General features: G+C 44.7%; 5 protein-coding genes across 14 annotated transcripts in view; 2 read left to right on the top strand and 3 right to left on the bottom strand.

Annotated features, from left to right (window-relative positions):
* The window catches only part of ROGDI (rogdi atypical leucine zipper), a 14,080-nt gene extending 2,350 nt beyond the window's left edge, over nt 1–11,730 (bottom strand). For both annotated transcript variants that reach the window (XR_007767341.1, XM_050906007.1), the window contains exons 1-9: nt 11,681–11,730; nt 9,194–9,265; nt 7,741–7,823; nt 6,290–6,344; nt 5,683–5,763; nt 3,166–3,261; nt 1,760–1,858; nt 1,158–1,271; nt 348–397 (exon numbers count right to left, since the gene is read on the bottom strand). Coding sequence is in view for 1 of the 2 variants with exons in the window: in XM_050906007.1 (XP_050761964.1) it covers nt 348–397; nt 1,158–1,271; nt 1,760–1,858; nt 3,166–3,261; nt 5,683–5,763; nt 6,290–6,344; nt 7,741–7,823; nt 9,194–9,265; nt 11,681–11,722 (692 nt within the window). In the remaining variant the exon portion in view is untranslated. The remainder of the gene's footprint in view (nt 1–347; nt 398–1,157; nt 1,272–1,759; nt 1,859–3,165; nt 3,262–5,682; nt 5,764–6,289; nt 6,345–7,740; nt 7,824–9,193; nt 9,266–11,680) is intronic.
* Nucleotides 11,731–13,516: 1,786 nt separating this feature from the next.
* Nucleotides 13,517–40,575, bottom strand: GLYR1 (glyoxylate reductase 1 homolog). 6 transcript variants are annotated; one of them, XM_050905762.1, is made up of 16 exons: nt 40,538–40,575; nt 38,332–38,368; nt 37,062–37,141; nt 29,330–29,468; nt 28,480–28,722; nt 25,382–25,468; nt 24,398–24,454; nt 23,260–23,310; nt 23,075–23,148; nt 21,109–21,208; nt 19,816–19,926; nt 19,409–19,510; nt 18,156–18,318; nt 17,550–17,729; nt 16,925–17,049; nt 13,517–16,571 (listed from the first exon to the last, which is right to left on the bottom strand). In XM_050905762.1, the coding sequence occupies exons 1-16, from the start codon at nt 40,573–40,575 to the stop codon at nt 16,497–16,499; spliced, it is 1,662 nt and encodes a 553-aa protein (XP_050761719.1). In that variant the 3' UTR covers nt 13,517–16,496. The 6 variants fall into 6 exon arrangements, with proteins under 6 accessions (XP_050761719.1, XP_050761721.1, XP_050761720.1 ...); XM_050905764.1 differs by having other exon boundaries at nt 19,816–19,908; XM_050905763.1 differs by lacking the exon at nt 40,538–40,575 and adding an exon at nt 38,728–38,760.
* Nucleotides 40,576–42,619: 2,044 nt separating this feature from the next.
* On the top strand, nt 42,620–44,719 carry MRPS34 (mitochondrial ribosomal protein S34). Its single transcript, XM_050905983.1, has 3 exons — nt 42,620–42,962; nt 43,076–43,118; nt 44,003–44,719. The coding sequence occupies exons 1-3, from the start codon at nt 42,645–42,647 to the stop codon at nt 44,278–44,280; spliced, it is 639 nt and encodes a 212-aa protein (XP_050761940.1). The 5' UTR covers nt 42,620–42,644; the 3' UTR covers nt 44,281–44,719.
* A 2,694-nt stretch (nt 44,720–47,413) lies between these two features.
* MAPK8IP3 (mitogen-activated protein kinase 8 interacting protein 3) lies at nt 47,414–101,677 on the bottom strand. 4 transcript variants are annotated; one of them, XM_050905688.1, is made up of 29 exons: nt 101,613–101,677; nt 100,761–100,852; nt 96,854–96,877; nt 93,202–93,253; nt 87,521–87,767; nt 84,692–84,794; nt 81,994–82,112; nt 73,814–73,871; nt 72,653–72,805; nt 70,984–71,065; nt 69,039–69,190; nt 68,359–68,415; nt 67,707–67,877; nt 65,928–66,054; nt 64,985–65,080; nt 63,291–63,452; nt 62,237–62,402; nt 61,587–61,772; nt 60,782–60,968; nt 59,857–59,979; nt 59,504–59,584; nt 58,896–58,963; nt 56,162–56,310; nt 55,137–55,308; nt 54,898–55,011; nt 53,447–53,485; nt 51,361–51,540; nt 50,958–51,101; nt 47,414–50,388 (listed from the first exon to the last, which is right to left on the bottom strand). In XM_050905688.1, exons 1-29 carry the CDS (start codon nt 101,652–101,654, stop codon nt 50,267–50,269), a joined length of 3,468 nt encoding a protein of 1,155 aa, XP_050761645.1. In that variant the 5' UTR covers nt 101,655–101,677; the 3' UTR covers nt 47,414–50,266. The 4 variants fall into 4 exon arrangements, with proteins under 4 accessions (XP_050761645.1, XP_050761646.1, XP_050761647.1 ...); XM_050905689.1 differs by having other exon boundaries at nt 71,011–71,065; XM_050905690.1 differs by having other exon boundaries at nt 69,039–69,169; nt 71,011–71,065.
* A 40,741-nt stretch (nt 101,678–142,418) lies between these two features.
* LOC127022354 (major facilitator superfamily domain-containing protein 1-like) overlaps nt 142,419–143,780 on the top strand; it is a 13,113-nt gene continuing 11,751 nt past the window's right edge. The window contains exons 1-2 of the mRNA XM_050905895.1: nt 142,419–142,440; nt 142,696–142,796. Coding sequence (XP_050761852.1) covers nt 142,419–142,440; nt 142,696–142,796 — 123 coding nt within the window. The remainder of the gene's footprint in view (nt 142,441–142,695; nt 142,797–143,780) is intronic.

Genomic DNA, 143,780 nt, shown 5'->3' with positions numbered 1-143,780 from the left:
AGGGTTAAAGTAGAAACTTTACCACCTTCCAGAGAGGCACAAAGGCAGGAAATGCAGATGGCAATGCCAATAACTTAATGTTCGTTTTGGTTGACAACTCTCATCTCTAGACAAACTCATGCACTGTATGGGTGGGCTGTATCCTGAAAAGTCACATCTTTGGGCCTTTATCACCAAGACATTAAAGAAACACTATTATGGGCATTCACAGGCACTGCCACAGAAGTGACTCAGTCCAGTTTCTCCACTTAACAGATGCTACAATCAAAACTGTGTACAGCCATTTAGATCTCCTCCTCAGCATACTCCTACACCTGTTACACAGCCCTTGTAGTGACTGTACTTACAACATGGCTCCAGGGTTGTGTAAAATGGACCCTCCAGCAGGCTTGAAGTTCTAGAGGAGAAGGAAAAGGTCATTAGGATTTTGACACAGTAAACAAACTACTTCGAAGGAGGACGTTTAAGGTTTGCACTTTCAGTAGCCTGACATCAAGAAATGCCTATACTGTATCTGCCTGAATACTCCATTCGTATGGAATCCATGTCATTTGATCTGTTCCTGCTCCTTCATGAAAAAAACTCTACACAGTGGCTGAGTCCAACTTAGCTCCAAATTTTAGCAGCGCAAAAATAAGCTGAGAAGATCCAGAAGAAAAACAAAAGATAGATTTTAGAAAAAATATCCTCATGGAAGGACTGCATTTCATAAAGCTTAAGAGTTTAATTCTGTTTTTACAGGACATCAAGCTGACCCAAATGCAACAGGTGAAGCAGAAAAGCATCCATCAGAACTCCTTTCAGAAAACCCAAGATGCTACTTCGCTAAACTGGATTAATACAATTATGCCCTTCCAAAATTACACAAAATTATCAAACTATATTGTAAGATAAAGCATTACTTGGCAAAAAATAGTTACTGGCTTTCTCCAGGGCACTGGTATTTTCTTCTGGGCTAAGTGGCCATGCCCTAAACTAGATTTAGAGCCAGTGTTCTGTCTGCAGCAGATCTAAATACAGACACTATACACCAGTTCCAGTCATTTCTGCATTATCTCATGCATATAACATTGCACAATGTAGCAGTGTGACCTTCTCCTCACAGTGGGACGTAGGGAGAGGTAAATAAACACCGCTCAAGAGATAGTAGGCATCACCTTGGTTGTGCTGGGCTGCAGCACATGGAGCTGGTAGACAGTCAGGCACAGCTTATTCAGGTTAATATAGAAATTCACAAGGATGTCTGGAGGCAGAGCAGGGGTGAACATTTTCTGGTGAGAAAATACATAGTTTCTTTGTCAGTGAAAGGACCATTATTGCTAACGCTGGGAAATCACTACCTTTTTCTAAGCCATACTACAGTTACCCCACAGTGAGAGGGACATCAGAAAAGAAACAAAGACTGAGCAGCTTGCAGGCAATGGTTGTTCCTCTTGCCACACTTGATCAAATGGTGTGTGCACAATGGTGACAAAAGAGGATGGAGCAGTGTTCACAAGGGCAAATCATCCCTGGACAAGATTCCTGGGCAGAGAACAGAACTTACTCTCTGAGAACCAGAGTCCTCCTGCCCAAGTCATCTGCTTTCCCACAGGACGATACAGAGCAGCCAAAAATGCTCAGGGTTTGCACCTACTTCAGCTCTCTCTTTCTGCCTCAGGAGACACTTCAGAAATCCACTTCCACTAGGATGCAGCACAATATCCTAACTGCTGCATGCTGCCAGACTGCATGGAGACCTAGACCACCACATACTTACTGTGAGACCACTGGAGGCAATCTCTGGTAGAGTGAGAGTGGCTGGAGTGGTAAGCCGATTTCGGGCTCTTGAGAGCTGTAACATCACGGCATCCATAAGCTACAAGATAACGTACAGTACACTGCTGAGTGGCGATCCCTGGACAGCTCTGGATAGCGTGCTGCAGAATCCTACAGCCTTTTGCAAGTGTTACAACAATCACCACCACCACCACCATCCCCTCGCTCTTCCAGAAATTCAGGGACTTATTGGGAAAGGGTGGCTCCCACATAAATGCAGTTTAACTGTTACCACCATCATAGACACTTGTGAGACAGGCCAGGAGTGTTTAATACCAGGGACTGAAGAGAGAACAGCTATTCATTAGAAGAATAAGAAGAGAACATGAGATCAATTACTGATGCCACAGAAGCATCGACAAACTCATCATCAGCTCTTCTGAAGAGCAGGCATTAAGGAAAAACAACAAGCTGTGTTCTAGTTCTCCCCATTCCCACATCACGGGTACAACAACTGCTGAATGGCCCCCCACATTCATAACCATCTATGAGCTAGGGCACTAGAGGAAAGAAGCAGCTCACTGTGGGTCCAATCCTGCCAGAAACCACAGTTCAAAGGCTCTATTCAGGCAGACTTCTTTTTCCAGAAAAAAAGTGGGAAGCAACATATGTCTGTTATAGAGCTCATGACTGCTAAGATGAAGGCATTTTATATTATGACTAAGTTCTCCTCCCTACTTCCACCCGAAAGTAAAAGGGAAATAGTTTTATTACCTAGCTTCTTCCTATTAGCAGCCCTTGCCCACGTGGAGACTAAAAAGGTTTAGCTTTCTCATGTTTGGTATTGTGATGGATTCTAATGAGTAAGTCAAAACTCTAGTAGCTTCAGAGAGCATTTCCAGGCAGAGGGCTGGGCTTTATTGTCACACAGCAGCTGGTCTGTATCAGACCACATCAGCTACTACTAGCAAGTGAGAAGTCACTTTTAAATTGTCAGTAAATCACGAGTACTAACTGTAATCTTTTGTTTGCTGATGACTGCCTCATTTCTTCTCTCGCCAAAAGCACTGACTGACAGGGAAGAGCATGAGCTGTGTAACCACATCATCCAAAAAAGATCAAGGGAGATGCTCCCAGAATATCACTGCTGTGCAACAGGGCACCGACTGCTCAGATTACCATTCACTATGATGTACAACCCTGTTACTGATGCTAAACTGGTATAGATTCATATAAAATATGAGGTCACATGGATACTCCTTGACACAGGTACATATGGGTACAACTGGGGAATCCATTTCCTGTAAGAAACTCAAGACAGTAATGTGCATTAACTGTGTTTAAAACAACAAATGGAGGGAAGAAAAATGCACGTTCCTACCCAAGTAGAGAGGGCTTTCTCCTCACCTTGAGAACCTCCGAGCCTGTTTTGAACTGGTAGTGTACATCTCTGTTCATAAGCAGGTAAATGGCTTGGTTAACATGGTTTCTAGCATCTTGGATCTGCAAAGGTACAAATGCAGCCCTATTAAAGAAACACTCTCTGTAATACACACTAGGAGGCAGAAGTTTCCCTGATTATCTCGGTGGCCCTAAGAAAATGGTGACTTCTCAAATATTAAGGCCATTTCTCTCTGAATACCAGACGCTCGCTAACACAAATCTACCACTGCTGCCCAGATGCATTACTGGGTTCTTCACTCAAGGACTGGAGATGGAGAACAGTCTGATAGCTACAACCTGGGCTGTCAATAAAAATATTGCTGCTGCCCTGAAGGAACAGTGACATCAGGCACTCTCATCCCGGGAGGACTCTGATCATGGCTGTTCAGGTAGGAATTCTCACTGTTGATGGTATACGGCAGTCAGGTTTAGCAACATGAATAATGATTTCTTCCTTAGGAACCATGATTTCTTCCTTAGGAACTATTAGAGCTAAAACCAATGACGTAAATTACATCAATAGCAGCAATGAGCAGCAAACATTGATTTCTAATAGTGTGTCTCTGGCAGTATTCCAGAGTACTTCTAAACTATAATTGTTGGGGTTGAGAGTTGTCTCCAGCACCAAGAAGCTGCTATTGTGCCACTTGTGTGGACTTGACCAGACTCAGGACACAGCTAGCTCAAGTCCCTCTCAAGCAAGACTGCTTGCAGCCAGGAGACAATTATCAAAGCAAGGTTGATAGGTGTATTCCAGTGCTTTCATGGGAGCAAGGACAAACCAGAGGAAGAAGAAAATGGCCCTGGGAGAAAGTGACTTGTGTTCGGTTCCAGGCAGCAGCAGGAAAATTGGAAAAAAGCAAAGGGGTAAATCAGAAGGTGCAATAAATGGAAAAGGTAAGCAGGGAAGCCTATATGAGAGGTGGCTGCTGGGAGATGGATAACACAGCTTGGGATATTTGTAGTTTGATACATCTACACTGCTCCCCAGCAACCCCAAATCCCAGCCTGGGATTGACTGTAGAGGCCTCCCTGGCATAGATCTGGGCACAGGTTCCTCCTCATCCGGAGCTCAGGCATCACAAATAACCCTGCTCTTAGAAAGCACAAGGCACCGGAGGCTACAGAGAGAAAAGAGACGATAAAGTCCACTGTCGGACTGCAGAGAGACTCCGCAGGTACTTGGGCTATGGCATTTCCAAACATCACCACCTCCAGCCTTTATATCTCCCAGATGCTTTCGAGCAAGCTAAGTTACCCTGGCAGTGTTACCCAACCCAGCAATGCCAATCCTGCTATTACAAGGACTTGCTTCATTCCTATTCCCCCTTGATTTTGCTCTGCTTTTTACTCAAGTTCCTCAAAACTTGTGTGCCTGCACTTGTGTTCCTCAAAAATGTGCCTATACTACCATTTCTTACCGATGACTTGACTTTGCATAGAGAAACAAAACTCCAACTGGCACCACTCACTAAGGGAAGAAATTCACAATACTTCAAGATGCTCATTTTTAATTCAGACAGGACAAAGATCTCCACATAACCACTGTAAATGCTTCTGCACAGAGTCCTTTAGGTACTCACATTCCACATCTGAACAACATTAGAACACAAAACTCCTGCAAGTAAATAAAGGAAGGTGGTTTCCATAAAAGCTGGTAGAAGCCTATCAACCAGACTGCAGTACAAAACAGCCACAAAATTCCTTGCCTTGTTGCGAGACATAAATAAACTCAGTCGAGTTTGGCATTAACATCTCGAGTACACAATTTTCTAGATTTCTACAAAGTTATCAGATAGAGCTTTCACTCCGCTGCCAAAGCAGTCGTTGGAAACCGCACTCAATACCAAATGCACTGATCACCTAGAAAAATCTGAGCCATGGCATAGTGAAGCACATGGAATACATCTTTCTCCAACCTACTCAGCTATGACAAAGTAACTGTGGGAAATTATGTCTTCAAGATCAGGCAATAGATCAGGTATCTCCCAGCAAAACGGTCAGAAAGAGATTCCATGTTCTGGATAGCCACATCCCTTTAACTCCTTAACTGAGGGAACTCAGCTATGCTACAAGAGCACAATGCAGTGAGATTTGTTCTCAGCATAAAGAAATGCTTCCGTAAGAGAATGAGAGCAAGCTACTCAAAGCCTCTGAAGTTGCTCTTTGCCCTACTAGCCTGGGTTTTTACAAGCAGACACAAGGCCAGTACTGCACAGGCACCCTAGGCACTCCTTTTAAAGGATTATGACTGCTATGCAGCCAGCCTTCAGCTCGCCGGTGTTTCAGGAACACGCAGAACCCACCTCTCTCTCCTAGCACCATAACTGAATTTAATTGCATCTGTTTCCTCCCTTAGCTTTTACCACTGGAGCTAATGTAGGATGGAAATAACCTTCTCTCTCGGAAAGCGAGGGGCTACAGCTACTGCTTGGAGGGCACAGACGCTACAGAGGGGTAGGCATCTAAAGTTAACAGTACCTGCTGCAATTTCCACTGCTTGTCTTCCCGAAATGCAAAGTGCAGGAGCTGATTATTTCTGGGCGTTTTCAGATTAACGTCCTTGAAGAAAGAAACAAACGTGTGAGAGCAAGCAAGCCCCATATGCAAAACATGGAGACTGCCAGTCCCACTCCATTCTGTCTCCCAGACCATCTTGGTAAGCCGCTTTCAGCAGTCCTGACACAGCCAGAACTTCAGTCCTCCTACAGCAAGATGTTAATACAAATTGAAAGGCATTGAGTGAATCGGGATCCAGGCAGGACACACAACCTCATCTCAGAAGGCCCCCAAGGAAATTTGATATTACACAACAAAGGCGTCAAAGGCAAGGAATCTCCATGAAAGTCGACCACCACTCACCACGGGGGGCGGGGGGCAAGGTTTAGATGCTGGATCTCGACAAATTTCAACAGTTGCTGAAGCATTAAGGATTTAAGGGCTATTAGGGAAGACTAACAAAGAACACTTATTGATCACTGGTAAAGCATAATAAGGATGACCTCTCCCTTGAGGTCATCAAAGTGTAATAAGGATGACTCCCACCCCTTGATGGCAGTACAAAGCAAGAAGCACGGCAAGTACTCACAGCTTGACACAGGGCATCTCCCTGCAGCGTCAACACACCTTTCACCTGGTCTGTACTGGAATGAGAAGAAAGATCTGGGCAACACAAGTCACAGGACGCAAGAGACGTCTACAAAAACTGCCAACCCGACACCGCCCCTCCCTGTCCCATGTAGCTGGCTGAGTTCCCCTCCTTCCAGGGGTCAGCTGGGGGATGCAGATGAACTCTACACACACTTTGAAGTCCCCAGCTCCTGGCCTGCGCCCAGCTGCTGTCATATTCTTTATGAGCCACCTCACCCTAACTGCCCTGCCTAAAACATTATGTTCATTTCTGATCCCATGCGTATTTCATGTATTACCCATCAATAATTTGGTTGCTGTTACAAACAGCTCTAGCAGGCACAAACGCAAAATATTAGGTGAATTACTGACATTGGAGTGCTAGGTGGTTCATATGGGAGTTGAAAGCTACAAACTGCCCCCCCCGCCCCAACAAGAAAAAAATCCTAAATAAACAAAAAAACCCACACCCCAGACCCTTTAAAAGGTCCTGCAAGATGGCTCACATCAACACTGGGGGAAGACTGAAGCACCTGGGCCTTCAAGAACTCAGTTTAGCCATACCTTACATTTTAATACACTAGACAGAGACTCTTTAGATCAATGCTTTTTAAGATCCACCTTGGAACAACAACGAATGAAAACTAGAATCAACTTTAATACTTTAAGATCTGAAGAGCGCAACCTTCAAACCCAATACAGAATCATTGCACCACTTATAGAATGCTCACCATGCTGTTTCTAAGGTCTAAGGTCTACCACTTTGCAACAAGCTTGCGACCTCTGCCAGAGCGCAGCTATTCAGACCAAGGCCTATGCCGAAGATTAAAAAATGGACAGCTATTTCAGAAGAACTGAACTTCTACAGCACCTTCTGTGCACCTTGCTCTGTGGGAAGTAGATTTTTTATTGCTATTTTAGGGAGATTAGGTCAAAGGTTAAGATTTGTCCACAGTCGGAGTCAGAAACGGAGCCAAGAGCAGAATTCAGGTCTTGTAACTGCAACTCCCTGCACCCAGAATCAGAAAAATGCCCCTTGGCGAAACTGCCGACAGCAGCACACCGATGTAACACACCAGTGTTGGCGTGATAATAATCAGACTGTATTATGGGTGTCAGCAGGAAACGGCACAAGCCTGGCGAAGGCAGCCCCTGGAACACGGCTACAGGTTCCTGCCACGAGAGTTTGTTCGTTTGTTTTCCTTAAGGCGAAATCTGGTATTAAAGAAAACCCCTTTACTCTGGGCGTGCTGTAGAGACCTTTGCCGCAGACGCTCGAGGAGCAGCGCCCTTTGCTACCGAGGGAAGCCCCCGGCACAAAGAGAGGCACCGCCGGGAGCGGGGGCGGCAGCCCCCACCGGAGCGGCCTGGCAGAGCAGCAGCGACCCACTGACCGCCACCACCACTTACCCCGATGTGCTCAGCACAAAGTTCTCCTGCTTGACGGCTCCTCCCGCGCCACTGGCGGGCAGGGCGAACCGGTGAGAGGCCTCCTGCCCAAGAGAAGACATAGTGAGTGCTGGAGCATCCACCTGGGCCCAGCCCACCACAAGCCGGGAACAAAGACAAGGCAAGAGCAGAAATGCAGACGCCAGCCATTGCCTGAACATGGAACCGTCACCTTTGCAAACCTCCCGCAACCCACCTAGCAGAGCACACAGCTTTTCCCTCATCCTCCTGCAGGACAGGCGCAGCCCAGGAGAAGGCTCAGTGCGTGCAGCTCATGGCAAAAGGTGTCAGAAATCCCACACTCCAGCTCCGTGCCCCGGAGCCGGGCAAGGCAGCCAGGGCCCAGAGGGGTCACCAAGCTGTCCTCAGGAGGAGCGGCACTCCGCACAGCCTGGCCCTGCATGTCCTCGGGCGCCGTGGCGCTGCCCCTGTCTCAGCGGGCTCGCTGCCTTGGGATGCACAGCGCAAGCGCCACCGGTCCCTTACCCACGTGGGAAGTCTGGAGTGAAAACCAGCCCTCCTGACTGGTTATACCAGCTGGTGACTGTGCTTTAATCACACTTCACCCATAAAACTATAACAAATTCTTCAAAACAGATACTATATATATATATATATATATATATATATAAAAAACAGATACCGCAGGTTATTGTCACCTGCTACTGAGTCACGTCCTGGATCAGCACTACGGCACTCCTACCTCCGCCGGCACCCGCCCCTCACCTCCACATTTTTGCCCCTGCTCTTGCATCACCCACTAACCCCCACCGAAACCTCAGAGCGTTAAGGGGCTGGGCCTGTTGAAAACTGACCTAGCAGGAGCGCGGTGAACTCTCGTACACACCATCCCCTTTGGCCTGGAAAGAGCCAAACCCGGCAGCCCACGCTCACGCTGGCGAAAGGGGCTGCAGGCCTGGTTCAGCTGAACGCTTCACGCCTCTGAAAGGGGCAGGTACCAGCAGAGAAGTGGGTATATCGAGGGAACAATGGTTTTGAATGAGGAGAGTGCACGCTCCTAATTACTGCACAAGTAGTAGCTTGTCAGCTAAAGGCTATCATGCTCATTTCCACCATCATGTGACAGAGCTACAGGCAGATCCAGATTCTCTACTCCAGAAAATATTCACATCTCAGGCAGACAGGTCTGGCTGCCTCCATGTGCCTTTTCAAAGCAGCTCTCTCAGCAAAGAGGGTCAAGAACAGAGCAATCTAGGGGAAATCAGCTTTACTGTGAGTCCTCGAGACCAGAGGGCAAGCAAACACTTGGGACAGCACTGGACATGCGTGATGGACCTTTCTGTGCACCCTCTACCAAGAATTTTTTCCTCCAGGGAAAATCTACCACCATTCCTCACATGGGAGAGCAACAAACCCACAACACAAAAAAACAGATGAAGCAAATTAACCTTACCTTCAAAATATCCTGCAGCTGTTTCAAAACAGCGTGGACCTCTTCTTGTAAAAGCCATTTAAATTCTTCTTCCTATGTTGCGGAAAGATAGCAGTGGAGTCATTAGAAGTCAAACACTGGAAATAAATCTTTCAGACACATATGAAAATTATTTAAGTTCTAAGTATACTGCTATGTCCATGCTGTTTAAATCACATGCTAGCAGGAGAAGAAAAAGATTTCTTCCTGATTTGTTGAAAGGCCTTACTCTCCACTTCTCTGCCCCAGCCAAATGAATTGTCCTCATTCTTGTTTTGACTTTGTTTAACAAAGCAGCATTCATACAAATCACTGTACCAATAATCACAGAATTAGGAAAGAACAGGCAGCACGGGATGTGAATTTCAGAGCAAAGTACAGATCCTGCTGCTTCAAAATCTGGGGCATCTTTTTAAGCTGCTGGGTGGGCTGACCTTGGCTGGCCGCCTGCCAGACACCCACCCACCCACCCTCTCCCACTCCCCCTCCTCAACAGGACAGGCAGAGGAAATAAGATGAAAAGCTCGTGGGTCGAGATACAGACAGGGAGATCCCTTACCAATTACCATCACGGGCAAACCAGACTCAACTTATGGACAAATCTGTTGCCAATTAGATGGTAAGAAACAAAGATAAAAACTAAAATGCTCCTCCTCCCCCCCAGTGGCATTTTACCAAGCAACAGCAGACTAAAAATAAAGAAAGCTAAACTGAGAAGTGGGTGGGGGGAGAGAAAGGCTGAGGACTCCCAATCATTTGGGCAAATTCAGTAACAAACAAGTTCAGATCTGACGACACACCACCTCAGGCCTCAATCAGCTGTCTGCTACAGAGAAGCCTGTATAAAGCAGATCCTCGAACCACAGTTAGGCATTCCTGTTAAACCACCAGACCCCATGCAGAAGATCATCAGAGAAGCAGAGACAGAAGCAAGCAAGGGACAAAGAGCAGGCTGACACTTGCTACCTTGTATGAGAGGAGAAATTTTCCATGTGGGAAGTACTGGAAGGGAATGAATTGAGCAGGCTGCCCACAGTAAAATTGGAAAAGTGTGGTCAACTCAGAAATTTAAGCCTGTGGTTTCTCCACTAGACAGTTCCTGTTCACCATGAGGAACACAAAATAACTACTCACTGGTGTGCCATCCCCTTACGCAAGAGTTATCTGAACAAAGAGTAGCACAAGAACAGTTTTGTTTCAACAAATGTTCACCCAAAGCAGGTACACACAGCAAACCTCGGTAGGATTCTCTGTTATCCTTCAACCCAGTGTGGGTGCAGGACCACTGACTTCCACCATTTCATCCTGTTTTGGGTTTCTGGGCATCATATTGCCCAGATCAATGGAATATTGAATTCCTTGCTCTTTCATTCTCTGTAACACTCGCTCTACTCCAGGTTCCCAAAGGAACAGAAATCATGTAGGTAAGGCAGATGCCTTTAGTGCCTCCACCACCCCACTGTCGTCACGCAGATGTTTCTATTTCAAATCACCATTGGTGTCTTTCGTCCCCCTAGTGACAGCAGAAGAGCTTCCACCCCCCGGTATTATTTTCAGACTAAGTCAAGTTCATTCACCATGTCTGTGCACTACACATCTGTATTTTTGAGGAATGCTAGTCATATCATTCCAAATCACATTAACTCGAGAAAAATCTGGTTTTCACATGAGGCTTTCCGCCTAGCCTGAATGCATCTCTAAAATTCCCTCTGTAGACAGGAAGTTTTCACTACTTCTCGCAGCTCCTATCCCCGGAGATGTCTGCCATGTCAGCTAGTTTATGTCTTTCCTACCTTTATCAAGTCAACAAGGCTGCTTTGACATGCCTGCCTACCATTTGCTAGGTCCGGTCTTCCATCAAGCAGTGCGCTGGACTATGAAAAATCAAGGTCACGTAACACATTTTGTTGTTTACCGTAAGCGGGGCTGCCTCCGGCACTGACCTGCCCCTGCACTCACCCGCGGCCAACGCACGGAGCGGCGTCAATCGCAGCCCACCCTCGTACTGCTCGGGGGGAGAACACCGAAGCGGAGACCATTACAGTCGCTACAGAGGGAGCCTGGAGGAGACCACGGCCTGCTGGGTGGCCGCGGGCCTGAGGGCAGCACGGCAACGGAGCCCGCGGCCGGCCCGACAGCCTGTCCCGGCCGCACGGCCGGGCACCCAGGCACCGCCCTGAGGGCCTGCCGCGGCCGCCGGAGCCGCTGCCCCACGGCCCCACGCAGCGGTGACCGGGCGGCCCTCCCAGAGCGCCTCAGCCCAGGCGCGGGGAGCCGGCGGCAGGGAACGGCCTCGCCGCTCGCCCGGGGCCAGCCGGGGGTTGCGGCTCCCCGCCCGGGCCCGGCCAGCCGGAACGGGCCTGCTGGGGTCCCGGCAGGGCCGCCACCGCCCGGGCCGCCACCGCCCGGGGCCAGGCCGCTGCCGCTCGCCGGTTGCCACGGCAACGCCGCGCCCTCCGCCCGACTCACCAGCACCGCCCGCTCCGCCGCGCTCGCCATCGCCGCCGCCATCCCGCCACCCGCCGCCGGCCCCGCCCCCTCGCGGCGCCCTCGGCCGCCCCAATTGGCTACCGGCACCGCCCTCAGCCCGCCCACACCGCCCCGCGCCGGTACGGCCTCCGCCCGGCAACGCGGCCGAGGCAGCGTCTGATTGGGCAGCACCGCCCTGCCGTCGCAATCGAGGCGTGACGAGGGCGGTGCAAGAAAGGCGTGACGTCAGGGAACTGGCGGCGGGGGGCGCGGGAAGAGGGGGAGCATGGGGCTCAGAGGCGGGAGCAGGGAGCGGGGCCTCGGGCAGCGGTGTTACCACGTAAGGTCAAGCCCTGCCCGGCCCTCAGCAGCACGGCGCCCCGGCGGGTACTTGCACGCAGGTGCTCAAGTTACAACTGCAGTATGATTTGGTTTTTTTGATCTGCACTACTCACAGCCGTAGCTGACTGCATACTGGTTAAGATAAAACTGAGCTACACGTAAGAATCCTCAAAAATGGGTAACGCCTTGGAAGTCTCATCAGTTTCTTCTCAGAATTTTGAAACTGAAATAAATTTATACTGGCATTGAAGTCTTTGCATTGAAGTTGGTGGATGCGTTGTCACATTGGATGTACTGCGGGCGAGACGCGGCCAAGCAAGCAGCATCACCTTCACCACATCAGCAAGGTGGGTTGTAGAAGGGAATGCATTATTCATTCAGAGCAGGAAAAGCTTCCGATAGTGCCAGTTTCTGGTGGGAGCACAACTCTGACTCGGTGGCCTTGCTCCGTCACTTTCTGCATTGCTTTTAATCACAGTGCTAAAACTTGAGTTGTTCCTTACTTTAGCACCTATAATTCATTTTAACTAAAGCACACCATCAATCAGTACTAGCCCATTGTGCCTCAGTACATGAACATCTACTGCTGTTCAACAGCAAACCCTGCCTGGATAATCAAAAAGCAATATTCTGGAGCTTGCAACCACTTCAGTTAAGGGGTCTTGTCTTGGAAAACCCCACTCGCTGCTGAGTTAGTGCTCATAAGAGCTAGTGCTCAAAAAACTCCAAACGCTAGAAGGAAGGATACTCCAGAGAGAGCAACTGGGCCACCAGGCTCCCACCGCTTGGGGAACGCAAGAAGTCATCAACACCAGAAAGTTCCTGGACCTCCATCTCTCAGCATTCTTTGCTTTAAAACTAAGCCTTCATCCTCTTCTCAGTCCAGATGCACACAGCCCTCTGCGTGCGGAAGCTGGAATTTATCCAAATTCATCCTTTGTAGTGCCTCACTGACAAGATCAGGTTTCTGCGATGATCAAAATGCTCTCAGGCACGCTGCTGGTTTTCAGCAACTCCGATTTTTGAATGTTTTGAGGAACGCACCTATTTCTTTAATGCCACAACACAGGTTTGATAGGCTTTAGAAACTGCCACAAGAACATTGTGTTACCAAGAAAGGTTTTATTCTTTTTGCCAGTAGCTTTGTTAATTGCACAAAAAAATCTTTTTTTTTTTGCCATTTAAACATTTTCACACATCCTATTCTGAATGACAAACGTTAATTAAAAACAAGGCAAAAAAATAAAAATTCACAACCTTAATTAACTATAGGATCTATCATTGAGGAAAAAAGAAACTGCTTTTCTTACAAGCTTTTCACAAGTGTCACATTTTCTCTTTAAAAAGGAGGGAGTCAAAAAAAGCAAATTGCTAAAACAGAAATCCTCATAAAAAGGAACTTTACAGAATTGTCAACAATATTAAGACAACATTGACTAGCCAGTTTTATTAGAGCATCTCTCAATCCACAGCTTCCCCCCCTTCCCTCCCCCAAATCTCAGGCCTAGGAACAGATTAAGATCCATGTTCAGAGGCTACAGACATAAATACAAGAATCCGAGTGAGACTGAGACGAGTCAATCCCAAACGGCATCCGAAACAGCCCGGTTTTCACCATTTCCATCCCTCCTCCTCCCTTCACATCTGCTTCAGAGCTCTCGGTCTCCTCCTGCTCCTCCCTGGCATATCTGTGATTGTACAGCTGGCTGGGCAGCACTGCGCCCTCCAGCCACTCCACATCCACCTCCCTCGCCAGAAAGCTGCAGTCGGACTTTCCCAGGATAAATTACAGTGTTTAACTAGTCTGCACCTGCCACTCCCACATAAATAACCATCTCCATTTTGAGAACTACAGTATTTCTGGAAAACAAAACCTGCAGCAGTGAGTTGCCTAGGGAGTGGTTCTCCCTCTCACAAATACGGTTCTTGGAATTCACTACGAAACACACATCACAGGACTTGAGAGCTCCTTTTGTATTCTCACTCTATCCAGAGGCACCACAAAGTAAAAAAAGAGGGAGATCTCCGTTACCTTTGCTCAGACCCATTCACCTTCACTCTGGCCCAAGAGACCTCCGCAGGGACAGGTCGGGGATGCTGCTGCACTGGCTCAGCACAGTTCCGCTCTCAACTGGACCTGAGACAGCACCTCCTTCTTCCTCCCGAAAGATTTCTTACACTATAAAACCTGTGGTCTCATCTCCTGCCCCCAAAACCACAACGTCCCCCGGATGCCCTCAATACACAATTCATGTAAGTGATATCTTAACTGCGGCATGTTTAACCAAGGACTTCTGATGCTAACAGCTGAGTTCTTCTGGATGGGGGAAGCGCAAGTGTGTCAAAAGCAGGCTAATGGCTGGTTATCCTGGGTAGTTATATGTGCCTTTAATATGAATATCTACATGCAGGATGACAGTTGCACTGCCAAAGAAACATGTATGTTTAACTAGTATTGTTCGCATATACCACTGACAAACGGGGAGAGTGATGTCTAACAGATCTATTACTAGGAGATGTTCACCACAGGACATAATGCATTAACACAATATTAGCCCACAAATAATAGTGATCACAGGAGGTGAAATATTCAACAAAGTAACATTTACAGCATTAGGCGTTAGATGTCATGATTCATAATGAGTATCTGATACTTTCTCTGTTTCTTAATAAGATGCCCCTGAACCATATGCACGTGCTGCACAAAGCAGGATTGGTAAGAAATCCTAACCCACAGGAAAATTCCCCTACACAGCCATTAAGTTCCTAGAAAAATAAGACGGTGGGAGGGGCAGACCTCACGGATTTAAAGGAACATGGTCTAATTTGAATTTGCTTTCCTTCCTTTCAGAATCCCAACCCAAGGGAGGAGATTGTGCCACTGAGAAGTGATTTTGGCCAATAAAGTTTCTTACTGGCATTTTACTAACTCTCAAATCTAAAATGCAAGAACCCTCCTAAAAGGCTAATACTGAGAACAATTTAAAAACAAAAACCAAAAACCATGCTCTGTGCATTTTTAGAGACACAGGCACCCTTTGGACTCTGGGTTGCTCTGCTATCAATACTGAGAGCATCTCTGCTCTCTAGCCTTGGCATCTGCAGTTCAAGTCCCATGTTTCTAGACTAAAGCTCAGCAGTGGTCTTAGCCTCCCATTTTATTTACTAGTCTTTCTAGAAGTTGGTATCTGGCCACAAGCAGAGTCACAGGTACAGGGAAAAGTCTCATGCTGTGCTAGTGTTGTACCCAGAGTAGTAACACTAAGAACATGTATGGAAAATCTGACATGTATGAAGATCACTAATCAGTACACAAAAATATCCCTGTGAGGTAGGTAATCATCACCCACCTTTAAGATGGGCAAACAGGCTAAGAGATATAATGACCATGCAAAGGCCAGAGAGCGAGCGTGGAAAGGAGCTCAGGATACTCAATCTCTTGGCTCTATGATCATTCTTCTCACCTCTTTCAGACTCATCACTCTGCTTGTGACACTGCTACAATCCAAGACACCTTTGTAATTACTGACTACAAGGGAAAAAAAAAAAAAAAAAGGCAAGAGGTAAAGCAACATAAGCTAAGGCCAGGGGCAACCCTAAGGTTTGTTCCTTCCCCAAATAAAATACCTCTGGCCCAGTTTTAGGCTATATGTTTCTCTTGCAGTTTTCTATGCAAATATGTTGATCTCCAATGCTGTTTGTGGGATGGGCAGCTGTGATTAGCCTTTTAGGAGGCTCATTTACACCAGCATTCTCTCATTTTCAGTAAGGTTTGTGTTCCCTAAGCTATAGTTGTCTGTACAGGGGAAGACATGGATGCAATCTGTTCTTCTTAACAGTACAAGGAATTCCTCCATCGAGGTGCTGGGGAGGTGGAAGTTTAAAAAGAAACAGAATCAAGACAGTGTTGCATGCAACCCCATTACCTTCTGGAACTGCCATTCTCCTCCATGGGAGGTGCTTTGTTCTTTTAACAGTGGCCGATTAACAGGAATGCTCCTCACCTTACTTGGGACCAAGGACTTTAGTGATATTCACAGGTAGATGGGATGTATGTCACCTGTCCCCTTGATGCAGAGAGTCCAACACACGCATTATTTCACAGCAAAGGAGAAAAGGGATCGTTAGAAACAGCATCTTGGACAAGCATACAAAGAGGAAAATAAAAGCAGCCAAGCAGCAGATTTCTGGCAGAGTTGCCTCAGAGCTTCTGAACAAGCCGCCACTGTTCTGTTCCATGACTGTCAGTGCATGGCATGGATTTTTCTAATTAGACTGCAACAATCCGAGCCCCCTCCTCCCCCCCTTCTGCCACCAGGGGAAGGCTCACCGCAGCAGCTGCCTCCGTGGCAGATCTCAAAGTCTGTGTATAAAAGGAAATGGAGAGACAGAGATGGACTGGTCCAGAGTTAAAACCCAGTATCATAATAATATTAATCAATAATCATAGTATTAACAGTAAGTACGGTGCAGCCTAGTGGATGTAGGCCCTGTACACTGCAGACATGTCGTTGTCTGATTGGTCCAATGCTTTTGCTCGTTTATAGACCTAGAGAGGAGAAATTAGAAAAGGATCAGTGCCTGCTCTTGTGCGAAGCCTTTCCCCAGCAGAAGAATTACTTTGCTGACCACTGCCAACCAGAGAACTGCATACTGTCAAGTAATTAGAGCAGTGCAGATCAGAAGACACCAGGTCTTGTTGAGGCCATCTGTGTTTACTGGTGTGACATTCTAAGGGCTTCTACAATCAAAACAATCCAATTCCATCCTAGTCAAAATACATTTCAATCACTGTTCCCTTGCCTTAGAGATGACGGAATTCTTAGATTTTTGTCTCTTGTTGACAAATGGCCCTGTTTAAGAAATGCTGAGTAACACATCTGAACACTGAACAACTCTTACCTCATTGGCAGCAGCTGCCATTGGAGTTGGGTGGTTGACAGAATCGCCCAGTGCAATAGCTAATCTAAGATCCTTCTGTATGTATTTCAGGTAGAAATCAGGTTTAAAGTTTCCTTGCAAGATATCTGTCGAGAGGAATGCGTGCAAAAAATAAGCATGACAAAAGTAAATCAAGCCCACCCTGCAAGGGCATGCAACTCAACACCAAACTTCCCTTTCCCATGCTGATCACCAGAAACACTGCTTGTAGCTCTTCTGTTTCTCTGCTTTCTAGCTTCACCTGGCCACAGCAGATAATGTCACTATTGCCCACTGACAAAGTGAGCTCAGATTTCTAAGCAGCTCACCCTCCATTTCACTTATTACCCTGCCCCAGTGAAATCCTCACTGTGAACTCAAGTCCTAAGCAGGCTGTAGACAATGCAAAGCTTGGGGTGGATTCTCAGAAGCCCTGGCTATGAAGGGGAAGGAATGGAACTCAGCTCTTCATTTCCAGAATACTTAAAATACCCAGAATCCCAGGCTGATGAAGATGGGATGGTTATTTTCTCCCTTCTGCCATTATCTGAAATGCTGCTAGGTTGTGGCAAATGTCCTATAATAAAACAAGGTAAGAGAACTTTACTTTGGCACTTCTGGTCCAGGAAGATGCTGGCAAGTTGTCCCTGATTGAGGATATCCAGAAGGGTCTGTTGGGACTGCCCAGTCACTTGAGCCAAAGTCAGTCCTTCTGCTATCGTTGCCATGAAGCTGCCTTGGACCATGTTCACAATCAGCATCATCTTGGCAGCATTGCCTACTTCACCTGGGAGCGAGACATACCATTGGGCATTCCTCCAGAAGAGATACAGCAGCCTTGCTCCCCCATCCCACACAGTATTAACACTACTAGACTCTTCATATCAACCATTTGGGAGCTCTTCCCTTCCCCTGAAGGACTTCAGAAAACTTACCCATTTTCCAAGCATTCAAAGGAACAGAGAAATCATAACAAAGTATGATTTAAAACACAAAGCATCACGGATCCTCCAAAAGGAGCCAGTATTCAGAAAAAGAAAACTTAGGCTAGAGGCTCTGAAATTGGCCAAGTTCCAGAAGAGCAGGGCAGTTTTCCATACTGCCCAAGGAGACAAGAAACAGATGACACATATGCCTCTCAGACTCCCTGCTGGAATTCCCAGTCCTTGCACTGACTAAGAAACTGCTATCAGGCCCTTCGTGTTTCAGTTACCTAGAAAAAAAGAGGTCTTCCCCATCGCTTGGAAACAGCTACTGCAGTCCTCATATAAACCCCTGTCGCCAGCTGCCAGGATCACAAGCATCCCATCATTAGATAGCTGCTGATTTCCCGAGACCGGTGCTTCCAAAAAGCGACCACCCCGGGACACTATCACCTGGAAAAAGAGCATCTCTCATTAGCTGTGCATGAACAGCACACACTGATGCTGAGTAGGCAGCACAGCAAGAACATTGTTTAGGGCATTCCTATCCCTGAGGACAGAATTTTAAAGCAGAACAAATAGCTCAGACGTATAAACAGAAGAGGAAAGCACTAACACATGATGAGCTGCATCCTGCAAAGGGTACTCGAGACCAAAAGTTGCCCTCACACTCCAGCAACACTCTCCTGCACCCATCACTACTATGCATGTTTTAAGCAGCTGAACTTAGGTGCTTTTGCCATGGCACCCTGTAATGGCCAAAGGAACCAGTGCTGAAGTTGTACATGTGGGGGAGGAATCTCAGAAGATTGACTGTTATGATATTTTCCCCCCTTTTCCCCAAAGGGTAAAGGCCTTTGACAGATCTCTTCAGCCGGAGGTTTACTAATACGTATGACTTCATTCTCCAAATTCATGTTACACACTACTGCATCACCAATGTGTCTGCTTAAAACTTCACCAAAACTAGCTCTCCTTCCTCGTGCAACAACACACACTGCCTTTAGGGCAGAGCATAATAATCAAGATGCCAAAGAGGAACTCAAAGATACCACATCAGAAATAATCAGAACACTTCTACAGAAATCCTCTCTCTAATAATATTTCTACAGAATGAAACATGAAGGTAATCTTTTTCCCCAAGCAGAACATTTGAAATAAGCAGATTATGCATTTTATCAATTTAAGGACAGTTATTAATCCAGACAGTGCTTTCTCCTCCAGTTTGTTACAGAATACCAATCTGGCTCTAAATACTTCTTAAGGGATCAAAATTTGGCTGGCTGCTTGCATTGGTGCCAGCTAACAGCCCTGCCAAATCTACAGACTTTGCTGTTATCACCAGGGAACAACTCATCCAGCTTTGTTTGCTGGTCAAGATTTGACAGTTTATTTTGTTGTACTTGCCTGGGACTTGAGTGTCTCCTAAAAGAAGCCCAAAAATCTTCAGACGCATCTTTATTATCAACAGCTTACCACCTGAAGCAACAAGAACTGCAGTACTGCTGCTGAATCACAGATGTTAGAAGTTCAATGTGATTACCTGGGCCAACTCTGTGACTGTATCTGCATCCACAGTGGACATATCCACATAACACTTCCCTGGGCGAATCCCCTGCAACACTCCACTCGGACCAAGTACCAGCTGTGGGGAACAGAAGAGCGGTAAAGCAATAGGGTGTCTGCAAAGAAACTCCAATCCTGCAGGACAGCAGTTCAAGCAAGCCTGGCACTGCAGTGGTAGACTCCTAGAAGGATATCAAAACCTACCCCCCAGGGATTATTTTTTTAAAAGTATGATCTTTGTTAGGACATTTATTTTTACATAGCTGCACTGCCCAGCATCTACAATGACCCAGGCTACCATGGTTTAGTAGGAATCAGGCCTGGCATTCAGTGACTGTATCTTGTAGTCTAGCTGGTGGAGGAAAAATAAGAGCTAATCCTTACATCCTTTGCTGCTTTTGGATCTGATACACAGGCAAAGGTGATGTCACAGGTGGAGACAACTTCAGCGGGGGTTCTTCCCAGCCGTGCCCCCTCCTGGATGAACAAATCACACTGCAAAAGTCACAAATCCAAACATAAGAAAACTTAAGTACAGAGCAAATGGGTTCTCTAGCATTTTGCTGAAACAAACTCTGCTGCTGGGCCCAACTCAAAAGGAGTCAGGCATATTAATTACATAGCAACTGGGTTGTCTTCTGTTGGTTTGTCCCCCCACAAACAGAAGGGGCTCTTTTGCAGCTTTTCCAAAACCCCAAGTGAAGAACTTCAAAAGAAAGACACAGGAAAAGAGAACACTTAGGTGAAATGATAAGAGATTGAATGTTGTGGGTTTTGGAGGAGAGATGAGGGGAAAAAAACTAGTAAACAGACAGAGCAAAAGGTGTTACTGGACAGTAAACAGGAATGTGCACAGCTGAGACTGACATGTGTTTTAGTGGGCTGCTGCTTCAAAATCTTAGCTCCTTTTTACCCTATCCCCTCATACCATCCATGTTTTGCAGTTAAAAAAAAAAATCTTCTAATCCCTTTTAACAAAGTAACCACAGTGCCCTTCTTGCCTTTGATATTCCACAATATCATCCCAGTACCGCATCTCCCCCAGTTACCTACTTTTCCTCCTCCACTACAAAGAATAAAGCTGGCTAAAATATAAGTGTAATATAAGCTCCATTTTCACTTTGAATACACCTATAAAACCCTCCTCATCCTGGTCTTATGACACAGCAGGTTTTCAACAGAACCTTTGTTACTACAACACGAACAGCACAATGGATGTGCAGATGAAGCTGCGGTCAAGCAGTGCATCTTACCACACCACTCCCAGGATCAACTCCCCAGCACTTGGTCTTTTTGTCCAGATCCATGACACAATGACTTGGCTATTTACATCAGCAGTACTTCCAGAGGCACTTTACATTGCATCCCTCAACACATACACAAGGTCGTAATTTTTCTGGCAACTCTCTCATCTCATACAAAATGGCAATGGGGTGGGGACTGTTCACATAAGAGTGACCATACTAGGACAGACTACAGTTTCATCAAGTCAAAAGTGGCCACCAACAAACACCTAGGAAATAATAATAGAACAAGGTGGCAAGCATATATTTGTGTTTCTTTGCCATCCCCTCCCAGGCACCACCGATTGGTGACTCCAGGCCTCCCTGAGCTAGAGGTGGTAGCTACATGTTTAGAAAAGGTTAAGTATCATCTGTACCTTAAGCACATGCCTACCTTCTCAGCAGTCCGGTTCCAGACAGTGACAGTGTGACCCATCTTCAGTAAGTTGGAGACAATGCCACTTCCCATCAGGCCAAGTCCAAGAAATCCTATCCTGAGGGGAAGACATGAACATTAACGGAACAGAAAGCAATTGGTGTCAGCCTCTCCTGGTCTTGGAAATGATGAAGAGCAAACCCTGGACCATCATGAGCTCAAACATCCCCAAACATCAACAAAACCAAACACGTTCCATGGCGGCCACAGCTAGAATGGGCAGATACTGAGCTTGAAGAGCAAGTTGGTATTTATTTTGCTTACCAAGCATCCCTAACAATTTCCTGAAGAAAGTCTTTAGTCTGCTTCAGAAGACTACCTAAATATTAAAGGTTTGGGTGGTCTGGATTTTTTTGCTTGTTTGTTTGGGGAGTTTTGTTTGTTTGGGGTTTTTTGTTTGTTTGTTTTGTTTTATTAAAATTGCTGCTCTTGTGCTTTCTGTTGCCAGCCATTACCTTATTGAAAATAAAGGGAACATTTAGAGATCAGCAAGTGCTTCTCTAATTCATCTTCTAATTTTTAAACTAAGTCACGTGTACAATGACTTGCTTATATTATTGAATGATACATTACAACCTTTATTTTAATAAAGCCCAGCAAGGACTACTGGGCTAAGCATCACGCACAGACCAAAGACCTAGTCCCTGCTCTACAGCTGCGATTTTGGACAGACACAGAAAGGAAGGAAGTAATAGGCCAGTACAGGTCACCATGAGCGACAATACAATAGTCCCAGATACCAGCTGCCTTCCCCCATGCCTCCCACGCCCCCAAAAGCTGGCAAGAGTTTTGTTCTCCCCCTTCAAGAAAAAGACAACGCGCTAACAACTCCCATCCCTACAGTTACCTGCAACAGGAATTCCTTTGCAGTCATTGCTGCAAGGATCCTTTCATACATCATGCAGCCAGCTTTGTACCAAAACCACAACTCTAGCAGGAGATTCTGAAGCGTTCAGTTACACATCTGATGTAACTTCACGACGAAATCTGCCTGGCAATTCCCCAGTTAATTCTTCAGTATTAGCCACACTACAGATGCGCTGCGGCTTTTGCAAGCCACCTGCACTCTCCCAGCTAGCCATGCTGCCTTTTGTTAGAGCAAACTAATTTAGACAGGTCAGAGCAAGTCACTACAGGCTCCTTAAACAGCCCAAACAAGGTCCACCTATTTTCAAGTCTCTAAAACAGAGGAGATATTCTTTCTCTCCCAACCCACCTCTGAGCCACACTTTCCTAAGAGACTGTTTTACCTGAACAGCTTCATTGTTATTTTGGTTCCCCTGGAGTACAGTTGAGAATTGACATCCCATGAGAACGACCCCAACGGCAAACAGCAAGCTGTGGCCTGAACTCAATTTGAACAGAGCGGAAGTTACAGAGTGAAACAGGAAGCTCAAGTTAGGCTTCTCTCACTCTAGAAAGGAGAAGGGGGACGTTAGAAGAAACCAGAAAGCTCACGTGCTACACAGCAAAGCTCTTGTGCTGGGAGAACACGCCTCCCTCTTCCTCGTCTTCTACATGCTCAGGAGAGCGATTAAATAACCCCAGTCAACTGCCAGGCACTACTGGAGAAAGATACCCTTTTATCTTTCTGCCTCATACAGCATTCAGAAATACTGCTGCTTAATGTTCTGCAGTATGCCCTACAGGAAAAGGGCAACTGCAGAAAAGCCCTGAATTGCAAACGTATCCAGGCCAAACCTTATTCTGAATTTTTCTACTGTACAGCCTCTGTTTGTTTTTAGCTGCCTCCCTCCCTCCCTGCCCCCCAAATCAGAGTTTCACACAAGGACAGAGGAGATCCATAGTTAGAGGGAAACGTTAGGTTTATTTATTCTCAGTGACAAGCTGGATAATGGCTGCATGTATGAGCTGGGAAGGAGAAAAAGGAAGGGAAATGGCTGAAGCGCGTTGGAGATCTTACTTTTTGTCTGTAGGCGTGATACTGCCATTGACTGCTGTGCTGTCTGCTGCCTGGATGGAGGTGGATCCTGTTTCCTGGGGGGGCGGGGTGGGGGAAGAGGGGAAAAAAAAAAGTGCACAGCTCTGGAGGAACTGCAAGTCTTTGTGACAATAAGGAAAATCCATCAAAACCAAGATTTGCCTTACCTCTTCACAAACCTTCAGCTTCTTTGTGATGGCTTGATAGCAGACAGCGGGCTGTATGGAGAAGACAAAGCATTCAGGGGAAGGACAGTGCTGATTTGCTCTGCTGAGCAAACATAGCATATCCTTGTTACATAGAAACAGGCAGCTCACCCACCCACCACTATCTGCAAAGCACGAAAACTCTCAGGCTTCCCTCAACGGCAGAAAATAAAACCAAAACCCTATTGCAACATACTAAGCTCTTCCTTGCTCACCCTGCCCCAGCAATTCAGCCTGTCTTCTGATACAGGTACTGCAAACTCCTCTCTGTAGTTCATACGACAGGCTCCTCTAGAGGCAAGGACCGAGGGCATCCCTACTCTCCCATTTGGCCCAAAGAAAACAGAGATCTCTAAAGCCTGCTATAGAGCACCTTACCTCATATCTATGCTCAGTATGTCAATGCAGCTGTGCAAGCAAAACCTTCTTGTTAATACGAGAAGGCACGTGGCCTTCAAAAAACATTAAGGTGAAGGCTGCTCCTTCCCATGCTGCTTATTGTGAGCTTGTCTAGATTAAAACCGTCAGCTGCTCTTAATCCTTCTGGCTCTGCTCGGTTCCTCAGCTAGATATAAATCCTTTTTCATTTAATTTGATCTTTCCTTTTCCTCCTGATGTTCACTCCTGAAGATAAAATCCTGCAAGGCTTCTGACTCTCAGGAGATAAATTTGCTATATTCTACATGGAGCTTTTCTGGTCCTGGAAATTCTCCTGCCATACTCAGTTAATGGACAAATTCATCCAGATGAAGGAACTGGCAGGACAACCAAAGACAATCAAACAACAGGGTTTTTAAACAGGAAAACAGCTTTTCCTACCCCTCAATGTTCAATCTACAGAATTTTCTACAACAGATCTGTCAAATCCTGGTGCTAGATAATCTTTAATTACTTAAACTATTCACTGTACTCAATGCTAAACCTTAAGGTTAGGAAGTAACTGAACTACAAGATTGCACGTGAGAATCTAATTGCCGCTAGCCCCAAAAGAACAGAATTTCAGAGCTCTTTACGCGTACTTCTTGTACTGAGTCCCAGCAAAGGGCAGGGTGCCAAGCTAGACAGACCAGCAGAATGATCCTGTCTGCCAAATCCTCACCTTTTCTGTCTGGCTCAGCAGGAAGTGATGAAAGTGTGGATCACTGTCCTTCACAGGCTACAAAGAGAGAAAGTACAGGCTCAGAAACATTCCCAGAGAGTCACTGAGCAACCACAGCACAATTCCCTTGTTCTCCCAAGCTGCATGAGAACAATAGCTTGAGGTGGAAAATATAAAATGTATCAGCTGTATCAAGCAGCCTGTTTCAATTAAGCAGTTTACATTGTGTTTCATTCTCAAAACCAACACCATTCAAGTCAAATTCCTCATTTTTGGACACCTGTAGGAAAACCAAAGATTATGAGCAAGATTAACACGGGAGGAAGAGATCTCATATCCCGCTTCTTCCTCTTCCCAAGGGAATGAAAACACTTATTTTCGAGCTTCCACGGAACTCCTTAAAACAGCATTCTGGGAATTGGCTGGAGATTACACCTAGCACTGTCATATGCTAGGCAAATCCATATTAACAGCAACAAAGACTGTAGGCCCAGGTATCTCACCTCCCCGATGAGCATCATATGCACTAGCCTAGAGTCACGCAGTTCTTATTCTCCTTTACTGATCACTTACTTATTTCTGCACAAAAATGAAAGGTTTCCAAAAGCTGCTTATGAGGGAAATAAAATAAAACCACCCCATACCATAGTATCCAGACAGGGAGAGACTATCCACATCATCTCCTCCAGTTCTGGGAAGCCAGTCCCAGAAATGCTTTGGAAACAAGAAGTGCAAAAATGAGTGCAGCAAGTGTATATCTGCAAATGGTTCCACAAAGACTGAAATCTCACTTCCCAGCATACTTCTTAATTGCCCAGGATATTGTCTAGCTTTGTTACACTACAGAATGACAGAACGAGAGCGTCTTATTTTGTTCCTACAGGAGGAAGAGAAGATCTCACTATTTTACAGCCCAGACAAAAGGTTCTAGATTTGCTGCCGCAAACTCAGTTCCTAGATCGCGTATGTTGTAAAGTTTCTCACCTCACTGACGCTTGGTGGCCATTTAAATCCAGCCACTGTTCCAGTCATCACTCTCTTCACTGTACTTGACTCTGGAATTGTGAGGTCCTGAGGAGACAGAAGGCGGATCAGAAAGAGCTTACAACCTGGCTCAGTGGCTGGCCACAGCACGTTGATCACATGAGCACACATACAGAGTTTTGAAAAGCACTACAAATGCCTTCCATTTCACATGCCTTTCCATGAAGTGTTCATATTCAAACACACAGTGTATTATCAACACAGGTGAGGTGAAGAAAACATGAAGTGCCAATGAAGGAATTCAACCACAATTATGGCTTCTGGAGAATCCATTCTTCATATGTAAGAGGAATCATTGCACTTGTGTAATGATGCAATGAGCAGAGAAGCGAACGAACACACTTGATCCAGCATTTTCCTCTGGTGGATGCAAAAGCTAAACAAATGGGTGAAGAACATCACCACAGTCAGAGGTCTGAACTCTTCTAATGCTCCCGTCATAAAAAAAAGTAGCCCACCTGTTAACAGGAGATCCTTCAAAGCATGAGGCTGATAGTCACATCTGCTCAAGTTTGCAGAATCCATGAGACAGAAACTGATATGTGGACTGCCCCATTCACTCAACAGGCCCTGATTTGTAATGTCATGATAATACTTAACGCATCGGGTTTTTTTACTGTTGAGTAGATTAAAATTTATCTTTCTTATTTCCCCAAGATATATAGGTTAAAATAGGTATTTATGCTATAGGTCATAGACATATGCTATAGACATACAGGTCTTTATGCTATATGAAGAGAATGTGCAGGACCTCTGCATGCTATGAGTTATCTTCCTGAAATGAGGGTTCAGAAATGGAATCACATTATCTCCCCTCCAAAATTACTTCCTGAAAATGCACAATATACCTTAGTGTCCACGCAGAACCACAAGAGAAGAGCACTGTTTGCAAAAAACGTAAGAGCAAGACTCCTGGAGGTAATCCAGATTGATGCAACTGTTTCATCTGCTAGCAGGGACAATTTAGACATCAGTCTCCAACCTTAAAGTGTCTAGGGAGAGCCTTGCATGCTAAAATTCTCTCCTTAGAGACCACGCTGCTGTTTCAACTGGTAAAGTGTGGATGAAACCTGCTCTGATACCTATAAAGTCATGTTGGTCCTTTGAAAATATTCATAGAAGCTTAAAAATAAGAGTATTTGAATGATCATGTATGCCTACAGAGCATTTCTAGATAGAGCACAGCAACTGGATTCTTGAATTTTGTGCATCCTTATTAGTTGGAAAGCTGGAATTTGGACTGTGACAGGGCAAAAAAAGCCAAATCCCAACACTGCAGTAATTCAGGACGGCGACATAGATGTTTTCTACCCTAGAGCTAAGAATTTGTGGAAATTATGAGAACCAGGCAAGAAGATGACAAGATTTTAAAATTATTTCACAGGCTGAAAAACAGTATTAAGGCAGTACTATTATATTTTCATGGCAATTTCTTTAATTGTCAGTACATTACTTTCCAGAAGCTATAAGGCTACTTTCCTACATTAGCCTGCTTATTTTCATGGTCTGTGGCCAGACGTTTATCACACAGCTGGCCACCTTTTTGTGATAAGCTGTTTAAACCTACTCCGCTTGCAATTTGCCAGTAAAATAATTTCTACTACCACAATTAACTCACTCAAAGCGCTCTGATGCCCTGAGGTAGTACAGTAAATACAGTAAAACCTGAGCATGCAATGTGTCAGCTCAATCAGAATTCTCCCAGCTATTAGTTTTGATCAATTTTGGAATTAACCTAGCTCAAAGACACAAAAGCATTTTGCAAGTGGAAAAAAAGGCCCCATGGCTTATTGTAACCGAAATATGTGAAGATACAACATGCTCATAGCAAGGCATTTGAAAGGTGAAAGTATGTTGCCGGTGAAGTGTTTTCCTGCATCAGTCAAGTCACAAGTTCTGTAATTATTAGTAAGAATTCACAAATACGCATCCATTCCTCCCCTCCTCCAACTCCCCCCAAAAGGAGAAACTGATGGGCTTTGTTGTAAAGCCTGATTTAACAGAAGCTGGCTCTATTTCCTTCGTAGCTAATATCTGAGATGATCAGCTTCATTTTACTACATCAAGAGTTTGCTGTTCAACCAGTGATGGCCAATCCATTCACAATTCTGGAGATCAAAGACTACCATCTTGACTTGCATCCTGAAGTGCACTGAAAGCAAAGATTGTGAAGCACAGCATAACGTGATCCCTTTGAAGCACAGGCGAGCAAGCAGGCTGCCGCATGGTGTATCAGTTGAAGTCTCCCAACGGTCTTCAGGTGTAGTCTCCGACGGAGCATGTGCATTGTAATAATCCACTGAAATAATTATCCATTTGGAAAAGGAAGATCTGGACCACAACAGTGAGTTCCACAATAAATAAAAAGGCTGGAACTCTAGATGAGGGTAGACAAAGTATTGGTGGCTATCGTTGCTGCCACAACATCCAGAAATAACAGGGAAGTAACGGGGATAAAATAATAATGCTCCAAGGTTGGACCTTTATAATGGAGGATGGAAATATATCCTATAGCATAGAAGCTGAAATGAATACAGTTAATTCTTCTGGTGGATTCCCCAGGCTACAAGAGTTTCTTCTTTAAGCCCTAGCCCTTAAGAATATCCCACCCTCTGTAAGTACTGAGGGTGAAGCTGAGTGACTACTAATCACTTAATCATACAAAGTAGATGAGATGGGAGAAGTCAGGAATCAGATGAAGACCCACATCTCTCACTAATCCTTCCCACACAAACCGAACTTGAGGTATGGCAAGATGAAAGGTGGAGTCTCACGATACAGCTCTCAAAGCCCTCTCAAAGATATGAATAGAGCCACTCAAAATAACTAACTGGTAAAAATTACAGGAAGAATCAACAATATGCTTGCCACAGGTATCAGGCAGCCAAATGGTACAGAAGTAGTAACATGGAACAGCTTAAAAAAAAACCCTGATACTGAACTGACTCTTCCTGCTGGCCTGTTAGTCAAGGTGCCAGTCAACCCTGGAGTCCATCTGCAAAGTCCACAGGGCACTGGCGGACATGCACAACACAAACCTTCTCATCCTTGGGTGGACGCCCCCGCTTTCGGGGGCTCTGATCCTGGGCTCTTTTCAAAGGTGATTTTGATCCTCTCTCTGACGATACAGAAGAGACCCTCTTTTTTCCTTCCCCTGTGCCCTTCTTCAACTTCCCTTCAGACAAACTGGCTTTGCGTTTCTCTTCACCAGCGGATTGCTTGCCTCTTTCTTCACTGGAATTACGCCGATTCTTCTCTTCATTGGAGTTATGGGAAGACGCCTGAGAGATTACAGAATAGAAGATGGTAAGGAAAGAAGAGAAGAGCTGGAATGATTTTCATGCAACACCAAGGATGTGAAGGATTACTGTGCTGATTACTATCAAGCAAAACAACAGCACAGTAACTTGAAAACTAGATATGTGTTAGCCCTTTGAAGTCGGTGAGTGAAGTTCCTGGTTAGTTCTCCTGAAAAAACACATCAGTTTAAGTAAGCGAGTAACAGAACAGGCCACTTGAAGACTTGCTGGGAGTGTGTGCACATATATGCACTTCCAATATACTAAAGACAAGATTAGTAGATATAAAATTCTAGCCCAAGACTTAAGACTGATTTATCAAATCATCATAAGCAGATCAATTAGCCTCTTCAGTTTCTCCATCAGTTTAACAACACTTTTTTTCCCACCAAACAAGACTGAATGGGGAGGAAGAGAGGATGGGGGGTGGGGGGGGGAAACCCAACCAAAAAAACCCACCAAAGGAATGAAAACAAACCCCCCCCTCAACTTGCCAGAGGCAACAAACTCCTTTCACATAAAAATGCATCTGACCATCATTCGTGCCAAGACTTGTTTTGATGCACACAGTAAAAAAGAACCCACTCACCTGGTCCTTGCCTTTGGTTTTTCTAAGAAATTCCTCTACAGCATCCACAGCTTGCTGGAAGCGCTTACCCTTGTTAATCTTTATCATTTCCTCTTTGTGAGGGTGATAAGGCTTCAGCTGCTCCACTTTGATCCAAGCACTAGAAACAAACAAACAAACAAAAGTTAGTTATATCCTCCAAACAGCAACTTTCTCAACCTTCCCACTTTTAGAAACACACAGATACACTTTTTTTCCTCCAGAGCAATGGACGATAGCAGCCCAAACTCACTTGCTTTCTACAACCTGAAGGGCTACGATTTCTGCATTCACTGAGAACTTTTCTTCTGGCACTTTTACTTGATTTCTCTCTCAAGTTTTATATCCTCTCATGCTAGCAGTGCTCCGCTGCAAGCATTATTCATATTCTCTATCAGCAAGACAGCTTTTGGATGTGATCATAGGTACTTGTTTAGAACAAAGGCAGTCTATTGACTGCTCTTGTATCACCAGGAGGAACACCCACAACCATATGCCTCCACATAAGGTAGCCAATAATATGAATCTGCTCAAGAGGTTGTTGAAAGCGGCGGCCACATAACAATTCTAAGACATCGATCCCTTGTTCAAACATACTGTGCACACACTAGTGTCTGCAAAAACTGAAGAAAAACCCAGAATTACGTATCTCACAATAGAGCTGACCACAACTAAAGTGAGCGCAAATGCCACAGCTCATTGTTGAACATATTTCTGATGTACCTTGATATTCCGCATGAAAACACCACTTTCACTTTTGAGGAGAAAGAACCATTTTCTTCACCGTCGATATTTTAAGATAAACTGGTACAGTAGCAGAGTATTAACCTGACTGCAGTCCTATGAGGAAACTCAAATGACTTCCCCGTTTCCACTGCTGCGAAATAGGACTTCTTGACATTTACCACATGGTTAAGCGGTCAAGCACAGGGTGACAACTCCACTTTCCTTCAGGCTGACAAGCCCTTCTACCACTCCTTCACTGCAGCTTAGGGGAATGCCTTTGCTTTCAACATTCCTTGTGGCTCTCACAGAGATTAGACTACCTTCCTCTCTCCCCAAATTCAAGCCCAGGCTTATCAGCTACACTGTAGCTATTTCCATCCTACTGAAAACAGACCTGCGTAAGTTTTAAAAAGCTTTCCTGAGCTAGGATGGCCAACAGTGCTTCTTAGCATACAGCAGCCCAGCACACAGTAAAAACCAGTCAAACTGATTTTCTCTGGTCCCAAAACATCTCTATTTTACGAACATTGACTAGCCATGATTATAGGTTTTAAATATTTTCCAGTGCAGTCTAGCTCCTGCAAGCAAGTGAAGTGGTTTAAATAGCTGCCTTTTCAGACACCGTAAGCATCATGTCATACAACTAAACTGAACATAAAGGCGAAAAGAATAATAATCATAATAACAATAATGCTGCTTTGCTGGATCTTGCTTGTCCTCTCTTCACGAAGTAGTAAAGCCCAGTAAACTCTAAAACTTCATGGAGATATTTCTCTTCACTGGCATTAGCCATTGTTTGTAGTCAGGAATCAACTTGCTTAAAGTAGACTGAAACTTCTTGGGTCACATTTGGAGAGATGAGGCCTCCTGCTAGAACTGACTGCAAAAAATGCTAGCATCCTTTCCACGCTGCCAGTATAGCCCACACCACGATTCCACCATAGCCTGAAAGCAGAACCCAGTACTCTTTTGCAGGCAAAGCTGAATCCTTTTGCTTAGTTTACATCATCTTCATAATAACTGACTTAACGTAATATAACAAGTCAAATCATTACTTTCAGACTAGAGCCTGCCATCCAGCAGCTATTCAGAGAATCCCTCCTAGCTGCCCACACATTATAGTGAAACATATCTTAAAATTCTCTTGAACTGTAAAGCTCTTTCATGTGGCACTCAGTGACAAAGCATCCCTAGGTACTAGACAACATCAGCTCATGAGAAGCCTTTCCATTATGTATATAAAGGAAACAAAATTTTGGAGTACATTATAATAAAGCATGTTAAACATTGTTGCCAGATTTGACTTTCTAAATAAAAATAACTTTTTTTTCTATCACGGCATTCTCTTAGGTTTCTGCACATCCTGTCCCTCCTCACTGCACATGTTCACCAGCTTCCTTTCTCATTACTTTTCCTCTGGTATGGAGAAAGTCTGAAGTACAAAGCTTTCTGGCTCCTGGCTTCGAAGGTGCATCTTGGCACTTGTGATCCCCCAGGACAAAGAGCTAGAGATCTCAGAGACAAACTAATAAGTGAAAAACAGTCTTAAATGCTGCCTCAGGGTTAAAAATAAATTTAAAAAAATAAAATAATAATAAAAAAATTTTTTAAAACTTGGTCTTTTCCTTTCCAGTTTATTCTTTGTGTGTCACCTACCTGGACAACCTTCTATAAGATAACAACGTGTTTTGACACCAGATGTCCATAAAGCGTTTGCGTGCAATGTTTCAAACACTCGAAAACAAAAGAACTTTCCACCAAACAAAATCATTCATGTTTATACACAAGATCTCTCTCTGTTAAGCAATAACCTCAAAGCCAATGAAGGCCAATATTCAGATAAGAAGTCTCTAGGATACAACATATAAAAGGAACTACTATGTCTCTCCTGACTCAGAAATGAATTAATGCCCTAGAAAAGTATTAGTGACATTAAATATGACATCTTCAGTAATGTAAGATGAAATTGTATTCATACTGCTGCACAGAGTCATCTGCTATCTGTAAAGAATGGGCTAAATGGAAAGTGAAAAGATGTAAAAGAGCTACATGTTAGTAAAGGGTTTCTCTGCTCATTTCTCCATACCCTTCCTCATCCCCTCCAAAATACCATTCTTATAAAACCACTACTCATGTAAAATCCATGTTATATTCATGAACAATAAGCAAAACTTAGAATGCTTGTAAAGCAGAGGCAAGTACGAATGTGACCTGGAGCTGCATGGAAAACAGTGGCACAGAAGAGATGCAACCAGATTCAAATCCGTGATACGAGCTTAGCACAGGCAAGGAGACCTTAAAACCCCCAATGTTCTAGCCACTCTCTTCCAGTCTAAATATATCAATTCCTAATGATAAATTGGAGAAAGTGGAGGAATATCCACAAATACTCACTTTTTGCAAGCCTTACAGTTAGGGATGGAAAACAGTTGCACTGTAACTCCAAATTTCTATTACTTACTACAGTCTGGGAAAAAGTTTTACACTGTAGCAATTTAGATGCCCATACTAAATGCTAACACAAGCAATTTGGAAAGTCAAAAGAAGATTGCTTGGTTATTTACAAGCCCAGTGTGCGTGAGCATACAACAGAGAAATCAAGATGGGTTTCCTGCTGTTAAAAGCGAATGCTCCAATTTTCATCAGTAAAACAACTCAAATGGCTGAACTCTGGAATTTGATATGTAAACTTCTTAATGGAAAAAAAAAAGACAAAAATGACCACACTAAATAGGAATAAGTGTCCATGCAGCTAAAAGGAGGGGATACTTAGCAAAAGAAAACAAGCAGCAGGGCAATACGGAAAGAAATTCGAAGTATTAGATTTTTCAAATTTGTGCAATAAAAAAATTTTGCAGAGTACTTACACATCCAAAGATATCAGTAAGAGGTGGAAAAGTTTTGACTACAGTAATTCTCAGCTATGGCACTCTGCCTGCAGAGATGTCTAACAACATTCCAGCTGGCTCTGCTATACAGCAGTCTGGCTACAGCAACATAGAGCTCTGCATGGGATAATGTGCCTAACTGAGAAACACCGGCAACGTTAAGCTAACCCTCTCTGTCAGCTTAGCCTATACCTCTGGCTCCTCAGACTGCCAAAGAGTACCACGTTCAACACCTGGCAAACTTTAAGCAAGTGTTTTCTGATGTCAGGACCTGAAAGAACATTTTAGAAAGACTACATCCAGAAATTTCTCTCTCCTGGAAAACCAGGAGAACAGTGGCAGAAGAAGAGGGTAGGTGTTTGCATCCCAACAGGATATGGAGAATGGGAAGGCAATGAGTGCTGTGCTAAAAATCACTGTGCCTGATGGAAATAGGCTACAGATTATTATACTTATCTTGGATTACACGCTTCCTCCAATTTTTCCTTAATGTATCAAGTCAGGAAGTGCCCCTTGACCCCACCACATTTAGTGAGACTATTTAGTTTTGGTACTGATGCTTCAAAAAGGTGCTATGAGTAAGAATGGACTGCTCCAGCTTCCTATTAAGACTTTGATATACATGACTTGCAAGACCATTTGGCTATTACAGAATATCTAAGGGGGGAAGAGGGCGGGATGGGAGGTGAATATGTGTGTTTGTACACACACCTCTGATGACTGCAGGACTCTCCCTAATATTACTATGAAACATAGTAGAATGATATCTCCAAAGAAATGATTTTTTAGTTTTGACAATGTCATAATGAATTCCCAAGCAGGCCACGAAATGTAAGAATATTTTGAACTGGATGAAGCACACCAAGAAAGACTGGCAGGCTATGGGCCTGCCAGTCTATTAGTTCTAACTACTAAAAGCAATAAATGTACATATATAGCAATGTATAAATTCTTACATTGCAGTACTCGACTACTGGAATGATCTACAAAGATTTCCTAGGACAAGACTGTAGCTTGGGAAATGAAAGGGGATCTTAAAAACTATCTGAAAAGCACAGTTAGAAACACAGATAAGAGGTCAAAGTTCCACTTCTATTTAGAAAGACTAAATTAAAATTGTTGTTTATACTCCCATAATTGGATGCTGTTACATGCTTGCCAGGTCTATGGGCAGGGAACATCAACTCTTCTCGATTTTAGATGAAGAATCTTTATAATGTGACTTAATCTGAGAAGAGACACTCAGAAAAAGAACTCCTAGGCAGACTAGAAAAATCTCCTCACCAATTTGGAGAACAAGTTAATAAGAGACGTTACATGAGTATGTGCCCCACAATTAAGGCAATCACTTAGACTAGGACATGGATATTATATTACTACTATGAACATCAAGGTGGCTTTCACTGTGGTAAAGCATAGGAGTACTTCACAGTTTAAACAAATAAGCAAATTCTTCTTTCATGGGTAGAGAATCCTTATCTTCCAGAAAACCTATTACTTTGAAAGCGACAGAAGCAACTAACTCCACCAACACAAGAAACATAAGGAGTACAGAGCTCAGTAGAAACTTTTGATAAAGCCAGGCCTTAGAGCACAGTCTGAACGCACTCATGCTCTCACTTTTATGTCTTTGGCCAAAACTACTTACAGCCTTCCAGTTAATGTATTTCTTTAGTCACTGCAGCATCGCACTGGGCCAGTAAATATTGGTATTCAATTCACAGGTAAAGAAAAATGCATTTTCTTCTGTGCTGTATCGTAAGCTATTCAGGATTTCACAAATAACCAAAACCTATCTATACACTACACCAAAACCACTTCCAAATTCATCAGTATGTTTTTATTCAACCCTCCACTCAGATGCATGCACACCAGTTCTTACTTCTAAGCAGCTTTCTCCTTAATCTTTGCTATGGCAAACTAGAGCCACGTAAGTCAGGAGGAAACAATTTTTCCCTAGCCCAAAATGTGGCATTTCTGGCCACAGCAGTCACCTGGGAATCCTCAGAAGAAAATAAGACTATCAAGTCTGAGATTACCTACCTATCGACCAACTGGCTGGCAACCACCCTCAGAAGTTTGAGAGAGGGATTCTACCCAGCAACTAGCATCACCTTCACCTATACACACTGGACGATAGGCAAATAGCTTATATCCAGATCCTCACCTGTTGAACCTTGACAGAGTAAGGCAATAATAGAAGAGCTGTAAAAATGGATCAGTGGCATAGTAATGTCACCTTACAAACTTGGAAGTTGCAGAAAGAGCGAAGTGCTAGAAAACAGAAGCAATGTGCACTAGAATATCAGTATGAGTAGGTGTACTCATCACGCCACAGACTACAGTCAGTGATGGAGCTTTGCATCCTCCTATTCATCATGCTGTTCATTATGTAGAGTAGTGACATTTTGTCTGTTACGTATTTCCACTTACTGTTTATACACACCTAGAAAAAAGTATCTGCAAAACACATTAGTTTACTTGCATGAAATAAGTAAAGGGATTTTCTCTTCATGCTCACATTTTAAGTGAAATCATTTAAATTTTTCCTGATTTGGTTCGTTGATTATGCTCAAAGGTAAGGATTTTCTCAAGCAGCACCCCGGTTAGAACAGCATATTTAAAATTCCAAGTCAGGACAGAAGAGGCACACAAGCTTCTCTCTTCTGTCTATCAATATTATTTTAAAAGAAGAACAAAGGGGACGGTATTTATTTTTATTTAATTTTCAGGTAGGGTATGCCAGTCAAAGCGAGCAAATTTCTAAATCATAATTATCTAACAGGAAACGATTACATTTCACAAGCTGGAGATGGGGGGGAGGGGGAGACATGACAGCAACCACACTACCTTACTGTGCCAGACAACTGGATTTTCGCTAGCCAGAGCTCTAGAATACTGTAATAAATCCCAATTATTTGGCAGCTCTGAACTCTTCATTTGCAATCATGCTGCTAATCTCAGCTACAGTACCCTAGACATACGACCACTTTTTCCAAACTTGTCTTAATACAAAACATCTCTGTATTTGATTCAATAACATAAAATACAAGAATCAAGAACAAACAATCAGGATAGAAATAGTCAATCTCTTCAACTTTCAGAACTTGATTAGCTCAAATAACCATGTTTAACACCACCACCACCACCACACACTCTCTGCCCTCAAATCAACCTTCACCTGCCTTACATTACTGGAGATCCAACAAATGTTCCTATTAGCATGCAAGCATTCACTTCTACTCCATCAAGTTTAGACCTCAGTTCTTAATGGAAAATGATTTTTAAATATTGAGCAAAAATAATTTAGCAGTCAAAAATAATTTCCTTAAGTAACATCCATTAAATGGCCTCAGTTCTTGCTACCTTTTTTCCAAAATCTAAAGGGTTTTCCAGTCTTCCGCAGATATTTGTAATTTTCTCCCTTATTGCATGACTTAATGCAAAATAGCAGAAAATAAAGGGAAAAACTGAAAAATTAGCAAAATAATTTTCAGTTTCATGAAATACCCAAGTTCTTAGGTTTTGGGGTTGTTTTTTTCCAGTTTGTAAGTATCTAAGACAACTATGATTTTGTACACATGTTTGGAATCAATAAATTCTGCCTTGCAAAAAGGTAGTCTACAACAGTTTTGGCTTTCCTATACTGTAAAATCTTCCCAAAGCACAGCAAGAATGTTTTCAGTCACCAGGTATGACAGTACGTTCTTTTACAAATGGCAAGTATATAGCTGTTTTACTCTTCTGGCAGAAAAACAAATGCATGCTCTTAGCTGTACCTTTCTCATACGTGGTTACACACTAAAATCTAACCCAGTCACGTCACACCTACTTCCCTAAAAATGGCAAGCTACCAAGAACTTTCCTTCACAGCGGCAACTAAAATCCTAACATGATTGAGTATGTAAGCCTTTACGGTCTTCATACACCCACATGAGTGGCTACAGCATGCAATAATAGTTGAATTTTTTTTTTTTTGCATGTAGATCAAAGACAATCCTTTGCAAAGCTACGCTGCACTGTGTTAGTAAATATTTCTTCCACGAAATATCCATATATGGCACAGTATTTTCACCAGATGAAAACAAGCAGGTACATACTGATCTTCTGTTCCAAAAAACTTCACAAAGAAGCACTTTTTTCCACGAGGTTTCTTCAGATCTTTAGGTGGATTAACAATCTGAAGGTGATTAGAAGTGAAAGTTAAAAAGCACATAATTAAAATTTATACTCTGTGATTTTACTGTCATGTGTTACAGCTATGTAGATCTATTTTTTTTTAATCTGACTAGGAAGAGAACTTGAACTTGTTATAAGTCTTTCAAGTAAATATGTAACTCGTGTATTTCCTTAGATATGGATATGCTGCAGCAGAATGAAAAAGTACCCAAACTCCACTGATACATCACTACATTCTTAGTGAGGTGGTCTTCTCCCTATCCCCGATAGATAGGCTAGCAATCTTTTTTAAAATTTAGAAAGCCAAATGGCATTAATAAAAGTTTGTTCCACTTAGGTAACTTAAAATTTACATTTAAAGCTTTGTCTTTACTCCCAGAACAGATTGCTTATAACATTTCAAGTATTAGTAAAGAGAAAAGCTGTCTTTCAGTTACACAGGTGACATGTGAAAGACTGTAGGTGAGCCTGGACTTAACTTGACCCAATAACCAAACATTTATGGCTGTCAGCCACATTTACAACACTTTTCCCTGCTGCATGCTGTTATCTCAGCATGCTTAGTCCTCATACCTACACCAAAAATAAAAACAAAGTTCTTTCAGAGAAGTAGGAATAATAAAAATGGCACATATAATTCAAGTTGGTTTTTTTTAATCTTTTTGGCCTTTCATCAGAAAAAAACCAACCAAACCAGAAGAGAAAGTTTAATTACTCCCTACCCCCAGAATTATTACTCAAAAAGCATAGTTCTAAAACAGTATCTTGAGAAGCCAGACTCTTTATTTCTACTATTTAACACAGTGCATTTAACCAATTTACTATGGGAGGAAAGAAACCTGTCCTGCAGAAAGGGATAGGGATTAAATAACTAAATCTGGGAAACACATTCAGTTCCAGAGCTGGATGAACTGCTCTCTGTTGCTTTTCATTCCACCTGAACTAACAGTTGTTAGTGACAGGCTGAACTTCTAGATCAAATAAAGCCCTAAACTGGTTCATAGTTTAGATTTGTGGGGTAAGTATCTAAAAAAACCAAAAACCAAACAAAGAAAAAAACCAACACTAATCTTAAACCGAAATCCTTTCAGGCAAAGCTTTCTCTGTGCAGAAGGAAAAAGCAAAAACAAAAAAAACCCCAAAACTAAGAAAGCAACAATAAAAAAAAAAAAAAACACCACCAAACCTCACCTTTCCTGGCCATGGAGGATACCGGCCCAGCTTCCCCCTAGAGAAAAAAGAAAGTATTAGGCCGTAGAACCAGAGAAAAAACAACTATCCCACATCTACCTTTTCGCATTACATCATATTTCTCATATTAAGGAAGTTACAACTTACAGTCAAAACCTACCGTGAAAGGTAAGACGCGCAGTTGACACACAAGCATTATATTATTAGATACCCGCACCTAAACTAAACCTCTAAAGAGTATGCATGAACTCGCTGGACTATCAGAATTTAAGTAAACAGAACAGCAGCAGCATAGCTACTGCCTGGAAGATACAGTGCTATAGTGCTTATTACTCTTGTAAGATTGGATATTCCCTCACAAGGAACTGAAAAAAGTATTGACGCAGGCAATCAAACCAAAGTTCAGGTTGGTAACTTATATCCATCCGGCCAGAACAGTCTAGTGAGCAGAGCAGCCACCGATTTCCAGCTCAGAGAGCTGAGATTCTTAGAAGTTCTCACAGGAAAGCATTAATGGCAGGATCCCCTGAACAGGTGTTCCATTATCACTTTCTTCAGGTGCTCGCCACCACAGTAAGATGTGCTAAAGATATAAAAGAGCCATAAGAAAGGCAGAAAAGTTTATTTCCTACACTTGCAAATGTTTCCATTACGAAAACTACACAGAGGAGGAAGAGACATTACTCTTAGCCCTCAGCATGGTGGCTTTATCATTATCTTACTCTTGTTACTTACTCAGGCTGCAATACTCTCACAAAACCTTATCAGTCATTGTCTTGCAAGAGACTGGCAAAGAACCTGTGGAGCCCACCAGATCCTGAATCAACAATTCTCAGCAAGTGGCACTGCAGCCCCTCCTGACATGGCAATGCTACGCAGACGATTCAGCAGCGATGGTCAGGCAGGAATACTGCCAAGAGCTGTAACCGTGACCATGTCTCATATTCGATGCTTCCATTCTTGTACTGAACAAGACATTCATCAAAGCCTTTCATATGTTACTGTCTTACTGTTACAGTTCTTCTGCGATGACTCTAGGGATAGTACCTGTCTGGGTTGTCACGTACAAAACTAAAGCAGGATAATCTGCATTCCGACACTGAGAGCACTGCACTCCCCAAATCCTTGTTTGAAAAAAAAAATTTGCTAAAAGGAACCAATCTTTACTTACTTTGCTATATAAATTAGACAACTTCAGAGCACTGTCAATTTTTCGGATGAGAAACTGCAGTTGTCACAGCCTGGAGCACACGCTTCTTTTTATCTGGGATATAAATATAAATGCATGCACTTGCGTGTTGGGGATTAGCTATTTCTTGCAAGCCCTAGCAGGACACCCTAGCCTATCAAGTACAGTAGAGCCTATGCACTTAAAAATCAGCGCTTACAGGGCTCGATGGAATCCCCTCAGTTCTCCTGATCAGGAAATACAAAATCACAGCTCTGACTATTTGAGGGTAAAACTGGAGTGACAAGGGGAAATGGCTTCTGTGAGCTTCAACAGGGACATCCTAACCTGCAAAAAACCACTCTTTTCCCGGATTGTCGTGTTGCTTCTTTAAAGCACTGCCAAGAAATGGTATCGTTGCTCCCCCTAAACACCTACTGACTTATTTATGTCCCTTCTCACCTCCCTTGGGAGGAGACCGTATTTCCAAGCGAGCCCCGCAACGATCGCCCCTCTGTCCCGCTCCCCTCACCCCCCTCCATCTTACACAGGTTCTTTTATGCGCCGCCTCCCGTTAGCCTCCGCTGCCGGCCCGGCTAAGAGCCGAGCCTGCCTCCCCTCGGCCCGCTCCAGCCCAGTCCCGTGGCCCCAGACTGCCTCCCGCCACCGCCCCCCGCCCCTCCTCACACTGCTCCCGAGGGACGGCGGCGGCGAGACCCGCCGCCCGGGCCGCGGCCCCGCCGCCGCCTGCCCTGCCGAGCCCCTCCCCACCCGGAGCCGCACCACGGAGTCCCCTGCGGCTACGGGGGGGACAGCGCTCGGCCGGGCCCGGCCCGTCTCGGCTCCCGCCGCGCCGCGCTCCCCCGGGCCGGGCACAGCCCCGCCGCCGCCCCGCCTGCGCCTCCGCTGCCACAGGCGGAGCCTCAGCCTCGTTCCGCAAGAGGTGTCTGCCCCACCGTCCACCACCGCCCGCCCGGCGCCCGCGGCCGCCGCCGCCCCACTCTGCCCCGCCACCGCCCGGCCTGCCCCGCCACTCACCACACCAGGTCTCCGAGCCTCAGACTCACGGCCGCCATCTTACCGACAGAGCCACCAGCCGCACCGCGCAAGGCCTGCCGGGACAGGACGGCACCCGCCACGGGGGGGGGGGCAGCGGCAGCGGGGATTGGACAGCCTCCGTCACGTGGGCGGGCGGGCTATCACCGGCCGCTCCCCCGAGGCGTGACTGCGGCTGCGGTGCCGATTGGACGCGCGATATCGTGATGACGTCAGGCTCGCGCGGGGCGGTGGCGGGGGCCGGGCCGGGGCGGTGGCGGAGCTGGGGAGTGCTCCGACCTCAGCCCCAGCCGCAGCCCCAGCCGGCCTCTCACCGGTTCGCCCTGCCCGCCAGTGGCGCGGGAGGAGCCGTCAAGCAGGAGAACTTTGTGCTGAGCACATCGGGGTAAGTGGTGGTGGCGGTCAGTGGGTCGCTGCTGCTCTGCCAGGCCGCTCCGGTGGGGGCTGCCGCCCCCGCTCCCGGCGGTGCCTCTCTTTGTGCCGGGGGCTTCCCTCGGTAGCAAAGGGCGCTGCTCCTCGAGCGTCTGCGGCAAAGGTCTCTACAGCACGCCCAGAGTAAAGGAGTTTTCTTTAATATCAGGTTTCACCTTAAGGAAAACAAACGAACAAACTCTCGTGGCAGGAACCTGTAGCCGTGTTCCAGGGGCTGCCTTCGCCAGGCTTGTGCCGTTTCCTGCTGACACCCATAATACAGTCTGATTCCCGACCTGCTGTGTTCGGTGTTGCCCTTCCTTTCAGTGCGTCTGACTAAGCCAGTTTCACAATTTTTCAGGCATTCTTGTGTCCTCCTCTGCTCTGTGCCCCCACAGAAACCTGAGTGTAGGTGCCTTAAAGGGCACGAGCTTGATACCTGTGCTGCACAGCCCTAGATACAAGCTACCCACTCTGTACCCTGTAATAAGGGGTTTAATTGCTCTGCTTTTTCTCCCAAATTTGGGTGGATTGAGGTCGAGTATCTTACTCTAAATCGGTGTTTGTCAGCTCAATCAGGTATGTCTTCCTTGTTACAACTCCCCTGTCCTTTTTCAAGAGAGATGCACCATATTAGGAGAAAATGTGCTATTAAGAGCATTAACAGCCTTTAAAATGGGTGTTTTACTTGTTTTGTTGTGTAACACACACCCCCTGCCTCCCACTTTTCCTCCACACATTGATCTTGGCTGCTGACAAAAACCAGTCTCTGTATGCCTGAATGCCTTCAGTAAAGGACTCTACAGCGATACTGGAATGGGTGTGTTTCCTTCCATATAAGATACGGGTTTAAAAAGAAAAACCCCTTTCTCCTGACAGGTTTAATTTACCAGTTTGTAGCCAAAATCCAGGGGCTAGTATCACCACACCTACGCAGTTTTCTGCTCCTTAAATCTACGCCGCAGGCAGCGGTTCCTGCCCGCGGGGCCGTGTTGCGTTGGCGCTCTGCGGCCGGAGCGGTTCGTGGAAGGGGGAGCGTGTCTCGTCCTGGGGAACGCAGTTGTGAGACCCGGCTTCTGCTCTTGGCTCCGCTTCTGACTCCAACCTCGGGCAGACCTTCAGCGTTGCCTTAGTCTTCCTAAAGCCTACCTGAGCGATTTACTCTCTGACTTCGAAAGTTCCCTTCCCCAGGGCCTGAAATAGGTGAAATCTGTTCAAATAGAAAATTTGAAGTCTGTTCAAGTGGACTTTTCTGTCCCAGGCTTTCAGTTACTAAGAGCCACCTCACCGACCAAAGCGTGCCGGTCCGTTACACCGTCAGGGCGTTGCTGAGCCCTGCCTCCCGAAAGCCCGGCTGGTTCAGCCGTGCCTCACGCCCGCCCCCAGCAGCGAGCGGCCTTGCCGGCGCCTGCCGACGGGCTCTGCCGGCAGGAGCGGGCCGGCGCCCCGCGCCTCGGGCCTGCTGCCCGTCGCAGCTCTTCGGAGAGCGCCCAGCCCGCGGAGCCGGCGGAGCCCGGGCGGGGCGGCCGCGGCGGGGCGAGGGCCCCCCCCCCGCCCCGGGCGGCTGGGCCGCGGCACCAGCGTTCCGGCGGGGCGGGGCGGCTTCCGGGTGAGGCGGGAAGCGGCGGGCGGCGCGGCGGGGTCCCCGGCGGAGCGCTCGGCGCCGTCGGCCGGCGCCATGGCCCGCAAGAAGCTGCACCGGCCCATCGCCGCCATGGCCAAGAAGATCCGCGAGTACCGGGCGCTGAAGAACCGGCCGCGGGACTCGCAACGCTTCGCCCTGGACTACGAGACCATGCGGCGGCCCCTGACGCAGAAGCGGCTGCCGGTGCGGGCCTGGGAGGACGTGAGGAACGAGAACCGGCTCTTCGCGCTGCTCTGCCGCCTGCCGCGCTTCGGCGTGGGCCGCACCGTCACCCGCAAGTCCTGGCTGTGGGCGCACGACGAGCCCTGCTACTGGGTCATCACCAAGGTGAAGGCGGACTACACGGCCGAGGTAACCGCCGCCCCCCCCGCCCGGCGCCGTGAGGGGCTGCGGGGCGCCCGGCCCCGCTCCCCGCCGCCGCCTCGCCGCCTCCTGCCCTCAGTCGGTTCTTGTTTTCTTTGCAGAACATGGATCATGGAAGAGCTTGGGGCTACCTGACCTTCAGAGGTAAAACCGGCTTGTTTTCCTCCACACGAGGTTCGGAGAGAGCATCTGTAGGCAGGACCGGAGAACAGCGGGCGCGGGGAGTATGGGAGGGTGGGAGAGCTGCAGGAAAACCCCAGCCTTCCTACTGGGGAAATTTGTTTTTCTCAGATCTGCTCACCGGGAAGGAAGTTCTCCCTTTTTTAGTGTCAAACGCTGGGCTCTAGCTCTCACAGAACACGTTTCTAAGGAACGTTGTGGGAGAGCCGGTGTAGGCCGACCGTGGGGAAAGACAGCGCGCTAACAGGGGGTTCGGTGAGGTGACAGACTGTTTTGAGACTTTGACAGCAAGACACAGAATGAACACATGAGGGTATTCCAGGTAAAATCGTCAGTAAAACAGGAGTGATGGCAAGTAAACTTACATTACTGGGATTTTAAATTAACGCTTGGAGTTGAGTGAGTGCGTTTCCCTTTTTAAAGCTGCTTTACATTAGGCATACAATTGTCGCTTACTAGAGTTTCTGAAACATTTCTCATTCAAAGGTTTTAAAGTTGTTGGGTATTTTTAACGTTGAATTTCCCAGGGAACTTTCATCAGTGTAGAGAGAAATTACTCTCATTCCTTAGCCACGGAAACTGAACCAGAGAGAGATGAAGTGACATTTTAAATTAAGAGAATTGGAACGACTTGCCTGTAGTCCTTTCAGCCTGTTTCTGTTTTGATTTCTAAGGACAGAAGTGGGATCTCATAGTATAGCAGGGAAGATACTGTCTGAACCTTTACTATTCCTTTACTATTGGCTGTTGTAGCATTTTTGATACCGGAGAGTCGACACTTGCTGCGTTTCCCGGAGGGAGTTTGTTGTCGATAGCGTTGTCCTCTGGTGTTCATCATCTTTTCTCAGGCAAAACCGAAGAAGAAGTGAGAGAGATCGACAAAGTCATGTACCATGACTGGCGTATGGTGCCCAAGCATGAGGAGGAGGCCTTCAAGAAATTCACCCCAGTGCCGGAGGAGACCATTCGGTACCTTCCGTACCCGCCTCTGCTCCGAGCCATGATCCTTGCGCAGTGGCAGAAGGAGGGAAAACCAATCACGGAGGAGCCAGTGATCGATCTGGAGAAGGTCATGGCCTCTCCCCTTCGGCGTGCAAAGAAAAAAGCTGCAGGGACACCAGTATAAAGACTTGTTCTATGTCCTGAGCTTCCCACGGGCTCTCACTCTGTGTTAGAAGCACGTCATCTTACAGAAGACCCCCTTGCCCACTGTGGTGTGGTGTATCCAGGTTTCCTAGCTTTCTCCCCAGCCCTGTACGGTCACCTCATCTGAAAGGGAAGACGCAGATACATTCAGATTGTTTTTCCATAACTTTGGTCTCAGTCAGCAGAGGAGCTTTCTTGGTTCCCGGTGTAGTCTCTGAATGCATAGCTCCTGTCATCCAGCTACAATTCTTTGGAGCGCAGCTTCCTTTACAGCCTGAAAATTAGGGTTTTAAGAACGTTTTTCAGGTAATTTGCGTCCTACATAAATCACAGAAAAATGACTGAGAATATCATGTTATTTCCCAGAGCTGTGTACAAATGTATCTACTAACGAAAATAAATGTTTTCTTATTTCTGCAGCACAGTTCTAAGAAAACTTGGTATTTTTTTTCAGTACATGGCGTTCATCGTGATGTCCAAATGCAGAGCCGTTAGCTTACCAAACACAGGCACAGCATCGGATTCCTCTTAACTGCTGCAGAATCATCTGGGTTACTTATATATGATGGCAATGAACAACACGGGAGGAACACAGTTTGACTTTGGATACTAAGCTTATCCAAAGCTATCCATCTCTTAATCCCAGGGACGGCTGTCAGGAGATAGGAGAAATCATTTTAATTCTGGTGATGCAAAGTATACAGGATTGGCTCGTACTATCGGAAGGCAATCGCGAATTACCGCCTGTTCCAGTGCAGCGTGTTGCGGTGAACATTACAAAAATGCAACTCCTTAGTGCAGTTCTTGGCATTTCATTTTCCCTTGCGGTGGCTGTGGATTCTGCTGCTATGTCAGGAACTGTTGGAGGGTCCAGTCTGGGTGTGGGTGGAGGGGGCACCAGAGCTGCTCTGGTCTGTAACCCTACAGAGCAGCTCCCTGCCGAAGCAGCTATTTAGTTCTTTTGACTGCTGTGGTAGGTAGTCAAGAGGTGCTGTTCCATTTGCTGCAGCATCCTGAAATCACAAGTAGCCTGAAGGGATTTGCTGAGGGAAAGCAAAAACCGGACTCTGCCCTGCCCGGTGTGCATGGCAGGCCTGGATGGGACAGGGGAACAGGTGGCCTCAGCCACCAGGAAAAAGGCTGTCATCACGCAGGAGCAAAGGGATTGACGTCAGCTACCTGGACTTCCATGGGGTTCCTCACCGGAGGCTCCTATGGGATAAGAGGGAAGGTTTTTCTCATGAATTAAAAGCTGGTCCTGTGACAAGACGCGAAGGCTGGGAAGAGCTGAGCTCTTGTTCCTCTGTTGCGGCAGGAGCGCTGCAGGGCACATGCCAGGGCTGGTTCAGCTTCAGAAGCAACGGGAGAGTCCAGGGGAGGGAAAATCCGCAGTGTTGCTAAAGGCACAAACAGTTTGAGGCTGTGAGACTTCCCGCTGCACCTGATGGAAAACAGCTTCTCCGGTTTCCGTAGGCTCCGCTGCGAGGTGCTGGGCTGACCTGGTGCCTCACTATGATTGAGGTGCTACTGAACCAGCACACAAACGGAGGATGAGTGAGGTGGGAAAGGAGGTGTAGATGTGAGCTAGATGGGACAAGTAGAACAATCTAGTCCTCTGTCCTACACAGCCAGGAGCTGAACACAGCACAGGCAGTGCCCTGCCTGGCAGGGCATGGGCCCACAGAGTCTGACCTCAGTGGGCAGAGCCAAGGGCTGGTAACTGGGTTCACCAACAGCCCCAGACAAGGCAAGAAATGACCCATGACCAGGGTCCATCCGGGGAGCCCAGCCAGGAGCAGCAGCAGATGGAGTTAATAAACCGTCAGGCACAGAATCATACAATGGCTTGGGTGGGAAGGGACCCTTGAAGATCATCCAGTCCAAACCCCCAAGTCCAAGGGGTCCATCTAGGAGCAGCTGGAGATACGCTCAGCTACAGCACAGCTCAGGCAAAGACCGAAGGCCCCAGCTGGTGCTCAAATGAGACTCCTGGGCCATGGGGGGAAAGGGCCCATGTATGGGTGGGGGCCCAGCTGGGGCTGACCAGGACCATCCCGGCCTGCTGGTGACCTCAGGGCCTTAACACTTGGGGGGGCTGGTCTTCACACAGAGCCCTGGGCAGCCTGGGAGCCGTGTCCGATTGTGAAGGTCCCCTTGTGCAAAGCTGCACAGCCCATTTGGCACGTGTTGGATTCAATGCCCAGAACATGCTGGGAGCTCTGCCGGGACTCTCAAACCTGTGCATTAACCTCCAGGATCGTTTAACAGCGTGGGGATGGTTGTCTGAAGGATGATGGCAGTGAGCCCCTTCCTCAGCCACCCAGGTGGGTGCCAGACATGGCTGCACTTCACCCAGTGCCTTGCTCAAACTGCTCCTGGCTGTATCGAAGGGTGCAGCCCCAGGGGTGCGGGACGGGTCCCAGGGCCTGTTTCCAAACCTCACTGTTGAGGTGCTTCTATTAACCCAGGAGGCATTGCCTGTGGGACTTCACCCTGGCCTGCACAGGACCGCAGTGCAGGTGTTAGTCATGGGGGTGACTCACCACCTTAGGGACCCCTGCTCAGGGCAGAAGCTGCTCCTGGCATAAGGAGGTGGCTCCCTTGTCTATTACTGCTACGTACAGCCCTCGAATTAATGCAGTTCTACAAAATAAATACGAACCTGTCTAAGCGCTGCTGGGACGAAGAGGAACTTGCTTCCTGCAGTGCTGCACGTCACCGATTCCTATGGGACTTCGTGAAGTACCACCCTGTATTGACAGGGGACGTTGGCAAATTGCGTGTTGAAAGCCGAGCCTGACACGTTAACCCTGGCAGCTCACCGGAAGGGGACACCACAAGGACAGCTGCAGCTCGCCAGCAGCCGAACGCTCGTCTTTCCCGCTTTTTATTTCCAACGCTGGGAGAAGCTACAGACTGCACTGTGGCTGGCAGGACCAGCCCCTTCTGCTCAGACCCAGCGAGCAATCCACGTCTCCTTTCGTGCCACTAAACTGCTCAATGGTGAACGCTTGAGCTGCCATTCCCACCCTTTTAAGTGTCCTGCTGTTACTAAAGACTGAGCAGAAATCCCAGTGCCTTTATAGGAACAAGACGCCCTGCACTTGCTGACGTTAACACATTTATTACATACAGAACAGATATGGTTTGTTGTTTGATAGCATAGGGGACAAAGCATGGGAACATATTCATACAGCAGTCTCTTTACAGAATGCCATCTTCAGACCAAATAGCGGAGTTTACAGGCCTTAAGACACTTTTTTAAATCCTTTTGTAACATACAAGATACTTTACATACATCACAGTGGAGATATGACAGGGAAGTGTGTTGAAGCCAGTCAGTTCTCACCTTGCTGCCCAGCAGCCACCAAACGCCCACAGGAGCTGACAGCAGAGGCTGCTTCTACTTAGCTGTAGCTGCCCCTCTTGGACATGTGCTTCTCTTGGAGGAAAACATGCACTGAGCTGGAAAGGAACCCGTTGGTAGAGGCCCGAGACTGGTTTCCTTGTGTTGCCAGGGCCCAGTGGGTGACAGGAGACTGAGTGCTGTCACTTTGACTGCTAAAACCAGATACAGAACACACAGTAAGAGGTAAGAACGTTGCAATTCTGTATTTTCCTATGGAAGAGTCGACAGAGCTAAGGAACTGGGCCTACTGGGGCTTTTTTTTTTCCTTCAATTATCCGAAATTATGAAGTTTACCTGGCCCTAACTGATGAACTGTTACATGTCTGTGGAATCTGTGGTCTAAATGTTGATCTTGTTAATGCACTCTGTGTTGTGATCCAAAGAGCTCTTCCTAGCAGAAAGCATTTTGGGAAAGTGAACGAGAAGCCTGGCACGGTCAGCAGTGCCCCGGTGAAATGTCCCTGGTGAAAGGTCCTCCCGCATGCAGATGGCGGCTCCAACCATCCCTTAGCCAAATGCCAGCCACAGAGCCCGGTGTGCCAAGGGCTGGCGGACACCGTCCAGCTGGTTTCCTACCTCGGTGAAGAGTGGTGTGGGTGCGCGTGTCACCAGCACTGCTCATGGGCAGCGTGGGCACCACTGTGGCTCTGTACTTTGGTGGCTGAGGCCTCTGTTCTCCAGAGATGTCCTCTTGCCTTCTTGCAGGGGAAACGTATGCCCTAGCCTTTTCTGAACTGTGGATCCAAAAATCGTTTCAGTGCTGCTGCATCAGGACAGATGCCACGTTAGAGCTTCCCCTAGGAATACTGCATCCCTGCAGCACACAAGCAGCTTTAGACCACAAGCCCTGGGGACAGCCCGGTCCGTGGCGACAAGCATAGGACACAGCTGGGAGCTTCCCAGGGGACGGAGGCTTCCCCCAGCTGTCCCCATGCTGCCACACTGGCACAAGGACATCCCCGTGAACCCCGGAGTGCTGCACAGCTCAGGGAAGAAACAAGATGACCACCAGGAGCTTCCAAATTCATCGCTAACAACTGCTACTCGCTCTAGTCCTGCATATCCAGGAGGGAGTGTTCAAAGGAAACGGAACTTGTCCTTGTGGAGACAGGACTGTTTCCGCTGCCAGAAAAGGAGGACAAACCATTGCCTCTACATCTGGAGCTGCCGTGTTCTACATCTGGAGCTCAAAACCGCTCTCCCTGGCCCCACTTTTTGCTGCTTCTCTTGTAAGCAGGATGCACCTTTGCAATCCCCCAGCACTGCTTACACAAGGAGGGCCATCAGAATTTTTCTTGGGGGTTGTCAATTCTTTTCAGGAGTCAGAAATTTCCAGCTTTTCAAAAGTCAGTGCTCGCGATGTTAAGTTAAAGAGGTCGGGAGATCTGGCCTCAATTCCTTTTTCTGTGTGACCTCAGGCGAGACACAGCCTTTCTATACCTCGACTGCACCTACACAGTCTTTCCTAACTGACAGCCACAGCGTGAAGGAAAACAGACATCTCCTTCCAGCAGTTCCTGGGATGGGGACACAGCGTTATGAGTCAAGGTAATCTCAACGTGTTAATGCAGAATTCACAGCAGACCAACGTCATCTGCCTCGCCTGTATTTTAAAAGCCAACAAACGCTATGCAGAGATAGCTTTCTCCTGAACCTTTCAGAATGAACTCAAGAGTTCTTCTCTGCCTGGCATTTTTGGAAGGGGGAGTTGAAAGTACTGCTGCCTCTTCCGCTCTTAAAAAAGCAAGGTTCCAGTACCCCTTTGCTACCACAGTTTCCAAAGGCCCTGTGGCCTCCACATCAAACACCCGTCTCCCATCTGAGGCTACCAAACAATCCTCTCCGGACACCCACAGTCACCCAGCACTCGACTGCTGAGACAACAGCAGCAAAGGAGGGAGACTTCCCATCTGCAAGTATGGAGGATGCGTTCCCCAGAGTAATGGCACTGCTGCCTTCTCCAGCCAAACAGCAGAAGTGCTGCCCAAGCCCTGACGCTCCTTTCTACTGAGGGTTCCTTGGACCTGGCTGCTCTCAGTCCATGGAACATTATTCTGTGCTTAAGGGTGGATAAGGTGGAGAGTCCGCTGGTGAACTAGAACAGATTTCTGCTAGGGTGCTGTAGTAGTTGTGATTCACCATCACTGCTTTGGCAGGGGACGCCAGGGGGACGTACTTCTTTCTCATGCAGGTGGGAGTGAGGCAACCTGCCGGAGAACCTGAGCCACCACCCGTCCAGCTGCCAGCTCCCGAGCGCTGGGCAAAGGCTTTGCACAGTTCTAGCTCCAAGCTTCACTTCATCGATGCACTGCCATTTCTCTCCTTGTAGATGCCAGCTCCAGAGCAGAACAATAATCCAACCACGCAGAAAGCGCACGGGCCCGAGATGAAAGCTGCAAGTTCAGAGGTTAGAAGGGGGGTCACAGTCCGAGGCAGGAGCCGTTGCAGTTGTCTGGGGTCGGTTTCCAGCAGTAGGTATAATGCAGGCGTTCTGTATGTACATCTTGGCATTCAGGCGGGAGGAGGGACACTTACATTGGTGGGAAGGGAGAAATTCTCACTCAGGGATATATGATACCTGCCACACAATAATGTGGCTCCTTTCAGCCTTGGAAAGTACTGGCTTCACCTGGGTGGCATCCCCTGCATTCTCCTCTGTCTCATCATCTTCTCCATCCCCTGCAAAGAGAGAACAGAGAGTAAAAAAGGCAAGAAAGAAAATCCCAAATTGCACTGCTCTAGAATACTTCCAAAGAAGCTAATACCCCTGTTACAGCCTCAGCAGTCTGACAACAGACAGCATGAGCCGAGACGTTCCTTTATGCCTGGAGAACGTTCATAGCCACATGGTGCTTTTCTGAAGCAGGACTGTATGGATGGAACAAACCATCTCCAGCAGCAGGGAAAACCACCCTTCCTTTTGGGGAAGCCAGTGTTTACAACAGAGAGCGCCCTCGAGCAGCACAGGTGACCGCAGCGGGGCAGCAATGTTTGGAGCCAGTGGCACAGATGGTTTTATTCTTTCCAGGGCCATTAACGCAGCCTGCGTGGCACTGCAGGCAGGGGTAGGCTTTGGCAGCCTTGTGCTGTGCAAGGAAAATGCTTGCTATCTGCCCTCACAGCCAGAGGCAGGAGAAACAGAGAGCAGTGCTTCTCAGATTTTGCTCCCCACAGCAGTGATCCCTCTCTCCACGACCACGGCCCTGCATCCCCTCCCGTTCCAGATGCCTCCCACGACAGGCGCTCACCGATCCGGAAATCGATGTACCCTTCTCCTCCGCTCAGCACCAGGACGTTCTTCAGCTTCTGCCCCTCGGTCTCTGTGGCCGCTGTGCTGGGGTTCTCGGAAGGGCTGTCCAACACACTCCCATTCAGGGTTGCTAGGACATTTCCTGGGAGAGGACAGAGGTGCTGTCAGTGCCTCTGCTCAGCCCCCATGCAGTTAACACACACACAACTGGGCAGGCCAATTCCTTCTGCTGGTGAACTCTGGAAGTCACTGGGGTTTAAACTACTGATGTCTGAGCCACGGTGATCTGCAAGCGCTAGAAATGGCACGGCCAACCATCTGCTGCAGATCAGCTCAAGCTCCTGCCGCAGAATGGACGGCAGGACAAGACCCTCACAAGGAAGGGCTGTGTTCATCCTTACCAGGCACAGAGACGAAGAACTTGACAGCATCACGGTGCCCATGGAAACAGAGTTGTGCCTGAGCCATGGAGCAGTAGGGAATGAAACTGCTGGCAGACTTGTCACTGTTGTCATCACCGTACACGTGGATGACCCCGCCGGAGCGGCTGCCCTCTCCAGAGGTTGGTGACGTCTTGTTGGCTGGGGACAGGGAGGAGGAATATTGTCAGCGATGGCTTTGAATCCCATTTACAGAAGGGACTCAATCAAAGAGAAAACTCATGAGCCATGACGGAAAACCTTTAAAGGCGCAGATGTCTTTAAAGGTCTTGTGTAAAGGGTATGATGGAGGAGACCACACTAGACTATCCAGTCCCTCTCTCTTAGGCTGGTAACAATCCACTCAAGATAACAAACTACATTTTCCTCATCAAATCTAGTATTTGGCTACTAATGAGGCACACATCCCTGGAGGTGCTGCCAAGAGCGACCCTAGGGCAAGCTAGACAAGGTCTCTGAGGTGTCCCAGTGAAGGCCTCTTCACCAGCAGCAATCCTGTCCATCCTCCAGAAATGACCTACAGTCCTAGGATCAACCTTGGTCTTTTGTACCTGGCAGGGCATCCAAAGGTGTGCACTGTACCCCATTAAGGGCACAGTGAGGGCATTAAGGGCATCTGGAGGAGAATTACTGCTATTTGCTGGATTGGTGAAGTTGCTCCGTTTCCAAGTCAAGTCCTTCGCTCATGCCAAGGCATGAGCACACAGGCTGCTGAAAGCAGTCTCTGGGTCTGGTGAAGGCCTCTCAGCCCAGTAAATGTCACAGCAGCGGAGTGAGGTCCTTCCTTAGTCCTTGATTTAGCCGTGACACCAGAAGATCAGCTACTCAAGCAATGAACATCTGAAAGATGTTCACCGTCCACAGCTTCCAAGGATTTCAAGGTGGGCTCAGAGGCCGGCATCCTTCGTGTCCAGGCTCCAAGAATGTGAATGCTTCCACTCACCAAGGAACAGAGACCAGCGCTCAGAGCTCAGGATGGGAGACGCTTTCCTTCTGCACGCACCCACATCAGTAAAACAGAAACAGTACTGAAATCAGAAGGCTTTCACTTCCTGTGAGAGAACTGAATTGCTTGCTTAATTATCTGTAGTTCTGTATTTTGGCTTGGGCTGGATTTCAATTATTGACTTGGACAAAGGAGACTTTTACCTGTCAGGCTCAAGCCAGGATGGCGAGACAAGTACAAACATTTTGATGGAAGAATGAGAATCAGTGTGTGCAGGGGGAAGATCCCCAAGATGAAGGCTCTCTGCACCTCTGTGCTTTGGTTTGCTGTGAGCAGCTACAACTGGATGAGCTCATCTGATTGACAGACAGGGCTGGTGCTAGCACTTCTTCTCACTCAATATCTAGCTTCTTATTGCAACCAATATCAGATGCTTTAAAAGGAGGAGACATATGTTGATAATGCTTCTGGACAGCCACAGAAATGTCTTACAATGAGAAAAAACTACTCCTTTCTGACCCTGGAAGGGCTAAGGTAAGCATAAATTTGAACTCAGACCCTGCCTTAACTGGCACAAACCCAAACAACTCTTAATGTTTATCAAAGTCCCCTCTGGTCAAAAGTCTTGGTGGATTACTTGCAGCTGGCAGGTGCCACAGCACCTACTGCCACTGGCCTGGAACTGACGAGAGAAGCATCCTTGGAAAACCAAGGATGACCAAGGATGACCAAGGAAGACCTTGGAAGAACACTCTACTCCTGCTTCCTGGAACTCTCTGACTGAATGAAGCTTTACAGTCCCCATCTCAAACCTGGCCTACCACAATAAGGGAACTACTGATGAAGAATAAAGTACTCTTGACACAAAAAAACCAGAAGGATGGCTGATGAGATGGATGAAAATGTTTTTAGCCATGGGAAATGAGGATATTTACATTACTGTGTCTGGTCGCTTTTCTCAGATGCAACTTAAAATGAAAGAATGATGAGGAAAAATGGATGGAGAGAGCCGAATGGCAGGATGGAAGGGTGGGAAAGTGACTGCAAAGGTGAATGGGTGCAAAAGGAGTGAAAGCTGAAGGAAGGAGGCAATGGACTTACCCCGGAGCCCAAGGAGTTGGCCTCGGTGGAGGACTACAGCTAGGCACAGGCAAGGAGTGGGAACACAGAGGGGCACGGGAAGACACAGGCAGGATGGGAGAGAAGAAAAAGGTGATTACTGGGAGAAAATTCAGGGAGCAACAAAAATGTATAAAACCTAGAGAAACTGCAACAGGAGCTACAGGCTCGGATCAGTTTATACCAACACTGTTCTTGCTCACTTTGCTCTTATCTTACAAGGACAAAGGTACGGGAGAGGGACCATGGTCACAAGGATCCATTGCTAAAGTTTCTAGCGAGACCTTACTGCTTACCACATTTTTACAGAAACACCAAAAGATAATGCAACTGGTTTACAGCAGGGAACGAGCTTAACTCAGAATCAGGATAGCAGCCCCAAGAAAGAATGGGCTTTAAAACAGGGATTCAGAAATGAGACCGAGATTGCAATGCACAAAGACGACTGTGTCACTGGCTTCCTGGTGTCAGCCCCGGGCATATCCAGCTCCACTAGCCTTAGAGGAGACCACCTCAGCCCTGACTTCCAGGAGGATTACAACAGGTTTGCTCCTCTTATACAAGAGCCATTTGCTTCTCAGATTTCCTGCTAGCAGTGGTGAGAAAATGTTAATTTGGCTGCTTTCTGTTGAAAGCAACTGCAATCAGCCTCAAATCCTACTCCCCCATTATAAGCTGGAACAGACCTGCAAAATCAGATGCTGACTGGCAGGTACAGAACAGGATTACTAAGAGCTTCAACTAAACTTCCAGCTCCAGAGATGCACCTATTAGCTACTACTGCTGGGTGTCCTCACCAGGTTCGATTTGGCATAGGATACTGATTTCTACTTGACTGATAAAGCTGAGCCTTAATTTGAGTAAATGAAGCTCTTCTAAGGTCAGTTTCTGGAAAATAGTGTTATGGAGATGTTTAGATGTCTATGCCAAAACGAAATTTCCAGGGAGATCTTCCTGGTGACTTCTCATCCCATGGCCTCCTTTTGGAGACTTACTACAATTCCCAAAGCTTTGTTTCTCCTGGTTTCCGGTAGCTACAAAATCAGTTCACGTCAGTCTGCTCTGTCAAGTTCACGCTCAAAAAGGAAGACTGTACAGATGGTAGAGATGTCATTGGTCCCCCAAGAAGGAAATGGCTTCAACTGAACTGAAAGGGACAGTAACAAATACCTATTTGGTTTTAAACAGGTTAAATCCATTCACCTGAACACTTAATTCCTTAATAAGGAAGAGTTAAACCAAGTTCAGGGTTGCTCATACTCAGGGCTCTTCTCTCTGAACACTGCTACGACCAAAGGCGTGTCAGGTTCAGAGTAAAAATGTCCAGAAAGCATTAGCCAGCCAGAGCCATCCGCCATGCTGCACAAATAACACACAAAAGCCTTCTTTTTTTAGGAGAGGACGCAGAAGTATCTCCAATAAATGTCACTTACTCTCAGTCAATGGAATGGAGATGACGACGCCGTTCCCTGTCCCTACCCAGAGGCGGTTGCCAGCAATGAGCAGGGCTGTAATCCGCACGAACGAGAAGCCCAGCTTTCCAGTGCCTAGTAAGCATGCATAAGAATTGGAGAGTCAGTTATGACTTTGGGCAAGGTCTGCTAATGAATTTCGATTTCTCTCTGATCTCAGTAAGCCACAGACCATTTACTGACAGTCCCTACTGCCTCACCTAGCATCTTGCTGACATAAGGCTCAATGTCGACGTCCTGCAGATGTTGATGGCTGTGGGCATGGTAAAGCCTCAGAGTGGAGTCCAGGCGGATAGAAACCCATACTCCATCTCCAATCCATGCCAGCTGTCGCACCTGACTCTCCCGCCGAGGGTGGGCGTCAAAGGATTTCTGAAATGCCAAATAGGTGGACCAATGTGAGTTCACAGAAGGTTTGCCATTATCTACACGTATACTCCATTTTTCTCAACTGATATCGCTTGTTTGGGTTTCAAAGCTCTTGGAGAAAATGTGTTAATGCCAGCTGACCTCAGAAGTTCACTACAGTATACAGAAAATCCCTCACTTGAAATGATGAGTTGTGTAGCAGCTCTGCAGAGATTATGGTCTTTGCAGACCAATTCAGGAGCAAGAACATTTAGAAACCAAGAGTTTTCAATGTGCTTGGTAGAAAAGGAAAACGCACAACTCCAGTATAAATTGCAAAGATCAGACTGCCTTGGCTCACTGATGTGAACTTCAGATTCAGCACTTTTTCTCCCTTTGATTAGAATTATTCCAAGCACTGTCAAATAGGTTTGTACCAACACCACTATATTGAATTTCAACTAAAAGGCTCTAAACTTCATTTTTTTCTTAGGCAAGTGGGATCACTGGGGCTTGCTAACCGTACTCTTCCTTTGTGCCACAATGCCTACAGATGGAGAAATCTTAGACTATGAAGGACAGCTGTAAAGCACGCACGTGCATTTGTACAGTACGTGGCCTCACAGACTCACTAGTAAAGGCAAAGAAAGTGCTCAGTTTAGACTTATCTAAAGATGTAAGCTCTGCAAAGGGAGGACGGAATAAATATCCCCCTGGCAGACTGGGTCATAACATGACCCAGATTGACAGTTTGGGTCCTACAGTCAGCAATGACAATACAAAGGTTCTGCATTTCCATGCACTGCAGCAGAAAACAGCTACAAGAATAAATACAACACAAGCATGTGCATGCATACACATACATTTCCTCTCTTACCTCAATCTGCATTGTCTTAGGTTGGATAACGTGGATTTTGTTCTTGTAGCCACACCAGACTCTATCATACACAACAGCCATGCAGCGGATGGAATGGTGAGTGTGACCGAGGTCCATCAGGTGGTAATTACTGAGATCCCACTGACCATCTAAGGTGAAAAACAAGTGTGGAAAGATGCATCTCCTTCATGACATGTCAGTATACAATAGAATCATCTACCTTTCCATGTGTATCTAGGTACACAGGCTTAGCTAATACTTAAATGCCCATTTTGCTTATGTCTGTGAACTTCCCATGAATCCATAATACTACTTTGGGCACAGCCTTATACTTACAAAACACATGACAATAAAGTTTAGTTTGGCGGGCTGAAAGCTCTCCAAATCAGGCTAATTTAAACATCCTTTTATTGTAATGAAGTGAACAGGCTTCTCTAACAAGTACAACAAAAACAGCAAGGGACAAAGAAAGACAGCCTAACAAGACTATGTGGAAACTTAAAAGGAAATGGACCTTGTGGTGAGGCTTCCTCATATCACAGACGGACAACATAATTTCGCTGAAGTGTCAAATCCAGGATAAGGAATCAATCTCCCTTCTCTCACGCTTATTTTCTAACTAACCAGGCAGATAATGTGTCCTTCACAGACAGGTGGCCTCTATGTCACGAAGCTTTATCCTATTTCTGATGGGAACAATTTTTACGTGTCAATGGTCAGGCTTGAACTCATGACAAAGGCTGAATCAAAATTTAGATTGCACAAACCCAGAAATCTCTGTATTTCAGCTTGCTGGATAAACTGCTACTCAATGAATAACTAAGTTCTTAATATGCAAACATTAGTCACAGCAAATTCCCATGTGCTTTCAGGTATGAACATAGCTCAGGAACTGCTCAAGTCATAGGGAAACAAAACCTACAACAGTGAAGAGGACAAAAAATACAGAATTCAAAAACAATCTTCAAGTGACAAGATTAAGGCACATCAGATTACTCAGACATCTCTTTTTTGCAACGAGAAAAATTGACCAAGTGTAATGCAAAGGCTCCACTTATTTGGGATTTCCAGACTTCCAGAGAATCCCAGCTCTGCCTGCTGTGTATGCAGTGATCAATTCCACTACTTATACAGAGTCCAATTTCTCTGGGAAGCAGCAGGCCTATTTGCAACTGCACAGATGATTTGCTCGGGTACAGCCTGAGCTGTGCAGAGCTCCCTGTGCATGCCCTGTTACACTTGATTTGTGAATGCACAGTGACACTGATATGGCCCAAATGCATTAAACTTACCAAGCACTCCTCAAACAACTGCACAGCATACATATTCCTAAAAGTGTTTGAATTGGGTTTGCATGGCAGGGTTTTGGTAGTGGGGGGGCTACAGGGGAGGCTTCTGTGAGAAGCTGCTAGAAGCTTCCCCTATGTCTGATAGGGCCAATGCCAGCCGGCTCCAAGATGGACCCACTGCTGGCCAAGGCCGAGCCCATCAGCGACGGTGGCAGCACCTCTGGAATATTTAAGAAGGGGAAGAAGTTACTGTGAAACAGCAATTGCAGCCGGAGAGAGGAGTGAGAAGACGTGAGAGCAGCAGCTCTGCAGACACCAAGGTCAAGGAAGAAGGAGGGGGAGGAGGTGCTCCAGGCACCAGAGCAGAGATTCCCCTGCAGCCCGTGGGGAAGACCATGGTGAGGCAGGCTGTCCCCCTGCAGCCCATGGAGGTTAAATAGTGGAGCAGATATCCACCTGCAGATATCCAGATATCCGTGGGAGGTCCCCACACCGGAGCAGGGGGATGCCCGAAGGAGGCTGTGACCCCATGGGAAGCTCACGCTGGAGCAGGCTCTGGGCAGGACCTGTGGCCCCGTGGGTAGAGGAGCCCAGGCTGGAGCAGGTTTGCTGGCAGGGCTTGTGACCCCGCTGGGGACCCACGCTGGAGCAGTCTGTCCCGAGTGACTGCACAGTGTGGAAGGGACCCACGCTGGAGCAGTTCGTGAAGAACTGCAGCCCGTGGGAAGGACTCACATTGGAGAAGTTTGTGGAGGACTGTCTGCCGTGGGAGGGACCCCATGCTGGAGCAGGGGCAGAGTGTGAGGAGTCCTCCCCCCGAGGAGGAAGGAGCAGCAGAAACAATGTGTGATGAACTGACCGCAACCCCCATTCCCCGTCCCCCTGTGCCGCTGGGGGAGAGGAGGTAGAAAATTTGGGAGTAAAGTTGAGCCCGGGAAGAAGGGAGGGGTGGGGGGAAGGTGTTTTTAAGATCTGGTTTTATTTCTCCTTATCCTACTCTGATTTGACTGGTAATAAATTAATTTTTTTCCCCAAGTCGAGTCCGTTTTGCCTGTGATGGTAATTGCTGAGTGATGTCCCTGTCCTGATCTCGACCTGTGAGGCTTTCGTTATATTTCCTCTCCCCTGTCCAGCTTAGGAGGGTGGCCACCAGCGGCTTTGGTGGGCACCTGGCATCTAGCCAGGGTCAACCCACCCACATTTATTCCACATATGCTACACAGAACATACACACATGCTTTTGTTCAGAAAAGCTCAGGAAATGGTGTTAAAGTATGCCTTAGATGTTTTAGGATAAGGATTACATGCGTATAATAGCTATGCATTTTAACCATATGTTTGTACTCCAGCAAGCCAGCATCTTTCCTTCTGGACTCAGAATAGCATTTAATCCATTGCAATGCTTTCGGCCAAGTTTGGTTTTCTCTTATTACGTTGATTCTTACCTTCTCCCCGGTGGAATATGGCTAGTGTTCCATCTGCCAGAGCAACAAGAACCCTCCCTTTCACATGCCTGAAATCACAAAAAAGTAAATACTTACAAAAATCTGTAGAAGTAAGGGACTAACAAATCCTTTCTGACATCCATGCACACCATCTTTATGTTCTCTTGGCAACTCCCATTCAGTTTAGCACTTGCAGGAACATCCTGCAAGGGCCAAGGGTCATACCTCTTACCTTCATTGTAGTAAGATCATCCATAAATTTCCTGTTGAGGTTAACTTCTCCTTCACACACCAAACTCCATCAATTTCAACAAATTCCACCTAATTTACATCCCAGTGAAATTTTGCCTTTCTCCTCCCCCCTTATTTCCTCCTGATACTGCTAATCTCATTTAGTATCTTACTCACTGAATTGGGTCAGGTGTACAGTTGAGCAGGAAAATGGCTCAGTATGAGGCTTTCCAAAAACCTTGGCAAACGTTCCTCAAAAACCCATGCGCTTAGAAGGGCAAAGAAAGAGATGACTGACAAAGAGCTGCTACCCCCATCTAAAATATTGCTGAGGCACTGAACCTTCTCCTTCAGTGTCCCTTGGCATGCACACTTACACTAGACTCAGCACAGAGTCCTTCAGCTTTATCGAGTGCAGACACTTCTTCCAGTTGGATACAGCCGAGTGCACATAAAGCCTGTGAGAAAGGACAAACCAGGGAGGGTTAGCAGCAAGGCCCCACACCTTCAGCCTGACTAGGCTTGAGTCTTTTCTTTTGGTAGGAAAGGTAGAAGTTAGGTAAGAAAGTGAGGTTAAATCCCTGTGCCTATGATGAGCTGAGGGCTCAGAACAACAATGAGCAATGAAAACCTGCTCCAGAAACAAGTGAACTAAAGGTGTGCGGACATGAAAAGCGGAGCCCAGAGAACGGAGGTGACAGGGAGATCTGCCAGCTCAAGGGGAACCTACCAGCCGTTCTGTGCTCCCAGCCACATGGTGGGGGCAGCACTGGTGCAAGTCCCAGCAGCATCCCCATTCAACTCCTGATCTGGCAGTGTTGTGCTTGACTCTGTCTTCAGCTGCCCATTCTCCCTGAAGAGGCAAAAGAACATTGTCAGAGGCTTTACCGGCAGTAATGCACAGAATGCCCATCTATGCTCACAGTCTGGCATTCACAAGCAGATAAGGGCCCTTGTATACACAAATCGCTTCCCTCTCTTCAGTGTTTTTTAATTGCTTGACTCCTGAATCTGCAATTTGCAATACTTCCTTTTTTCCCCACCAATAGAAATAGCAAGTACTTCAAATCTATAGAACTTAACTTAGTGTTTGGCAGTACTACTACATAAACAGTATTTTCTCTGTTCATTTCCAACTTCAACAGAAACAACGTAGAACAACTTGGTCATTTAGGAACAATTTCTACCCAAGACTTCCACCTTGCTCTTCAGGCCATCACAGCAGACTCATTTGTATTAAGAATTTTTGGGTGGTGACTATGCTTTCTTCATCATCTTTACAGCACATTAGAGGTACTACTAGAATAAATCAATCGTCATTTTTACACATGAATCAATAAGCTCCTTCAGTAAGAACATTAAGTGTACATGTACTTTCGAAGATCTGTCTTAACAGTAGGTCTAAATTCATACTGAGAGATCAAACATTTGCACTTAAACAGCTGATACAGTCTGCTGCAGGCTGAACCATGTTTATTTTAATTTCGTTTCTTTCTCTTCCTATCATGCCATCTGTAATACTATTTGGGCACAAAACTGAAAAAAGTTTGACACTTTATCGGAAGATCAGGCTGGTTCTCACATCAAAAAGCTTATGAAAACAGAGCTGATACTGATAAATAACTGAACTGGCACTTTGGCCCCAGACTGCCTACCCATTCTGCCTAAGAGGTGCCTGTGCAGGGACTGGATCTGTAAACACGTGCTCCGTGAGGGGCCCAGGCCGGGCCTGAGCAGGCTCTGCCTCGCTTGTACCGTTCTCTGGTACCTCCGTGGCTTCTGTTGCCTCCTCAGTAGACTGGGACTGGTTGATCTTCCCATTGCAGACAGCAGCCACCTCACCTAAAAGACAAAGAACAGTGTGACACATACTGGAGAGTAAGCTGGTAAGTTAGCTATACAGAAATCAGGCTGTCGATTTGTTAATTTATCCTTCCTTGCCAAATTCAATCAAGCCCTGAGCCTGCAAGCACAGACAGCAGCTCATCCAGTGTCTTCTGCTTGGCTGGAGAACAGAGGCTATTTTAAAGTGAGGCACAGTCTGTGACTAGCAAAAAAATGAGAAGTTCTCCAGGGCTGCCCACTGCAGTATGGAGTCAGCAAGGGCATCATTATAGTTTTCACATGGGCTTAACTGACTTCACAAGAAGACATGGTTCAGAGGGGAAAGCAATGAGAACAGAAGCAACTGTAGCAGGGCAAACATATCACCTGTCCAAAATACTCTGCTATACGACCCCCGCAAGCAGGCTGCAGAATGTGGATCACTCAGACAGAAAAGGACAGCTCTAAAGAGATATGTACCAAAAGGGCCTTTGGTTTTCCTGTACCACATTAAAAACTTCTTGAGGCCTCTGAAGTAGTTAACTCAGGGACAGGAGGATGCAGCTGTAAGACCGTAAGCTCGTATGGGACTAGCTATAATTGGACTGCCATTAAGTTTTATGTCCCAAAACTCACTCTGTCCCTTGTCCAGCACAGGTGTGTCACCACGCGAGGAACAGTTGCTTCGTGGCACATTGCAGCGGGTCGCACAGCCCACCAGAGTGATTCCTGCCAAGACACCATCTGTTCCAGACGACTCTTCAGGATTTACATCTCCCTCCAGAAAGATCTCGCCTGGAGGATAATCACTCTCACTGGCCGCTGAAGGGCAAAGAACAGATTCTCCCATAAATCTAGCTGTCACTGCTAATTTAAATATAGCAGTACTCCTGAGGTGACCATATGAATGGAAGATGCTGACCCTCAGGGTTCATTGCCCTGGGGAGGCACCACAGCATCAGTCAACATCATGGTGAATCCCCTCATCCCTAGCATCAACGTCCAGGCCAGCTACAGAGTCCTCCCAAACCTGGGCAAGGCTCACTCTTGCTCCCAAGAACCATCCTTTACGTGCCAAAGGAATGACTTACTAAATGTTCAACAGTGAGGGATCTCCACAGAAAGGTCCTACAAGAAGGCAAGATCTGAGTTATGGTTTTGAAGGACAATTACAGAATGCAGCAGGGTCCAAGGGTTAGTTCTGAAGTGAGGACGCTACATTTGTCACTCCTCAGTGGAGCAGGTGACCCTGTGCAGATCACAGCCAGTGCCTGGGCCCCACTTACCAGGGATGCTGGAGATGCAGAGCACATGAGCATTGCAGACAGTGAACTGGTCCACCACTGTGCCCGGCTGATTGGCATCAATAATTACAACTTTACTTGTTGACAGCGTACTAGTGAGGATCCAGACACGACTGGACGTGGCATCCATTTCATGGAGCTCCTTTGCCTTCAGGAGAGCAAACACACGGGCAGAATCAGGCTCCTCTCAGATCAGACTGAGCGTATTACTGTTTGGCAACATTTACACATGCAAATACACTTCAAAGAGCCAAGTCTCTTCCTAGCTGATGCAAATAAACAATATGAGCTATGCAAATTTCATTCACGTTGCTGCACGAGTATCTGGAACACTGGTCAAAGAGCCTATCTGGCTCCTTAGGGCAAGAGGAGTTGGGCCATTAATTTCTCTTCTGAGATGTCTGACTAATGTATCACTGAACATTCACTTTAGACAGAATACCACGGAGCTGGGATGCACTCAACCTAGTAGCTTAAGCAAGCTGATCTCAGAAGACTATAGGGCAGCAGTGTAAGACAGCTGTGGAAAAAAAAAACCACCAGAAAGGATAAAACGTTGTATTATTATCTGCCAATCACAGCTTGGTTCTTATAAAACCCAAACACTTAAGACTATTAAAAAACAGAGCTGGAATAAATCTCAAGAGCTTCAACTTCTGAACTGAATGGACTTATGGACTCTGCTATGTCTATGTTCTTTTTAAAAAAGCTTTGCCTGAATTTATTTATTATTTTTTTAATTTACAGTGATGAGGACTCCATAATCTTCCTAGCAACCTCATCAAGCACTTAATTACACTTACTATGAAGCATTTCAAAAGCAGAAGTTGGAACATTTTATCCTGGATGATTTATCCCAAATCACACAGAAAGTTACTGAAGAGCCACAACACCACAACCCTGCCCCACAAGACGATGCCTCAGAAGTACAAGCATTATATAGCATCGTACAAAGGTATTGAGAGAGGGGGCATGTCAGGGATGGAATGAGAATAAACACTGGAGGAAAAAAAAAAAATCCATCTTCTTTTCTGACCTTTTTCTTTTCAGGAGATGTATGGCTACTTTTGTTGTTCTCGCCTTCCACTTCTCTATCACAGGTGAGGGGATCACGTCCAGGATCCAGTTTCTGCCCATTCCCAGACTCCTGCTCCAAAGGTCTCCATCCCGTGAGATTGACTCCAGCTGCACACCACAGCTAAGTAACAGAAACAGGAATCTTAAACTAAGAATTCTGGAGGCTCCAGGGTCTCTTGACATTCAGCACCAGGGTCTCTTGACATTCAGGCACCTTTGTAGAGAACTGTGGACACATGTCAAACACCTAAAATACTTAGTTGGAAACAACAGATCTTGTTGATTTCTACTAGAAAGTCAGATTTGATGGAGGTAAGATAAAGGTTCTCCTAGCGAAAATCACTGTTTATTTAACAGATGTGACTAACAGATTTAAAGAAAATAAAGATAATAAATCATGTGCATAACTGAAAAGAGGCTTCCGAAATGTCCTCAGGTTTTTCTGACTCTGGGGTTCCTAAGTCACTGCAGCAAAGCAAGCAGGACCTGGCAGATGTTACTAGCTTGGGGTACACTAAGCATGACTGCTCAACCAAAATTGACAGTGACTGCTTGGCTGAGGATATACATTCAGTGCACTCCTGGTCCCTAGTCCCCCTCCCACCCCTTGCACTCTTCTGCTTCCTCACACACCCCTTTGCCCAAAAATCAGTGTTTGTCTGATCTTACTTAAATATATATTGCCAGCTGGGGTTAAACCACGACAGAGAGCTATTTAAAGAACTAAGACAGCAAAAAATGAAGTCACCAAAAAAATACCCAAAAAACCTGCTAGTTTAGCTCCCTAGGTAACAAGTGTAGAGTGAAAGAAGCACGCTGCATATTTTCTGAAATCAAATCTAGCTAACCTCCTATGAGCTATTTCCAGGTAATTTTTTAGGAGAATGCTAGGAACAGGACTACAGAAACAAATACTGGATTTATCCAAAATCATAAAGGAAAGACGCTGAACAGAACATTATCCAAAGATCATGCCAACCTTCTAGAAACAACTAACAGCGTAAGAATTTTCATACAACTTAAACATCAAAATGACATCTAAAAATCAGTTCTGAATGAAGTTAATGACAAACTGCCTATTTCAAAACAACTAGTTATAGCAGACGAATGTGCTACCTGCAGAGAGATGACTATCTACTCTCAACCGCAATCCTACTCAAAATATTCTAGTATTGATAGACATAGCTTCACAAAAATCCACTTTAGATAATTTTGGCTTGTTACCAGTGAATCCTGGTCAACAGTGGAATCTAAAAAAGAGTGATGAAATGCATTTTTACTTTCACCTGCTCGTTTTCATGAATTTTTATATTGTTTTGTATTATACCCTAAGGATTCTTAGCAAAAGCCTTACAAGCATAAAATGTTGCTGATATTATATAAGAGTTGTCTCAAAAAAGCACAAGATGTAAGACAGAAGCATGGGACCTGGCAACGAGAATCAGCTGAGAACTATGTCCTTACAAGGAGAGGTACTTTTCCCTACATGCACTAGAAACCCCCATTCAAAAAAAGGAAGCAGAAGACAGAATTTGAAATATATAATGTAAAAAAAATACAGATTGTTATAAAAATCGCACATTTAGCAACCGAAGTTCTTTGCTTATTCCATGTCCCCTTTCTGGACTGGAATGGTATGCAGAGACAACGTACCTTCATGGTGGGGTCCTTCTCTACTAGTGGGCGACAATATACAGGCACGGGGACGTTTTTCATGCGAGTGTCTTCCTGGCCACCATTGGGACTCAGCTGTGGGGGAAGAGAAGACAAGAAAGACAGTACAAAGCTGTAAACACCAGGCTATGGTAAGAGAGATGTAACCAATATGGCAGAACCGAGCCTACTAGCCTCAGAGATGGGTGCTGCTGAGGCTTCATCTCACATCTTGTATGAAATCGAGTCCCTACAGGGATGGCAGCAGCCTACCCAAGAGACTGCCTCTCTCACCATGATACGGTGCCCCAGTTATGGTCAACAGAGGCTACACACTGCACTGCTGAAGGAGAGAGGGTTGCTAACGGATGCTCCCTGCAAAGAAGTCAGAACACTGGCGTTCCCTTCGACCGTGGCCTGAAACTCATCCACTTTCAAGCCACACTGCAAGACTTCTTCCTTTCAGGTGGTCTTTGACCGGTTAAATGAGTCATAGGCCAGTAAATGAGGCTGATGACATTTGATTTTGTGTCACTGCTGGGGAGAAGTGGGAGCAAGCTGCACTGTGTTTGGTTTTTACACTAAACAATTGGTAAAGTTCTCAGAGTATAAATGGAATATCTAATATTCAAGCCCAATTATAATAACAAAGGAAATAAAAACAAGTACTGGGCTCTGGACAAAGAATATCAATTACTTCTGGTTTAGGATAGCTTCTTTCAGCACCTTCATGCAGAGGAATGCCCCCTCCATTGACTTTGGTGGAGATACAGAAAAGATTAAGCTGTGCCTACAATTATCATACAAATAAAACATGCATACGATACCTCTAAATTAAATATTTAAGGACTAAGGCTAAGGTTACCAGTGGGAGAGTTAGGTCTTTACTGGTTTCACTGTGGCGGACGATGTCCCCTCAGCCTGTCCAGAGGGTGGTCCGTACCTGCTTGTACTTGGCAGGGAGGCTCCAGCCGCAGGCCTGCAATCGCCCATCATCGTTCCGCACGTGCTCCCGGACCTGGCGGTACTGCTCCCGTTTCTGCTCGCGACGTGCTGAGGACGTACAGTCACTGAGGAGAGAAGCAACAGCGTAACTTCTCAATCTATGGTTAAAAACAGAAGCTGAAAGTTAAGGGAGTGTCGCCATAGCAGGGGGAGGAAACACAAAGCAAACCAAATCCATCTTTGAAAACAGATGCAGGGAATTGGAGAGAGAAAAACCCTGTTAAGAAGCAGACATAGGCATCCCTAATCTCTAACTCTGTCACCTGAGCAATGTGGCAGGCCAAATCATTGTCATCTCCACTTCAATGCTTCAAAAGCCTTTCAGAAACAGGGAATCAACCTTCCATAAGACCTACGAATCTATGAAATTACTCCAATTTTCGCTTAGCTGTTACAATTTACTGATCTAATGTCTGCATCAGGAAGGCATTTTGAGTTCTTCCCTGCTTCATTATAGTCAATTATTTATTTTTCTGTCCATTTTAAAGCTTTCTCTGCTGACAAGGAAAATATGCACTAACTGCTGTTGAAACTGCTGGTTTCAACAGAACAACTCCAACTTTGCCCTGGCAAAGGTTAAAAGAAAAATTGATCTGTGAGCTCTTAAGATATGTTTTAATATAAACAAAGGCTGTTTGAATATCAGTTCCAGCTCTCAATAGGTTTTTCAAGTATCATTCCAAGGTAAGAACAACATCAGCAAAAAAATCCAATCCAAACCAAAAACCCCTACACACACACATACATACATAATGACATATATACTTAAACCCAAAACAATCCCCTGCTAAAACAAAACACTTCCCTGCACATGCTTCCTCCCCTGGGGAGAGGATGAGAGAACAAACCCTTCTGACAGCGGTTAGTCACATCATTGTTTAATGCACTGCTAAAAAGCACTCTGACACCACACAATGACTATGATATTGTAATCAGATAAAAAGAACAGAATAAAGGCAGTGGGTATCTATAAAATACAAAGTTACCCTTCTAAAGACAATCTCTCTTCTCCTGATCTAGCCCCTTTCCAACAAATCCTTCTTATTGCAGAAGTTATAATGTTTTACCATAACATTCTCCAAAGTCCTTCCACAAAAACATACCACGTACGAAACTGTACAACCTCGTAATGGTAGAACACATGCTTTTGAAGTCCAGTAAAGCACAGAAGAGCTTTCTTCCTTCATGTCAGAGACACAAACGACAGGGAGAAGACCCTGCAGTAGCAACACTTAGAGGCTCTTTTTTAGCATGGTTAAGATTAAAACCAAATATTGTAACCTAAATGTGCTGTTGAGAGAACTTTTGTCTTCACCTAACCTCCCTGGCAACAGGGTTGGGCAAGACACTCCATCCCGCTGTCCCAATGCTGCCATCACACTCTACCACAAAAGCCCTACTTCATTCTATCACGCAGTCTTCAAATAGAGTGCAGAACTAGGGCTGAGGCCAACTCAAGCCTACAGTGGTCCCTGTTGAGATGAACCATCCATGGCCTAGAAAGCCACGGCAGCGATATGTTTGGGAGGACAAAGTTTGCTGAGCCCATCCACGTGGTAACTGACGAGTGAAAGATCAGGGAGATAAACCACAAGACACAGAAACATAATAACACCACGCAGACTTTTTTCAAAGCAGAAAACAGCTTATTTTAAGAAAAGCTGCGATTTGGGAGAGCTGCAAGGGGACCTGGCTTGGCACAAAGCACGCGACTCACTCTTCAGGGAAGAACTCCAGGGTGCGGCTGCCAGAGGAGATCTGGCACATGGTGTGACTGCGACGCTGGCTGAACCCTGCTGTTGTTGGAGACTTGTAGTGGATGTTCACAGATGGGTAGGTCCTCTTTGCTGGTGGGGGACTCGAGGAAGAGCTGAACAGACGGCTGAAGCTAGGGACAGAAAAAGGCCAAGAAATATGAGAAAAGGTGCCTGGGGAGACAACGCACCATAGATTCACCACAGGGGAAGCATGAAGTGTGCAATCAGGGGCTATGAGCCCTTCATGAAAACTGCCCTACTTCAAACATAGAGCTACGTCGTCACTTTGATTGACATAAGGTGCTTTTAGCTTCCAGAAACAGATATCTTCTGAAAACAGCCCTTTATTAGAACTGATCGTGAGTCTATGTATGCCTCCATTCCAGGGTACTTGTGATCTTTTTCAGCTTGTAAAACAAAACCAATGCGGATGTTCAGATCTGATGTTAATTTCACTAAGGACAAAGGAAGCCCTTGAAGGCAAAATGGTTCAGCTAACAACACTTCTAGTTGACGTTTCATTAATGTCAGAGTCTATTAAGTTGCTGCCTAAAGTAGAAATGGCAATGCTTCCCCTTTTCTTAATCTTACACAAACCATCACAGAACTTACAACTGCCAAATGGTGGATTTCTTCTTCTCCTGGACGGATGGGTGCTCACGGGAAGCTCTAAGGACAAACACAACAGAAGCAAGTTAATTTCAGCATCTCTTACCCAAGTTTCTGCCAACCAGCGGGCCATTTCCATCAAGGAAGCCATGTCAAAATTCAGAATTCATTCTAACGTGTTTCAAAACACAACAGAGGAAGTGACATGCACTGGTCTTTAATGTAAGCACACCCAACCACTTTATGTTTCAATGTTGACATGAAGTGCAAGTAAGTGTGTTCAATTTGAAGTTTTATCAACTCCCTGCAACACTATCATTGCCACAGTACTAGTCTGCTAACTACAAACCCCAGCATTATATTCACTTCAAGCCGTAGCCTTTAGAATTCATCAATCAGAAGCAACCCTCTCCCCTACAGCTTCTCCTAGCTTAATTAGCACAGAAGAAAAAAGCAAGATAAACAACTGCCCAGCATCTCCAAATAACGACAGCGACTCAAGATTTGCAGCCCAGGTTCAGGAATAAGAGAGAAAGAATTAGGTATTAGGAGAGAAACATCTACAGTTTGGGAAACTTTCAGCACTCCTCAACCCATATCTTGGTAGGGGTTCCATTGACCACAAGGTCAAACATGGCCAGGTTCTGTCCTAAATAGGAATGTTCACCAACACCCAGTCTCACCTGATCATCTCTGTCCACCTGACAGCCTCCTGGAGCTCCATCAACCTCTCTTTGTATTGATTGCGCTCCATCAGAACCCGGGCCATTTCCACGCGGGTGAAGCGGCGGCGCTGAGCTATGGGAATGTTGTCCTGCAGGGGGGAGGAGCACTGCTTCAGCCAACAAAAGATGGAAGGGGATTGATGTTAGTACAGGGCAAGTCAGGAGACAGAAAGACATATTTGTTAGTTCTCCTCCTGTTCTGCTTGATTACCCCGATTTCCCCGAATGAGGTGCTAATTCTAGACAAGTGAGCTCCAAACTATGGCCCACGGACCTCTGGGGTGTTCTGCAAACCTGTGGAAATTAGAATTAGAACCACCACCAAACTGAAACTTGGGACTATTGCCAGCAAGGTGCTTTGATAGTCTGCAAGGAATTACGAGAGTTGACAGTGGTCCGTTGGTCCAGAAAGTTTGGAAACCAAAGTTTTAGTTCATTAGCAAATCCAGTCACAAGCAGCAGGGAGCACCACGTAATGCCATCTGTCCCCTCAAGAGGACTAGGCAGGAGGCGTTCTGTTAGTACACACTGATAAAGGTGCAGGGCCTTTATCAAAAAGAAAGGCAGGCCTTTCCCTCTTTGGTGACACAACTTGGCCTTCCAATGAGGGCACGTGAGGCTTTGGGTTAGGAGGCAATAGGAATGAGATTCTGTTTGTCTGTTTTGAGGAGTGGAAAATGAGAACAACATGGCTGAGTTGGGGGAAATATCTGCCCAAAAAGAAATTGTAAGGATTTTGAGAACTCATTACTAGGAAGTGGCACTGGGTTGTGCCTAGACTGTGGCAATTCCCAAGCTCAGCCTGGCTGGTGAGTACTGCTGAGAGCTGGAATAGCACAAATTAACCAAGTCCCTCTCCAGCCTCCCTGGACTCGGAATAAACCTGTATGACCAGTCAAAAGAAGAAGTGTATGAATTAAAAGGAATTTTACAAACTTTTTTTTTTTATTTAAGAAACCAGACCTCCTGTCAGTTCAGCTTAAAAGAAATCCAGTCCTCTTCAGCATTTCACAAGCACAACTTGAAAATTTTCCTATCATCTACCTAAATTCTCAACAGACCAAGTCCACCTCAGTTAAGTCAACAGAATTAGCTAGAATTGAACCTGCTCCAATACCTTTTACAAAGTAAGAACACAGTAATATTGAAAAGAAGCGTATCTAATTCCCTGTCCTAGCAGAGTGACATTTACGAGGAAAATCTCTGTTACCGCTTTGGTTTGCCTTTTTTTTGGCTACAGTTGGTCTTTGTTGAAAAGCCTCTACCTCAGCCAAAACAGTTTGAAGAGCTGTCATAGAAGAACAGTCCATGAGCCTTCTCTGCCTGTATCCTGTAACAGGCAGTACTGGCTTATGTAAAAGAAATAATGAGGAAAACAATGCTGCAAGATTGAGATTGCAGAACTAATAAAAGAAGGCAGTTACTGGTGCAAAGCTGTCTGTATAACCTGGATTTCACTGCACAATGTCCTCCGGCTTACAGCTTCACTGTCAACATGGAGACAAGCTCTTCTGGAGAAGCCTGACTATCACAAGACCCCGAGAGAAACCACGCTGCACACTAGACTGTAATTCAAAATTAGGGAGAACCAGATAAAATGGGAAGGTGCTGCGCAGGTCACTGCTCTAGCACCGTTCTGCAGAAACCACATTGTGCGCGGTATTGCCACTGTGTTGGTTGCTCATCTTTGCCAAACTATGGTTTGAAAGTCATATGAAGAGGTAATCTCATGGCATCTGTCTATTAGCAATGCTCATCAGCAACAACCCGCAGTTCACCAGCTTTGCCCTCATCGTTAACGAAGGCAGATCAATCTGCATCTCAGGACTCATATATATGAAGTAATATAGAGTAAGTATATAAAACCCCCTTTCCCCGCAGGCATTTTAGTAATGTAATATACCAATTCTGTACAGAGATAGCTGCTTACATCCTCCACCTCCTCTTTGGGTTCTCGTCGGGCAACAATCGCTTCGGATTTCACTCTAGGAAACAGGAAGAAAGGCATCAAACCAGCAAGTGATACCATGGCTGGCCCTGAGGTCTTTTGGGAAGAGAACCATCTATGGGAAGGTCTGTTTGCATGCATCACAAGGAAACGTTTTCAAACTGAGAGCTAAGTGTCCAAATTATGAGATGCTTCTCTGATATTTATCCCTCTCTCTTGTAGCATGTTACTCTGAACAGCTTCACTAACATCACCCCATTTCTTTGGAATATTTGATGTAAGCACCAAAATCCTGACCACTGGAACAGACCAGCCAATTTCTATTTCAGAGCCATAATCTATGTTCAAATGTTTGATGAGATCTTAACCATGGGAAAACTGAGCCGTTACCAGCAGTGAAAATGTTGGCTTAAGTTCTTCTTCTGGGCTGCTTCTGTTTTCAATGCAGTGAAAAAAGCCTCTAATGTGAAGGACAGTTTGCCATAATGGTAAAGAAGAGAACACCAAATCCATGTTAATAAAATACTTGAAGTATTTATCTGAGTGCTTTTAATTTCTTTAAACTCCGTACCGAGGTGCAGTTGCGCAGTCCCATTTGAATTACAAGCACTTTTATTAACAGCAAAGACACTGTGGAAAAAACAATGCTGTCTCCATCTCCTGAAAAGGCACACTTGCCAGTTAAAAGTCCATGTCCCTACTGCATATCATCTTATATGTATCATGTATATTATGAGAGACTCAAAAAGGTATTTTAAAAAAATCAGACCTATTTCCACTGCCTGTGAGACTACCTTCATTTCACACATTTTGAACAATGAAGAGACTAGTCTGTGTTATTCTTGGTGATTCTGTGCTCAGATTACAGAGGCAACCTTCCAGATTCCAGCTGCAAAATAAACACAGTCCTCTGAATTGAGAAACCACAGTGCAATGTATAGCTAGTCAAAATGTAATTATGTTGCTTTAAGTCCCATGCGGCATCTTTAGTTTTATGGATGTGAAATCACCACAGGCTTTGCTAGGCATTCAGGCTTTGGTTTCTCTAGTTTGAGTGGAAAATAAGAAGTGGGATCTCTTCAAATGCTACCTGCATAGGACTTTAAAGTCTCTTCCGCCTCTTCTCATTCTTAACATGAACAAGGAAACAATTAACAATACTGGCATTTAAATATTGTTTGTGGGAATCTGTATTAGCTCTTTCATTAAATGAATGGGCATTCATTCCTCTCAGAGCTGTCTTGGCTGCTGCGAGGATCAAGCTCTTGACAGTTTCCTTCAAAACTATTGGTTTTGAAATTCCCTTTATTTTATTTTTTTTTAAATTGAAACTCTGAACGCTTCCCTCCAGGGAGCCTGGATTTGCAGTTGCTGCTGCAGAATCCTAGTCCTGGGGAGGAAAATTCTGCGGGTTTTCTAAGGTTCAATAATCCATTTCAATCCAATAAAAACAACGCAACACTAAAAATATCTCAGCCACCTACCGTCAGCCTTCAAGTGCTCTGTACGGTACCTTTGAATTCCAGTGCTAACCTCCATGAGGGAGACGGAGTAAAACTAACAGAGGAGGTGGGTTATCACTCATGTCCTCCCAGCTCCCTGGGGCAGGGTGTGAATCACTCACCTTTTCAGCTCCTCCTCCAGCTCCTTGACTCTGGTTTCCATTTTGGCTTTGGCCTGCTTTGTTGCTTCAAGCTCTCCCTTCAGCACTTCTTGCTCTCCAGACAGCTGGTCCACCTTGGCAATCAAATCATTCTTCACAACGTTCAAAGCATTTCTTAAAGGTGTGAAAGGGACAATAAGCACAAATGCCCAAAACCAGCAGCTGTCCATAAGAGAGACCTGAAACTAAAGTCACAGGCACTACAAGGAGAGTTGAAACGAGTGTATTTAAACAATTCAGTCCAGCTATAACTCATGGAAAAGCAGATTTTAGCAAGAAGGAGCTGCAGAAGAACACAGAAATCACCATAATTGGTCAGGATGAGGTTTGTCCAGTCCTGTATCCTGACTGACAGACCAACATCTCCTTAAGAAGATGGCAGAATACTGCAGAAAGCAGGTGTAGGGTAACCTATCACCTGCATAAGGTTCAAATCTATTTTTAACAGAATGAAGATCTGAAACATGCCTTTCAGAACTGCTGTTATCTGTAATTGTGGATAATTGTGGATGATGGCGATATAAATAAGCATTTCCAATCAGCTCCGAAATATCTTAAAATCTTTAAAATCAGCAGCTTCCTATCATAGTAGGTTCTCCAACTCTCCCCGGGAGTACTTTGCCTTCCTCTTCCTAGCTGCTTAGCTTTAGTATCTGGTTTGCCAGCCTTTCTCAAAAAATACGTCCATTACATTGTCTGCTTCTCCTTTATCAACTATTAAATCTTCGAAAACTCTTCTCAATAGTAAGAAAATTTTCTTATCAAATAGCAAATCTTGCAAATAAAAACTTATAAACAGCAATATCCTCACAGAGGCTCGGACCCACATCTAGATTCCCACTGAAGTTAATGAAAAGCGCGCCATTGATTTCAGTTGGGATCAGACTCTACCAGCACATGCCCAAAGACTTCACCCAAGTGCCTGCAGAAAGGAAACAGTTAAGAAAGTCGCTCGGAAGAGCAATTCCTCTTCTACAACTGAAGGAACAACAAGTAGTCAAGAGAACCTGTTAGATAAATGGGCAAGCCCCTGTGAGGCAGGAGTTCTGGCCAAGACCTACTTCAAGATGACACCTCATTTATAACTAGGCAGGCAGTTCAGAGCACGCAACAGTTCCTTACTTGGTCTCCAGTAGCTGCGAGTTCTCCAACAGCAGATTCCCCACTTCTTTGCCCATTCCTGAAAAGAAAGGCCAGGCAGTTTTCACCTGCTCTTCTGGAAACATGAAGCTTGTGTGGCACTGCCTGACTCATGCTTGAGGAAGAGAAATCACTTTTGTTAGGCTTCCCTAGGCTTCTGTGTCCTGCTGTGGAGAGTGGAGTGCCTCTTGCTGAAAGACCATGCAGCACAAGCAGACACCCATGTGTCCTTCTGTAAAGAGCCCAAATGCAGACCTAGCTTCTTACCCCGACTTTCACAACTCCCCTGAGAGGGACAGAGAGGAGAGCTTCACTAACGCCAATTAGTGGAAGCCAAGTCAGTAACTCCTGTTTCAGCCATGAGGTATTGCAACCATTTTTTATCATCACTCATACAGAAGGAAGGTAGAAGTTCATGCGTTTTTCACAGAGGACAGCAGAACATTGTCCAAATTGCTGGCCAGATCTGCACATCATGATTTTCTTTCTTTCTCAGTCTAAGTCAAATTTTCTGCTTCTCAGTACAGATTTGGGATCATGGTTGTGACCAGTTTCATGCACATGAAAGGCTTCCCATTATCAGCCTTCCACTAGAGCAATATTAATAGGACTTTAGATTGTCCATTGCACTATCTACCTTTAAGAGTTTTCTCACAGATGTTTAAAATCTGAAGTCTCAGTCCCATCACTTAAGATCCACGCTCAAGAAAACATCTACATCAGACACACTGCAGTTGCACTTGGGCATCAACGTACAACGACTGCAATATGCAGACTGGGTTGCAAGCACTTTGAAAAATCTGGGGCTAGGAGAGAAGGTCGAATTCAGTATTTTGTAAAACCAAACGGAAAGGAATTTAGGGACCAAAGGCACATCTGGATTGTTTCCTGCTGCCAGGGACTTGCTGGCTCCCAGGGTCAGCTTCTGCCTTACAGTGGGGAATAGAGGCCACCTGAGAACTAAAAGCAAAGAGGCCTCTCCCTGTCAGGGGACAGTGCTGAGGCTTGCAGCTTAATTCTCACCACAGGTCCCAGAGCATGAAGAAGTCTCACAACCATCAGTGTTTGTGCTGAAGTGCTCCTTGTCCTGCCCTCTGAACTACCTCTTCCTTTACAGCAAAGACATCAACAATTTTCATGATCCGTTATTTGCTGATTAATTAATATTTGCAATAAAATAAAAACAACACAAACTTGAAGTAAATGGAAGTTAGAGAAACATGGTAGCATACAAGAAGTGAGAACACATCACAACACTCCAACATACAGATCCTCTTCCCACAGTTAAATGGGATGAATTTATGATGGCAAAAGCAAATTCCCAGCAAGAATGAGTAAGAAGCAGCATTTTCAAATAACTTTTGAAAAATTACTAGACAGATAATTAATCACTTTGATGTTTCAGGCAATGTGTTCTTTGGATGCTGTGTCAAAGAATATTGCAAACAGCAAAAAAGTGAGAGACGCTAACTGCAGTGTAAACTGAAGTGTATTTTTGGTTTGGTAAGGTGAATGACCTATAGCCCTTTCTTTTGTGGCATGCCATATGTTGATCGGAAGACCAAGAAGTCATCTGTTTATTAAATTATTGTCTTGTTCCTTTTTAGTGATTCTACAAATGATCAAATAAATATTTAGCCAGTAAGACATTAAAATGGCACATGGACATTGCAGGTGCTGAGGGACATCAAGGGAAAGAGTTCATCCCCGGTTTTTTTGGACTAAATCTTTTTCCTTCCCATTCTTGAGTCATCTATCCCTGTCTGCAGCTGTTTTGGGGAGAGAAAGGAACTCTGGTGAAGAGGGTGAGCTACCATGCCAGAACTAAAAGCCATACAGCGTCCCAACCATCAGTATCCTCACTACAGCTTCTACCTTATTTGTGTGTGACACAGTGACAGCCCAATGCTTCAACCAGTGAGAGGTCTGAAGGGCTAGTCTTGCAATAAAGAAATGGATGAAGTCTCCCAGAGCCATAGAATGGACACTATGAGATAACTTTATGCAGGCTGTAATGGGAAAGCCCTGCTCATGGGAAAAAAAACCACTGTGGAGTGACTAAAAGGAGATCTCTTCACCCCTTTGTGGCATGGAGCAAAGGGAAGAGAGGTCTGGACAGAGCCCTGTCTAACAGAGCCCATCCTACACTGTCCACCTCCCATAGCCAGGCAAATAGTGTGAAGCATCAAAGTGGATAATCAACTACAAGAAACAGAGGAGAATCCCCAAACCACCACTACTGACCAGCTGCGTCCTGCTTCTTGGAGAGGTGATACCACCATCACAAAAAAACAAACCAAGGTAATGCAAGATATATGGAGGGATGTTGAGTGAATGGAAGAAATTTAGGAAAAAATGCACATTAAAAAAAAAAAAGAAAGAAAGAAAGGAAAAAAAAAAAAAGAAAAAAGGCCTTCGCCTTACCAAAGAAATCATCCCGTACTATGAGAGCCATCCCATACGAGAAAGGGAACAGAAAGAGATGGGGACAAAGGGGGAGAAAGGAAGAGAAAAAAAGCAGCCATTAAGTACCAGTCTGTAAATAGCAAACAGAGCAGCTCATCAGCATGTGTACCTCTGTGTGTGGTGCCAGTGTAAGAATACCTCTGCCATGTGATGCTCAGTAGTAACTAATCTACACCTTGTTCTGCTGCAGCCTGGCCTAACGGAATTACACCTGAGATGTCAGGACAAGCTCGAGATGAACTCATCTGTTTCCTCCATCTTCATCATTTCCCCTGGACTACATGTCTTTGGGTTTCCCATCCCCACAACAAAGGTAGTTCAACAGACGTTATGAACAGGGTGAGGGAAGGACGGGGGCAGGAGGAAAAACAAAAGGGGGGGTGGATATCAAAGCTCTCATCTGGCCTTTTTGCACAGGCCCAAATCCACCTCCTCACTGTGACAAACTCCAACTCAACTTCAACGGGAGGTTTTCTGAGAAAGGACCACAAAAAAGTGGCTTGCAGTATAAACAGTTTGAACTAAAAGAAAGGATGATGCCATCCCTTTCTTTTGTAACCTCACAGATCCAACACCAAGAGGTGCTGGGCAAAGGAACGTGACAGAGCTCATCACCGCACAGCATTCCACTATCACGTCTGCCTAAGTCACCTGCCTTTACTACAGGGAAAACTTCATCCAATTTGCACTGAAATCAAGAGACATCCCCTTGACTTCATCTGAAATTGCATCAGGGCCCAAGTGCAGTTTATGGAAAGTGCAAACCTTCTGACGACAGAGCGTGGCCCTAAGGCAGTGAGTCTCCTTCACCAAAACAAGAGAGAGCTATCACCTAAACTCCTGCCAGAAAGGCAAAGCTTCCACGAAAGACAGGGGCTTTGCCACTCTAATCCATCAAGAAAGTGTCTTTAATGTCACTACAGCTATTCCAGAAGAAGGCCAGTATGCATCAACTAACCCACGGCAGCCATCATGCACATGGAGGGATTCCTCACAGCATGGTTTGCTGAGAGGACAGTGGGAACCTAACTCAGTCCTGTGCCCACCCGAGCTCTGCTCCAAGCACAGCACCCGTCCTGACAGAAAAAAAAGCACTTTGAGCCCCAAGACCTTGAGTGACAGGCCAGTGTAACACAGTGGAGCAAACCTGCAGAAAGCCACACAAGAAAAGCTTACTGAAACGCAGCAGGCGTGTGAGCACAGAGCAGGGACGTCCTGCTGCCCAGGGACCCACCGGTGCAAGGCAACCAAGCGAGGCGAAGGTGGGAGAAGTCTGCAAAGCCAACCGTGTTTGGACAAGAGCAGGGGAGTATCACACGTGTATACCACGTCATTAGACCTCAACAAGGCAAAAAGAAACAAGAAAGGAAACTGAGCAGAGGAGATACACACCTGAGAACTCCCCTATGGGCCATGTCCAGCGAAGCACAGAGAGACAAGGGAAAAAAGGAAGTGAAAAAAGGATCAATCAGTGACTGAAACCAACAAAATAAAAATTTTGTTCAAAAAAAATTAACAATGATTCAGCCATTTCAATGTCAAAAGGCATGAAATAGTAAGGACAGGACCTGCCATGACTGTAGATGGCATGACTCTACATACAGGACATAAAAAAAAATCAAGGGAAGGTAACCTGTGGTACAACTGCAACCACATGCCTCAGCTACCTCCAGTTTTCCAGACATGAATCTCAGGCAATCGCATCTTCCTGGACTGGATAAACCTTTATCTTCTCTTTATTTTCTCTTTATTTAGTCATGTACCGCTAAATGCAGGATAGCTAGTTCCCACTACCTTCTCATTTCCCCTCCCCTTGTGATTTTAGCAACTAGATCTTCTGATAATAAATGTGCTCTTCAGTGATACTTCAGCTTGCAAAAGACAATTAGTTGCATTTAAAAAAATTTTTTTTCCCTTTTTTACAGTGCAGCGCTGGGATTCAGTTTGATAATCCCATTTCTACTTCTGTACAAAAAACTATACATAAACTTACCGCTAATATGGCTGAATTTCTGTCTTCACCACAAAACCCCTGTTATTTGAAGGGAGGTTTTCATCTCCAAAGCAAATACAGTTGGGCATCCTAAAACTGAAAGGAAGGACCTGCCCATAGCGCACAACCAAATTGCTAGTGCTCCTTCGCGTCCAGAAACTCTTGGGATAGGGAAGAGCAGGAAGGGGGAGATGGGAGCAGGGGGAGCCTACCCAGGATGGGGAGGTAAGAACCTGCGATTAACAAGTGAATACGCAGGAAAACAGCCAACTAGAGTTCCTAAGGCTGTAGTGAAAAAGAATGGAATTTGGTCTACAATTACCACTAGTAAATAATTGTTCTCACTCCACATTTTCTCCAGAACACTTCCTATACAAACTCATGTATCTAAAGCAGTATTAGAGGCGGGGGGGGGGGGGGGGGGGTAGACCCACATATTTTATTTATTATTTTGTATTCAAAAATTGCAATGAAAAGTGCCAATTTTGTATCAAGAGATGTTGGCCACTTTGCAGATATCCGGAAGGAATGAGTGAGATTTCACGTTCAAGGAACAGACTTGCCTGCCAGCTACTGCTCAAGGGTAATTTCTGTAAGATCCTTCTATTTTAAAGTCCTCTTTAATGAGATTTCGCTTTCTTTAAGAAACTGAGTCCAAAAGGAGAGAATATTCTTTGAAGACTGATTGCCAAGTTTTGAGAGAGACTAGAGGAAGTATTCAAATTTCACTTGGGTGGGGTAAACTTCATTAATTCTTCTGATTTACAGAGAGAAGTGAGCTCCAAATACGACCCAGAAAGAGAGAGAACTCTTTCGGCTTGTGGATCTTGTTTCTTACATCACGTCCATAAAGCACAATTTCCTCTGTGGCTCTTCAGACTCAAAGGTACAGCAGGAAGAGAGAACAATTTATCTAACAAAAAAGGCAAAATTTTGAATAATGTTGACAGTTTTGTCAGTACTAAGATCTAGCTTTTTGCTTCCACCTTTACCAGACTTTCTTAGTGCTTTCTATTGCACAAAGCCAACACCCCACCCCCCCCCCAAAAAAAAAAAAAAAAAGTAGTACAAATCTCATTTCTTGGTCAGAGACATGACCTCTAAGATCTCTCTCTGCCTTCCTCCCTTTGTACAATCCTGGCAACATGTGTGTTCATTTTAAAGAACACTTTTATGTGGACAGAGTCAGTAGCCGGAACTCAACAAAAGGATTAATTAGATTAACGTTTCTCACAGAAACCTCACAGAACTACCTGATTTCATCACAGCCCATCTCCCAGCTTTGAAAAGGAACCAGGAGAAGCCTTCCTATTCTGCTAGCCCGCCGTGCAATCACCTGCAAGAGTTTTGCTGCTCTGTTCAAATGAGAAAATTGTCCCAGCACAGAAATGTACTCTTCGTAAGCCACACTATGTGGTCTTCATAAGGCACACTTACATGGGTACTGTTCAATGAAGTCTGTGTACGTTTTTATTACACGTGGTAAATGCCAAACAACAGATGTCTCACAACCCAAAATCAATCACTGGTCTTTGGGCAGCCTTATTACTGGAAGAGGTGAAGCACCTTTGACTTTAACTGAAATTGTGGTGACCAACCTTGCAAGGTTTGGGCAACTAAAATCTTTGGCTCTTTGAAAACAACAGGCTGCATTTCTCACTGATCACTGGGTCAGACTACAGGGTAGTCCAAAGGGAAAGTGGATTCCCAGAAGGCAGGCCTCCAGAAGCGGGAAACAGGTTGTCCGAAGGTTAAGTTCATACACCAAGCAAATAATTTTCCTGAATACTAACTCTCAGAAGCTGACAATCCCTGATGCCCCAGCCATTTTGGGGAGGGAAGGAAAGCAGCACTTGGCACAGTGATTAGTGGAAGATAGCCATATAATCAACCATACGCTCTCGTAGATAAGGAAGCACCTGAGGGCCAAGATAAAATAGATGGGCAATGGCAAGATTGTCAGTGTTTTTAATGTTTTGATTCTGCTAGGAAGAGAGTTCCCAATAACGTACGGGGGCTGGCTAACCAAAATTCATTCCAGAGCAGGTAGATGAAGCTTTAACCGTCATGTGTAATTCCTACTGTCATCTTCACTTTAAGCAGGAGTCCCAGCCCTTCTGCAATGACTGCTAACATCCAGGTGATTCTCAAACCTGGAAATCTTGCTTTTCCTCCTAAATTCTTAATTTTGTAAGTATCTGCACACGTTGGTTCCAACTGCAGGCAGAGAAAGCCTGTGCGTTCATCCTGAATCTTCTGTAGATTTTCTTCTTCCGGCAATCTCAAGTTGGAGGTGAAACAGTAAATGTTTTAACACTTCAGGTAATGGTCATCAGTCCACGCACAAGAGCTCTCTCGCATGTTGCAGGGCTAGCACCATGCTTCTAAAAAAAACCCCTATCCATATCAAAAAGGTATTGCAAGCATTCTGATGATAGTCTGGATCTTGTTCTTACATTCCAGTCACACTATTGCCTATAATAATAACAATTTCACAGACATTTTGTCTTAGATAAAGCCAGAAGTATTGTATTAACCTCCTTTCCAGTCTTCAGTCCACGTCTTCATGGTTAAGTCCTCGGTGAATAGGGTAAAATCTATCCTCTCTGCAGAAACATACCCTTTCAGAGGGTCCTGATACAAGACTCATATTCAAAGCTGATAGAAGTATTTTCCTAGTTTAATTTCTGCAAAGGTGAGCTGCTGCAAATCTGTGACATGATTCAGCCCATCCTGTTCTGGACATATATACAGAACCAAACTTACAAGATTATCCATAAGCAGCTCATCAGTAATTATCAGAAAGGAAATGTACACTTTCAGATCACATCTCTTGCTACTAAATGCATAAAAGACATACTGTTGGAGTCCTCATGTCTCCTAAGACTCCTTAAATCAAGCAGGAAAACGGGAAGTGAGCTACACAGTTTATAAACTTTGTCAGCTGCCCGTGTTGTCTGAGTATTCAAAGACCACTCATATTGTCCTGATTCAGGAAAACAGTCAGCAGGACTTAAGAGCACGCTGAAATTCTGTCATGAATTAAGGTCAAGATACTCAAGAGTCCAACACGAAAAAGTATGGCAAGGGCTCAGACTGCTACCTGAGGCAAAGCTGCTTCTCTGACTGCGTCAGTCCTAGTCAGGAATACAGAATACAACCAGACTTCAGGTATTACAAGCTCCTTCAAAATCAGCCTAAAAAGTGAAATACTACATCTCTTAGACTGACTATAAAAGGGTAAAAACTGCAATATAGACCATAATATTTCCATATCATTTAAACTTCAAAAACTTAACAAAAGGAGTTACTTCCTTGCAAATTTCAAACAAACTCTTTATTCCAAGTGAAATTGCTAGTGTGTAAAATTACTGGGGGGGGGGGAAATTTGGGGGAGGAAACAGAAGGAGCAAATTTTGTCTTCAAATTGTTTGTGTGGGAGAATCCTACAGAAAAATAACTTATGCACATGAACACAACCCAAATAAAAGTTACCCAACAGTTTAAGTTATTTTCTAAGTAAGCATTACTATACTGCAGGTACATATTTCAGTCACATAATGTCTCAATTTCCATGCCATTTTTTTAAAAGCTAAACATCCAAGTTCTGAAAAAAAAAAAAAGAGAATTTAAGTGCTTCTAGAAGCTTAATATAGTTGTCATTGTACCAGAGAAAACAGAATGGTTCTAAACAAGTTTTTACCTAGCAGATCTGCTCCTTCATCAACATCTCCAATAACCTCGGACCCTGCTGTGGAAAGTTCATGATACAGAGAGTCTGTGTTGATGCCAAACGCTTTGTTCACAATCCCCTGTGTTGGGCTGTTGTTGGAAGAAAAAAAAACAAGGACTCTTGTTACTTGGCAACATTTAAGCCAGAACATTTCTCTCTGAAATACTGAGCATCCCAGGCCATTGCGATCAAAACCCTGAGAGCACATTCCACCTGTTCACCACGGGCTGATTCAGGGAACATATTGAGTAAAGAAAAAAGCATGTTTTATTCCCCATATCAAGGACAAGTACCTATCGTGCACAACCTCAAAGCTTGCCCAGCTGACTTCCTTTTAAATCATAATAGTTAATGATTATTCAATATTTGATCGAAAAATTTCAACTTGCAGTAGCTCTCAACCCTGACTTTTCAGACTCTGCAAGGATTCCCACACTCCTATCAATTTAGATAGCAACTTAGACAGCAGTAAGATCAGATAAGGACTCCAATGTTGTTGGGTGAGTCTATGCACCGAAAAGCTTCTTCACATGTCAGCAATATGTATTTCATTAAAGGTAAATCAAAGTTAATGTTTTCTAATCATATCATATGGGAGCACATTTCCACCTCTTAGTGTCTTCGGTACCATCAAGAATCTTCTTGCATTTCTTGACAGTCTCATGGCTCAAACAGAAAATAGCTGTTACAGGAGGTGAGGCAACCTCTGCGAATGTCATTGCCTACTCTAAAAAATGGTCTTAATGTGGGTATAAACACTTCTAAGTGCCCTGCCTTCTATGAGGGGAATCAGCCAGCATGAAGAGAGGCTGTGCAATTTCTCCAGCAGTCTAACAGAAAGGTCAGTACCACTGGAGATTATCTCAAGTTGCGTGGCTTCATTCTTAGATAAATCAAGTCTTGGCGATAAAGCCTGGCGGTTACAAATGGGGTGCAGTAGCTGCCTCTGATATTGCAGAGTTCCAGCACATTGCAGAGAAAAGGAAAAAAAAAAAAGTGTTTTTTTTCAATTACAGAAAAATTACAGCTACCCAGACATCTGAGAGCACTGAGTTACAAATGGGTGCCATGACTGCACCAGAATTAATTGGTTCACACAGTCTAACCGACAGCACAAGTAACAAGAAGCAACCAGCACTCAGCGTCTGACCTGAAGACCTAATTCAGCTTGAACCTACCTCTTCAGCACTCAACTTTCAGACGCTGTATGTATCTCAAAAGCATTCTGTTTTTAAAGCAGCAAGCACACCGTTCAGCAGCTCGAGTTAGCTTGTGTCTCCTGTAGCTTTCAGTCTCACTACCTGGATCAGAGATCACTGCCTGAAGAGCTCCCAGTGCAGCAACTCCTCTCCGTTCCCTTTTCCTTGGGTTTGACCAATTTTCAATCTGATCTCATCAGTCACTTTCGTCTTCCCCACACAGAGCTGTTTCGGCTACCTAGACTCCTCCTGCATCTGACCCTAAAAATTGTCCATGCATCCTATATATTCTGAGGGGAGCTAACTGTATGTGGTTTCACAGTTGAGAAATGCATCTGTTACTGCTGCTCATACCCTTCTTGATGAGGGTGCTCAACAGGGCAAATCCAGTCCAGATTTGGACTGTGAGAAAATCTTGCCTTAATTTTGCCAGGGTACTATCTTCTGCATACCTGTAAGAGCTAGGGGGTTATTTTTGCCAGCATAGTGCCAAATTACCCACTGGACGAGGGTAAAAATTAATGAATCCCGTAAAATTAACCACCTGGCCTTAGTAAAAATGAATCAAGGTACCCAGATCAATAATTCTAGACTAATACATGCCTCACAGAAATACGGTGCCAAAATTAATAGCCTTTAGGGAGCCTCCTACTTAGCATAAAATGGGTGACGGATAGGAACAAGAGCAGCAGAGTAGTTCAGTAAAAGTCTGCTAATTCAGAGAACTCTGTCGAGGTCCTGAGTGCATTGATCGGTCAAAACTGCTCTGAATAGCCCCACCTGGGACCCGCACCCACCCACGGGTCCAAGGGCTCCCTTTAACCTCAGGCCTGTGCTCTCAGTCCATCTCTGAGCTACACTGTAGGTGTACCTGTCTTCAGCCCTGTCTCCTGCTGCTCATGGGTAGCACCAGGACCTAATTCATCCCCTTGCCTTGTCTGGGGCTGCTGATGGAGCTCGTTATCAGTGCTCTGCCCTCTCTGCTCAGAACCTGGATCAGGACTGGGATCGCTGGGGTTACTCCTGCTTGTCCTCCCTCATGGAGCAGCCCCGCTCCTGCTCTTCAAACACTTGAAAAAAATTAAAACTGAAAAAAGCTTGATGTTTTAAAACTAATTCAGAACTGATCTCTTATTAGACAAATGCATCTTTTCCCTCTTCCTGATAGCTTACGCCCGTGTCTTCTTTGCCTGTCTTAAACCTTTTGTTGCTCCATCTCTCCATCCTCCCTGGTCCAGCAAGGCAAACAAGCCCAGTTCTGGGTCAGCTGGACAGATCCTTCTGCAGATTACCAGCAGACATTTGCCTTCTCTGGAGAACCCAAAAAAGGTCAGGACCCCTCATACTCGCACTAGGCAGAATATATGGACTTTCTCAAACAGCTGCATCTTGAACTCGGTGAGAGCCACAGCATCCACTCCTCACAAAACCAAGTGGAAGAGCACACAGTGAAAAGTCACAATCCATACCTGTTACCAGTGCGTTCCAGGCGGGGGTCTTGACACATATCCAGCTCTGGAGTAGAGTCTATGATGTCCTGAACATCAGACCACTCATCACTGCTGCCCATTCCTAGGTAAGACAATACATATGACCTATAGGATCAGGACTTTCACAGGAATGTGCTCCCTGAAGGGACTTTTGCAGCTTTGAATATCAAGGTTTCAAAACTTCATGGTGTCGTGTTCAAAGTCTTAAAATAGGAACAGAAAGTGGCTGATCATCTAGAGTCACAAATGCACCAGTGCTGGGAAGGTGCCCTCACAACTCCAGAGCAGAAAGACCATAAGCATCCCCTCCCCGCCACCATACCACAGTGTCACCAAGGTCACTGGCCTGAATCCTCATTAAAATGTGATAACCAGAAACACTTCATCCATTAAAATAAATTCCAAATAAACTTTTTATCTGTCATTAAAAACTCTTCAATCACCATGCTGCTTTAGCTGAGATCGAAGACAACACAGTGATTTTCTGTACAGCTTCACAGAGATTACTGTAGTTATGAATTGGCACTATTTAGTTTTAATAGAAATAATTTTTCAGTACAAATTCTCAAGTCTACAACTGGTTTAGATACCCATTACAGTGAAATTTCACTTAAAAACTGATACATGAAATCTACTCTGGTTTCTGTATAATCTACAGCCTGAAGCCAGTATTTAAAGAATACGGAATTTCCTCCTCTTGTCAAGTCACATTTATTGGATACCAAACTGTTCAAAAGCTCAGACCTGCACGTATTCTAAACAAGCAATATGAACACAGTGTCTGTTCCCACAAGAAATTCTTGAAGGATTAAAGATCTAATTTGTAAACTACATTAGTCCCTCAGCGATGTTAGATGTGAAATTTTTGACCTTTCCAAACAGCCTCAGTAGCCAAATATACAAAGCCCATGACAACTTGAGTGTCGGTTTTATTCTTTTAGGCTGGCATTGGGCACTGGCTGGCAACAAATGCCATGTTTGAAGACAAAGTGTGATGTGTATCTGTTGCCAAAGTAGGCATCCATACACCAGTGGTTCTCAAGCTCACAGAAACAGAGGCTTCCTTTTCTTTATTTTTTCAAGCTGGGGAGCTTTTCTGCAAGTATCTTTGAGTACCTTTTTTTGGCAGTTCAGCTCTAAGGTATGTGCATCACTGACAGACATTTTAATTATAGACACATAAAATAGATAATTAAAATGCAAGTATCTGGGTTTCTCCTCAGCATGGAGATCTGATTTTGCATTACATGTACGAAACAGCTGAAAGGTTGAATACGCAGAGCACACAGGAAAGATACAACGATCTATCTGCCTTGAGCAGATTCCACAATACGATACTTCCACCAAAAAAAAAAAGCTTTCACATGCGCAATGACTTCATAGTTGCACACATATAGAAGAGAGCAGACATTGACCCAAGAAAGCTATTGATGGTAAAAAAGCTTGTAAAGCAGCAAATGTAAAAATAAGGGTAAGTATTTATAGGGCACTCAAACTACTGACATCCATGCTCCATTCCTCTGATACCAGTGCTTATACTGACTTGCCTTGGCCAGGATCGCCAACCAGATCACAATTTAACAGTTGGCTATGCAGAAGCCATACGCTTTTATGGAGAACTACACTAGTTTCTGGCAGATTGACATCTGTGACCCTGGGACCCCCTCAGCTGCTAATATAAATACAGAATGGGACTCAGTCATGACAATTCTCATCCAATGCTACAGCAACAGATGTTACATGTTGTTTTATAGTCTTAATTTGTTAGGAATCAGCTTGTGAATGTTAGCAGAGGAATTTCCTCTGTATTACTTAGGAAAAAAGATGATCATCTGGTTCAGACGCTAACCTTGGAGACCTACACTCATCCCTGTGCTCCTGCACAGATTTTCCTTATGATCTTCACCTAGTTTTACAGTCCTTTTGTATGTAAGTTCATGACCTGTAAAACAGACCATTTTTCATTTCTGAAGGCTGCTGCAAGTCTAAATACAATACAGGCTGGGAGTTGCTCAGACACTACATTGGCGCAGCTATATTAAAAAGCACAGAAAGGGACTTCTATCATGTTATTACACCATTTTCTTTATTTAAACAGCCCGGTGCTAAAGGCTTAGGTGATGGCTTTCCTGACAAGAAATCATGCATTCAAATTACTAAAGGACTCTGGTCAAAGTTGAGAGAAAACAACTGTAACTTCCAAAGATTTGGGGGGTTTCTTATGTGAGAAATAGATTAAAAGAAAACAGCTTATTTAGCTGAGAAAAACAGCTGTATATAACTGTTGTTTTTAAACACATCAGGGTGTGGGATAAACACACAGAAGGGAAAATAATTATTTAACCTGACTGACAAATCTGGCATATGAACAACTGGATATAAAATACTTACGAATAAATCCAGAGAGAAAACTAAATGGAAGCTTTTAACTATTGTATTGATGAGGTCCAGAAACAGCTTTCCAAAAGCTCAGTTAGACTAAGATGGGACTTGACTGTTCATGAAAAAGGTTCTATGACATGGATGAATGCAACTGCAGGGCACTGAACTCAATAACCTATTCCCATCCTGTATATTTGTGAAACTATTCATATTACTGATGTTTTAAAAATTTGCTACCCAGAACACTGCTAACATTCAATTAGCCCTGTTTCGCTCATGTATCTTTCTAAGTAAGGCTTCCTCAAATTCTATACTTAGGAAGCTGATTACCCCTCAGTCTCCCAGCCCCTTCCTGTAACAGAGGGCCACAAGCACTGGGAAGTCAATTACTTTAATGACGAAGTACCCAAGCTCCAGCTTCCATACCTATGCTGACATTCCTCATCTCCTGCGTGACCTGGACTTCCATGTTCCGGCTGTTCCGCTTTTCTCGTGCCCTCTTATTGCTCTTGGTCGTGCCGTTGTATTCGCTGATGGGCTGGATGCTCTCATTCAAGGGTGTGACGGCAGCAGAGGGCACAGATGACGTGGGCGTGTTGGACTTGGTTCCAGTGGTGCTTGGTGTGGCAGCTGCTGAGGACTGCCCAGATTCGGACATTTCATCTTGGGGGCACTATGGCAATTCCAGGGTGAGGGAAGAACAAAGAGGGAAAAGCACAGCTATACATTTCAATTAATCTCCCATTTGTTGGTGTATGGCTGCCTTAGAGCATTATGGAGAATGAGTCTTGCTCACTGTACCAGCTACGTGTCCAGCGCTTGCTGGTGACACTAGGCACTGCAACCGCAAGGAAGCGGTGAGTTCTCGTGCTGAACTCAGCAAGCAAATCCCACCTGTGAAAGGACTGATGTCCTTCCTCCGTTACTACTAAACACTGTTCTTCACAAGTCACATGAGTATGCAATCTCTTCATCATGCAACTCAGGAAAGGTGGCCTTATCATAAGTGAAAAGCACCTGCAGCTCACACCGACTACAGTGGAAGCTGAAGGGTTTTGGCACTTGCGGTAAGCCAGGCCAGCATTTCCCAAGACTGGAAGGCAACATGGATACTGCTTGGGAAGGATCTGAAGTGGCCTCTTAGAGGTCCTGGATGATGTCATTACTGTACGCCACCAACACAACCTGGAGAGAACAGCAAAGTGGTTTTGACACTAAACCGCAGAAGCAAAGCGGATACCACGCTGGGATGGTCTGACTTCGCCAGTGCATGAGACCTATGTCCCCATACCACCTTATGCAGAAGCCAGCCAGGCATGGGTCCAGCTTGACAACACAGTAGAAACAGGAGTGGTCTCCCCACTTCCAAATGACAGGACGACAAGACCCAAGAATTCAAAAATCAGAAGCTAACAAATTAACACAGGAGATGGATTCCCAGTGTGAAATGCGCACAAATGGCTCTCAGTTTTACAGACATTACAGCCCCATTTCTTGTAATACCACCTCTGGAAAAACATGGGAGGCTTTCAAGGCTCTGTCAGGATTTTATACTGTGACCCTTGTTTGTCAATTAAAGCAGCACTGCTTCACAGTCAGCCAATTAACGTCTTGACCAATGCTGTGATCACTCCCTGACCCAAATGAGATCTCCCCATTCTTCACGGCAGCCCACTCTAATTACTGCCTGCAGGGAGATGACAAAATTAATGTTGAGAGTTGGATGTGATAATGAGTTGCAATTGCGTGCAGTGACATTCAGCATCTGCACATTCAGACCCAGCTTTAATCTCTACTACTTGCCTCTCCCCTCCCGTGCAAGTACTAGAAAGATCCTGATTCTGCTCAGAGGCAGCTCTGAGCCTCCCAACCTTGGAGCTGTGACGCCGTTTCACTTCACTGATTTGGAAGTCTCATTCTCTTGTTCTAATAATAACCTCATAACATGACAAAAAAATTCAAAATGGGATGAGAGAGAAGACTGAAAAAAATGGCGATGTAACCCTTTGCAGCCATATTTTTTTAAAATCTGGAATCTTATTAAGATCTTTAATTAGGCTGGCCTCTGTATGCTTATCTTAAATACCCTGCTGTACACTGCACTGTGGAAGTCAAAGGTTTTACATTGCATCTGTGCCTTTATATTGGAAATTAAGATTTTTTAAAACTGTGTTACCATTAAATACGATCCATATTTTGTATATAGTTTCTGCATTGTCAGTCCAAACAGCACCCACATTCCCACATGGACATTCGAATCATCTCCCTGCACATTTGCCGATTTGAGCATCAAGACTGAGATGGGGACTTTTCACTGGGGCTGCTACAGGTGAAAACCACACTTCCCACCTCTACTTCATATTCCTGTTTCAGGAGCTACTTTCCTAATATCAAATATGAAAAATATGAAAATATGAAAAATATGAAAAAAAATCAAACCAGGTTTTTGAGAACAAATATGATCCAGTAAGCCTTGTACTACTTCAGCCGCAGTTTGCCTGCTGTGCTTTCTAATGGACAAAGGGACAAAGAGTATCAAGTGTAAAGCGCAACCATAAAACCTCCTTCCCCAAACAAAACTTCCGTTGGATGAAAGGATTCAGAGATGATCTTGTACCCACTGTAAGTCTATAAGCATAACCAAAGTCCATGAGCATCGTAGCACTATAAAAGAGACACCCAGGTGGGTCCTCAGGTCATTTCTTGTTCTTAGGAACTAGTCATCGTTCAGAAACCCTGTATCATCAGCATCTATAGGGCGATATTCGTATCGGAGATATCCTGTAACTTCTTGTTTATTGACATAATCTGCCCCTCACCCAGAACACACCAGTGAGTAATTACCCTGGTCTTTCACTTACTCTTTGGTTATACATCTGAGTTTTATATTTACCTAGAAAATGTACTTTATGAACCTACCAGCCTGCATTGGAGAAATTCCTCCCAAATGTAAATACTACCAAGGCACTCCTCTTCACAGTCCAGAAGCTCTATTAATCTTTGCTGGTATCTTCCTTCTATTGTCCCAAGTACTCTGTTAATGCTAAATATTCCACTAAGTGTACAGCTCTCCTCTACAGCGTAGGAGGCATTTTCCATAACCCATAGCTCACCCAAAGAATACTCTCCACCATCACCACTTACCTACAGCCATACCTGTCAACCTCCTAAACATCAAATGTGTAGTAGTGACCTCCAAAATGCATTGCAAAGGCCCAACATTCATAGCAGTCATATGTCACCATGAGAAGCCACAATTGAATGGTTATAACACTGAAAGCATAGTACATAAAAACAAAAATGTTAAGGACTTTCATCCCCAAAACATAGTATAAAATAAATGTACAACTGAATGTAAAAATAAAATAATATAATGATGGCAACTAAACCAGAAAATAGTAATAACAAGTATACAAGGACACTTAAAATATAACTATAGTATGGTCCCATGAAGAAGGAAGATAGTCAGAAGAGTCAGGATATACATACTGGGAAGGTGTGTGCAGCTGATGTCAGCGAAATATCAGAGCTGCTGAAGAAGAGGCGAGGAGTGCATGAGCAGTACTGCTGAGATTTCAGTCATGCAAAAGATTTAAGAAATAGCATTCCAGTCAGAGAGTGTGCAAGAAGCTTGCAGGAGGAAAATCTCCACTCCAAATTGCAAATCTAGTCAGTCAGTCAATCACATCCTTCAATTATTCATAGGTTTGCTCCATACTCTTAGGAAATCCTCCGCAACAAGCTACCCCATCCAAGTCTTCCACAGCCCAAGCTCTCTAACTCCACCCTACCGGACAGCCTCCTTAAACCCAGCATCCCACTTCTGAGTCTCCCTAACGAGCACCAACACAAATCCCAGCACTACCCGTCAGACACATCTGGAGTAGCACACTACTACTTCTACACAAAGCTTTCTTGTAACCAGAAATGGATTTTTTTGCCCGTCATCACCACCAACAAATCACTACGAGATCCAGTCAGTAACCCTCCATTACCTGAACTTGGACATCAAAGCTTGCAATTTATCTGGGTTCCTGCTACGCTCTCCTGCAATGCAGATGCTGGGTTATCAGAGCCAACTGATAACCTCTCTTTCAGAAGTTCTGCAATGGTACCGCTTAGAGAATTACGCCTTAGCAAGTCTGTGGAAGATGGATCTAACCCCAACGTCCTCCTAGCTCTTCTCTAAAAATTAACCCCTGCCACACGTCTGATCGCTAGAGAGCTTGAGGGCATGTTCACACCACAGTGTGCAGCACTGCCTGGAGATCCCAAGGAATAAACTGGTTCCAGAACCAGAAGCGGGTTGGTCTCTGTTCATTTTGGTTGCTGTCTGTGTCCTTGCAGCAGTGTTGTGTTGGCACAGCACTAGCCTGAAGAAACACATTCATGCTCTATCTTCATTCCCACCATCCTTAATTACCACACTGTTATTGCACTGTGGCATTGCTATTCCCTAATTCCAGGCAAAGCTCTCCAGAAATGACTGTAGGACCCGACTGGCATTCTGCAAGTTGCTACGTTTCCCAAACTTCTGTGCCTACACTACAGCAAGGGCTGGGTTCCAAGAACAGTCTCCATCCTATCCAAAGATCTTCCTTTTAGATTTCCAACTTCCATGATGGCAGAGGGCTGACAAAGTGCTAAGGTTTGTGCTGTGCTAGGCCTGGCTACTTTACAAAGGTAGTGTTAAAAAAGGGAATCTGCTGCTTTGTTTTCTGTGTAAATTTTGAATTTGTCTAAATTTCTTGTGCTATGCATCAAGGAGGCCACTCCTGCAGAGTCCCTCAGGCCAAAGTACCATGCATGCAATCTGGAGACATGCAGAATGGGTACAACAACAAGTTGGGGTTTCTCTTTCTTTGCTTTTTTCCCTCCTCTCTTTGCCTTTACTGCCTCAATATATTTTACAGGATTAGTGATTTACTACTTCTCAAAAGGAGACCAGTCCTTAGATGTGGCATATAGAACACCTGATGTTCTACAAATTCCAGGCAGAAAGAAAGTAAATTTTATCAGACACTTTTAAAGCAGACCAGAAGCTCTGTGAGAAACTGGTGGACATACTGTAAGCCGTGCTGGGTAGATGCACCACTGGCTCTCAGGCCTGTCACCAGGCATTTGTGGAACACCACTCAAAGAGAGGAATTTGGTGGGATCCTGAGCACGAAGACTTTGAGAAGTCCACAGGTACAGCTCACGGGAAATGTGGGTCACCGTGTGTAGTCTAAACTGTAAACAATTGCAGTGAGCTGTGAGCTAACAGTACATCATCTGGGTCTTTGGGCTCAGACCAGTCTCCAAATGGCAGAGCAGAGCACCACAAGCAACAGGCAGAACCATGCCGCTGCTTCAGCGCAGTTGCAGTGCTGTGAGTTTTTTGGCAAGCCCCAGTGCAGAAGGCAGCGCATTGAAGGTGACAAGTGTATCGAAGGCAGACAATGCAAGTCGAGAGCAATGACGAGATATATGAAGAACTGAAGACCTTTAAGCACAGTGCAAGACTTGGGCATCCAGAGAGGATTAGGAGACCTTTTTACTGAAGATAGGAAGGCCAGAACAGCATCAGTCAAAAAGAACAAACACTGGAGAGCAAGCGCAAACCAATGCCTGGTCCCAGCTGAGGTGCAAAAGCACTGCTCTTACCGAGGGGGAGAGAGGGGACAGGTTCCACCATTTCCTCTCCCAAATAAGCTATAAAAAAGTGAAGGATTTATCCTCCCTAAATCTCTAACTGCCTCCCCACACATTCTTCTCAACTTGGGGCCAGCCAAGTAAAGGAGATTATCACTGAGATAAGAAGCATGAGGAGCTGTGTCAAATCCCTCCCGCACCATATGCCAGATCTGCAAAAGAATATCCTCCCACAGCACAGCTACCAAGGGAGCTGACGCACAGCAGGGAGAGGCTGCAAAGGGTTATGGACAAAGACTGGTCTCCATCTTAATGAAAACATGGGATGCTATTGACAGTGGGAGAGTGGGAAACCCTTGCTCCGTGATGGTCTATAAAACCTTGTAGCTGGAGTTGGACTGCAGCTGGCCGAGGTCACTCAGGTGCCAGTGGTCCAGTGTTGGGACGATCTTGGCCCCTATCTGCCCACGTACCATGCCATCCGCGAGGGGGAAGACATTCAGAGAGTTAGGACGTTCCTTCCTGCTAAACAGAGAAACAGAGAGAGAGGGAAAACCAATCTGTTAGCCTTTTACAAGGTTCTTATAGAAAAGAAACAGCACACTAACTTATGTGAAATATTAGTCGCTAGAAATTGAATTGCACTCCTTCCCCTCACATCGCAGCTGTATGAACTCCCAACTCCCACACTTCCCTGCTGTTGTCTACTCAGACCCATGGTGTCCGCTGCTAGAGCCATACCTCTTCCTGGGGGGACTCTAAGAGGGAGGGGGTCAAGTGACCACAACAGGCACGACTGACTTCTCCATCCGTACGAAACATTTTGGGGGAATGCAAAAGTGCAGGGAACCATCAGCCAATTTAAGTTGGTGTATCTTCTGAGAAACAAAGGTACTGTGGGAAAACAAGCCACAGCAAACAACTCTCACAGTGACAAAAAAAGCTCCCATATCATTGGGTCAGGACAGAGGCTTTTAAGTAAGAGTCATCTACATGGCACTTCTGTACATTCCACCCCAAATGTGGTTAGCTCCAACAGCAGAAATCAGAGTTTTTTGGTTCACTGCCAATACTAAGCAAGAAAAATTGTATTTGTACTCTCTGATCCCCTCTCCATATCCACATTAAAATGCACTCAAAATTCAGAAATTAAACAAACGTATAAATGAACGCATCATTCATATTGCCAGATGTCTGTAATTACATTTTCTTCATCCTCTTCTTTCTGGCAATTGCAGGTGACTAGCTAGCTGCGGGTTTGATTCTGAATATAAAAGCTGACACAGGTTTTGAGACCAAGTTCCAGTGGGAGAAAATCTAGAGCAAGCAGTGGAAGTGGAAAAGGCTGCAGCAGCATGCCGAAACTGGCAACTGGTTTCGTGCCAGAGAAGCAGGCCTGCAGGGACAGAGCACGTACCCATTTAGGGGATATCCCCAACAGCCTCCGCTAGCTGGACTCCAGCGATCCTGCAGAGATGAACTAAGCTGATCCTCTGTGTGACATGCACCCACAAAGGGGTTCAGTGATGGTACGTCACCTACTCCTGTACGGGGCTTCCGCTTATTGCTGCAGGGTGATGAAATCTACCCTCCTGTACACCAGTATTAATAACAGTAGACCTTCATGTGCCTTTCTTTAATGATTGTCAGCACTGGTCTGATGACCAGGCTAGGCAACCATCACAACCACCTCACCCGCGACTGTGGGCGAAATGACTGCAGTAGGACCTAAGGCCCCCTGAGACGTATGCAAACACACTAACACGGGAGACGGTGCATGAACCGGCTCATTTATGAAGGAAGGAGGTGGAGTATCTAGCAGAGGAGACAATGTTTGTGGAGAAAATCAAAATGCCCAGCCTTCCCATTCTCAGCACTGCCCAGCCCACGCAGTGTGCTGCACTGCTCTGTCAGTGTCACTCGTGCTGAGGAATCATCACTCACTGTGGCCCTTCTTGGACAGACAGAAGAGGCAGGAAGGTGTTTCCAGTGTGGCCCAGCAAGGAGATGTGGGATGCATTTTTCCTAAGAATCTGCATTAAAATTCTCTCCTGAAGATCCTAAAGACTCATACATGGAAGTTTCACAGACAAACCCTCTTACAAAGGTAGCATGTAACTGGATTTTAGAGGAACACAGATCATTGACACAACCTGATTAACCTTACTTTCTTTTATAGAGAAGATGCAATCATCTTTCACCAGATTCAAAACCAGATTCATGTATGATAGGGATTATCAGTTTCCTTGTAGCCTTTCCACTCAAAGGGCATCTTGGTGCTTGTTACTTTTAAGTATTAACAATTGATGAAGGTTTATAGAAAACATTCCACTGCTGTTTGCCTAAATAGCGATTTATGACCTCTATCCTGCCATTTACACCTGCTCCTAACAGGTCATGATGCCAAAGTACATTTACCTCTGTCTGTCTTCCTGCATTTACCTCTCTTTATCCTACTGCTATCATTCCAAGACCCTGAAAATTTCTAACAGCTGTGTTTTAAGCTTCTAAATAAGATACTAGGGAAATTTTTCCCCTAATATGAAATCTTCACCCCTGGCACTGTACTGATCTAAAAGCCACAAAAAGTACAGTCAGTTATGTATAAGAGATTATGAAGAGATTCAAAACTAGAAATTAGAACTTTGTGCCACACAGACAGAAAATTCCTAGTTTTACAGTTGAAGAAAGAACTCAAGGGTCCCAAAGAGTCTACTTCAAAAGAATCATTCTTTTCAGGGAGGGGAAAAAAAAAATCAGGCCATTTTTTGAGCTGCTTTAACCATTAGTTTCTTATCTTTCCTCTTCTTCAGGTTAGAAAGATGGTCTTAAGGGAGTCATGCTTCATAGGTGTATGTAGCTGGAGAAAACTTCCTATAACTGCAAAACATTCCTTGCAAAACAAGTGGTGCAGTCAGAATATCTAACACGCTATAATATAAACGCTTTTGTGACTATGTTGGGATGGCCTGGCATAACTCACTGGCAGCACTGGGAAATATGAGCCATCCCAAACGTATGCTGAGACACTACATTATACTTCCTCTTTAGGTAATCTCTATCAGACTTCTTTTGGGAACCCACAGCTTATTTCTACGTTCATATACAAACACATGCACATTCAACATGCAAGGAGATACAGCACCCCGTTGAATGTACAGGGAACGTGTGAAATTCACAGTCCCTGCTGAACAGAGGTACAAAGTCTCCGTAGCATCAGAAGCTGTAGGATCTTCAGGAAAGGATTTTAACATAGATTGTTAGGAAATTTCCTTGCTTGACTTTCTTTGGAAACACCTTCCAGCCTCTTCTGAACCTCCAAGGGAAGGGGAAAGAGCAAACACCACAGAAGAGCTAACTTCAGCTCTGCAGTCCTGGGGTTGACTACCAGTCTTCAAAGAAATTTAGAGTATCCTCAGGGCTGGTCTAAATTTTGAGTGCTGGAGTAACCTTCATACACCCAATTCTTTCCAGTACAGGGTGACTCTTAACACTTGGTTAGTTCTACCTTGCGTTACAAGGTAAACATCAAACTCCTCAAAAAAGGTTTGCAATAGCCAAAAGCTGGGATCAGGATGCTCTACAAGTAACATTCTAAAGCTTGTAAAACAACAAAACTACAATTTGTTTGCCAGCGTTTAAAGATGAGAACTGCTCTCTTTGCAGGCTCCAGGCGTAGAACTCACTGTCCAGCCCAAAGTCAGAAGTGCCTTTGGAGAGCTACTAACAGTGACATGCATTTTCTGCCCCGCTCAGAAAATATGCATGCCTTGTATTTGATAGTAAAATAAGGGGTAAAATAAGGGAGAAAATATGACTTTTTAAAACATTCTGGGACGTGAAGTGTAAATGTCCAGTCACAGAGGACTGATCCTGTTTTGGGACCGACTTCTGCGTCTTCTGCGTTTCAGTACACAAGCTTCTTCCTGATGTGTTATCCCAGCAGCTTGGTGGTTCCCTCAAGCTAGCTCTGCCTCACCCGAATGAGCAAGTCTAACACGGGTGCCAGTAGACAAAGAGGGCAACCATGCCAGTACAGTACATTCCCAGCACCACACTGCTGCCACTCAACAGCAACCTCCAAAACCAGGATCAATAAAGTTAAGATGCAGCAATAGGATTTACCTTTTCCTCCATGACTGGCGATGACTGCAGTGACAAACATAACAGCCAAAACAGAGCAGCAATGGCACAAAAAGCGAGACAAAAAAACAACCATTAGAGAGCAAAGGTCATGCAAACATGCAGCCCTACAACAGACACGGGGTACGCATGCACTGTAATCCACACCACGTGGAAGTGTGCACCGTACTCACCACCCCTCTTGGGAGGCCGTTGATACACCCCCTCTCCCCCCCAATAGTTCTTGAACAAAATTCTCCCAAGTGACAGACACACATACTCGGTGTACTTACGGTCTTACGCAAATATGCACCCCTATGCAGTCTAACACACCCAAGCACATCCACAGATGAAAATAAATAAAGGCACTCAACATTGTGTGACGGGCCATGAGACATTATGTGTCCCCCGCAGCGCACATCAGTGCACGAAGATACACAAACACTGGTGTTCACCCCCACCCGCTGTGCAGTGACACAGAAACACACATCTGACCCAAGTGCTTGCGCACAAGCATACACAAACACAGAGCGACACACGCACGCACACACGCGAACAGTGCAAAGCTTGAAATGAAGGAAAAAGTCCCATTTCTCACTGGTGGTTTCTACAAACTCAGATCACAGCCCCATCAGGGGCTTTCACAGACATACAGTGTTTCTCTTTTTTCCTCTCCAAGGAGACTAGCAACATGCCACACTTAAAAGGGTAAAAGACTAATTTCTCTAATATGAAGAGGCAATTCTTGATGAAAATTTTGCCCTTCATCCCAGAGAATGGCAGTCTTGCAGATATAACCAGTAACACTTTTCACTGTGCATCTCTTTCACGGAATGATAACATAAAGCCACAATTAATATTAGCTTATTTGAAAGTCAGGGAAGGAAAATCTCATTAAAATCAATTTCTACCATGCAGTCCAACCCAAATTTGGCAGGTGCATATATGAACCACCCTTTAAAAGAGAGAGGCCCTAAGTATGCTTTTGCCTACGGTACTTTTATATTTTACTGTGTAAGTACTTCCACAGATACATTCTTGTTTACAGCAGGATAAGTGGGAAGGGAAACAAGCCTAACACATTTATCCCATTTCAGCTGTAACACTGGGATCAGACCATGTTCTGGGAGCTCACTGTGGACTTCCAGACTGTGAGGGGGAGAGGAGAAGGAAGAAAAATCATCTGATAAGGGAGATTTTATGAACAGAAGAACACCTACAAACTACTCGTTCTTTTTACACGTCTTCTCCTGCTTTCTACACCCCTCATGCCTGCCTCTTTTGCCTAGGAAGGCTGCCATCTATCTTCTGAATTTTTTTTCCCAATAGATTTTTGTATTTTGAATAATCCAATTTTAGCCAGACCCCAAACACTGTATTCTGTAATTATTTTTATTCTCCTGAACCACTCTCTGTTGTGAGACTAATTTACTGTTTTGCAGAAAATAGAGCACAGAGATAACTCACTATACAGCCCACTCAACAACTACAACAGCCTTTAGTCACCCTTCTCTAGAAGAAATACTGTAAGATGTTCTTTTCTGAAAGGACTATTTGACTCTCAGAAGAGGAAGGGTAAATAGTCCCCCTTGATTCACACATAACTGTGTCTTTCCTTTGTTTATGTAAGGCTTTGGTAGCCTTACAAACGAGAGTATAAAAATCTTATCAACTGATTCAGAATAAAGAAAGGCTTTGAGATACCAGCATCTTCCAGCTGCAAGTTATACTTCTGTAGCTTTGGCTACAAGAACCTTTAATTATTACAGGAGGTAATGAAATAGCAAATAGACAGTACTGGAAAAAATTCTTCACTGAGAGGGTGGTCAAGCACTGGAAAAAGCTCCTCAGGGAACTGGTCACACCTCCAAGCCTGTCGCTGTTCAAGAAGTGTTTGGACAATGCTCTGGGATATATGGTTTAACCTTTAGGTTGCCCTGTGTGGGGTTGGGATTTGGACTCAGTGAGCCTCGCAGGTCCCTTCCAGCTCAGGATATTGTATGACTCTAAGGCTGCAGGGAATCTGGCAGGAGTCCCAGGCTAGTTACCAAAGTTTCTGAAGATTCATGTCTTTTACTATTCCCTTTCCACCCTTCAAGCTGCTTTCACTGACAAGGTGGGGTTGGGTCTCTTTTTCTCTCCCTTTTTCTTTCTTACAATACACAGTCAAAACTTTGACAATTTGAATTCAGTCTTTCCCAGAGCAATCCAGTCCAGCAACAGGGAGCCATAGCAGACAGAGGGTATTTACATGTCCTATGCCAAGACCTGAAATTTCCTTTCTATTACATCACCCCAAAACCAACTGACATTCTGGTATTTAAGTGTTACAGACCTAAATACAAGTTACCAAAATATCCTTACTTATTCTTCCTTTATTTTTAATATCTTTTTTTACTCTTAACTTCAAATAATTTTGCTCTTTCTTCATCTCCAAATTTTGCTCAATGCTCTTCTTTTGCATTTCAACATCCCTACCAGATGATACTTCAAAAACCTTCATGGCTTTCCATCTATCTGTTTTCCCAGTATTTTCATCTCCGTGTCTTTGCCAATGCTGCTCTTTATGTATAGTCTGACATGCCATCCCCACTCCTTTTCTTAGCCTAATGCTTCCCAAAGATTTGGTTTTTGAGTGAAGTCCAGTGATATTAACCAGCTGAAGTTCACAGATATTAACCACAATCAGTCAGACATACTTTGTAAGAGACGAGGGAGGATGCACCTAGCAGGCACTCTTTTCCAAGTATTCCTGTGCAGCTGGTACTGTCTCTGTCTATTTTTCAGACCAACAGCTCCCACGGCTTGTGGTCAGCATGTGTGCAAAATGTTTTAACATTCCTCAAGGCCAGAAGAAATTAAAAAGTTAAAAAAAGACAGGCAAGGACAACAAAAAGATTTAATCTCCTGAAGCATATTACTTGGTCAATATTGTTCCCCTGGAAAACACTGGTTTAGTTTAAAACTTCCTGGGTTAGACAGTGTCACTATAGTGTTACTCATCTCATTAGCATGTGATGATTAACACAAATAGTATCTGCATGCATAAAAATTGCAACAGAAAACATCTTTTTTATGGCTGATTTAACAGATTATGCTTAATCTCAGCAGATTACGTGTTATGTGATCTATTACTTTTCTAACCAGTATTTATGGAACATCACTTCTACTTCTCACCCTGTGGGCAATGTTACTGGTATATAGTATCATCAGAGAGAAAGCATTTGGTTCCTTCAGATACCAGTTAAAACCAGATGTATCTGTACTGAAATCAATGTAACTGCAACTTTTGTGCTTTAAATTTGTTCTACGACTACAAACGACTAGTTCTTCTATATGCTGAACTGCTTTGCTACCACTGCCTTCTTTAAACAAAGGCTGGTTCTTACTGGTTTGGTTCTTTGAAAACGGGGTGGGTGGAGAGGGAGGAAAATCGATTTCTTGGGCATAAGTAGATCTATTGGGTGACTGACTTCCAGAAAGCTTCCCTTGAAGGAACAGGGAAAAAAAAAAAATCCTATAATGGCTAACACATTTAATTGCTACGGTTTTGCTGGCTATCACACATACAAAGACACACACACACAAATACTTTATTTGACATCTCCATCCATTTTATAGATAAACCTTTTACATGCTACCTGAGAATACAAACCTATTTTTTCCAGAGGCCCCCCATCAATAGCAGAGTGACAAAGCCTAAGCTTTGTAACAGAACACATAAAGCTCCTTGTCATCAAGCCTTAGAAAATGTACCCACAACTCACCCACAACCCATTACAAAAAAGCTTCAACTACCATCCATGCCCACAGGGAAAGAGCCTGCTTCTGGTTTCTCTCTCTCAAACACGTGCACTCAGTTTGTAAGTTCCCGGGCAGCATACATTACATGGAGAGGTCATGCCCCTACCTTCTCCCAGGTAGACTGCCCTCAGTTTGATTATTTCCCCCAACTTGCTGCATCTTGGATCGCTCAATGTGTTCCACATAGGTCTGGATCATCTGTGAGGAGAGAAAAATCCATGAGCCAAACAGAGGAGAAGAAAAGACTCATTTTCTGCTTTTGTTTGATCTTCTCCAGCATCCATTTCCAATTCCCTTTCTTTTTTTGTACATCTCCTTGTCTTTGCTTGTCTTCTACGCTGATGATGTAAGTGAATGGACTAATCTGACAGCAAATCTGACAGCAAATAGTGTCGGAAATAACTTAAGCTTAATCTCGTAACAGAGGAGCCATGAAAGAGCATATCCAAAAATAATGTAAGATGTCTCCTGGAGGCTCACTGGCAGTGGGAGATGAGGTAGCGGGGCACTGTTCACAGAATCACAGAGCAGCTGAGGTTGGAAGGAACCTCCTAGGATCCATCGGGTCCAACGTCCCTGCTCAAACAGGGCCACCTAGAGTAGGTTGCCCAGGATCATGCCCAGGTGGCTTTTGAATAGCTCCAAGGATGGAGACTCCACCACGTCTCTGGGCAACCTGTGCCAGTGCTCGTCATCCTTACAGTAAAGAAGTTTTTACTCATGTTCAGAGGGAGCCTTCTGTGTTCCAGTTTGTGCCAGTTGCCTCCAGTCTTGTCACTGGGCACCACTGAAAAGAGCCTGGCTCCATCCTCTTTACACCCTCCATTCAGATATTTCTGATGTTCCCAAAGTTCAGAAGCTTTAGTCATCACTAGTATTGTAAAGCTGAATTCTTTGACATGACTTTACATACAGGCTAAGAGTTTATTTATTTAGAAATAATGAGAGGACATCCCACCTCTGTGTGACGCTGATGTAGAGCATTATACTCTTTCTTCATTTCTGATTCACGTTCCTCCAGTCGTGAAACTACCAAGAGAAGATTCCAACCATCAGCCAACACACATCAGGCTCTCTAAAGAAACTGGAAGTCTCAAAGCATATTTTGTTAGAAATTAATTTATACCTACTGAACAAAACAAACCAAAACAGAGTAACGCATATTGTGTATTACTGGCCTTCATTACAAACTCAATTCATGGGTACCTGCATGTTCCCAAAATGAGCAGATCAGATAGTATAATAAGACCATAGAAGCAGAGTTCTTCAGCAATAGCCTGGTGCCCTGTAAGTGTCTGTCCTGGTTTCAGCTGGGATAGAGTTAATTTTCTTCCTGGTAGCTGGTATAGTGCTGTGTTTTGGATTTAGTAGGAAAAGAATGTTGATAACACACTGACGGTTTTAGTTGTTGCTAAGTAGTGTTTATAATAAGTCAAGGATTTTTCAGCTTCTCGTGCCCAGCCAGCAAGAAGGCTGGAGGGGCACAAGAAGCTGGGAGGGGACACAGCCAGGACAGCTGACCCAAACTGGCCAAAGGGATATTCCATACCATATGACGTCATGCCCAGTATATAAACTGGGGGAGTTGGCTGGGAGGGACGCATCGCTGCTCGGGAACTAACGGGGCATCGGTCGGCGAGTCATGAGCAATTGCATTCTGCGTCACTCGTTTTGTATATTCTAATCCTTTTCTTATTATTATTGTCATTTTATTATTATTATTATACTTGTTATTATTTTCTTCCTTTCTGTCCTATTAAACTGTCTTTATCTCAACTCACGAGTTTTACTTTTTTTTTTTTCATTCTGTCCCACATCCCACTGGGTGCGTGGTGCTTAGTTGCCAGCTGGGGTTAAACCACGACAGTGTCCTAGTTTGACAACAATTTAAATTATCCTCTGGGATGGGCGCCTCTGGCTATTTGAGGAGCAGGAGTACTGGACAAAACACCAATGAATTCTGAGGGGAACCTCAGCCAACAAAACACAGCTGCACATGTTACGGAAGTATTTGTAAAAATAAACAAACAAACAAACAAAGAAATGTGATTGTTTCTATGAGAAAAAAAATGGGAGGTTCTATTCAGGGACAAGGAGAAACTGGAAACCAGATTCCGAAGCTTCACCAATGGCCCAAATCTTGCATCTGGACAGACTGAGCATGCCCCACAGAAGAGAAGCAATGAAGCCTCCACTAAATTAGTGTGGATACATCCCATCGTTTAGAAGGCTCAGAATTTTATACCAAAGCAAGGGATAACCAGACATTTCAGGCTTTGCGTAAATTACATTAAAACAAACAAAAAGTATGAAAAATATTTTCAAAGTAGTAATGTATGTGTGTGGAAGGGAAAGTGTATAATCATGTCTGGTGTACAACTTTGCTTACTCTGATCTGCATAGTTTTTGGTCTTCAGCTCCAGCTGTCGAGTCTGAAATTCAAGGTGTTCCACTTGGATTTGTAGTTCCTTCTTCTCCTGCTCCAGTGCATCTTCAAACTCTATAAACTTCTGAAGAGGGAAGAAGCAGAGAAGGAGGCACGGATGAGGAATAAATGTAAAATGTGTTTGCCCTATATGACTTTTCCTCTCCTCACAAAAAAAGAAAAACTGAGAGAATTACAAAATAGGAAATAAGAATTTTTAAGTAATGTAATTAGTACAATAGCATTTAATCAAGCTGAAGAGACTATTTTATATGAGAAAGTATCAGCTATCTTTAATCTATAATTAATATATAAACTATGGTCCAACATGAGTTGTGTAAACCAGCGCAACTCTATCATCTTCAGCAACATTGTTCTTCCTCATGCCAGGCTGAATTTTGATTCCTGTTAATTTGATGTCAGAGAAGACAAATTCTATTTCTATGGTCATATATTTACAAATACATGTCAGAAACCTTCAGACCAATTCTTCTGTTTGTGCAGTTTTAGAAAGCTTCACCTATAATTCACGTGGTGGAAAAGTTTTACAGAAACGTGAAAGTCTTTTGGAAAACTTATCCACAACTCCGGGCAGCTGAGAGCAACCTCTGCCCCCAGAGACGGTGAGCTGCCCAGCAGCAAACTCCAGAAGGGCTCTGTGGTACATGGGAGCTGAAGGAAGGAGGAGGGAAAGAGGCGGAGGAGGAGACTCTCACAGCAGAATTTAACAAATTTATACAAGAAAAAGCTTTATGAAGAAAAGCTGGGCTAGCTGCTCTTGGCAAAGAAGGGAGGGAAGGGATCATTGCTGCTAACTCTCATTAGCAACAACAAAGTGGCAGCTGTGCACATCGCAGTGTGGACCCCTGCGCAGAACATCGGGCTGAAGGAAAGATTTTTACAGATATACTCATTTCACGATGAAAAGACAACAGAAAAATATCTAATTTCAGGTCATTATTTCTGTAAAATGTCACTTTTGACCTGGGAGCCTTAGTCATTCTCTGCATTGGATGCTAGCACGCACAGCAAAGAAAAGTAAAGCATGTGAAACATTCAATATAGCTCCACTGTAGTGAATTGATATTACACATTACTCTTGATAAAAGCTGTAGTCACAGTTGCTTTCATGAAATATTTAAACTAAACAGGGCCCCTGGAAAGTGAATAGCACCTTCAAATCTCTGAATATACTTAAACAAGCCTGGGTCTTGTGCTATACGTGGTCACGAGAGTTTTTCTGCACAAAACACTAACGCGTACCCATACGCAATAATGACCCATAATCCATACTTCTGGACTCAGAAACTGAGCTGGTTCTAGTAACACCCCTGACACAAACTTGTGGAAAAATCCATAAGGCTCAGAAAACACTTGCTCTGTCAGCCACACACATCCTCTCCACATCAAACCAAGTCTAAAGCGCAGTACCACCATGCTTACAATGGCGAAGGATACTAAAGCTATCTAACTAGCTTCAGAACAAGTCCTACCCTGGCCTTACGAACTCAAAAATTCAGGTCTCGTTACATTACTCCTAAACAGCTACATCCAAGGAAGGTAAAACTACAGAGTCATCTGCACCAACCTGTCAGCTGAGCAGCAACAGCACGACTGGGGCCAGGAGCAGCCCTGGATTCAGAGCTGCAGAGGAAGAGAGAGAGCAGGCAATAAAGCCAAGATGGCTTTAATCTACCTTGAAGATGTTTATAGAACAAGAGGAGCCCGCAGGAGGTAACTCGGGGCTATGAGGAGCTCACAAGGGTGCTCTGCTCCTGGTCTTGCCTCTCTTCCTCTCCGTCCGTTTGCAAAACGCTCCTTAGGTCGAGCTCTAACAGATTCACCAGCACAGGCACATCGGCTGGCTGAAATCTCCGCTTTCTAAAAGTATGAATACTAGGGAAGAAAAGCCTTCTCTCGCCCTCCTCTGTACTCTGCACAGGGGAAAGTGTTGCTCTCCGCAAATAATGCTGCTCAAGAGGGCATGGCGATTTTAATTGAACAAAGTAAAGCCTCATTGTATTCTAAAAAAGGTAGACTCGGTGAAAATCATTTTTGCATAAGTTTCCCAGGGAAATGAATGCATTTAAATGCACAGTAAGATTATTTTGTTAAATTCTGCACATGAAACCATATGCACAGTATTTGAGTGCATTCTCAGGATAAGCCCTGTGCACATTTCCTGTTACTTTTACTGGAATAATTAGCAGTGACGCTGGAGCCATCATTATGTTCATGAACTGGAACTTCTCTCTGTAGATGACTGAAAGGCTACCTCATTTATTATTCTTGCAGACTTTTAAAACTGTTCAGCAAATTCATCTGAACGAGTCAGTTTTCATTCCTACGTACCTGTATTTATAGAAACAATCAAACGCATTTTAGCCATGTCTCATTTTCCTGCACTCGGTGTTCTGCAGTGCCTTTAATCTTTAACTGGGCTTTTAACTTTCTTTTCCTTCCTGTCCAAATTTATTGCAACAAGGGGTTTTTCCCCCCTTATGGTTGTTTTCCAGCATTATTCTCTAGAAATACCAGAAATGCCAATACCTTCCTTCCACTATAAAGAAGTCATCTCAGAGGCTAAACATTTAATTAAATTTTAAGACTGTACAAGGTTTTAGATTTTTAGGTAATCGTTTTTTTCTCTGAGACGTCAATTAAACATTGAAATCCCTTAGTCACTCACAAATATGCCAGCAATCTGTTTTACGGATTTTAAGAAAATTATAAAGCAATCTGCTTTGTAAATTTTCAAATTTATTCTTGAAACATTTTCCAGAATAACAAGGCAATTTCAGAATGAGTAAAAACAAACAAAAAAAAATCCTAACCAACACAGCTACACTGAGCAACAGACCTCGAGAAGCAGCAGTTTAACTTGCTCCATTTGGAGGACTGATCGAAGCTACACCAACAAAAGAGCTATTTTCCTGGTATAATCTCCATCTCCTCGCAGGGTTTTGCTGGAACTACTCCGTGCTAAAGCTCTATTGACGAACCCTTTTAATTACAGCCAAGGGCTAAATCCCCATCACATCGCACCGGCTCAGCTTTCACTACCCTCTCGGCTCGACGTGCCCTCCTGCTCCTGGTTCTGCATCCAAGAGCATGCCACCCAGGCCAGGCAGGAATGAGGTTTTTAGCAGCACTAAAAATGAATGGACTTTAAGGAAAACATTCACAGATTTCTCGACAGTAAATTAGGAAGCAAAAGAAGGTACAAGCCCAATTTTATTCCCACTATGTAGGTCATCTTTAATAGGATTCTTGGATTTGCTACTGCTGTTTTGGTTTAATTCAGAGGAAACTGATTGAAAGATTAAGTCTTCTGCAAATATCGCTTCTTATTCCGTCCTGTCTATTTTGCAACCTAAAAGTAATCAAAGAAACAGAAAACTAGAAATCAATTAACCATTTGGAGAAGAAAGAGACATGGAGACAACAATATTAAAAATTAATATTACCCTAAATATTCTCAGGGAAGAACAGCATTTCAGATAAATGTATTGCAGTATATTCTGTCCTGTCTGCTGAAGAGATCGAGCGACGACATTTGTGCGCAGGGACCCAAGGGCTCTTTACTCTCCCTGTCTCTGAAGCACCTTTTAGCTGCTCCTGCATCAGAAGCCATCTCACCTGAGGTTCTCCCTGTGCATCAGAAGGTCTGAAGGGCTGAGAGCAGGAAAAGTCCCAGATCCAGAGAAGAGTGAACGGCCACACCAGCGGGATAAGGAGAGGTTTCACTGCCAGGGCTGTCCCCGAGGAAAGCACGCTCCTGACTGAGGAGACGGCTTAGCACACACTGTCACTGCCGCTCATCCTTCATGGTACAAGTGAGCTCTCATCAGGGTATTCAGGCAGGCTGTATTTTTTTTCCAATAAGCCAGCAGCAGACATTTCATATAGCATCCAGGGAAGAGCCTTACTAGCCACTAAAAGCAGCACAGACTGAATGACCTTGCTTGGGAATATGAGCACATCCACAAGCACAACTAAGCAGTGCCAGGAGTTTGGGGAAAACAGGCACTTCAGGTACATTTGTACTATTACTCTGGTGAACAACAGCCTCCAGAGAGGCACCACTTCATCTACAGCATGATGCTGTGCCACGGTCCTCAAGCTGCGGCTCCTGGACCACGGTATATGGCTGTGGACGGCCCAGGCAAGCAGCACTGCCTGGGCTGGCTAGGGTCTCTCTCCTGCCCTAACTCAACCTGCCAGGCGCATCCCCTAGCACACAGCAAATCCCCCTACCGCATGGTGCTCTCTGCCCCAACCCTTGCCGTCCCATGTTCCTAGAAATTCTAGGGCAGGAGAAACAGAGAACACAAACTGAATAAAGTATTTTTTTTATTTTTTTTTTATTAACCAGACTCACAGGGGCAGTTATGCTTTCAAACCAAGCACATATTATTGAGTGAATGCAGCTCAGTAAATAAACATCCATAGGCATTTCACATTTTCCATTTATTTCGGGGCGGGGGGGGGGGGGATAAGTACAAACCTGGCCCTACTGAAGCTGTGGGAATGTTCTCAGTAACTTGAAGAGGACCAAGATTTCACCCAATCTGTTAAACTTCCTAAAAATAAACAGGCAGAGGGGACACTAACTTGAAAGTCACCTCCCCATCTGAACATTTTCTGTCTGTAATATTTACAAAAAGCACCAAAACCAGTTATAATAGAAAAAGAATCCCTCTGGTTTACTCTTGTTTCTTGTTTTTTTCATCGAAGTTTGTGCACAGCCAATCCTATCTAAATGCTGCACAAATGTTCAATGCACAAAGATGAAGCTCCACGTCTCTGTGGGTGCTAACTAAAATCAGTAAGCCTTCATAAGGGAAAAGAATATTCACATTAATCAAATCCACACTTCTGGCCTCAGAAATAGTACAAATTCCAATGACTTACTGAAAGCAGATACTGCAGATATTACTCTTGCTTCATTATAAACTTAAATATTTAACAGGATAAGAGTGGGCCAAAAAAAAAAAAACCAAAACCAAACAGCATAGCCTTATAGTCTTTTTAAAGACATCTTAAAATAACCGAGATACACTACTTACAAAAAACTCTGCCACAAATTAAAATGCCCAGGGTAGTAAGTTTAAAAACTGAAATGCAAATTTGCTGAATGCATTCTTTCACTTTAGTGCTGCCAAGAGGCAAACAAAAATATGGTGCTGGTGACAAATCACAGGCTTAACTTGCTGCGACGAGCTGCCCTTGATTTCAAGGAGTTGCTCATTTGCAGAGCCAGGTGCTGCAAATGATTTTCCCTGATGGTTTCACTGCACAGAGCTCAGTTCAGACCCACACCTCAGTGATTTCACAGCTCACAGCTCCATCTTTATGGAGATGCAGTAAAGACATTTAGAAAACAGAAACAAAAAGGACCAGATAATTCCACTGATGATTAAGAAGAAGTACTTTCTTTTTTTTTGATCCCACTATCACAAAGTAGATGGGTGCACTGGAAGAAGAAACAGCTCACACTCCCAGTAGTTCTCAATAGCAAGGCTGACCACAGCATTAACATTTTTACTATTTTTTGTAATTTTCACTATTTTTTCCAGAGCCTCTACAATTGGTTTCAAAGAATAATTTCTGAATATGAACAGTTAACAGTTAAACAGTTCATCACCTCAGTGATCTAAGAAAACTGGAGTATGAAACTGCTATATATAAAAATTAGTCACATTAATTTTTTTCTGCTAGCCTCTATCCCCGGATTTCAAGCAGGATAACCGGTCTGTAATAACCCAGGACTATGACAAACAATGGCTCACACACTAGTCTTTACAGGGAAAATACCTAGCATAAAATCATCTTAAGACAGAACGATAAGTATTCCTCTGAAAAGCAGTGGAATCGCTTGGCTTCCTGATTTACTGCCTTTCGCAAAGGAAGAAAATGACTAAAAATAGTAGCATATAATCAGAAATCATCACATCACATCAGTGATAAATCAAGCAGAGAGCCAGAGATGCACATATATGCAGAAATCTCATTACGTGGCCTTAATCTGTGGTGGCTGGTAGTGTGTGCAATGGTACTGCACACCAAAGGGAGCATCAGGGGTTCAGTCTCAGACCCGTCCCCTCCTCCCTTTGCTGGCAGGAGATGGCCGTGCTGTGGGTCCAAAAGCAGCGCGGCATGAAGAAGCGAGGAAGGCACACCTGGCAGAGACATCTGCTAGGACACAGAGGTCTGTTGGTGAAGCGGGGAAGGGCTCGTGCTGCGCACGACTTCCCAGGGGAGGTCACCTCACCAGGGGAGGTCACCTCAGCTGCAGGAAGCCCACACGCGAGGGAGGCAACGCTGGCTGTGTAGTCCACCTCACAGCCTCCTGGCAGCAACTAATTAGGTTGGCAATTTAGGGAGCTGCGTTGACGGTATTTTGTCTTAGAAAGCCACGACAAAGAAAGAGGCCAACTTCTGGCTATTTAAATCTGACCTGTTCAAAACCAAGTCTCCAGTCCCATTATCAGACCCGCTGCTGATGAGTTTTACATGCTACTCAAGGCGAAGACCTTGTTTTGCTCTCTTAACAGGAGCCATTTCACTCAACAGCAACTTCAGGAAGAGAGATTACTTCCTTATGAAGCAGATGTCTACACAAAGTATTTGACGCTCAAATCAGCAAGTCACACTTTCTTATTGTAGCTCCTGTACAGGCAATGGCCACAGTCAGATACCAACAATGCCAGAGCTTCAGGAACAGAATGTTAAATCTTTTCACTTTGACAATCAGAAAAAGGATCCTTAAATTAAGCCACTTCTCAGAATTACAGTGGTCATCAGCGAAATGCACCCTCGGGAAATAACTTCCATTTCAACAGTCGATATCAAGGGAATTCTGCTTCTCACTTTATGAGCCAGCCTACGTTGATGCAGCTACTTGTCAGAAGAGCATTACAGAGCTGTGTAAAAATCAACAAATAGTAAAAAATCTCAAACTACGTACAGATGTTCAGCTTTTTATCCCTATAGGCATTTTATATAAAGTCAAGTCATTTATTTAGCAAAGTTGAAGTAGAAGGTTAAGGAGTTGAGCCTTGTCTACTTTACATCAATGTTAACTTGACTCCATTACATGAAAGCGTTCCTAGTTTCTATCAAGAAGAGAGGCAGTACAGGCATATTTAGTGTTTCGCTTGTGAAAACAAAGGTTTTGCAAATATTTAAAGCTCCCTCACTGGTCTCAACAGCTGAAACGTACCCTCACACAAACAGAAAAATACAGCCATCAGCCCACACACAGTGATAAAAGCATACCTGAATTTCCAATGTGTTGTATCTAACATGACATGAATTTTAGAAACGTTTTGGCTCCCTGAGAGCAGAGTTTCATGAACACGTAAAAAGGGACTCCTTGCATTTCACCTGATAATCACCCATCTCGCTCTTCAATGCCCCGAAGTGACAGACCCATGGGTTTGAGGGTGCTCCAAGCAATTCTCACCCTTTCTCCTGGAAGGCCCTTGCCTTCAGAAGACCCTTCTCCAGGTGACCCAGGTCAATCCCAGCCGCGGCACCTGAAGAGCGAACCCCGGATCCCCCTGCAGCCTGGATGCTCCCCAGCAGCATTGATGTGCAGTGAAACCGCAATACATCTGTAATCCATATAAAGAGACCCCAAACAGCAACTGTGCCACAGGAAAATATGCAATCAGTAAGTGTAAATTCTAGTAATAGCCCATATCTTCTCCTTCTCAGAAGGATCTTAGTTACTGCAAACAAGATGATGCTATCTCAAGTATTAGTTTTATAAGACATAGTTCAAAAGACCAAACTATAACACTCCCACAAGTGCAGACAAACAGCAGACAGTCCACAAGCTGAAAAGTCCAGCTGCAACTGTGAAATGAAGCAATCATCAATTTAAAACCCTTGACCACACCACACTTTTTAAAACTCATAATTAGTTTACCATCTCAAATTTCATGCTTGTTCAAAATCTTACCCTGCACTTATCATAAAACTCAGCAGATCACAACTGTGTTCTCCAATCTCTCTTGTTCTACTCTGTGTCAGTTCCCCATTTCTGGTGTATTCGGCAATTATGCAATCACAGTTGTGATAGCTGTGATATAAAAACTCTTAAATTTCCATTGCAGAGCTTGGCCTGAAGTTCAAACCATATTCACAGTACAACATATGTTACACATCAGCCTTCGGACCAGGAGGTGTTTTATATTAAGAATGCATTATTATATTAATAATTCTATGTTGAATACTTAAGATACATAACACTGATTCACATGAAGATGCTTACACATAAACATGTGTTTAAAATGGAAAAATAAATATCAGCCTTCCTTGGCTGAGGTCTCAAATAAAGCTGACAGTGAACAAGGCCATTTATTAGTAGAATGGCCAAAACACCATAAAACAGAACAACCCTTTCCTCGTCCTTCCCTTTTTTTCTGACACATTATAATGCCATTTTAACTGCATTTTTAACTTAGTTTTTAGAATTTATTAGTCCAGAAGGACACACAGTACACAGTTTCATGATGGAAAGATGCTCTGAGCTATGCCCTGTGTCTGAATCTTTGCCATTCTCTTCAAAGACAAATGCACTCCTGAAGGAACATTTCCATCTCCATAAAAGCATACAACCTTCTGGTGAAATAACGTTTCCTTTACATCTGCAGAGCTTGGAGACAAAGATTTTTGTTCCTGTTGCTAACTTCAAGAAGTCAAAAAGACACCTTTTATCTGCTAGATACTCGATAGTCATAGACTGGTCTTTGAATGCCTTCTGTGAAATAAATGTCGTCTTTGTTGATTTATGCAAAGATTACCATCTCCTATATTCCTATTCCAAGGGATCTGAGTCTTTTTTCAAAGGAAGATCACTTTTCTCTTAAGATGCTCTCCGTGAAGCAGGCCTGGTCCTAGAGCACAGCCAGAAGAGGCAAAGGGGACCCTCCCACACCCTCGACCCTGCCCCAGCTCTGCCCAAGACACAGAGTTCACCCGTCCTGCCGCTCACATCTCCCAGTGGATCTAACGACAGGCTTACTTGGGACAGAGGATGCAGTGGAGGAAAGGGGTGCACAAAGAAGGGATGGGCTGCTAACAGAGTTCTTCTCAAAACTGCCTTGAGAACAGCCTTGTCCCATATTTCCATTGGCAAGCATGGTCAACAAGAAAGGACGTGCGACTGTGAAGTCTTGCAGATGACACAAGACCGGGAGGTGCCATCAGCACTACAGAGAACCAAACTATGACAGGGGAAGAACTGGATGATGCTGAAGACCAGAGCGATACTGGGACTGAACAGCACACGAGTGCAAGGGCACGCACACAGGGACAGCCATTTCTGCTGTGAAGAGGAAGGTCAAGAGGAAGGAGCTGATGACAGAACGATTAGTTCATCGGGCCCCACGGTGACATGCTCTGGGCCAGGTACAACTCCAGCGTGAGGAGGGCACAGAGGAGACGGACATGCTGCCGCCTCCTGCCACTCCATGTCACACAGACCGCACTGGACCATGCTAACGAAGGTGACAGCCCTCAGATCAATCTTATTACTAGGACTTTGAAAAAGGCAATGTGACACTAGGACACTCCCGGGAGAGCAGTCACACCACCGTATGAAGCACTGGTAAGATGTACCTGGAAAACCATCCATTATTCCTCCTACCTCTCAGGAGGATCAACCCAAGCACCAGATGTGGCTAAGTGTTACTCAAGGAAGAGCGGGATGAGGGAATCTGTAAAACAAGACTAGGCTGGACAGGTGACACACGGGCACCTCCATGCTAGCAGGATGCGTGGCACAGGCCAGCTCACCTGCCTTCTTGGCAAGGGAACAGAGAGCTTGGCTCCAACACCTAGCAAACGGAGACCAAGATAGGACAGGACCAGTTTCCATTAACACAGCAAAGACAAATAATTGATAGAGTGAAAACTTACTAATAGTAAAGGACAATGCTGGCACAAGAACAAACCAGTAAAATCAGGCCATGAATAAAAAAAATCAACCCCACTGCAATTTAGAAGAAGGTAAGAGTAGAGGCAGGAGATTTAACTAATGGTTTTAAGACAAAGCTTGATATATTTATGAAACGGATTATATAACTCAATTGCCTGCAATACCAAGGGACTGGACATGCTGACTCAGGAAGTCTCTTCCAGTCTTATTGTCCTAAGTTTTTAATTAAGAGTGGCTGTCTTTGTAAGAATGCTAGAGGCAAAACAGTTACAGATTTGGTGCAAAAATTACCATGCGGTAAGAAATCCGTAGGGATCAAGTCTGGAGTAACTCAACTTAGACCAAGACAGTCCCCAGTACTATAACTATACATACTATAGCTACATACATATTTAATACTAATACTACCTTATATGTGTGTGTGTGTGTATAAACCTACAGTAATAGACCATTCAGTATTAAAACAACAGGCTGAGTGGATGCTGGACAGCCATCATGTCATGACATGCACAGACCTCCTGCTTCACACGCTGCTTCCGCAACAGGCTGTACTATGAAAGCTGGACACTTGGACAGAGGCATTCTCAGTAAAATTACATGGTAAATACTAGTTTAAGATAACATCTACACTCTTCAAATAAGGAAAGTTAATTTTCTCCCAAATCATAGAAATCATCATATCACGAGTGCAACAAGTGGAGAGCACCCAACAACCACTATCCAAACTCCTGCCTCCCTGTTTTTTCTTTCTAAATTTTTTCTTGTATGACATTGTATTATTGAAGTCACGGTTTTTTGCTTCCTGCGTAGCTTAGCACGAGCCTCCATTCAGGGAGATAAAAGATACCGATGCACTGTTTTTAAACATTGAACAGAAACAGAGCATGGATAACCACGGATAATGAAACAAATATTAATGGAACAAACATTTTTAAAAGGAAAAAAATCAAAATTATGCAAGCTAGTAATGTAAACTTTTCTTCCTTTGTGAGGACTAAAATGTGTTTGTATGTATTTTTGTATCTGGAATTATAGTGCAAATTATGTGGCAATTTTGATCCAGCTCAGGCTACACACTACAAAAGCCACCCAGCTGAAGGAACGAAAAGGAAAGAAACCAAGGAGGTGAGACTAAGGTGGGGCTGGTAAAATGTAGGCAGTGTTTCAAATAACTGCAATTACCAAGATGCTGCAATTGCATTTAATGCTGCTACAAACGGCGGCTGTGATGAAAAATTGTGTTAAACCACATAACTATCCTGAAAGGTGCTTAAATCATTATTTTACAGATTTAAAAAATTGTAACAAAGTGAGTAGAAGATTTGCCAAAGACCACTGTGCAAGCGAGCAGCAGAGCAGCCACTGAGACTCCAGCAGAATGGGTGGCAGGCTGGTGGGAAGGGCAAGGTCTGCTGCCTGCGTGCCCATGGCAGGGCCCTAGAAGAGGGGTACAGCCCCCACTGAAGCCACAGCCACCAAGGAAGGAATGAAGCTGACAGCCATCACCAGATGGACAACCTCAAGACCACGGCCGTGATCAGCGTGGCAGTCGATGGAGCCTGTGATGTCCCTGAAGCTGAATGCGTGGCACGTGTTCTGCTGGACCGGGACCTCCAGAGAGAGGACAACCAGGGAAACCAGAGACCCCATGCAGCCCCGGTAGGCGCCCGCAGCCGGGCCACCACAACCTCTATCTACCCCCCTTGCAGAGCCAGAGGCATCACAGGACTCTGCCAAGGCACGGCACTGGGAAGCCTCTTGGAAACAGACTTCTCCAGTTATGCTAGTAAGTAGGGGAGATTTCTGGAGGCAGAAGGCACCTGTACAAGGAATATACAAATTAATGGATAAAACCAACATTTTAGTTTAAATTGAATGTGCTTTTAAACATAAATGCTCAGAGATTGAACGTGAAAGTATGGTTAGTACTTGTTGAACACTTTATGTTCAAATCACAAATGAAAAAGTATTATTTCTCTAACAAAGTCTTTCACCATTTTCTAATAAAATGAAAATGCATTAAGAAGTATGACTAATATAATTTCTTAAGCATATGTGTGTAAATACTGTATCTCCTTATTTTATATATACATAGAGCCAAATTGCATCAAACCAGTGAGAAACAACTTGTCTGTAAAAGACTACAGAAAAGCACAGAGTGATAAACAAAATAAAACAGATCATTTAGAGTGGGAAATCTCTATTTAAATAATTAAAATCAGTTACTGAAGCTTATTTTCAGTCACTCTGGTGTACTAAGGATAAAACTGCTACCAAATCCAATCTAGTACACCCAACACACCTTAAAGCTTTGTGTGTGCAAAGCTACGAAGCCACACATTCTTCATATAGCTGTAACACTGGAGAAGACAAATTCCTTGTGCAAGAAGAGCCTATTAAGCATTACACAAAAGTGAAGAGGCCAGCTGCCACAGCCATCCTTCTGTATTGCTCTCAATACTTGTTTTCATCCTTATTCCATGAACTTCTTTCATCTTAAAGGAAAGGCTATTTCTAGCAGATATGTGTCATACTGTACGGTACCGCACCTTCACAATCTAAAAGAAAAAAATAAATGTATTGGTAGCTGCTTAGATCTTCACAGGAAGCAATCCTGAGGTGTCTCAAAGCTGTACAGAACTTTCACCAATCTAGCAATACCTTTCTGAAATACTCAGCAGATGTAGTATCCATGTCTGTTACAATGTCTTACGTAATAGAACATTTCTGCTTCCACAGCAGGGGCTTGGGGTCGGAATTTCACCCCTCTATTGGAGGTAGGGCTAATTTCTTTTCTAGTGAAGCTTTAGATGAGCTTTATAACTAGATTTTGGAAGGTCAGATTTAGACCACGTAGAGAAAGACATCGGAAATACTCCATTATACCCAAAATAAATCAGTGGATATTTCACTAACAAAAAAAATCCATTCCATGGGCTTCTGGGGAGAATACTGAAACTTGGCATCAATAAATGTAATGAAACGGGAAGGCAGACACAGACAGACGCAGTCAATTAATGCCTTCATCACCATGAAATATAAAACTCCTTAAGATTTAGTAAGAAAAAATGCTACTTAATGTATCGGTTACTTGAAAAATCTCTTAGCTCTGAAACCACTCACTCTGATTTAGCTCTGATACTCTGAAACACAATCTATACGGTTTCCTTAAGTAACGCTGGAGGAGAACATATGCACCAAATTAAATGCTGAGAGCATCAGATTCCTCTTAATTTTACCACCACGGGCAGCTCTACAATGAATACCACCAACTCTACCTACCCACTCCTCAACCTAGGGAGGTTTCTCCTGAAAACAGACACTTGCCTTCTCAACTGCAGCTCTAAAGAAGAGAGAGAGACCCAGAACTCAGTATACAAGATGTGCCAATTGAGTAACCAGCAATTTTCACCATCTTCCAGTCCTGCGCATGCAGACATCTGCGTCTGCACATACCACACATCTCTTGCCTTACTCCCCATCTCCGTTTGCTGTGACACGCTGAATTTAGATTGCTCATTCTTTAAACACATGTCCTAGTGTCCCACTTTCTGCAAGACACAATGTATTTTACAATGATTAATAACTAAATAAAAAACCAGAGGATTCTGTTTTAGCTCAACCAAAACATATATTGGGATTATTTTCCAAAGCTATCATTGATGGGTGAAAGAAAACTGTAAAATATCCTGAAACGACACCTCTCTCCGTAGTGGGAAGGGGAAGGCACTTCTCCATAACCGAGTTCTCCTAAATGTGTTGTACATCATGTATGCTTCTTCTGAATGTGCTGTTCTTAGATGTGTTGCAAATGAGCCCTTTCAGTCCTTTTTCAAGCACAGAATCCCAGAACCAAAAATTTCAGACAGACTCTGAAAAAGCGGGCAAAAAGCTAATGTGCCTCTGGGCCATACACCTTGCAAATATCCAATCGTTAACAGATTAGTTAATTTTCCTGTTTTAAATTAGTATTTACAATTACTATGTACAATTATCTTTTGGGAGAAACTCAGCATGTGTCTGACAGGAAAACCTTTCCACAAAACACCGCAGATGAAAAGGGCAGGTAAGCCTGTTCTGATGCTGCTATGTTGCTTCCCCTTTCCAGAGGGATGAGCAGGTCTGCTGTAGCACTGAGAGGCAACTAGCGTTCACGCCGCAAAGTGGAGTGGCTGAGGTTGGGATGGCCAAGCCCCAGGTAGAATGGGAAAGAAAAATAAGAGCCTGAAACTGTTTTTGTCAGACCCAGTTGAGCATCACATCCTGCCTTGAGCAGGTCCCTTCAAATCAGGGCACTGGGAGAGAAGGCAGACACCAGCAGCTGTCCACAACCAGTGGAGACCACGTCACCATCCAGCTCAGGAGCAAAAGGTCCAATGCTTCCCATTGATACCTGAACTAAAGCAATCTGTCCTGCAAAGGAAGACACAGCTCCAAGGATGTCATTCTGGACACCCTGCAGCCCAACACACTGTGAAGTGAACGGCAGACAAACAGAATACCACACCTGATGCATCAACGTTGAAGGCTGATCACCTCCTTGAAGAAAAGAAGGGATTTTCTACCACAAAATACAGAAGAATTGCAGTGTTTGTCATGGCCCATGCGTGGCATCCCTAGACATGCAGATTAGCTGTCTATCTTCCCAACATCAATGTGCAACCTCAGACTTATGGTCTATCTATTTGAAAGACTGGACTAGAACTGAAATCATTGTTGATCGAGAGAAGCAGACAGATGAAATGGCAGCCCTGCACACATCTGCTCGTCCTCGCACAGCAGCAAGCGAAGGCCGGACACAGCATGACACAGGCTAAGTCTACGAGGCTTGCACACACAATGTGATGTAAGTATTTGAGCACCATGGTGCAGTCTCCTGGAAATGCCAAGCAGGTTCCCACCGGGAAAGGCAGGAGAGGGTCCAGCTGGCTGCTCAGACATCACTTCACCACCTGAAGTCAATGTAGAGCAGCCACCGCCGGGACAGCACTCCCCACGCGAGCTCCAGGACTGTGCAGGAGGACTACACAGGAACAGAACAGGGATGGAGCAGCTCCTCCCGCCTGGGACAGCCCACGCTTCCTCCTCAGCGGCATGAAAGGATCTAGCCTGCTACAACTTGTCAGAGGCACCATGACAACCGATGATGATGGAGACGTGTGCCATCTTCATCCTCCTCAGCGGGCAAGAGGAAGAACAAAGGTGCCAGGGTGCCTCTGCTAGATGAAAGATTGCATTATTCTCAGAAAAGTGAAAACTGGCTAGGGATTTTTGTTGAAACTTCAGCCATCACAGTTATTTAAATTCATTTGCAATGGTAGCAAGTTTGAATCTTCCCAGACCTTCTTGGCTTTTCTCTTACAATTCTAACCTCCTGAAACCCCAGTACTAAGTTCTGCCTTCATACACCTAGCACGTCCCAACAACACCCTCGAAAAAGCCACCTGCAGAGCCATGAACAGAAAGTGACCACGAAGCAGCCTGCTTCATTTCATCAAGAGAAAAAAAAAAAGCTTCTCATCAAAGCTTGCTTGGGGATTATAATTTGACTTACGCAGGTAACCTTGTTGAGGGGAAACCTGGCCATCACCCCAGATCATCATCCTCAGCTAACAGCCAGAATATTATCTTGAATTGCTCTTTAAATAAAGTAACAGCTCATAGTGCTCACTCAGATTAATTTTACTTTAAAGGTAATTTTTAATAACACACTGATATTTATGAATATTAATAAGTGCCATAAGCTTGAGTGACATAAAGAGGATTTGTATGAAGGATCTGTGTTTGGATATAGGTTTTTTTTCCTTCAAGATTAGTGAGAATAAAGTAAGGTTACCAGATGGCAAGGACTGATGGGCATTACGTTTGGAAGGCCTGATTCCTCATAAAGAAGTGCAAATCGATTTTGTTAGCTTTCTTTAAATTAATAAAACTTGCAAACTGAAGAGTCTCCAAATTCATTTCATCTAATCAGTGTAGACTTCATACCATTTATTAGAAAAATTTAGAGTAACTAATCAAGCGTTTTTAGCGAGTGGCTTTCCAACAACTGTCTGTCCTATAACAACATCTCTAATATGCTAAAAAAATCTATAGTTTTTACATTAAAAAAAAGCATTCTGCACACAGACTTTTTATGGGGAGAAGATCAAAAAAGTAGAGGGAAGGACAAGCTGCTTCTGCATTTCTAAGAGCATTTTTCCCTCTGCCTAACCCCAAAGCATTACATCTTGTATTTTAGCTCTTAGTCTGCGTTTGGTACCCCACCATCAGATCAGCTTGGCTTCTCACCAGCAGAAGGATACATCTCTCTCCTGTATCTCAAAACCAGCACTGACTAGTCCGCCACCGAGACAGATCCCGTGGGAGACGAGGTCCCGGGAACAGACCAGCACATTCGGCATCTTTCAGGACGCCACACTGCTGCCAGCCTGCGTTTCATCCGCGCTGTCGCCCCTGGTCCGCACCCTATCACACGCCGACCTGCCTTACTCCTGACGGAGTGAGGCACAAAGGAAGCAAATTAAAAAGGGCGGACTGCCATAATACTAAGAGCATACTGTGGAGAGGGAAGAGAGTGGCTGCTGCTCTTAACCCTCGGCAGACGGTCTCTTCCCTGGTGTCGCGCTGGCAGGGGTAGGGGCAGGACAGGAACCAATCTAGAACTGCAGCAAACCCTCCTTCCGCTTGCAGAGGCAGCTCTCCACCCTCACATCTGAGTAGAGTAAAGGCACTGTTTAATTATTTCCCAGCAAATGCCCCTAGTTCACCTTCAGGGGAAGGAAAGAATTATCTCTATCACTGTTATTTGCATTAACATCGATCCTAGTCCTGCATCAGGAGACACACAACGGGATGTTAAATCTTTGGCTTACAATCCTATTTAGTTTTATTGCTACAATTTTTCGTAAGGAAAGGCATGCTCAGAATCTAAAGATGACCATCCTTCACACTGTGGACGTGCTGATCGTAGGCCAAAGCAGTGACGAGGTTGTCACTACTGGTAAGGATGGCTAGTAAGTTTATTTTACCATTTAAGAGGGAAAGGAGAAAATTAAAATCGTTGTAACTAACACTGCCTACTTAGATATGAATTTGATATATAGGGGTCTCCAGAAACATTTTTTGTTATTGCTTACTTTTTAAATACATGGCGTTAATTTTATTCTCTTCAGTTGCTGAGTTTTAATCATCATCTGCAATACTGTGATCACTTCTGAATCATGTTCAAGTGATATCACTGACAAAAGACATAGGAGAAAAATGAGAAAAGATTATTAATATCCCCATGATTTAAGGTTTGTCTCACCCATGACATGGGATCACTTTACAGATGCTCACACTTGTGTTGCTTTTTACTTCTGAATAATTAAATGGATATATTTTGGAACCTTACAACAAATAAGGAGGAAGGTATCATAAATATGAAATCTAACATCTGCATGCTCGGTAGAAAAAAATTATTACAAATATCACAATACTTTTGACGAAAATGAAGAATCTAGACCAACAGCTTTTGTAAATCAAGACAATTGCAAAAGAGGACTCAAGGTAAATTGGAAGAACCCTCTAATAATGACACAGATTCTGCTGCTCATTCTGTTGGTGAAATCTGACAGTTCCTGCGGGCTCCAGGCATGGACGAAGAGAGGTCTGAAGAATACAGAGACAGATCTTGTATACAGACCGCTGTGCAGTAAGTCTGCATTTCATGCTTGCCAGTTACTTTCAACTGCATATAGTGGAAAGGATCCATGTGATAAGCAAAGCCTTTCTTTATCTGGTATCTGCTATTCCCAAATGCTTTCCTCCTTCGATGCTATGAGGTCACCATCAAGCTGCAGAAACTCCCATTAATCAGCTATTTGTGAGGTCAGGTTTCAGGGTGGAGAAACAGAAAGTGCCTTCCCAGGCTGCGATTCGTTTCACAGGGAAAGAAAAATACAAGGCAGAAAGGGAAAATGCGCTCACAGTGGAGAACATCAGAGGTTACAGCACAGAGCACCACTTTTATCACCCCTTCTCACCATCTTCTTAAAGGGAGTTAGTGTACGAGGGAGAGACAGTATTTAAAGTATCCCTCAACAAAAGGCGGGGACGGGATTTTCAAAAGCCTTTCTGTTGTTTGAGATGCAGACAGGAGCTAGTGAATTTGCAATATTGCCACCCAGCTGGAGAGCTCTTTAAGGACCTCAAGCCACACAGAAACCTATGGCAACTACAGTCCGTGCCTCTCACAAAGGACCATCCCTTCCCAAAATGCTGCCCACTGATTTTCAAACAAAACACCCAGAGGCATCTTATTACACAAAAATAAAATACGAGTAAGTGAACGTGCTTATCATGTAAAGTAACAATGCAAACAGCAAGTCATACTGAGGAAGCGATGGCCATGGCAACGTTGGTTTTATTTGGAAGTGGGAAAGGATGACACTCAGGTGTCTCTCGAACATGAGTCCCACAGTGGCAATGCCAGCAAAGGGCTTTTACAGTTCACATCCTTTTTGGGTCCCGAACCTGAGGAAGCACCACCCCAGGCATCGGTATATGTGGGGCCACCTGCTGGAAAGCAGCTTGGCAGACAACTGGGGGTCCTGGTGGACACCAGTTGAGCATGAGCCAGCAATGTGCCCTTGTGGCAAAGGCGGCAAATGGTGTCCTCGGCTATTGCCAGCAGGTCGAGGAGGTGATCCTTCCTCTTTATTCAGCACTGGTGAGGCCACACCTGGAGTGCTGTGTCCAGTGCTGGGCTCTCCAGCACAAGAGAGATGGGGACATACTGGAGAAAGTCCAGTGAAGGGCGACAGGGATGATGAAGGGGCTGGAGCACCTGGAGAAGACAAGGCTCAGGGGGATCTCATCAATGCATACAAATACCTGAAGGGAAGGTGCAGAGAGGACAGAGCCAGGCTCTTTCCAGTGGAGCCCAGTGACAGGACAAGAGGCAATGGGCACAAACTGGAACACATAGGGTTCCTTCTGAACATCAGGAAACCCTTTTGCACTGTGAGGGTGACTGAGCACTGGCACAGGTTGCCCAGAGAGGTGGTGGAGTCTCCATCCTCGGAGATATTCAAATGCTGCTTGGACATGGTCCTGGGCAACCTGCTCTGGGTGACCCTGCTTGAGTGGGGTGGTTGGACCAGATGACTTCCAGAGATCCCTTCCAACCTCAACCAGTCTGTGATTCTGTGAAAGTACCCCGAGCACAGATACACCCACGGGGAAGCCCAGAAGATGACAATTCAACAGACAGCCCACTGGGAATGTCACATGCGGCAGCGCACACTGCTTCAAGGAGTCCCTGCGATGCCAAAGCTCACATCCCATCACCAGGCAGCTCGGAGCAGCACTGCCCACCTCTCAGTCGGATCCAACAGCAAGACAAGCAGTCTTTGAGAACCGCAGCCTCGAAGGCTCTGCCACGTGGTCGCATGCTGGCTCCTTGTTCCCAGAGCCAAGCAAAGGCCCAACCACACTGACGCGGGCAGCGTCACGCGCCCTCCAACGCCTGCTGCCTGGAAACACACCTACCACCACAGGCAGAAGAGTCGTCGTTTAGAAACAACAGCCACGTTTACTGAGACAGAGGTTTCCTTAACCACTTTCCAATGGAGGTTGCTTTCAAGTGCTGGACTGCCGTAGCGCAGAACAGAAGCTACAAAAGCCTTTCACGAGGGGGTCAGACCTCCTAACCAGCACTAGGTACTTATCTCTATACCATACATATATGCATGTCAAATGAGCACCCATTTTAAAAATTCTAATGAGCATTAACTGATATTGCAAATCAATCGACCAAGATCTTACTTTGCTATTAAGGCACTTTTTGTTTCTTTGGACAGCCGCCACCATTCCCTTGCGATGTATGAAATTTCACTGGAAGCAGTTTTCATGCAATGAGAGGTCAGAAGGCCACCTCCACGCCTGGCAGAGATCCACCTTGCTTTTCTGACCTCCAAGAAGCAATGCTCACATACACCAACCGTCCCCATGCTTCTGTGCTTCCCGTCTGTGAAAGCTTTTACGAGCACGCTAATCTTGGAATTAGTGCCCAAACATGACCAACAACCTCTGCAGAAATCAGCATTTAGGGCACATGATGGTGGTTTTCTTCATCAAGAAGATGATGAATTCAAGAGAAGAAGAATCCAGAAGAATCATTAGGAAAGCAGCTTACATAGAACAAAACATCTCATTAAGAGTGGACCCAATAAAGCTTGTTTTCCCTGGGGATTTCTGCCGGTATCTCCTAGCTCCTTCCCCATCCCAACTCTACCCCCACGTCTTCTGAGCAGACACCAGGAAGAGACGGCGTTTGCATGCTGGACTCACCTGCCCCAGACCCACGTGCTGCCTGCTACTGGCCTGCATGCTGGCAAGCTCTGCCTGTCTCTCCTCCAGGCAGGACCTTCACTTGGCCTTTCTCTCTTTCGTTTTTCACCAAAAAAAATAACTAGCCCCTTTTTTTACAAATATGGCTGAAAGCAGTCACCAGCTTCCTAAGTTATTGGAGGCAACTGCCTAACACAGCGATCACATAAGCTTCATTTCCTTAAGAAATCAAGCTAAAAACAATACTTAGCCAGAAAAAATAAATAAGTACCATGTGTTAGTACACACCACCACAAATACCAGGGCCACAAAGGCGGTAAATGGACTGGAGCATCCTTCACAGGAGGGGCAGCTGAGAGCGCTGCGGCCGTTCAGCCTGCAGAAGAGACGGCTCAGGGAGATCCTACCAGTGTGTTTAAGTACCTGCTGGGAGGGAGCGAGGACAAGGGAGCCAGGCTTCTCTGGACAAGAGGCAATGGGCACAAATGAAACCACACGGAATTCCATCTGAACACAAAAGGAAGCACTTTTTTACTGTGAGGGCGGTCAAACACTGGGACCCAGAGGTTGCCCAGGTTGCCCAGAGAGGCTGTAGAGCCTCCCTCCGTGGAGATGCTCAAACTCTGACCGGACGCGGTCCTGGACAGCCTGCTCCGGCTGACCCTGCTTGAGCAGGGGGTGTTGGACTAGATGATCTCAGGAGTTCCCTGCCACACTAAACAATGCTCTGATTCCGAGAAACACCACACCATGCAAGCGATAATTACCCTATGTTCATACATAATACAAAACAGATGGAAGAAAACAAAACCACCAAAAATCTGGTACAATTCCAGTAGCTTGGAGGTCATGGAAAACTGAAACTTTGTGTACTAAGCCCCGTAATCACAGAGACTGACAGCACCGCCTCATTTCAAGGAACTTCTGTTTTCAATCCACTTGCCTAGGTGCTTCTGCTGTCCTACTTTAGGGCAAGTGGAAAATACAGAGTCACTCTGCAGCCCAAGTGTTTAGAAAACACAGCAATAATTTGCTTTTGGCAAAGATTGCTTTAAAACATACTATATAGAATCACCTTAGAGAAAGAGACAGAAGAGTACTGAGAAGGAAAACTCTCCTTTATGGCATTTAGCGCAAGTGAAATGTAAGTTGTTAGAAACAGCCCTAACGTAACAAAACATACCTATAGAGTCTGCACAATTTCTGCATAAAGATGAAACAGCAAGATTTGATGGTTCTGCAGCAGTGGTAACAAGACAATACAATGCACACTTTTTATGCCAGAGAACAATGCCCACTTGTGGTTTCAGTTACTTTGAAATTAATAAACTAATATAAAGTAATTATAACTCAGGGGCTTTTGACATGATATTGCAAGAGAAGAACAGATCAGTTTTTCATCTCCGACTCCCAACTTTAATTGTTGTAATTAGCACTCATACGCAGAGAGGAATCAAGACTGGGGTCAAATCCTGTTCCCAGAGGAGGATCCTCCCACTTAAAAGCGAAGCTCTCACTCCAAGACTTGAGGCGCAGCACAGGAGGCTGAACGCTGCTCGAGAAGTGGGACGGACCTACCCTGGTTACTATGGGCACTGCTACAGAACAGCAATCCACATTCTGGTGGGAAAACTATTTTTCTGGTTTTTTGATCATTGACAATCATCTGGTGGACAGCAGAATTCTCTGTAATACGTAGATTTTCATCTCCATAACACATTATCTACTGCATAGTAAGCGGCATATAGGAAACAGGTGCAGAGGGAAGTAACAGCCATATATTCCATATATGATCTTGTAACAGCGATTATGTAGAGGCAGAATACTCATTTCTTCTCATAAAAAGCACATTATCAATTCCTTTTTTGTAACAAGTCTCCTTGCAGATGCTTTTTTTCCCCCGCTTACATTGAGCTGTGCATAAGGATGACAAAGTATCATCATCATCATCATCGGTGCTTTTTAAATCTCAGCAAACAGTATCGTGCTATGGTTCCTGAGTTTCCTTGCAGGGAATGTAACTGTTGTCACTACGTTTGCTTCCAGAAAACACACCCTGTATCTAGTAAGCCAAGAACAGAAATCCACCCCAGTCCAAAGATGCAAGATCATTCCAACTGGACTGTTCCATTCCCCATTGGTAGTCCCATTTTTTTTCCCCATACAGTGCACTTTTAAAAAATTTTATTTCTCAGAAGCTGCAAAATACTCTCTCTATGAAACGTTTAATAAGTAAAATCTCATGTACTCAGAATCATTTTTCAATCCCTACATGCATTCAAAAGAATTTTAAAAGATTATTTATTAGTCCATTAATACATAATTAAAACTCAGGACTTTAATTGACTGGTTCTCGTTTCAGTATTAGTAATGGACCGCAAGTGTCCTCCTCATCAAGTTAGCAAGATTCTTGCACGCGATTATTAAGCAACAAGAACATGTCTGTGAAAATACTGCGTGGTGCTTTACGTTGCTCTCCAGTTCAAAAGCTATTTCATTAATTACCCCTTATCAAATCAGAACTTGACTCCTAGTAAGACTACTGAATCTTAAATCTTCTGTCTTTCTTAAGTCTAAAAGATGGAAAAAAACCCACTTTTTAAGAAGTTGTGTAGTGTAATGAGGATGATGTGGTGGCGATGGACTTTTTCCACCGCCAATGCTTTATCCCAGTTCACAGACTATCACTTCGAGAGCCTAAATAGCAAACCCTATGGTTCACAGTCCTCATTTATGGCTGAAATGATGCTCTTCATTTCAGCAGGGACAGGCGCAGATGTAGGAAGACAGAGTGCAAGTCACCTCCCCTCTCTGTTTTGTCTACGTCTGCGTCTTTGTAACCCAAGGGTTTTCGTTCCTTTCCATCAGAGGCGTTTGTTGTTCTCATGATCCACTTTCAAACCCCCTCTCCCAGCTGAGCAGCTCTGACAGGGCTCTCATGGGAGCGAATCCTTACTCCAGAAAACTGCAGATGCTAACTTGGGAAACTGTTTTATTCGGGTTCAAGGTGTAGTTTTGGTACAAACAAGTTTCAAAAATCAGATGCTATACTCGAAAGGTAATTTCCTGCTCCAACTAAACAGCTTACTGCTGACATTAAAAAAGCCGTATGGCTGCGCAGAAATTATGAACGTTAAAAAGTATTTTTTAAACCACAAATCAGCATAAATGTCAAGTCCTCTACGTGTTGTTGGCACTCCAAAGTGAATTCTTCAAATCCACAGGACTGCAGCTATTTTTGTTTAGCTTTTTTCTCTCCTGCTTTAGCAGGGGCGGATCAGCCGCAGAGGCACCTGCCCGCCCGGCTCCGCGGTGCTGCGGGAGGGGCCGGGCCGGGCCAGGGCAGCGGATCCCGCCGGGGCGGGCAGCGGCAGCCCCGCGACCCCCGCGGGAGGGGGCACGTCTGGCAGGGCCCGGGCCCGGGCCCGCTCCCGCACCCGCGCCGCCCGCCCGCGCTCCCCTTCTAGAAGGTACCGCCGGCCGCTGCCCCGGGGCTCCCCCGCCGCCCCAGCCGCCCCGCCCCGGCCCCGCCAGGAGGGCCCGGGGAGGAGAGGACCCGCCGGCGGCGGCCGATCGAGGAGACGGAGCCGAGGCCTGCGGGCAGGCGGCCCCGCCACAGGCCCGAGGCGCCCCCGCGGCCTCGCCCCGCCGCCCCCCCCCCCCCCCGCGGGCCCTGCCCGCCCGTCAGCCGCAGCGGGGCCGCGGCGCGGTGCCCCCGCCCGGCGGGCGGCCAAGATGGTCGCGGGGCGGCGTCGCTCACCTCCTCGGCCTGCTTGCGCAGCGCCTTCTCCCGCTCGTACTGCGTGAGGAGCTGCTCGTTGTCCTCCCGCAGCAGCTCCAGCTCCACCTCGTGCTCCTGGTTGTCGGTGAGCACCGAGTCCAGGTTCTCCAGCACCGTCACCACCAGCGGCATCAGCTCCTTCACCACCTCCTCGTCGTAGCAGTGGATCAGCCGCTCGAACTCGCGGTAGATGCTGTTGGCGAGGCCCGAGACCCGCTCCGACATCACCGACCCCGAGCAGTAATCGTCGCCCGGGTACCCCCCCACGCCGCCATCGTCCAGCTGGATCTCCAGCATCCTGCCGGCCCGACAGCCACCCGCCGCGCCGCGCCGCGCCGCTCCGCTCCCCCGCTGCCGCCGCTGCCGAGGCCGCTGCCGCCGCCGCCGCCGCCAGGCTCTGCCCCGCCCCCGCCCCGCCCGCCGCGTCACGGGCCGCGGGGACCGGCCGGGGCGGAGCGCGGCGGCACCGCCCCGGGAGCCCCGAGCCCCCCCCGGGCCGTGGCCGAGGGGCGAGCGGCCGGGCCGCTCCCCCGCGCACAGCCGTGGCCGTGCAGCGGGAGCAGCTCCCAGCACATCAGCGCTTTTCCCACTGGGGAGACGCTGACCCCCTCCACCAACAGCGCCTGCCCGTCTGAACCGGCCCCCACGCGTGGCACACACCGCTCTGCTGGGGGGGTACCCCACGATCAAGCCCACCCGTGCCCAGTTTCTTCCCCCAAGACCTATGGCCAGACAAAGGATGGCGAAGCGTCAGCCCCACAGGGGCTCCATACAACACACGAGATCTTCACGCGTGACGCCCCAGCGCTGCAGAACATCACGCAGCAACAGTACCGAGAGCACGGATGAAATCCAGGGCCCTGACGCAAGCTGCACATCACACTGCGTGCTGGAAGGCCGGCGTCTCTGGGACCCACATCAAAGACTCAGCAAATCTAGCTCTGTGCTTTGGTCCATTCGGTTCATCCTAAATCGGATTCAGTTCATCCTGAAATCCAAACCCAAGTCTCCACGTCCTGATCTGGACCCCAAAACCAAAGGATGCAGGGAAAATAAGTTGTCCCCGGCCTGGATATGTTAACAAGCTCCAGACTGGAGAGGCCTTCAAAGTAAATGGTCCGAAGGTCAGAAACGAGTCAATTCTTTCCTAGTCACACTCTCAAATTCTGCATCATCTAACAGAAACATAAGAAGCGTTATCTAAACTGGACGTTGCTCAATCTGAGGCCTGATCTAGAAGGACTCTTTTTTGAGGGAGGGGGACAACTTCCAGCCAGAAGAGTGTTAGAACCTAATTTTGGCACCCAATTATTAATGCAAAACCTCCAAACACCTTCAGACTTGCAAGTCTCTTCCTAGTATCTGTGGAAATCAGGGCACTCCTTCGCTCCATACATGTTAGTTGTTTCAATTTAGTTACTCAATTATATCGCCAAGATAAGGCAGCTATAGTTACTACAGTGAAAGGAGACAAGGACATGTTCGGGCAGGGATGAACTGACAGATAAAACCAGAGGTCAAAACTGGCCATCTGAAGTCCTAAAAAAATTCCAGCACCTGAGCCCTTGAAAGCAGCAGCACAATCGCAGAACATCATCAATAGATTTCTATGAGCAGCAGCACGCTCGCAGATACGGGAGGCAGACTCCAGCGCCCACAGCGTCTGTTACAAAAGGCAAATGGATGCATACGATGCTCATTTATGTAATACATTTGTACAGAGTCGAACAATGGGGCGGAAACGGGCAATACCGCTCCCAAACGCCTATGGTGCCAGCATCCCCCAGTTCGCACTGCTGTGCCGGGAACATTTCATTACATTGTTACTCATCTCCATGCCCTTTTGCAAAATATCCTTGCGAATAACCTACTTGCGAGGGATACTGCTTTTCACGCTCTTAGCTGGAGAGTAGATTCTGAAATATCAAGGACATACTTTACTATTCTTCACAAAGAAAAGGCAATTAAATTCTTTACGTATATCTGAAATTCAAAAGCTTCTCATTTAGGCATTCTAATTAGAAATAAAAATGGTTTACAAGCTAGGTAAGTGATTTGCATCATTGGAAGAAATAAGCATAGGCAAATGAGAAAAAGAGATTTATTCATTAGGCAAACTGTTACTGCCTTTAAAAAAATAAAAAAATCAAGCCCTAAAAAGGATTTTATTATATGCAAACTAACTGTTCAATCACCTCATGATCAGAAATATTCAAATAAAGTATCTCTAAAGTTCTCTGAAGGGTTACTTCTTTCCACTTTCAGGGGGGTTCCAACTAATTGCAATTTAAGTCTAAACCAGCGCTGCTGGAGGTTTATGGTGACAGTTGCCATTTCTGATTTCCTAAACAAAATATTTCAAAGTTACAGGCAAATGGGTGCATAGAAAATATGACCAAATCATTCTTCAAGAGTTAAACTTGCCTTTGTAGCACCCCAAATTCCACTCCTCGGGTACTCAAATGCCTTTCACCAGTGTTTACTTTTGTCTCTCTCAGGGATGCAGAACAGCCGCCGAGAACTCGTCAGCCAGGAAGAAGGAATGGCCAAACTGATACTGCAGTAAGATTTCAGATATTAGGGATGCATTTTTTCATCACTGGGGCAACACTTCAGCCTGAGCCTAACGAGCGGCTGCAGGACTTCATGCTAATTGTGCTCATTTGTGTTAGCTGCAGATATACCAACACCCAGGCAGCTACAGGGTGGCTACATTTCAGGTGCCATTCATCCAAGTCCAGCCTTACTTTTTCTTCCTCAGATTTCTACAATTCAAGAATAGACACTTAAAAACCCACAATTATTGGACAACTTAGGTGTTTAGGTTCTTGGCACATACACATTTTACTGTCCTTTACAGTTACAGAGCTTTTCCTAAAGAAACAATCCGTATTTTGTACAGTGCTCTTAAAAAATTAAAAGAAAAACGGCCAAAGAGAGGCCAAGAGAACTATACAGCCCGTTCACTATAAGGAAACATTTTCAGTTTGGGTGGTAAAGGAGGAAACCAAACAACCGCTTAAATTAACAGCTTAAAATCAGAAATAGATTTCAGATTTGGTATTGTTATTAAAGGCTGAAAAACTTGGATAAAAAAGACATACCTGTTTTACACCACCACTGAAATCTGCATTTTGCAATACAGCAGTGTTTAGACTAAAACAAGATAATTTAACAAGTCTGTTTTTGTAGGCAAGCAATACTTTACAGCAGTAAAGAGTTGTTTGTGTCTTTCTTGCTGCCTTTAAATAGTTTACAGCACTAGAGTCCCAAATATTGGATTTTATTAGACAAACTGAACAAGCTAAAGCATATATAGTCTTTCTGAATTTCAGCTGGGCAAGGCTACAACAGTGTAAACACCGTGACAAAAAAAGGGATATAGCCCAAAGTTATATAAGATTGTGTTGTTCAGAGGAAAATTCAATGGTTCAATCATCTAGAATATCATCCCAGATATTAGTGGTTGTTATTAGGCACGGGGATAAAATCAGCATGATAGAAAACAATATGTGGAACATTTTGCTCACAGATGAACTGAGACGCCCACTGCCATTTCTACAGATGTATTATGAAACAAGTTTCCCTATCCAACACCACCAAATAAGCACACCCAGTGTAACCTTCTGATTCTGGTGACTCATACTGTCCTCTAAACATGGGAGAATGATGTTTAATCTGAACATCCAACTTGCTTATTAAATACCTAGAAAAGAAATATCCACTAAACCCATATGCTAGTACTTATACGTAGCTATTTCCCCTGCACACATGCAGTAAGTACTAAATCAGAGAAATCCAACTGGTTTTTCAGACACTGTGTCAGATGTAGTGATGAAATATGTACTACTTTCAAATAGGTCCGCATTTAAGAAGATATAATAGTGTAATTCAGATCTCAAACTTTTTCTTGAAAAAAATTTAAAAAAATTGCACAAATGAGTGCCCTCGTGTTTTTGTAAACAATCCAATTTAACATAGTTTTATGTGGATTTAAATGTTCCTTTCATCAGAATTTATAGATAAATCTGTTGCATTAGCGTGTGGCGGGGGGAAGTGAACTGGAAGATTAAAGTGAATTGCTCACTTTCACAGAAGAGAAACGAGATCATCCTGGTTATAATGATATCAAAGAATTGTCCACAGTACAACTGGAAAATGTTTCTGTAGCCCACGCAAACTAAACAGAGCTTAAGGAGGATGGAATTCTCATCACCTAAACAGGGTCAGTTTTTATCATTAATAGTAAATAAGGTAGCATCTAAAACTCCAAGTACAAGCCACAAGAGCAGCATACTAAACACTAGGCAAACAAAGGCAGTAAGGTAAAAAATGGCCCCATCCAGAACAATCTTGTGATCTAGGGGGAAAAAATCTAGAAAAAAGTCTTGCAAAAACACGGGCAACTGGGAATTTTCCCATACAACAACTGAAAACTGAATACTAAGGCAGTCAGTTGCACATAGCAGCATGTGTATGGGCATATTCGACCGCACCTCGAATCCTGTGTTCAGTTTTGGGCCTCTCACTACAAGAAAGACACTGAGGTGCTGGAGTGCGTCCAAAGAAGGGCAGCGAAGCTGGTGAAGGGTCTGGAGCACAAGTCCTATGAGCAGCGGCTGAGGGAACTGGGGTTGTTCAGCCTGGGGGAGGCTGAGGGGAGACCTCATCGCTCTCTACAGCTACCTGAAAGGAGGTTGTAGCGAGGTGGGGGTCGGTCTCTTCTCCCAAGTAACAAGCGATAGGACGAGAGGAAACGGCCTCAAGTCATGCCAGGGGAGGTTTAGATTGGATATTAGGAAAAATTTCTTCACCAAAAGGGCTGTCAAGCACTGGAACAGGCTGCCCAGGGACGTGGTGGAGTTACCATCCCTGGGGGTATTGAAAAGACGTGTAGATGTGGCGCTTAGGGACATGGTTTAGTGGTGGACTTGGCAGTGTTAGGTTAACGGTTGGACTCGATGATCTTAAGGGTCTTTGCCAACCTAAATGGTTCTATGATTCTATATCCTGCAAGCAGAAGTAATACAGAACCGAGTGGGATTACAGCGATATGCATATTAATAATTTATGTAAGAAATACCTGGTTTTGGTATGTATGAGTCTACAGATCCACAGCAACATACTCAGTAACTCCCATTTTACAAACACTAATCGGGTCTTACACCTTCTTGTGAATATTGTCTCTGGTTTAGAGATGGAAGAAACTGAGGCAGAAGCGTTAAATGGACCCATAAAGACCACACAGGGAAGGACTGCTAGAGCTGGGATTACAGCAAAGCAGCTTTTGAGGGCTAAAGGTAGATCTGGAGTCTGCATTTGACCTGTGTTTTCATCTTTCTATGGCAGTGTGAAGCACTGCCGTGGCCGACAGTCTGCCTTGGTGCACTGTCGCTTCCTGACTGTAATAGAGTTATCAGGGTAAGGGAAATGCCAAAAGGGTTGTACTTGGATAGGGACCAGCTATTCCCTTCTGCAGCACAGCTACAGAAAACCACTGCAGGCAAACCTCGGAGCAGGCAGCCAGGTCTTAGGCTCAGCTGATCTTAGACTGGCAAGTTCGAGTAGGAAGGCAGCAGAAAGCCATCTTCTCCGTACTGAGTCCAGCCTGGCAGGAGAGAGAAGTGAGGTGTTGATTCGTGAAAAGGCTCCCAACATACACATTTGATTTAGAGCTCTTGAAGAAGAGTGTGATTCCAAAGTCATGATTAGCAATGACCCTAAAAGCTTCATATTACACAAAGGGAAAGAACTTTAACCCTACCCAGAAAGCATAATTGCAATGGGAATATCACATCTCATCCGTAATTAACAGTTTGAAGTCTTATGACTGTTACATCCTATGTTATGTCATTATAGCTAACTATATTGCTAGTATACTATAGATTCATTGCATGACAGCTTTTAGAGACAGCTGCATTTATAGCAAAAAACCTGTCTGTCTCCCAAAAAAGGAGAACTGACAGAGAAAGAATAGAATAGAATAGAATAGAATAGAATAGAATAGAATAGAATAGAACAGGGTACGGGAGGGTAGGGGAGGGCAGGATAGGATAGGATAGGATAGGATAGGATAGATAGGATAGGATAGGATAGGATAGGAGTAGTTCACTTGGAAGGGACCTACAATGATTGAGTCTGAGCTGTAATTAGTTATGGGATGGATCACCAATAAATCATGAGGCATCTGAATATAACAGATTTTCAAACGTTCTCCACGCAGAGCAGGTGCAGTCGAGTGCAGCGGATGCAATGGGTGTATACATATAAGCAACAAATGTGAATGCAAAAAATCCTGCTGAAAAATTTAAAACTCAAAAAGTTGACCAACATGTTGGGCCTTGATTCGCACTGTCTTGCATGGGAAACTACACAGATAAAAAGTTGTACTGTCATTCACAACAAAAATAGCATGCCAGCAAACTTGATTGCATGCTTGATTAAATGCTTGATTGCATTTAAAATATTATGAATAAAAATTTACAAGATCAGGTGAAAAGGGAGAGAAACAAGGCAGATAAAGGGCAAGAGAAGGCTTATTCACCAATTTATTTTGGTTCATTCCTCATTCCATCAAACTTCTAATTTCATGTAATCTAGAGGGTATGTAAAAAACATTTATAAAGTTGTCTTGTGTTTTGCCCACGTACATAAGAAACTATAAGAATGGGAGTGACATGAATTAAAACCTATTAAATTGCATAGCCTGATGAGTTCCTGGTATTACCCACACTTCTGGACTGTCATCTCCAAAGGTCCAGCAGGCATCCCTGAGGTGAGGTGATCTCAGCTTAATTACATTCTCCTTTCTACAAAAGACAGCTTGTTCAAGTCCTATGCCATTGTTAAAGCTCCTACTGAGAAAGACAGGTGAGTGTCTTAAGTTAAATTATACATTAAAATATACATTCCTGTATTTATAAATCCATAAATAATTTAAAGTCCAGAGATGAGTCAAGAAACAGCAGAAATGCTAGGTGCTGCCATATGTGAGAAAGTGTTAAAATTACCACTTCAAAATGAAAGTTGGCAAGAAAAATATTTGCTTATTCTATCCCTCTTGGTTTTTTATTGCATCTAGCATAGGAACTTACATATGATTCAAATTGTTATTTGCTTAGCACTAACAAGATGCTAAAAACTAATTGTTCTATAGATACGACTGCAAGGTCCCTTTCCTAAAGAGTTCACTTCTGCAAGTAGATAATATAAAGGCAACACACAAGGAGTGACAAATGGATAGAAACACTGAGACCGAGCAAGTAAAATCAGGATTGTTTTTTAATAACCATGCAATCTCCAATTAGCCTTTTTTTTTTCCTTTGGACAGCTGGAACTTTGATGTGTGAAAGAATAAACGTTTTTAGGTTTTTATCTTGATGGCACATGGCCAAGGAAAATATTAAATTGCTTTTACTGGCTAGAGTTTACCTTCAAATAATATTCAGCTGAAATCCAAGGTGTTGTTTCTGCAGAAAATTATGGCATCATAGTACCAATATGACAGTTGTGGCAGAGGTAGAATTTCTGTAAACCAGACTTTCTGTACAAGCAATTATTCTGGTTTAAAAATACCTGTACAGCAGAAACTACTTGTGCTTCCTTTCTATAAGACAGTATCTGGAGAGTTGACTGGCAAAATTTAGCTGCAGGAATGGGATCGTGTAAAACCTTTTTAAAGAGGTTTCTCTCTGTCTAGCATAAGAACTTTTAGTAGTATTCCTTTTAAGTTTAAAAGGAATGCTTGATTTGGCTTCAAATAATTTAATGAAGTTCCATAAGCATTTTAAAGACAATGTTTATGGAAGACCACTGAGCCCATCTCCCATAACAGAAGCTTCTTCCATATTTGTTAAGGTCAGGAAAAAATGATGCTGGTAGTTCTACAAAACCTTGTTCACCCAGTAATTTCTGAGCTGTGGTAATGACTTGTGCTTTGGCCAGAGAATGTATGTTACAGAGATATTCAGCCTTCATTTTTAAACAGACAATCTACCATATCTCTTGGAAATCCTTACTGGTATTTCCAGCTTTAAATTTTTTATTTTTAATTTACAGCCATGGGATCTTAATATACCTTCTACAGGACTCAGGAGCTGTCTCGAATCAGACGTCATTCCTTGGTAGGTATGTACAGACCACAGAGCCCTGTAATTCTGTTTGTTCAATTCTCTTCTGACTGAAGAAAACTGCGTGTAGTTTCCTACATTATTACACAGAGTTTCTATTAATTAAATGGACTGTAAAAAACAAAGGTAGATGAAACTACATATTGGATACCTTCACAACCATGAAATTTTTGTATAGACTAGCTGCGTACATCTACTCACCCTACTGAGCACTCCATCATTGTTTTGCAAATAAATTTAGTAAGAATTTAATTAACTGCTTTGATGTAGCGCTTCGCTCTCTGTAACCAATGGAGAAACCAGTTCATCCTCTCTGATCTTCTACGTTTCTTCAGCTGTGTAAATGGCACTAGTATAAATACGCACAACAAACAAAAAAAAGCATTGTCAGTCAAGGAGCAGTAGGCAAGATCGTGCAAATACCAAACAAGAGCTCAGACAGTTGTTAGGGGCCGTGTAATGGGATCCATTCCCTATTGGATCCTAATGGCTAATCAGGGAGGCATTTTGAAGGTTCTGGCAGAACTGTAACCAAAGCCTTAGTCTTCAGAGGATGGTGAAGAGAAGAGGAGGAAGTCAGGCCTTGTAGGAAGGCTCAGGAGAGTTTTTGTTTAGCATTCATAAAACATTAGTAAAAGCAACTTTCATTCTGGGCGAAATCCCTGAGATCCGCAAACATGGAGTTCTGCATCCCTGAAGGCAACTCCCCTTCTTTTTTGTAATCGATTTTATTTGAGTTCTTTAAAGAACGTAAGAAAGCAGAGATGAATTCACTATTAGCACTGTGATTCTGTCTTTGAAATGCTTCAAGTAATTAAATTTTGGACAATATTTTGACTAAAACATTGATTTATAAAATCTGACATCATTTTCTTCCAATCTGCTGGTTTGCTGAATTTTAAAGTGCACTACTCATTGCTGCGATGATATGGTTTAGCGACAGGAAAGTTAATTTCTCCTCTACCTCTCTTCAGTGCACTTCAGAAGCATTTTCTGGACACAGTTTTAAAAATGGCATCTTTGCCTAAAGCAAATGTCTTTTTGACATGGTTCTCCAAAATTAGCGTATACCCAGTTGTTACGTGTCTTTTGTCCTGTCACAATAAACTGCTCAACTTGTGCACTAAGTTGTCCCCAGTACTCACAGCTGAAGTTCACTTGAGAGCTCTGCGATACATCAGGCAATGAGAGGCAAAAGGTATAGTATTTCCTTGAGACGGTATTGTGCTAATTACCAAACCACTGGCTGCAGCGGTGATCTGCTCTAAGGATCTGTAGGATCAGAGTTCCATCTTCCATCTCTGTATTTTATTAATTCTTATTGCTTTATTATTGTTATCCAAGTGTGCTTTTCAGGGGAGATGATAATTATATTCACGGTGAATATTAACACCAAAAATGCATGCCCAGTGTAAGTTCAGGGTTGTTTTTTTTTTACTAACTTGCATGTGGACTTTATTATTTTTTTCTTGCATACTAAATCGATGAGTAGACCTTGAACTGAAGGCAAAAAAGATGTCCTGAATGAGGCCAAGATGTCCTGGCTTGCTGATATCAGACCTTTTACTCCCTGCCCTATAAAGGAGAGGGAAAAAAAAAAACCCCAAACCCCAAGCAAGCTGTGTTATATGAAAACCACAGCCACTGCAAGGAAGGGTATCTCATGGTAAATTAAGAAAGAGTAGAAGCAGAGTAAAATGTGCAGAAGCTCGTGATGTTTTCAGAAACACTGGCTGCTCTTAAACGTTTTGTAGTAGCCCTTCTGCACCTGATATCCTTCCATGCCAGCGAGAGACAAAGAGAAGCATGAAGGGAGTAGGATGGGAGATTTCAAATGTCAGACTTGACACATACATCCTGTACCAGCACGCTGCTTTCTTCCCATGTCCCGGACCTTAACACCAGCCCCACTTTTACTCCTGTGCTTTCAGCTGACAAACTGCAGGTGCAGGGACATGCCTGGCTAGGGACAATCTTTTCAAGCAGAAAAGGGCAGCTGCACACACCTTAGTGCCTAGAATATTTACATCAACTCCCCCATTTCTTTCCATTTGCTTTTTATAAAGCAGGAGAGACTCTTGCAGAGCCTCTAGAAACCTAAGCTACATTTAAAAGAGATCTTCAGTACAAATTTAAGGTGACAGACAGATGCTCAGATATGGCACTAAGGGATGCAGTACAAGTACCAAAAGAGTCAGGTCGCCTTTATTAGTGGTTCAGCAAAGAGGGAAAATTCTGCCTCTGTGACAAGGGCAAAGAATATAATTAACTATCAGGACTCCTTAGTTTACTGCCATATTAAATCCGTGGTGGGTTTTAAGGTCTGTCCTGAACCCGTGGGAGGGACGGCTTCTGCGCTAGCTGGAATGAACATCAGCAAATGGAGCAGTAACGCTAGGGCAGGTTACATTACCAATTACATTAAAGAGCTCTCTCGCAACAGCAGGACATTACAGAAAAAAAAGAATAGCTCATCCCTCAGACACCGCAGTAAGCAAACACACACAAGCGTGGGTCTTCCTGCCATTGTAAACCCTCCTCCTCCCCGCTGCTCACCCCGGGCACTGGGGATTTTCCTCCCTGCCAGCCACTCGGCCTCGGCGGTGAGCGGCACACATCATCTGGTGACGGAGCCTCTGACAGCATCAGCAGCAAAAAGACGCTTCAGAACTTGGCAGCAGAACAACCTCTGGGGACCCAGCGAGCCTGAGAGAAGACACTGGCTGGTCAGTAAGAAAAATACGCAGTTGTGAGAAGGATATGGCAAAATATGTGAAATGATTACATATTAATGCTCTGTTTCCTCTGTTTTCAGAAGAAATACACAATTCATTGCACAATGAGGTATAACACCTGACAAATTAAAATCACTCACCTGCCTGAAAACAGCTGTACTTACTACAGCTGTACTTTTACCTGTTTATGAGTGAAGAGATGACAAAAAATACAGTATCTTCTCATTTCAAAAAGATTTAACACAACTTGTCACAAACCCAATTTCACCGTTTTCTCTCATGTAAGGCAATCACTTGGAAACAGAACGCAAATAATGACACATACTTTAATAAGCTAAGCGTTAAACTCAAAGGACTGTCCACAATACTTGAGGAGTCCCTGAGACTGAGATCTTGGTGATGAAAAATCCAGATAAACAAGAGGAAACATATACCAGAAGAGACTGCCTGTTTTAAGATAGAAAATTGAAGCTAGAAAATCAGAAAAACTGGCACAAGAACTTCAAGGGCAGGAGAAGGACTTGATACTACTTTCAGTAAGCTTTCTGTAAAACTTAATTACAATTATCTGTGTAGGTTTTTATGAGAGGACTAAAACCAGGACTTTGGAGAGCTTCAGGAAATAACAAAAGCTCTGCGGTTTTGGAATAAATTTACAGTCAAGGCAAAATGTTATGATGATACGTTTATGGATGCACAGGTGTAGGAACCAGGCAATTGTTCAAATAAAAATCAGAATGACTGAACACCTACAAATTCAAGTTAAGATGAAGGGAATTTGACAGAACATAAGAGACCTAATAGCCAGGAGACAGTATTAAAATCATGGATATACTTACAAGGTAGAACCTAACGCAAACCTTGAGTCAACCAGCTACCCACAACCGTGCTCCAGAACTTACGAAGCCATCACGGATCCTCTACACTAAAGATTTTCTTCAAGGACGGTTTCCATAGGTTGTGTTCAGAATCTCCGTCTTACTTGTCAGCTAATTGATTTTTCTTATCAAATCTGAATTCTCTTCCTGGAAGCAGTAATGGAAAAAGAGCTCTCCTCCTTCTCTCCTCTGTCTGAATTGGTCTGGTTCTTGCCCCATAAGTGTTGTGAGGAGATGAGGTTTCTGACACACTGCTGCTTCTTCGGTTTTAAATTTTTTGGATCTTTGTACTCCGTTTGTGACGTAAGCCCACACCTCTTCTACTACATAAAGACTTCTTACTGGATAGAAGATGGAAATAACAACAGTCTTCAGGTTCAGTGTTCCCAAATGATTTCTGGATCAGAGATTTTTAATCAGTCATGTCTATTAGTTCTGATTCTCTTCTAGGAAGCTCTGAGCAACAGCAGAGACACCAGAGCTGCTGACGTACAGATTCAGCAGGAAAGTATTTCACCTGGCCATGCTCAGAAAGTTATCTTTAACTGACAAGACACCTGAGGTATTTTTATGCCTGTCCCCTTCCTCAGGTTCCAGACAGCCTAAAGGTTCTTCCAGACATGCAGTAACCTGAGTCTGGACAAATATTTATGCCACCATTGCAAATCCCTCACAAGTCTTTGACCTCACCATCACTAGTCCTCTATACTCATTCTTACTAAGGGCTCATGAGTCAAACACCCTTCCAATCTCTACTCCAGATCATTCATGAGCTGGAGCTAAAAGGGGGAAAAAAAGAGTAAAATTCAAAAGGTGAATTAATTCTAACACATCAAATTCACATAGCCTGTTAGCCAAAGACTGCAAGGAGGGAGGGGGAAATATTTCATATATGTGCAAAATATATATTATCTATTTCCATGTATGTAACATGGAATATTATGAAATATACAATTATATATATATTTCCATATATACACACACACATATACAGAAAATATTCATATATATATATAAAACAAAACACTTCTGGGGGAGAAAATTGGAAGTGTGTGTCCAGACTCACTATGCAAAGGAATCCAATATCTTCAACCTATTCTTTACATAGCAGGATGCTGATACGTGTTTTTCCTTTCCATCCCTTTGGCACCACAGTGAATTATCTCCAGTATAATAGTATTTTTCATAAGCAATGTGATTGCAACACAGGTTCCTGAAGTGTGATACAAATACCACAAATAATGGCACAAGCACGTCTTAGAAGTGCTACAAAGCTCATACAGAACGGGAACCTGCTGCTGCTCCCGGCAGTACTGGTATACACGCCCGCCGCTGCTGGTAATGGTTATAGCCTGACAAGAAATCTGAGAATCTGTGGGCTTTAGTGCCCTGCACGTATGTATTATTTCCAAGTCTGGAATCTTAGATTCATTCTTTGAATTTAAGAAGTAGTGCTGTTGCAGTATATTGATAGCTGAAAAGGCTCTCCCAGATGCCATTCTAACGATACTTGCCAGCAGGCGTCCTTCATGAAGACATAAATCAGAAATGAAATGAGGGGCAGCACTGTTAGAAAGAACTGGACTTGGGAGCATTTCATAGCTTTTGTAAGGAAGTACCTAGAATCAAAACCCAGCTAGTTTCCTGAAAACCTGCAAATCATTAGTAAAGCTCTAACCCTAGTTTTCAAATCAATCACACACACACTTGTATGTTCTATACATACACGTGCGCGCACACACACGTATATTTTTGTATACACACATATATATACACACATATACATGTATATATAAATGTTATTGTTATCCAGATGCTTTCATTTTTGCTACATGATGCTATAAAACATTTTTATTTGGCCAAAAGAGTTCCTTTCAGGAGCTGGTTCTTAGTTAGTGTACTGGGTTTAGCTGGGAAAGAGTTTATTTTCTTCATAGCAGCTGATACAGTGCTGTGCTTCAGGCTGGTGAGGAAAACAATGTTGGTAACACAACCATGTTTTAGCTGACCAAAGAGATGTCCCGTGCCATGTAGCATCATGTTCAGCAAGAAAGCTGGGGGGGAGTTTTTTCCAAGGTAACTGTTGCCTGGGGGCCAGGTGGGCATCGGCCTGTTGATGGTGAGCGATTGCTTGTGCATCACTTGGTGGGGTTTTTCTCATTTTTTTTCCCCCTTCACTTATTAAACTGTCTGTATCTCAACCCACAAGGCTTTGTGTTTTTTTCCTCACTTTTGCCCTTCCAATTCTCTCCCCCATCCCACTGGGGGAAGTGAGTGAGCAGCTGGGTGGGGGCTCACCTGCTCATCGGAGTCAGCCTACCACAGCTAGGTAAGGACGACACACGTCAGCAACGTGAAGCATCCTCTGCACATAAGGTAACGATGCTGTTTCAGCGTTCTCCGCACCTGCAGCCAAAGGAACTGAGAAATCGTAGCGTAGGGTAAAATAAAAAACTTCTACATGGCAGCACAAGCGATGTCTAAAATGACAGCATTTGTAAAAACAGACTTTAAGGATATCTTGTAGTCTGACTGTTCACAAGTCAGATGCTCCTAAAATTGTTAGTTATTGAACTATTTTCAGTACACACCACTGTTGAAAAACTTTTGTTTAACATCGCATTCCCTGCTGTGTGTGTACATTTGACCCACGGACACAGGAGGGAAAAGAAACTTCGGGATTCCCAAGTCCTGCTGCTTGCTGTGAAGGACAGCCATGCCACATTACCTTACTCATGTATTTATCAAGCTCTATTTTAAAATCAGGTAAGGCACTGGCCCTCACTGTTGCTATTGTGAGGTTTGCCTTGTTTGATGGCTCTTTGTGCCTTGTTTGGGTAGAAAATACTCTTCAAACAGGAAGAGAAATACAGTTAGCCTTTCAATCATATGGGGACTTTGGGTGGTTTTGTGTTGGTTTTTTTTTTCCTTCTTCTTTCCTTCTTTTTCTCCAATACCAGGACCCCTGCTCTTGTGATAACTAGAAACCTCTAATTTATGCTTGGCTGGTTTCTCTCTATCTGTTCTTGTGCAGTATTGTCTACTAGCTCAAGTAACTGCTCTTTCCCCATTTCTTACATGAGATGCTTCTATTAACACATCCTAAGAGATATGCCTTTTTTCCCCCGAAACATCGCATTTTTGACTCCTGTTCAGTTTATGCTGCATTACAAACCAGTTTCTTCTGTGCTGCTGTTCCCTAGTCAGCTATTCCCCATCTTGTATTTACCCATTTGACTTCTTCCTTTCGCACGTACTAGTTTTAATTCTCCCTGTTTGACGGAGGATAATTCCTCCCCTTTATCACACTGCTTTCAAACCGGATCCTTTCCCTTCAGATTCCTTTCAACCCCTTCCCGCTTTGGCTCATCCCAGACAGGGAGGCCCCGGCCCCGGGCCCGCACCGCGGCCTACCAGCGGCCCCAGCCGGGGGCCAGGCCTGTGTCCCCGCTGCGGGCGACCGGCGGGCGGGGCCGGGCCCGAGGCGGGGCTGGCGCAGCGGCCGCGGCCGGAGGGAGGCGCGGGCTGAGGCATGGCGGTGGCGGCGGAGCGGGGTGAGCGCCGGCGGGGCGGCGGGGGGAGGCACGGCCGGGGGTGCGGGCCCCGCAGGCGGCGGGAGAGGCGGGGGGCGGTGTGTGGGGCCCCGTCCCACCGCCGCCGCCTGCGGGGCCCGCACCCCCGGGCCCGGGCCTGGCTGAGCCGCAGCTGGGGGCTCGGCGGGGCCTGCGGGAGGGCTGGGCCGTGCCGTGAGGTGAAGGGGGTGAGGTGAGGTGAGGTGTGGGGTGAGGTGGGTCCTCTCTGCCCCGCAGCCTCCTACAGGTTCGTGGTGCTCCTCTTCAACTGCCTCCTCACCTTCGGCTCCTACTTCTGCTTCGACATCCCCAGCGTCCTGCAGGAGCAGTTCCAGGGGGTAAGTGCTGGGCGTTCGGGCAGCGGGGCAGGCGAAAAAAGGCAGAACCAGTGAAACAGAGGCCTTGGTCACCAGTAGAGTTTCAAAACCTTTTCTTACGGTGTCAGTATAGGAGTCGTGTTCCAAGGTCTTACGTTCCAGATGCTGGGGGTGAGGGGTTATTACTGGCACGTTTGCTGTGAAGAAGATGCATGAAGCTGGGACAAGCCCTGAGGGGTCTGAGTTCGCACTGCTGCCTGGAGAACTGGAAATCTAAAACCCGTTCTTGCTTGATGATTGTCGGCTCTCCGTCCAAGCGACTGTTCACTACACTAATGAAGCTCCGAGTTAGAATGGTGTTCGCGCCACTCTGCGCATAGGATTACATAGAATTGACCATTAGTACCTACACTGGACTGGAAGACTGGCGATGTTGGAGATAGGAGACTCAAAAAGACTTTCTGGGTCTTCAGATCCAAACCTCCTGATACTGCAGATATCACATCACGTGTGTGTTTGCTAGCTGAAAGACAGAGCCGTGCAGGGAGATCAGAGGAGGACTCTGTCGTGTAAAAACTAGTCGTATTCTCAAATGCTAGAAAATTGTGTTGTTCAGGGTTCAGACTGATATCCCAGTTGATTTCTAGGATTTCTCCAGGGATGCCAGAGTCCCAAAGTTCTTACCTGAATTCCTGAATACCTGACCAATTCTTACTTGACTCATTTATCTGTCATGATTGCATTTGTTTCATGTCTTTTAAGAGCTGATTTTACTCATGTGTGCCATCTGCTGGAAGATCAGTATGTGTAGGCTGAGAGTCACTGTCCTGTTCTTTGCTTCAGTAGCAAGGGTGCAGAAATAGATATAGCTTGCATGTAACTTTTTTTTTTTTTAAATGTGGTTAGTCCGTAACATTCAGACAGTGAACTCCAGGCTAAATTGGGTGCGGTTTGTCATTGCAAACAGGAGTAAAAAGAAAAAAAATAGGTCAGTATTTATTCCTT

The sequence above is a fragment of the Gymnogyps californianus genome, chromosome 15 (assembly GCF_018139145.2).
Source record: "Gymnogyps californianus isolate 813 chromosome 15, ASM1813914v2, whole genome shotgun sequence".
NCBI classification, from domain to species: domain Eukaryota; kingdom Metazoa; phylum Chordata; class Aves; order Accipitriformes; family Cathartidae; genus Gymnogyps; species Gymnogyps californianus.
The sequence above is the reverse complement of the archived record's forward strand: the minus strand, read 5'-3'. Positions and strand labels throughout refer to the sequence as shown.

Bases quoted from the DNA above. Each gene is read 5' to 3' on its own strand.
- GLYR1 (XM_050905762.1), bottom strand. From the start codon at position 40,575: ATGGCGGCCGTGAGTCTGAGGCTCGGAGACCTGGTGTG. The intron at 29,469-37,061 runs GTATGTACCTGC...GTTTGTTTCTAG, and splicing joins TTTTTTGGAACAGAAGATCA to TGCTTGGATCAAAGTGGAGC. The intron at 16,572-16,924 runs GTAAGAGTTGTT...TCTCCTCTCTAG, and splicing joins TGGCAGCTGCTGCCAATGAG to GTCTATAAACGAGCAAAAGC.
- MRPS34 (XM_050905983.1), top strand. From the start codon at position 42,645: ATGGCCCGCAAGAAGCTGCACCGGCCCATCGCCGCCATGGCCAAGAAG. The intron at 42,963-43,075 runs GTAACCGCCGCC...TTTTCTTTGCAG, and splicing joins AGGCGGACTACACGGCCGAG to AACATGGATCATGGAAGAGC. The intron at 43,119-44,002 runs GTAAAACCGGCT...ATCTTTTCTCAG, and splicing joins GGGCTACCTGACCTTCAGAG to GCAAAACCGAAGAAGAAGTG.
- MAPK8IP3 (XM_050905688.1), bottom strand. From the start codon at position 101,654: ATGAAGAAAGAGTATAATGCTCTACATCAGCGTCACACAGAG. The intron at 67,878-68,358 runs GTAAGTTCTGTG...TTCTGTCCCTAG, and splicing joins AAATCCACCATTTGGCAGTT to CTTCAGCCGTCTGTTCAGCT. The intron at 55,012-55,136 runs GTGAGGCAGTAG...CATGCTTACTAG, and splicing joins TTATGTCAGCAAGATGCTAG to GCACTGGAAAGCTGGGCTTC.